General features: G+C 45.5%; 2 protein-coding genes, 1 long non-coding RNA gene and 2 pseudogenes across 11 annotated transcripts; 1 reads left to right on the forward strand and 4 right to left on the reverse strand.

Annotated features, from left to right (window-relative positions):
• Positions 1 to 28,875: 28,875 nt before the first annotated feature.
• Positions 28,876 to 78,121, reverse strand: LOC113199347 (guanine nucleotide-binding protein G(s) subunit alpha). Of its 9 annotated transcripts, none has more exons than XM_077800207.1 (14): positions 76,619 to 78,121; positions 75,736 to 76,471; positions 41,614 to 41,686; positions 38,494 to 38,538; positions 34,040 to 34,094; positions 33,815 to 33,934; positions 33,000 to 33,097; positions 30,685 to 30,739; positions 30,484 to 30,557; positions 30,309 to 30,367; positions 30,084 to 30,204; positions 29,849 to 29,979; positions 29,612 to 29,679; positions 28,876 to 29,348 (listed from the first exon to the last, which is right to left on the reverse strand). In XM_077800207.1, the coding sequence occupies exons 1-14, from the start codon at positions 78,119 to 78,121 to the stop codon at positions 29,202 to 29,204; spliced, it is 3,285 nt and encodes a 1,094-aa protein (XP_077656333.1). In that variant the 3' UTR covers positions 28,876 to 29,201. The 9 variants fall into 9 exon arrangements, with proteins under 9 accessions (XP_077656333.1, XP_077656334.1, XP_026268049.1 ...); XM_077800208.1 differs by lacking the exon at positions 38,494 to 38,538 and adding an exon at positions 40,615 to 40,617; XM_026412264.2 differs by lacking the exons at positions 75,736 to 76,471; positions 76,619 to 78,121 and adding an exon at positions 47,979 to 48,146 and having other exon boundaries at positions 34,040 to 34,097.
• LOC144255471 (uncharacterized) lies at positions 48,586 to 56,148 on the forward strand. Its single transcript, XR_013343764.1, has 4 exons — positions 48,586 to 48,752; positions 52,920 to 53,032; positions 53,854 to 53,980; positions 55,866 to 56,148. It is a non-coding gene; the product is annotated as an uncharacterized LOC144255471 (long non-coding RNA).
• A 12,126-nt stretch (positions 78,122 to 90,247) lies between the features above and the next one.
• Positions 90,248 to 91,385, reverse strand: LOC113199350 (neuroendocrine secretory protein 55). Its single transcript, XM_026412269.2, has one exon. It carries the CDS (start codon positions 91,017 to 91,019, stop codon positions 90,285 to 90,287), a length of 735 nt encoding a protein of 244 aa, XP_026268054.1. The 5' UTR covers positions 91,020 to 91,385; the 3' UTR covers positions 90,248 to 90,284.
• A 10,730-nt stretch (positions 91,386 to 102,115) lies between these two features.
• Positions 102,116 to 118,110, reverse strand: LOC113199335 (large ribosomal subunit protein mL42 pseudogene; annotated as a pseudogene).
• An 898-nt stretch (positions 118,111 to 119,008) lies between these two features.
• On the reverse strand, positions 119,009 to 119,361 carry LOC113199351 (large ribosomal subunit protein eL34 pseudogene; annotated as a pseudogene).
• Positions 119,362 to 143,550: the final 24,189 nt, after the last annotated feature.

Below are 143,550 nucleotides of genomic sequence, written 5' to 3' on the forward strand. Positions count from 1 at the left end.
TGGAAAAAAAACATTGTGTTTATTGTGCAATGACATAATAGCTCTATTAAGATGTGTCCGACATGTCAACATTACAGATTATATGTGGCAGAATTTTCTTCACAAAAATTAAAAATTAGAATCTGCTCCAAAGTAAATCATCATGTGTTTCACTTGCTACCTAAGAAAGCCTTATGAATGGTGAGTTAATGAAATGATATTTTGATTATAGTAGCTAAATAAAATCTATCCAGAAGAATTTATTTATGAATATTAGTCATGCATTGAGAATGTGGCCTGAAGAGTTTAGGATATTAGGACCATATCAACAGTCCATGTAGGCTTGGTGCACACCCATCATCCAAGCAACTCCAGAAGCAGAGGCAGGAGGGTCGTAAGCTTCAGGTCAGCCTCAGCAACTTATTGCTACTTTCAATGGCATAGTGAGAACCTGTCTCAAAGTGAAAATAAAGGACTGGGGTGTAGCACACTAGTAGAGTGCCCCAGAGTCCAATCCCCAGTAACACACACACAACTATTTAAAACAAGGCATGTATTAATACTCGGTTGTTCATTTGAGAAATCTATGCTAAATTTGAAGTCTAGGCTAAAGAATTGGCTTCTATGAATAGTCTACATGGAAAAACAATAGGAGGAAATATTTTTAAAGATGTTGAAGAGTCAAGCACTGTGGTGAATGCAGATTGTCCCAGCATTTGTGAGGCTGAGGCAGGAGAATGACTTGAGTCCAGAAGGAGTTCAAGACTGGTGTGAGCAACACAGTGAGGTCCTGTCTCCAAACTCTAGCCAGATCAATTAGACAGAAGAAAGAAATTAAAAGGATACAAATATGAAGAGAAGAACTCAAACCGTCCCTATTTGCTGATGATGTGATTCCATATTTAGAAAACCCAAAAAACTCTACCAGAAAACTTCTAGAACTCATAAGTGAATTCAGCAAAGTAGCAGGATATAAAATTAACACCCATAAATGAATTGCATTCCTATACATCAGTGATGAATCTACAGAAAGAGAAATTAGGAAAACTACCCAATTCACATTAGCCTCAAAAAAAGTATATGGCAATCAATCTAACAAAAGAGGTGAGACTTTTACAATGAAAACTATAGAACAGTAAAGAAAAAAACTGAAGAAGACCTTAAAAAATGGAAAGACCTCCCATGCTCCTGGATAGCCAGAATTAATATTGTCAAAATGGCCATGCTAACACAAGCACTCTACAGATTTAATGCAATTCCTATCAAAATTCCAATGACATTCTTCTTAGAAGTAGAAAAAGCAGTCATGAAATTCTTTTGGAAAAATAAGAGACCCAGAAAAGTCAAAGCAATCCTTAGGAAGAAAAGTGAAGCAGGAGGCATCACAATACCAGACCTTAAATTATACTACAGAGGTATAGTAACAAAAACAGACACAAAGACCAATAGTACAGAATAGAGTACACAGAGACAAACCCACATAATTACAGTTATCTCATACTAGATAATGGTGCCATAAACATACATTGGAGAAAAGACAGCCCCTTCAACAAATGGTGCTGGGAAAATTGGAAATCCATATGTAGCAAAATGAAATTAAACCCCTATTTCTCACCCTGCACAAAATTGCATTCAAAGTGGACCCAGGCATTATACAGAGACATTGTGCCTACTAGAAGAAATGTAGGCCCAAATCTACATCATATTGGCTTAGGAAGTGACTTCCTTAACAAAACTCCTAAAATGCAAGAAGTAAAATCAAGAATCAACAAATGGGGTGGTATCAAACTAAAAAGTTTTTCAAGCAAAGGAAACAAGAACATGAAGAGAGAGCCTACAGAATGGGAGAAAATCTTTGCCACCTACATCTCAGATAGAGCATGAATCTCCAGGATATATAAAGAACTCAAAAACTTAACACGAAAAATCAAATAACCCAACCAATAAATCGGTAAAGGAATTGAACAGACACTTCACAGAGAAAAATAAATCAGTCAACAAACACATGAAAAAATCTTCAACATCTCTAGCAATTAGAGAAATTCAAATTAAAACGACACTGAGATTTCATCTGACTCCAGTCAAAATGGCAATTATCAAGAATACAAGTAAAAATAAATTCTGGCAAGGATGTGGGGTAAAAAGTACACTTACACCTTCATTGCTGGTGGGACTGCAAATTGATACAGCCACTCTAGAAAACAGAATGGAGATCCCTTAGAAAACTTGGAATGGAACTTCCATTTGACCCAGTTATCCCACTCCTTAGTATAAACCCAGAGGACTTAAAATCATCACACTACAGTGACACAGTCACATCAATGTTTATAGCAGCTCAATTCACAATAGCTAAACTATGGAACCAACCTAGGTGCTATTCAAGAGATGAATGGATAAAGAAAACATTGTATATATACACAATGGAATGTTACTCAGCCATAAAGAAGATTGAAATGATGGAATTTGCTGGCAAATGGATGGCACTGGATACTATCATGCTAAGTGATGTAATCCAATTCCAAAAAAACAAAGGCAGAATGTTTTTTCTGATATGCAGATACTAACTCACAATGGTGGGGTGGGTATGGAATAATATAAGTAATTTGGATTAGACAAAGGAGAATGAAGGGAAGGGAAGGGAAATGGGAATAGGAATCAGACATTACTATCCTACGTGCATATATGATTACATGACCAATGTAATTCTACATCATGCACAACCAGAAGAATGAGAAGTTTTACTCTATGTATGTATAAAATGTCAAAGTACAATTTACTATCATGTATATCTAATCAGAACAAATAAAAAATTTAAAGGAAGAAAGAAAAAAATCTTAAATTTCTCTAATTGCTAGAGATGTTGAACATTTTTTCATTAAAAAACTGCTAATTCAGTACAATTGGAAGTGGAATCCGCTAAGATGTGTTACAACTGTTGGCAGAAATATATGTGAAAGTGAAATAGCATTAGCTTGACAAACACATAAGGCTTGAATAAAATAACTGTATTGTTTTTCAATAGGTACTTTGAGGAAAATATTTGAATCTGTCAAATATATCTTGAACCAGGACAGTTAGCAATGTACTTTTCTCTTGTGGACTTAATTATTGGTCCCATGAATTTTTGTCAGAAATAGACAAAATATCCTAATTTTTCCTATCACACAGAGAGATTACTGAAGTTTTGAGGTTTCATCAAGATATTTTGAGCTCATGGCCAAGATTTAAGTTCTGTTTTTATGGTTTTGTTTGTCTGTGTAAGAACAACATCTCTCAACCATTAATGTAAAATAATGAATGACTTTAGAGAATAGATTTTACTGTGGACTTGAATTTCATCACACTAATATTAAAAGGCAAGATAGTGCTTACATGCAAAACATATACTGTGGTAAAGGCTTTGTAACACGACTGATGTTGTTTGAGTCACAAATTCTATTAAGCTGCTTTAGAGTCCCTGAATTGTCAAAGTTTAAACAAAAGAAGATCTTTCTTATACAGATGTCCAGTGAACTCATATTAGGAGCCCAAACTACAGTTCACGCAGTGGTTTTTAGAACTTGATGTATATGGAAAGGAAATTTACATACTTCAAAAATGAGCTTCCATGTGATTATCAGCTCAAAGTGATTAACATGTAATGCAACAACATGCTCAAAGGCAAATGTCAAGAGAATAATCTTATAGAATTTTTAAAATGCTTGCATTTGATAAATATGCTCAATTGAAATCACAGTTTTTTCCCAAGGAACAGAAACAATGTCTTTCCACCCTTTTTTCTAAGTGTTCATCTTCAGTTTTAATTCTGGCGAAATGTGAAGCATTTATTTTGAGCTAAAAATAAAAACTAATTTCATACTATTTAGATGTTTTTATCTTGTACTTATTATTCTCATTTTAAGTCTTTGGGTTATTTGAATTCTTGTTGATGGATGTGAGGAGACCCAAAGGAAGAACTTTAGTTTCTGTTAGAAACAAAGAGAAATTTTCTAGAAATAGTTGAATGTGGAAGATCTCAGAATACATAGTATAGGAAATTAAAAGTTGCATTTGGAATTCTTGACTTCCCTATCAGCAATTTTATCTTCCAAATTAAAAGCATCTATAATCACCAATATAGCTACCAAGGGCTAATACTAATTTTTTTTTAAAATGCAAATGGCTTCTGTTAAAAAGAAATCATGGGTGATAGCAGTTTTGGCACTATCTTTGTGTAAAGATATTTTCAAAGATAAAATACATAAAATCTCATTAGAGATCAGCATTAATAGATAAAAACATTTCAATTGATTATGATGATAATAACTACCTTTGATCCCTGATTAAACAAAATGTTCTCTCACACAAAAGAATTCCCTTCTTTTCATAAGTAGAATTATAACCAAAAAAAATCACACTTATTACTTACTTATTTGCAGTCCTGGAGATGAATCCAAGGGTACTCTACCACTGAATTATACCCCCAGTCCTTTTTGTTTCTTTTGACACAAGGTCTCAATAAGTTGCCCAGGTTGGCCCCCAACCTGAGATCCTCCTTCCTCAACCTCCTGAATTGCTGGGACAATAGTTGTGCACCAGTGCTCCGTTTATTTATTTTTTTATTTCAACAATTAAATTTTTTTTGCATTTTATTTTCTTTTTCTCTTGTTATGTAAATACCTATATAACATCCTTGAGTTTGCCCAAAAAGTCTAAAATACGGGCCGTAATTGTAGCTCAGTGGTAGAGCACTTGCTTAGCATGTGTGAGGCACTGGGTTTGATCTTTAGCACCACATTAAAATAAATAAATAAAAATAAAGATATTGTATGCATTTGTAACTAAAAAAAAAATTTTAAAAACCTAAAATATTTACTAACAGGCACATTCTTACAAGGTTTACTACAGTGAAATTATTGAAAATGGCATAGGAAGGACCTTTAAAACTTCTCTAGCTGAGTGTGGTGGTACACACCTGCAATGCCAATGACTCAAGAGGCTGAAGCAGGAGGTCTGAAAATTCAAGGCCAGCCTTGGCAACTTAGCAAGGCCACATCTCAGAATGTAGAAAGGGGTGAGGAGGTATCTCCGTGGTAAAGTTCCCCTAGGTTTGATCCCCAGTATTGAAAGATAAAAACTCTCTCCCCTAAAATTGTCAGAATCAACATTTTTAGAACTCTAGAAATTAATCAAAGGCTTGTAGCAATCAGGAGAACACTTATTTATGAAGTAGCTAAATATTGGTAAGAACAGTGGTCTTTGTGGCTTTTGTGTATGTGGTGCTGGGGACTGAACCCAGGGCCTTGTGCATGAGAGGCAAGTACCCTACAAACTGAGCTATATCCTCAGCCCTTTTGTGGCGTTGTTTACTTGTCCTGTTTTCATGTCCCCCTCCCCAATGCTGTGATAGCTTTCAAAACCAATGGCCTGAAGAGAAAGGGGCTGGAACACTGTCAAAGCCTCATTCTGGTGGTTCCCTGGAAAAAACCACTTGCAAGACTGTCTTTGCTGGTCATAGCTAGGAATTTGCCTGGTGTAAAAAGTCTTTTCCTTGGTGGTATTTATTAGAACAATTAAAGGCAATTGTTACAGTTCATGCCTGTGGAGGCCATGGATAATAGTTGGTGCAAACAACAGGCTAACCAAAAAGCTCAAAAGGAAAAACTGGAGAATCAAATATTAAGAAAACCACAAGGGCTTTGAGAAGCATATGCCCAGGGCTATTCACAGAGCTCAGGAATGAACTAAGAAGGCTCTCACTGTCATTTCTGACTCACCTTGAGGCTCTGCTCAGGAAGTGAAGGCTGAGGCAGAGTTACCATTTGTTAGCTTAATTGTTTAAGCCATGCCCAACATGTACACAAAGCCCCTTAGCAAAGGGGCTTCATATTGCTTATGAAAATTTAAGGAAATCTCTTTTTAATAATTAGCTGACCACTAAACTCAGCAGAGACTTCAGTAGCCATCTACATGATAAGATTTTCACTCAGAAAAATAACTAATTAACAGCAACATCAACAAACCCTGGAGGAAGGGAGAGAATCTGATTTCCAGAATTGCCACATTATATTATTTTAAATGATTAGTTTTCATTTTGAAAAGTCATGGAACATTCAAGAAAAGAAGAAACTATCGCCCTACACACACACACACACACACACACACACACACACACACCAATCACTAGGCTTTCTATTTATGTTCTTAATTGTTTCCTTTGTTGTGAAAAACATTTTTAGTTTGATGCCATCCCATTTATTGATTCTTGATTTTTACTTCTTGTGCTTTAGGAGTCTTACTGAGGAAGCCTTTTCCTGAGTCAATATGATGGCATATTGGACTTACTTTTTCTTCTAGTGTACACAGACAGGGTCTTTGGTCTAATACCTAGGTACTTGAGCCACTTTGAGTTTTGTGCATGGCGAGACATAGGGGTTTAATTTCATTTTGTTGCATATGGATTTCCAGTTTTCCCAGCACCATTTGTTGAAGAGGCTGTCTTTTCTCCAATGTATGTTAATGGCACCTTGTCTAGTATGAGATAACTATTTATGTGGGTTTGTCTCTGCGTCTTCTATTCTGTTCCATTGGTCTTCAGTTCTATTTTGCCAATACCATGCTGGTTTTTTTGTTACCATAGCTCTGTATAATTAGAGGTCTGGTGTTGTGATGCACCTTGCATTACTTTTCTCACTCGGATTGCTTTGGCTATTCTGGGCCTCTTATTTTTTTCAAATGAATTTCATGACTGCTTTTTCTATATCTATGAAGAATATCATTGAAATTTTGATGGAAATTACATTAAATCTGCATAGCACTTTTGGTAGTATGGCCATTTTGACAATGTTTATTCTACCTATCCAAGAACGTGGGAGGTCTTCCATTTTCTAAGGTCTTCATCAATTACAGCATTAATCTCCAGGACACACAAAGAACTCAAAAAATTAATACCAAAAAAAAAAAAAAACCAAATAACCCTGGCTGAGGTTGTAGCTCAGTGGTTGAGTGCTTGCCTCACACTGGGTTTGATCCTCAGCACCACATTAAAAAAACAAACAAACAAACAAACAAATAAATAAATAAAGCAAGCAAGCAAGCAAGCAAAGATATTGTGTGCCCATCTATATTTTTTTTAAAGTTTCAATAAAAGCCAAATAACCCAGTCAATAAATGGGCAAAGGAATAGAACAGGCACTTCAGAGGAGAAGAAATACAAATGGCCAACAAATACATGAAAAATGTTCAACATCTCTAGCAATTAGAGAAATGCAAATTAAAACTATACTGAGATTCCATCTCACTCTAGTTAGAATGGCAATTATCAATAATGCAAGTAACAATAAATGTTGGCAAGGATATGGGAGAAAAGATTCATTCATACATTGCTGGTGGGACTACAAATTGGTGCAACCACTATGAAAAGCAGTATGGAGATTCCTTAGAAAACTTGGAATGAAACCATCAATTGATCCAGTTATCTTACTCCTCAGCTTATACCCAAAGGACTTAAAATCAGCATAACTATAGTGATACAGCCACATCAATGTTTATAGAAGCTCAATTCAAAATAGCCAAGCTATGGAACCAACCTAGGTACCCATTCAAGAGATGAATGGATAAAGAAAATGTGGTATATATACACAGTGGAATATTACTCAGCTATAAAGAAGAATGAAATTATGGCATTTGCTAGTAAAGGGATAAAACTAGAGAGTATCATGCTAAGTGAAATAAGCCAGTCCCAAAGAACCAAAGGTTGAATGTTCTCTCTGATATGTGGATGCTAACCCATAACAAAGGAAGGTGGAGAGGTGAAATATAGAAGTTCATTGAATTAGACAAAGGGGAATGAAGGGAAGGGAGAGAGATAGTAATAGAAAAGACAGTGGAATGAATCAGGCATAACTTTCCTATGCTCATATATGAGTACATGATCAGTGTAACTCCACATCATGTTCAACCATAAGAATGAGATCAAAATTGTCATGGGTTGCACCCCATTATATGTATAATATGTTAAAATACAACCTGCTGTCATGTATATCTAAAAGCAAAACAAAACAAAAGCAATCACTAGAAATGTTCCTGAAGTTGCCCATATAAATCCCTATCAATATCTAGCAGGCTTTTTTGAAGAAATTGAAAAGCTGATAGTAAAATCCTTATGGAAATTCAAGGAGCCCCAAATAGTGAAAATAATCTTGAAAAAGAACAAAGACTTTTTAATTTAAAATTTACTATGAAGTTACACTAATGAAGACTGTGTATCACTTGCATGTGTGTACATCAGTGGAATAGAACCTAGAGGTCAAAGTAAACCCACACATTTATGGTTAATTGCTCATTGACAAGGGTGCTAAGACAATTATCTTTTCAAAAAGTGGTGGTAATGATGATATCCATCTCTAAAATAATAAAGTTGGCTCTTTACCTTACACCATATATAAGAATTAACTTGTTGTGCATGGTCATGCACACCTGTAATCCCAGCAGGTCAGGAGGCTGAGATAGGAGGATGGTGAGTTCAAAGGCAGCCTCAGCAATTTAGGCAGATCTTAAGCAACTCAGTGAGACTCTGTCTTTAAATAAAAAATACAAAAAACAAAAAACGGTGGGAGGAGGGGCATGGAATATGGCTCAATTGTTAAGTGCCCCTGGGTTCAATACCCAGTACCAGAAGAAGGAGGAGGAGGAGGAGGAGGAGAAAGTTAAGAATTAACTTAAAATTGTTCAAAGACCTTAAAGAAAAAGCCAAGTCTGAGAAGAAAATACAGATGTAGATGTATGCTGTTGTAATCTTAGATTAGGCAGTAGTTTCTAAAATATGACATAAGGTGTAAGCGACTAAAGAAAAGTAGTAGAATAGCACTTCCTAACAGTTAAAAACTTGAATGCTTCAAAAAGCAGTATCAATAAAGTGAACACACAATCCATAAAAAGGGACAAAATACATGCAAATCATATATCTGATAAGGTTCTATTATACAGAGTATATGAAGAACTTTCACAGCTCAACAATGAGAAGACAAATGAGCGGCCAGGAGCATGGCACTCAGGAGGCCACGCTCATGTGAGATCAAGCAGAACTTGTCTCTCTGGGCTTATTTCATTTAGCATAATGTCCCCCAGTTTCATCCATGTTGCTGTGTCAGGATTTTGTCCTTTCTGTGACTGAATAGTTCCCTTGTGCATATGTGCCACATTTTCTTCATCCATTCACCAGCTGGTGGACGCTTGGGTTGGTCCATTTCTTGACTGTGGGGAAGAGAACCGCAACACACACAGGAGTGCAGACAGCTCTTCAGTAAATGCTTTTCATTTCCTTTGTTTCTACACCCAGTCGTGGGATTGCTGGTCACACAGTAGGTCTGTTTTTAATGTTCTGAGAGAGCTCTGCACGACTTCCCATAACGGTGGTACTAACATTCCCAGCTCTGTGTAGGGTCCCTTTCTCCAGGTCCTCGGCAGCACTTGCTGTCTTTTGCCTTTTAGATAATACACTTTTTAACTAGAGTCAGGTGGGACCTTATTGTGGCTTTGGTTTCATGACTCGGATGATCAGTGACGCTGAGTATATTTTCGTGTACCTGTTGACCATCTGTATGTCTTCTTTTGAGAAATGTCCAAGATCTATTGCCCATTTTTAATAGGTTGATTTGTTTGCTATGGAGTTGAGTTCCTTATATACTCTGGGTATCCACGCCTTGCAGGATGTGTAGATCCTAGAGACTTTCTTCCATTGAGAGCTTCTCCTCACTCAATTGTTTCCTTTGCTGTGCAGAAGCATTTTAGTTTGGTGCCATCTTGTTTGTCTGTGTTTGCTTTCATGGCTTATGTCTTGGAGTCATATCTGAAAAATCATTGCCTGGACCCATGTCATGGAGCTTAGTTCTACATGTCAGTTCTTTTTATCAATTTTGAGTTGATTTTTATATCTGCTGTGAACTAAGGCTCTCATTTCATTCTTCATGTGTATATCTACTTTTCCAAACACTGTTTATTTAAGAGGGTGTCCTTTCCCCATTGTGGGTTTTTTTTGTTGTTGTTTGTTTTTTGTTTCAGAGTGTGTATGTGGGTGTCATCCTTGCCAAAAATCAATTAGTCATAATGTGTGGGTTTATTTCTGGCTCTCTATCTTGTTCCATTGGTCTGTGCATCTGTTTTTATGTCAGTACACTGCTATACCTTTGTAGCTCATTTTGAAGTCAGATAATGGGATGCTTCTGGCTTTGTTCTTTCTGTTCAAGATTGCTTTGGCTATTTGGGATCTTTTATAGTTCCATGTATATTTTAGGATTCTTTTGTCTATTTCTATGAAAATTCCACTGGACTTTTGAGAGAGATTAGACTGAATCCGTATACCACTTTAGGTAGCAAGGACATTTTTAACAACATTAAGTCTTCTAAACCATGAACATAGAATAGTCTTCTTTAATTTGTGTTCTTCAATTTCTTTCACTAAGTTTTTAGAGTTTTCAGGGTACATAACTTTTATCTCTTTGATGACTGTTATGGCTTGAATAGGAGGTTCCCTGTGATAATGCAGGAATGTTCAGAGGTGAAGTTATTAGATTATGAGAGCTGTAACTTCATTAGTGGATTAATCCATTTGATAATTATTAATCTGAACAGACTACTAGGTAGTAACTGTAGGTACATGGGGTGTAGCTGGAGGAAATAGGTCACTAGGGGTGTGCCCTTGAGAACTGTATTTTGTCCCTGGGTCCCTGTTCTCTCTGCTTCCAGGCTGTCATGAGCTGAGCAGCTTTTCTCCTCCAAGCCCTTCCACCATCATGTTCTGCCTCATCTTGGACCAAGAACAATGGAACCGGGTGACAATGCACAGAAGATCTGAAACCCTGAGCCCGAAGTAAACTCATCCTCCTCTAAGTTGTTCTTCTCAGGTATCTCAGTCACATCCAGAAAAAGTTGACTAACACAATTAGATCTATTCCTAAGTATTTCTTTTCGTAGCTGTTGTAAATGGGGTTGTCTTCTTGATTTCTTTTTATGGCAGTTCATTGTTAGTATACAGAAGAAACACTGCAGATTTTTGTATGTTGATTTTGTAGCCTGCGACTTCTTTTCCAGTTTGAAACCTGTCATTCTCTCCTCAAACCTCTGACTTCACTTCCCACCCACCCATCTTCATCTGCAGAGGAAAAACAGAGGCCCGGGCACAAGTGGTGTCCCTTTCCTGCCCCTGCGGGTGCACCCTGGTCAGCATCCCACTAGCTCTTGACTGGCTCAACAGTTTGGAGATGGAGCCTTTAGGATTTTCCGCATATTAACTTACGTTGTGTGCAAACAGAGACCATCCAACTTCTTCCTTTCCATCTGGTTGCCTTGGATCTCCTTCCCTTGCCTCCTTGTTCTGGCTGGGACTTGCAGTTCTCTGTTGAGTGGAGTGATGACAGTGGACATCCTCATGTTCTTAGAGGAAAAGCTTTCAGCACTAAACATGATATTAGCTGTGGGCTCCTGAAAAATGACCTTGTGTTCAGGTATATTGTTTTTTCTCTACCTAATTTGTTGAGTTTATATCCTGAAAGGATGTTGAATTTTGTCAAGCTTTTTCTGTACCTATTCAGATGTTTATATGGTTTTTGTCTTTTATTCTGTTAATGTGTTGTATCACTTTTTTTTATTATTTGTACGTTAAATCATTCTTGCATCCCAAGAATAAGTACAACTTAATCATGCCAGTTGGTCTTTGTAATATGGTTTCATTGATGATTTTTGCATCTAGGGTCATCAGAGATATTGGCCTATAATTTTCTTTTCTTGTAGTGTCCTTGCCTGACTTTGGTATTGCAGTGATGCTGGTCCTTGTAAAATGATTTAGAAGTTATTGCCCCTTCTTCAAAGCTTGGTGTTAGTTTTTCTTCACGTTTTCTAAAATTCAGCGGGGATACCATCAGATTCTAGGCCAGGGGGTACTTAACCACTGAACCGCATCTCCAGTCCTTTTTATGTTTTATTTTGAGACAGGATCTTGCCAAGTTGCTTAGGGCCTCTCTAAGTTGCTGAGACTGGCTTTGAACTCATGATCCTCCTAACTCAGTCTCCCGAGTCACTGGGATTACAGGCATGCACCACTGTGCCCAGCATGGATTTTTCTTTGATGGAAGACTTTTCATTACAAATTCAATCTCTTTACTCAGTTTTAGTCTTTTCAAACTTAGTTTCTTCATGATCCCATCTCAGTAGCTTTTAGAAATTTTCCATTTCTTACTGGTTATCCAGCTTGTTGGCCAGAAGTGTTTAGAGTGGGCTTTTTGAGCCTTTGTATGTCTGGTATCTGTTGGAATGTCTTCTTTGATTTCTGATTTGCTCGAGTCTTCTCTCCGTTTTTCCTTGCTTTGCTAAAGGTTTGTCATTTTTATCCATCTTTACCAAAATTCAACTCTTAGTATCACGTTTTCTTAAAATTGTTTTTATATTCTCTAGCTTATTTACCTCTGCTCTGGTTGTATTCCCTTCTTCCTACTAACTAACTTTGGGATTAGTTTGTTCTCCTTTCTCTAGTTCCTTAAGGTGTGATACTAGGTTGCTTGTGTGAGGTTTTGTTTTTTTTGTTTTTGTTTTTTTGGTACCAGGGATTGAACTCAAGGGCACTCGACCACTGAGCCATATGCCCAGCTCTTTTTTTGTATTTTATTTAGAGACAGAGTCTCACTGAGTTGCTTTAGGGCCTTGCTAAATTACTGAAGCTGGCTTTGAACTCGTGATCCTCCTACCTCAGCCTCCCAAGCTGCTGGGATTACAGGCGTGTGCCACTGCGCCCCAGTAGATCTTTCTTCTTTTTTAATGCAGGCACTTGTCACCATACTCTTTGTTCTTAGAATGGCTTTTGCTTAAGCCCATAAGGACTCACTTTCTCATAGACAGCTTCTTTCCACTGTAAGCTCACAGGATGAAGGGGGCAGGCAGCTCTCTGAGGTCACTTTCAGAAGGATACTAATCCCATTCAGGGGGACTCCACCCTCATGACCCAGTCACATCCTAAAAGCCCCTCCTCCTATCACTAATTTCTACATATGAATTTCCATATATGAATTTGTGGGTGGGGTAGGGACACCAACACTCAATCCACAACAAGGGCGCTTTGAATTGAAAATTTCGGAAACCTTATTCAAAGTACGGTAGCCAAAAGAGGAGATTACCTGTCTCATATAACTAGGGAACCAAGAGCTCACATTACATGACTGACACAAGCCATGAGAATCATGGGGATTCTCCATGTATCTCCTCTCTCCTTCTCCTGCTCTCTGGCACATGTGGGTGCACACACACATATGTGTGTGTGTGTGTGTGTGTGTGTGTGTGTGTGTGTTGCCTCCTTCCTTCCCGTTGCCAATAAGTTTTCCCCTTGTGCCAAAGAAGATGGCTGCCAGTGCCCTGCATTTTCCATTCTGCTATGCCTATGTCCCCCAAAGCACTCTGGTGGCTGTGTACTATTCTGTTCTATGGAATTAGCATACTTTATTTAACCCATCTCTATTAATGGATATCTGCCTAGTTTCAAATATATCAATATTCTACATGATTCTGTGATGAAAATCTTTGTAGCAGTAGGCAGGCGCAGTGGTACATGCCTGTAATCCCAGCAGCTCTGGAGGCTGAGGCAGGAGGTAGAGCTGGGGGTGTGGCTCAGTGGTGAGGTGCCCATGAGTCCAATCCCCAGTACAAAAAAAAAGAAAAGAAAAAATCCTTCTGATTTTGGCCAGTAGAACAAAGCTGTTTTTCAGATAACTTCCTAGCAGTTGAAATACTGAGTCAAAGTTTATACATTATATTCCCTATCCCATGTTGATTTTTCTTCTTCTCCATGATCTCCATCCTGTCTCCAATGCCCCCATTACCCATTGGTCACAGGTTAGCAGAACCCTGGGCCTGGAATGACCCTAACTGCATACCACACCTACCCCTGACTTGCTAGGTTTTGGGGGGAAAAGCCTCAGCAGATTAACCTGATTTCCTAGCAATTCCTGGTCAACATCAACCAAACGATCGATGCTCACCCTTCCCTCTTTCCTCCGATTGACACATCATTCTCGCTCTGCAGAGATGTTTGGAATCTTTCTTTCTTTGCTTGAAGGGTGGACTCCACAGCCCTCCCTCCGGGTCCTGCTTGGCATTTCTCTCTGAATATCCAGAAAGCAGTGAACTCATCATGCCCACAGTCTCGAGCCACCAACCATCCAGTGAAGCTGGTCTTTTGCCTACTTTCCTGCCCAGGAGACTGAGAACCTCACTGTCTTTCCCATACACTGCTACAAGCCCACAGTATGACCCTCGAGATGGCCCCCTCTAACTCCTATCCCATCCATCATGATGTGAATTTTTTCTCCTTTTTCCATTTTTATTTGCCTCATACAATTCTCCATTATCTTTTTTTAAATGACTGCAGCCCCTCCCAGGTGACTCTCTTTTCTAGACTCTGCCCTGATCCAGTTACCACACCAGCGTCAGAGGCATGGTCTAAAGTCCCTCTCTACCCACACCATGCCCTTACCAAAAGCCTTTCAGCCGCCTCCCGTTGCTCTCGGAAGATGCCCTCGATCCTGAACTGCCATTTCCAAAGCCATTCTAACACGTGCAGGCCCAAAGGTAGGGCACAAAGTGGGGCTCCCTGCCTTTCTTCTCCTCCCTGGCAGGGTCTCAACCTTCAAGGGACTTTGCATACAAGTGGACAGACACTCCAGTGCCCCCACCAGGTTCTGTCATACCTCACCCACGAGCAGCTGCCCCCTGGTCACCTCTGGAACATGCCAGGGCCAGCTGCTCTTGGAAGAGAGGTCTTCGGGGAAAAGCCTGGAACAGGCAGGGACTGTTTGGACAGAAATTCCAGGGTCTGGGGTCTCTGCTCTGTGGCCCTTGGAAGTACACAAGGCCTAGAGGGCACATTTGAGGATTCCGCGTCCCCAGGAGAGCATCTCGGGCCTCTGTAGAGCGATGGCCACTTCTGCTCTCAGGGAGGGGTGGACAGAGCGGGCAGCACTTCCCAGGCAGACAGCGGGAAGAGAGGGCATGGTTAAGGGGTGGGGTCCCAGAACCTAGGGGGCTGCTTGCCCCTCGGCCACCTCGCAGGTGATGCTGCTCAGCAACCAACCCTCGTCCTTCATAGAAGGTGAGATTTGAAAACGAAATGAAGCATAGCATAGCGTGAGTTGTGTATAATTGAATTCGAGATGGCCTTAGGTCAGCTCTTCCATGTGTCATCATAATGATATGGAGTACACTGGACATATTGAATATGTAGTAATAGAAAATATGACATGATATGTAACACGTAGCAAAATGTTTCATATTCAAATGTATAAGCTAATATTAAAATATTAGTATAAAATATATTTAAATTTAAATTATATTGACATAAAAGAAAAATTATGTTTATTTCAAATGTATAAATGTGAAATATTTTAAATGAAAATATATTCTAAAATAATATAAAAATTTTAGCATATTAAATATATTAAAATTTAAAAAATTTTTAAGCTGAAAGCTTTTCCTCTAAAGTCTGGACTAAGACAAGAATGCCCACTTTCACTGATCCTTTCAAGACAGAGCCCGTAGGCAAGAGAAAGATGTGGAAGGTATGCAGATTGGAGAGAAGGAAATAAATCTATCACTGTTTGCAGCCACTATCCTCTAAAGAGGAAACCCCAAAGATTCAAAAAGTATTATAACCAACAAGAAATTCATCGAATTTACAGGATACCAAATCAGTATACAAAAATATGCCATATTTTATATGTTAACAGTGAACCATCTGAAACAGAAATCAAGAAAATAATTCCATTAACAATGGCTACAAAAAATACCTAGAATTACATTTAACTAAGGAGGTGAAGTCTCTCTTCATGTTGTGAAAGATTGATGGAAGAAATTAAAGAGGACACAATAAATGAAAATATATCTTATATTCATAGATTGGGAAAATTAATGTTATTAAAATGTCCATACCACCCAAAGCGATCTACAGATTCAGTGCAATCCCAATCAAAATACCAATGACATTCTTCACAGAACTAGAAAAAAGCAGTCCTAAAATTCCCAGGAACCAGAGAAGACCCCAGATAACTAAAGGAATCTTGAGCAAAAAGAACAAAGCTGGAGGTAGACTTTTTTAGTATATATATTTTTTATATACTAAAAAAGCTATCTAACATAGATAGCATTGTATAGGCATAAAAATAAACACATAGATCAGCAGAACAAAATAGAGAGCCCAGAAACAAATGCACATATCTGCAGTAAACTGATTTTCAATAAAAATGCTAAGAACACACAATGAGGAAAAGAGGGTCTGTGTAGTAAACGAGGTTTCGAAAATTGGATATCCACGGTCTGGGATTGTAGCTCAGTGATAGAGCACTTGCCTAGCTCATGTGAGGCCCTGGGTTTGATCCTCAGCACCACAAAACCATAAATAAATAAAATAAAGATATTATGTCCATCTATAACTAAAAAATTTTTAAAAAGAAAATTGGAGGGCTGTGGTTGTGGTTCAGCGGTAGAGTACTCACCTAGCACATGGAAGGAGCTGGGTTCAATCCTCAGCACCACATAAAAATAAACAAATAAAGATATTGTGTCCAACTATGACTAAAAAAAAAATTAAAAAGAAAGAAAACTGGATATTCAATGCAGAATGGGACTAGCCCCTTACCTCTCAATAAAATCATCTTAAAATGAAATAAAGACTTATTCCAGGAACCAAAACTATGAAACTACTAGAAGAAAACATGGGGGTCAATGCTGGGCAACGGACTGGGCAACAATTTTTAGGGAGGAACTCAAGCACAGGTAACAGAAGAAAAATAGACAAATGGGATTATGTTTAACTAAAATACTTGCACAGCAAATAGTCAGCAGAGTGAAGTGACAGCCTGCAGAATGGGAGAAAATACTCACAAATACTCATACATCTGGCAAGAGGTTAGTATCCAGTATTCATAAGGAACTCCAACAAGTCAATCGCAAAAGCAAACAAACAACCCTCCCCCAAAACAAAAACCAAATAATCTGACTTAAAAATAGGCAAAAACTAATAGTCATTTCTCAAAAAAAAAGACATAATTATTGCCATCACTTATTATCAGAGAAATGCAAAACCACAGTGAGGTATCACCTCATCCAGTTAGAAAGGTATCATCAAAAAGACAAAAAAAGTGTTGGCAAGGATATGGAGAAAAGGGAACCCTTACACAGTGTTGGTGAGAATATAAACTATTATAGCTATTATGGAAAACAGTATGGAGGGTCCTTGAAAAATTAAAAACACACCTGCTCTGTGATCCAGCAATCCCACTACTGGTTATATATCCAAAGGAAATGAGATCAGTATACTGAAGACACCTCTACACACCCATGTTTAGTGCAGCACACCAGTATTTGAAATCAACCTAAACATCTACCAACAGATGAATGAATAGAGAAAACATGTGTATGTGAAACAGGGCACTCTTCAGCCATAAAAGAAGGAAGTCCTGCCATTTGCAACAACATGTGCTGTACTGGAGGCCATCATGCTAGTGAAATGATCCAGGCACAGAGAGACAGGTTCTGTACTATCTCACCCTTGTGCTGAATCCTAAAATGCGGATCTCACAAAAGCAGAGCAGAAGAGCAAAGAATGGAAGACTGGAAAAGGCAGGGGAGGGCAGGGGAGGTGGTCAGTGGTACACAACTGGAGTTAGAAGAAATAAGCTCTGGTGTTAGCAGTCCTGTGTATTTCTGAGTAGCCAGAGAGAGAGGGTTTTTTTTTTAATGCTCTTGCTACAAGGAAATGATAATGTGTAGGGTGATAGAGATGCTGGTTGCCCTGATTTGGTCATTACCCAATCCATGCATGTATTGAAACATTATATTATGTCTCAAAAAAAAATAAGTATAATGTAATGTAGTATAACAGCATAAATCCTACATAATTCAATATTTAATGTTGTATCTCCTTATACATAGGTAACTATAATACATAAATATATGTGGTGCTAGGAAAATATAATAGTGATAATCCATAATAAAATAGTGTAATATAGTATAACATAAACTATATATAATATAATATGTAATGTCACTTATGTCTAAGTAAGTACAATGTAAACTATTTTATAGAACATATATGCAGTTAAATGTTGGTGATCTGTAGGATTGTAGAGCATAAATAGGATTAAAGCCTCATGGTCATAGTGAGCACTCAAGCATTTTGATGGAGGTGGGCACATCAACACTCAGTAGGTATAACCTCTCACTGTTATAGTTGTATACAGTCTGAGTACCAAAGTACCTGAACAGAACCTGGCACATGGTAGGCTTTCCACCAGCATCAGCTCTTATAATTATGGTCATGCAGTTTATGAGTATTAAAATACTTATCACCATGCTCAGTATGAATATTAAGTTTCTATTATAATACAGAGTAAATGGGGGGATTTCCTAAGGTATGCAATCATGTTATCTGCCCATATGACATGATTTCTATTTTCTCATATTTTTAATTCCATTTTTTTGTCTAATTGTTCTAACCAGCACTTTCAGAACAAAATTAATATTGGTGAAAATAATCGCTGTTTTTTTTTTGTCCCTGACTTCAAGAATATTAAGAACATTGCTGAATGTTGGATCCACAGAATACAGACTCACACACACAAAGTGATGTTAAGAAAACACCCTTTGATTATGATTTTGCCAAGGACTTTAAACAGGGGGACCCAATGCTTTTAAAGGCCAGGTCAACCTTCCTCAAGCTGACAAACATCTCTTCTCTTTTGTCATTAACGTGGACAGTCATGTTGGCACATTCCGTGACACTCACACTCATCCTTTGCATTCTGTGGTAAGCCCTGCCACTGTGGTCGGGACCCTGTTGCTATTATTTAATTCATCTCCATAAAGAAATGTGTCAGCATGAAGGGAAGGAGACCCAAAGTGCCAATACTATTTTCAGAAAAACCAAACCAACACTCCAGCATCCTTGGCACGTGGCAAGGATCCCATGCCACTGAGTTCCTGAACCAGCTTTCCCAGAGGCAATGCTGCGGTGGGTGCCAAAGCAACTTCCCTGGATTTGCTTATTTTGAGGGCATTGACCCAAACTGACTCTCAAAACACTAATGGATTTAAATGCTTACAATGGAGATTTGGACTTCAAACAAATGCATTTGAATTTTCTCTGGGAAGCCTTGATCAGATGTGTGGATTAGTGAATTCTATGACCAATTGTCAAATTCCTCATTGAAAAAAAGGTGACGAAATACATTTGTACTTGAGGAATGCAGGTGTAAAACAAAACTGTTTTTATACAAGACTCTGAGCTTTGCTTTTCAATACACGCTATCTTGGAAGAAACCTGTTTCACTGAGACTTGAGCGTTAGTCGAGTGGTCTCACCTCATCCCGGGCGCACCCCAGGAACTCAAAAGGCTTCACTATTACTGTAACTATTTAATCAAATAAAAGCCTTAAGGCAAATGATAAGCTACTATTACAATTTCAGTTTATTGCTGAAACTATTATAAGAATATTTGAGCCTCTATAGGAAGATAATGGAAGTGTTTATAGTGGTAGATGGAAGCAATTATAGAATTCCATATGGGGTGATTTCTCAATTGGTTGTACAATGAACTATAATTTTATGGTAAAGGTTTAATGCTTTGTTATCATGTACTGTCGCTTTGAATTTAACTTGTATTACCTGCTGGTTTTTAGATTTCCAGTTACTAATTAAGTAAAGGACTCTTTTGTGTAATTCAGTCATTTCTGCATTCAATTCTTATTCTTAGAGACAAATAAGTGTTTTCCTAGCTAGTCCAGTGACAGTGATTCTCAGAGAAGGTGAGAAAGCATTAGTATCTCTCTAAAACTTTGCAAACTAGCAGTCTGGTCTCTCTCTCTCTCTCTCTCTCTCTCTCTCTCTCTCTCTCTCTCTCTCTCTCTCTCTCTCCTTTAAACAATTTTTCTTTGGGAACCCCTATTTCTTTGATGGGTAGGTTTTAAAGTTAATCTCTTAGAGATTTGGTACTAAAAGCGTTTTCAGTTTGGAATTAAGGCGATTTTAGTGCAAAATGATCTAGATGCAACTAGATGGAAGTTTCCCCAAAGGGGAAAGGTCATTTCAATCTCAAGAGGCCAGGTCATTTCAATCTCAAGAGCCATCAAAGAAATGTCAGTGGACCCTGTCACCAAAAGTGACTTGATAATTGGAAACAAAAGACAAAACCAAGGGCAAAATATTTACAAATGCAATCAATGTGTTTTTAAATGGCCCTTCAATTGTTTGCTGAACATTACAAAACCTGAAGAATGTAGTTTAGAATGCCCTCACCAGTCAGGTACTACAATATCGAAGGATCCTGTTTGCTAGTGATCTATTAAACTCTAAAGCAAGCCCTGTAGAAAATCAGGGACTAAATGATGAACAAACACAAACACATTCTTAACCTGGGTTCTGGGGCTGTGAGCAGATCCGAGCCCTGAGTGTAATTTTCCATTTCTCAAAGTCATTCTTCCCTGAAACTCAATTTAATGAAGATTTTCTATTTCCTTCAAGGCATCCTGGTCTTGGGGAATAGGCTCAAGACACACACACACACACACACACACACACACACACACACACACACACATATGGCTTTATTTTTTTTTTCTTTATTTATCTCCTCTTGGAAAAAAGAGAAGAACTAACTCTCATCTTTGGTTTATGGATCCTTATTTCTGGCCGCTGATCTTAGTTATCCTTAAACTCTGAAGCAGAAGGGGTATGGAGGACTTTGTAGAGAGAGGGGAGTCAGCAGGATCCAGGCCACTTACAAGAACCACACAGAAAGTTCATCAGTATCAAGAGAAAAGTGATGTCAACTCCCTCCTATGTAAGAGCCACCCACCCATGAACTGAGCATCCTGTCTCAGGGTTGAGTAAGGGGTGCTGATCTGTCATCACACTCCACGCTCCGTGCAAGTGGCCTCCCCCTGTGCTCAGCAAAGAAGTTTGCTCTGGCCCTGGACTTGGGCATTACCCAATGGGATTAGATAACCCCCCTTTGAAACCTTATCCCCTGCCTTATTTTGTAAAGAACATTCCATCAAAACTCCTTTGTGGGGGGGCCACTGGGGTTGTGGCTCAGCGGTAGAGTTCTTGCCTCACACGTGCAAGACTCTGGGTTCGATCCTCAGCACCACATAAAAATAAATAAATGAAATAAAGGTACTGTGTCCTACTACAATTAAAAAATGAATATTAAAAAAAAAAAAAAAAAAACTCCTTTGTGTGTCCCTCCGCCTCATAAAAATGCCGGGTGCATGTTCTCTTTTCCAGCGCTTTCCACTGACCCTTAAGGTCGCAAAGTCATCCCACCCTCAATATGAAAATTACTTCTGTGTCCTGTGCTTTTCCCCTGTTTTCTTAGCTTACTGTTGCGGCCAGTTCTTTTGAACCCGGCTCATCTCATCAGCGCAGATCTCTGGCGAGACTCCTATTGCTTCAGGGAGCTGGTTCCATGGTTCTTCACACAGGGCTGACTGTGCCCCTCACCACGCCGGGCTCTGTGGATACAGTACATCCCGTATTTCAAATTCTGATGTCTGGGTTTTATCCTCATTCACCCACTCCCCACCTCGAACCCTAAGTCCCACCCCTTCCAGGAAAATGTATAACATAGCTTTAGAAAGGGAGGAATCTGATACAAGAGGCCAGATACCTCTAAGTGCAAAGATATCAAAATCCTTAATGACAAAGCACATGGTGCCTCAGGCTGTGCTGAGATGCACCAGGGCCTCCTCGCGGTGGGGCCTGGGACCCTGAGCCCACCTTCCCATCTCCACCCACTTCGCACCCTCCGACTTGTCCACCCATGTCACTCCTCATGGATGTCATCTCTACCACATCTTCCAAAGTGAGGCCTTCATTGCCTCCATATGGGTTTGCTTTAGGTAGGCCTTCCTTGGGACCCTGGGGACCCTCTCGACCATTTGTGGGGTCACCATTTACCTGTCACAAGTCACCCCTGGAGCCAGTGTCATCTGCCCCGTTTCTGTTGGTGCCTCAACATCTAGCTGGGTACCCTCCCTTCAAAATAAATAAGGGCTGGGATGGTACTCAGTGTTACTAGAGCATTTGCCTAGCATGTGCAAGGCCCTGGGTTCCATTCCAGTACCAAATAAAAACAAAGTAAAATGTAAATGTATAAAAAATTAGAATAGTAAAATGTATGCACTTTTCGGTTTCACTAAGTCTTAACTCACAGTTGCTGGACCTTCCCTTCCCAAGTCCAGTGACATTCTGCTGGGAATTTGAAATCCACCATGATGGGAGGATGGACTCAGTGGCTCTTCCATCCTCACCTCCAAGAGCCCGGTGTTAAACGCTTGCCAGCATACCATTGCTCAACTCCCATACCTGCAGCATTGAATTATTTTAGAACATTATATTATTTTGATTCAGTGGGTACATCTAAAAATAAGGACTCAAAAAATACCATGAAACCTGTGTCACATAGTAAAAAGTTGACATTATTTTATCATGGTTAAATGTCATTGTTCAAATTTTCCTGACAACTTTATATTAATTACTTTACCCGTGATTTATTCAAATCAGCTTTTCAAATATGTCTATACTTGCAATTAGTAAAATCAAGTTTGTGGAAAATGCTAGAAGACACATCCTAATTTCTTTAACAACTAAATTGAAGGGGAAAGAAAGAGGGGGGTAGGAACCCATGCATTTAAACAAGATTGGAGCAAGTCAAGCAAATGCAGCCAAAGACCCATCTGAGGAACAGATCTGATTTCTCTCAGTTTACCTCACATGCTATTGCATATTGATCTTATAAACCTGTTATTTGCTAGACCTTCTCCTTTTTTAGTAATTATTTGTCTTTGGAATTTTTTGGAGGAGGAACTTATTATATTTAGTTAAATCAACTGCAAAAATGATAGTTTCTCCTCTTCCTTTTGAATTCTCAGGCCTCTAATTGCTTTCTTTTATTTATTGAATTGGCCTATAAGTCCTTAACACATAATATGTATAATAGGGTATAGTAATAGCATGATGATATGAGGTATTCTTGTCTTTCTTACTTCCTGATCATAATAGTATTGGAAAAACTTAATGAGGTTCCTCATTAATTAAAATGTTAACTTTTGGAGATTTCACATATTTATAATATATATTGCACTATGTATATTACATATAGTTTTATGGCACATATATAGAAAATATATATATATATATATATATATATATATATATATATAGTCATACTGGAAAATATCCAGTAATTAATATTTTTATTGAAGCTCTAAAATATAAATGAACATCTAATTTTGGCGAATATCATTATATTTGTTATTACTGAATCAACCTTGAATTCCTAGAACAAGTCTTATTTCGGTAAGATGTTTTATTTCTAAAAATTGAAACATTGGATTTTTGTATTTCCATATAAGAGTGTATTAAATGTATAAATGTAATATTGTATCCTTGTATTTTAAGATATTTACATTGATTCATAAGTGAGGTTAATCTGTAATTTTATTCTTGATGTGTTTTGGAATCAGTGTCATACTTCATAAAATAGTTTTGAAGTTTTCCTTTTACTATGCTCTGAAGTAATTTAAGTAGCATTGAAATTATTTGACCTTTCATGGCTTTGTAGACTTCCCTTGTAGGGGCTGGGGATGTAGCTCAGTGGTAAAAGTGGTGAAGCCCTTGCCTAACATGTGTGAGGCGTGGGGTTTGCTCCTCAGAACTACATAAAAAATAAATAAATAAATAAATAAATAAATAAATAAATAAATAATGACGGTATTGTGTCCATCTGCAACTGGAAAAAAAATTCCCCTGTAAAACTATCTGGTCTGGTACCTTTTTACTTTTTCAAATTTAAAAAGAATTTTAAAATGCATCTTACAAACTGAAAAGTGTACAGTGATAACTATACAGATCAATACATTTTCTGAAATGAAGGTGTATACACACACATACACATGCGCGCGCTTGCGTGTGTGTGTGTGTGTGTGTGTGTGTGTGTATGTGTGTGTAATCAATCAACATTTAGAGAGAAAAGAAAAAAAAAAAACCCACAATCCATTAGTACCTCAGGAGTCTCCCTCACATTCCTTTGGTCAGTGACTAACATGTGTTAGCCTGGAGCTATTTGCACAGAGCTCTCTAGGCTCTCTTTTTCCCCCTGTGGCAACTGATCTACTTAGATTTTTTTTTTTTTCCTCTGTTGGGATCCCTTTTAGTAAACAGTATTTTTCTGGGCATTTTTCTATTTCTTTTTGGTTTTTAAATTATTGATATAGAATTGTGCAAATTAGTCTCTTATGATTTAAATTTTGTTTTACTTGTTATCTTCTCTAATCCCTAACCCATAGGTATTAGATATGGTTTCCAGATGTTCTGTCAAGGTGTGGGCAAATGGATACTTAAATCTAAATGCCTCCATATGTGGTGTGTGTGTGTGTGTGTGTGTGTGTGTGTGTGTGTGTGTGTGTGTGATGATGTTATTGCAAAGGCAGTTTCTCTTGTATCTGTCTGTCTGGCTAGCTGTCTGGCTATTCATCTAGCTCTCTAAGTGTCTATGGAAGGGTATCTTTGAAAGGCTGACAAAAGGGAGATTTGGCCATGTTGTCTGTTTCCTCCTTCTTCAGCCCTTGGCTATGATGTGATACCATCTTGCAATCACAACAGTGAAGCCAAGAGGATTGTGGAGGCTTCAGCTCTGTTTTGGAAAAGCTGCTGAAATAATACCAGGAGCCACCTGCCTCCAGAATTCTTGGTCAGTGAGATACAAACTTGTGTTAGTTTGTGCCACTGTAAGCCAGTACTCTTATTTGCAGCCGAACACATTCCTAAATAGTACAGTAATAAAATAGGCAAATCTAGAAAACTCTAGCTGTATAGCATATGAATGTTAAAATCCTAGATAATTACTTTAGACAAATAAAATTCTATTCTAAAATAAAACCTGGTTTGCACTCAAATTAAGTAAGTGCTTATTGCAGTATCTTTTTAATGTGGCCCTCATTGAAAGTATAACTTCCTAGGATGACAGCAATGTGTCATCAGGCCTGACTACTACCTGAATTCTTCTGGTTATTTGTTTGCTAAATGGGTGTGTCCTTATGAAAGCGGAACTCTGGTGGGCTTGATAGATTTCATATTCTCCATGCATTTGTTGAAGGAAAAGATAAACAAAACCATCAAAAAAAAAAAAAAAAAAACCCTATATAATAGGAGAAAGTCGTTGACATAGAATGGCTATAAGGCCATTTAATTTAATATAATTTGCCCAAATTTAAGTAAATATGGAGGCAGAAAAAAAATTCTAGACCCTCCTCATACTATGAAGGGACCTAATGGTTTATTATCATGTTTTGATTTCCACAAGGTCAATAATGAATAGTCATTTATAATATTTGGCTTACACACCTTAAGGAAGTGTGACACAAATTGTTACCTTTAGAACAACATGTTGCTTTGCATTTAAATAGAGATTTAAAATTCAGCTTAATTTAAAAAAAATGGCTTCATGCAATCAGAGATTTAGACAAAACTCTGTATTTTTCTTTGTGAAGATTCTAGAATTTAGAGTTTTAAATGGCCCTATAAAAGTTGTTTAATACTGAGTCAAAGAGTAGAGGTAAACAAAACAATATTAAATAGATGGGATAAATCATAAAGCAGGGAGGCAAGTCTCAGAAACAACTGAGGGCCTAGAGGGTACCCAGTGACAAAGGCCAGAGCTGTGAGGAGGGGAGCCAGGCGCATGCTTAACTCCAAGCTCTGAGGGAAGAAGACTCCACCCTACCACCTGGGTTTGGAATCCCGTGATACCCTGCAGGATTTCCCCTTGGGTCACAGGCCCTGGAGTCCTGACAACACATGTCATGGTGGAACATCAGGAGATTTTTCCTCTGTCTTCCCACATCATCCAGGACAACAGCATGGTATCATAATCAAAAGCATCTTCCTGCTTGCTGCCCTTGTCTCTTGGGCCTCTCTAGGCCTCTGTTTTTCATTGGCAAAGTTGCAGCAACAGCTGAACCTACCTCACTGAGCAGTAACTGGCACATAGTAGGCGTCTGATGGCTGTGATTTTATTGTCCTCTTTCTAGAAGAGGACAGCAAGTTTTGACCAGCAAGATGGAGTTCTGGGATCTCATTTTCCTTGGGAATTGTGTTTCTCACTTTGATGCTGTGACATGCTTGTGTGGCTTACAAAAGTTTCCAGAATTTCTATGGACAGGGTGTGTGGGTGGCCATCTTGGAAGGGTGCCTGGGGCCAGGGGATTGAGCCTTGATTTTCCAGTCAGCATGGTCCTTATTTAAGTGTTTGTGTAGCACACTGGTCCTGTAGTTGCCTGTGATTGTTGTAGCTGGGTGTTAGTTCTGTTTATTTGGGAGCTTATAATGGATTATGGGATTTGGTCTGGTCTTCTGAATATATTTTCATAGCTATCCCCAGTTTTACCTGGATTGTATATTTACTGGGGTAGAGAGGGGGAACTTTGCAGAATTATGGGAATTGGTGGGTTTGTCAATATATTTGCATAGAAAGTCCTGATTTTCACTTGGATTGTATGTTTAATGGCGGAGGGGGGGACTTTGGGGAATTATGGGAATTTGTGGCCTTGTTAATATATGTGCAAAGCAAGCCCTGATTTTTTTTTTTTACCTGGATTGTGTTTACTGGAGTGGTGGGGGGACTTGGGGAATTATGGGAATTGGTGGGTTTGTCAATATATGTGCATAGCAAGCCCTGATTTTTACCTGGATTGTATGTTTAGGGAGGGACTTGGGGAATGATGAGAATTTGTGAGCTTGTCAATATATGTTCACAGTAAGCCCTGGTTTTTTACCTGAATTGTGTGTTTACTGGGGGTGGGGGAGAATTGGGGGAATTATGGGAATTTGTGGGTTTGTCAATATATATGCATAGCAAGCACTGATTTTTACCTGGATTGTGTTTACTGGAGTGGTGGGGGGACTTGGGGAATTATGGGAATTGGTGGGTTTGCCAATATACGTGCATAGCAAGCCCTGATTTTTACCTGGATTGTGTTTACTGGGGTGGGGGGGGGACTTGGGGAATTATGGGAATTGGTGAGTTTGTCAATATATGTGCATAGCAAGCCCTGATTTTTACCTGGATTGTGTGTTTACTGGGGGGTGGTGGGCTTGGGGAATTATGGGAATTGGTGGGTTTGTCAATATATGTGCATAGCAAGCCCTGATTTTTACCTGGATTGTATGTTTAGGGAGGGACTTGGGGAATTATGGGAATTTGTGAGCTTATCAATATATATGCACAGTAAGCCCTGGTTTTTACCTGAATTGTGTGTTTACTGGGTGGGGGGGAATTGGGGGAATTATAGGAATTTGTGGGCTTGTCAATATATTTGCATAGAAAGCCCCGATTTTCACTTGAATTGTATGTTTGGGGGTGGGGCTTGGGAGAATTACGGGAATTTGAGGGCTTTCCAATATATGTGCATAGTGAACCCTGACTTTTACCTGGATTGTGTGTTTGGGGTGGGGGATTTGCGGAATTATGGGAATTTGTGGGCTTGTCAATATATGTGCATATTAAGCCTCGATTTTTGCTGTTTCTTTGGGAGGCTCTTGAGACTTATTTTCTACCAACATCTACATGGTAAGTACAATTATCATGTGGGATGAATGTTACATAGGCTTTGGAAAGGTTTATGGAGATGGAAGTGGGGGTACTTGCTATTTCTTCGGCCCTCCTTGGGGCTCATAATCAAGGTGAACTACAGTGGATGATGATCATGGCTGGAACTCTTTTGATCTGGAGAATAGAACACAAAGTGGATTTGGGGCTTGGGTTACAGAATGTATTTGACTCATGTCCCATTTGACCACATCAGAGGACACAGTGGGGGATACTAGGGTCTTCTTCCCAACATTCCAGGGCACCACACCAGGTCACCATGGGTGACCACAACCTTGAAGGACAAGTCTGGGGTATAATGGACTTCAGGTTCAAGCCACATTCCAATTGGGCTTCATTGTGTTTAACATGGGGACCATGAGTGCTGATAACCACCCACCCCCTTGTAATAAGTGTGCTTTATTTGTATTTTCACTGAGTGATATTCCACATATTGAGATGTTTATCTCGTTTTAAGTAATTTACATGTTGATGGACTGTTCCCATTTTTTTGATGCTTTTGCTTATTTTTAAGAATTTTTTATGTATTAATCACCCCTTTTACAGTCTTTTACCAAACTCCTTCCCCCATATTTATTATGTGATTTTCATTTTTATATAACCACCTCCCCTGACCCCTTCTGGCTTTTAGGTCTTTGCCATGCTTAGAGAGTCCTTCTATAGACCAAGATCTTAATTGGAAAACTAGCTATTTTTAAAAAGTAACTTTTAAATTTAGATGTCGATAACAGATCCACATCTAATTCATTCTGGTGTGTGGAGTGAGGTAGGGATCGTTTTCCCCCAGTAGCTAGCCCACTGTATCAAAACCATTTCTTGAATAACTTCACTTCCCCCAACTGACTGGAGCACTGTGTTTGCACATTTCACCACATAATTTAGTCCATAACTGATTTAAAAAACCTAACAGTTTTTCGAGGGCGATCAGGTAAACAGGCACACCATGTGAGGACGATCAGAGTGTGAGTTGGCAGCAATGATCAAAATGTGGTATTCCTTGACATACAGTGTCCCAAAGATGAAGTCATTACTCCCATTTTAGTAACTTGGGGCCTGTACCTCAACATGGGCTTCCAAACTCCCAATGAAAAGGCCAAGTTTAACCCTCAAACTATGGGAACTGCTTCAGATCGCAAATAACTCACAGGAGTCAGTTCTTTCTTTGCTCACATTTAATTTTTATTTTGATTTTTTTAATGCTGCACAACACAATATTTATTTCATTTATTTCATTTTTTATTTCATTTGTTTCATTTATTTCTTTATTTCTGTTTGCTGCTTTTATTTTAGTTACTGAAAGAGAGAGGGAACTTTTGTGGCCTTTTTTTCTTTTTCTTTTTCTGTAGGCCGCCTTAAGCTTTCTAAATTTGGAACATCTAAGCAAGCTGAAGGGAAAAGGGGGTTTCGCAAAATCACTCGGGGAAAGGAAAGGTTGCTTTGTTAATCATGCCCTATGGTGGGTGATTAACTGCTTGTACAATTACGTTTCACTTTTAATTAATTGTGCTTAAGGCTTTAATTAAATTTGGGGGTTCCCTCTTTAGAGCAGCTCGTACTGACGAAGATGCATGCGCTGGATGATGTCGCGGCAGTCGTTGAACACACGGCGGATGTTCTCAGTGTCCACAGCGCAGGTGAAGTGAGGATAGCAGTAGTGGCGCCCATCTCCACTAGCAGTGCTGATTCTCTGTGGGCACAAGTGCAAGGTCCAGTCAGTAACCCTCTCCAGGAAACTACACTGCCAACCCAAGGACAAGTATGACAAGTATGGACCAGCTGCCCGTGTTACAAGAAACCAAAATGAGATGAAGGGGTTTGAACACCCAGAATGGATGCTGGTTGGGAATTATTGAAAAGAAGCGGAAGAACTGGATGGTTTAATCCCTACGTTTGGAATTAAAAAGTTTATATCTGTAGAAAAGAGTGAAGACTATAGAAAGTTCCACTCACCAGAAACTCATCTCGAATGAAGTACTTGGCCCGGGTCACGCGTGGGTCCTCTCCGGGCTCGGGAGTAGCTATAAAGAATGGAGATATTTTATTAACTAAAGTAATAAAAAGATAAGAGCACAATTAGGGTATTAACACCACTCTAGCCCCTTAACTTCTCAGCACTCTTGATTTCTCCACCCAGATAGGCTTTTATGCCTTGAGTGTGCCCACATCAAACACAGAAGACACACGTACCATCCTCAGGAGTAGTGTATCGAGCAAATTCTGGAAAGTAGTCCTCAATCTTCGATTTTCCAGCAAGGACTTTCTCAGCGAGCAGATCTTGCTTGTTGAGGAACAGAATCACAGAGATGGTGCGCAGCCATCTAACAGAGAGAGGGGCAGGTTTAAATGCCGGGACAGTGCAAATCGGGGTTTGAGAGCAGCCCTGGAGCTCCAGGGCAAGCAGGGTGCTTGTCCTAGCACATACCTGTTGTTCCAGATGCTCTTGAAGAGGTTCAGAGCCTCCTGCAGGCGGTTGGTCTGGTTGTCCTCCCGAATGACCATGTTGTAGCTGCTGCTGGCCACCACGAAGATAATGGCAGTCACATCTTCAAAGAGAGAAAGAGCAGTGAGAGTTAGAAGCAGAAATAACCCCTGATAATTACAAAAGCACGTGCTCTTGGAGTGCAGTGCCCACCACGGCCATCCATACCATTGAAGCACTGGATCCACTTGCGGCGTTCATCCCGCTGGCCGCCCACATCGAACATGCTGGTGGAGATAAAGGACATCTGGTTATTTCTTCCCAAAGAGACACCACTCAACTGCCAGAGGGCATGTCAAGAAACCACTATCTCCATTTGGTATAAAGAGGAAAATCCACTCACTGGAAGTTGACTTTGTCCACCTGGAACTTGGTCTCAAAGATTCCAGAGGTCAGGACGCGGCAGCGAAGCAGGTCCTAAAACAAAGCATGGGTCAATGGATCTCACCAACTTAAAAGAAATAATGATTATCAATCTGGAGTAAAAATCTTGAGTAGCCTGGAATGTGGGCTCCAAATCTTCTGACTGAAAAAGCTTACATACCTGGTCACTCGGCACATAGTCGGCCTGCTTGATGACATCAATCTTGTCCAGAAAGCTTAGAAGAAAAGAGAAGATACATGGTGATGTTAAGGGAGCTCACACCAACTGGCCCACTGTCTGTGTCCTCCACAAACCCTGGCTAAATGAAACAAATTGTCCCTAAGAGATGATAGGCAGCCCAGGACAGTAGTGGGGGCTTTGTTCTTGCTTCTAATTTTAAAAGCCTAGCTTTTGTCAACCAGCAGGGCAAGGACCCCAAAAGAGGCCTATAAGATCCTATAACTTTTCATAAGACTAGCCAAAACATTTTGTCATTTTCAAATTGTTTGGCACTGGCTAAAATGGCAAATTGTCTGAAAATTGTATACTTCCATATGCCATTCAGCTTTTTAAAAAGTGTAATATATGTGAAGTGGCATACTTAAAGCAGCAAGGACCTTCCCCTCAAGGGCAAAGGAGATTGTTACTCAGAATCTGTCCTTCCTTTTTACTTTTAAGAATCTCATTGATTAACGAGAACAAAAGCCACTGGCACAAAGGGGCCCTTCTTGCCCTCGCTGTGCTGAACAGGAAGCAAACACAAAGTTCCCTTCCGATCTGTGATGTCCATGATATGCAACACTCCAGATACCGAACTTTTAGTTTAAAAAGGTATCTTGCCTGTGTTGCTTTACTGGACACATGTTTAGGGAAGGTAAATTTTCCAAAATTGGGGTAATTTAATTAATAGGGAAAATTGATGTTGGAACCAGTTTGGGTTTTCTTTTTGGGGGGAGTGGAGGTGGGAATTGTTTTAAAGTGGGCTAATCAGAAAAGAATCAGGAAGGGAAAAAAAACTATTTAAAGAAAACCCCTAAGTTTTTCCCCTCCTCTTTCCCCTTCCTTTTTACCAGTTTGGAGTTAGTCTGGCTGGGAGGATATACTAACTTGCCCAATCAATCTTATATTACAGCAGGGTCCAGAAATAGCTCCCCAGCCACCCTGGCCTCCAGCATATTGCCATGGCAACAGAACCACAGTTCTAAAAATAGATCCTCAGCACCAAATCTTGTGAGAAGACATCTGGAGTGTGGCCAGCCAAACTCCAGCTCAACAAACAAAAATAGGCAGCTTAAGAAATGGGCACCGCACCAGGGCCTCCGCTCCAACATGCAGGCGGTTAAACCAGAAGTACACTGGTCACTACTCTTCAAATCATCCCCTTAAGGGAGGATGTTTAAAAAGTTGAGTGATGTTGTTCTCTTTTTCTTTAAAAAAAAAAAAAAAAAAAAAAATTCCCATAATCTGAGCAAATGGTGCCATTTTCAGATAAAGTTTCAGGAGTAATGTTGCATTGTTTAAAAAAAAAAAAAAAAAAAAAAACAGAAGCCGAAAACTTTTTTAAGTGATGTGACCCAAAACAAACAACCTGACTAAACTGCTGTTAATTAATGAAATTGTTACATGGCCCCTGCCCCCAGTATTCACAACTGGGATGCCTAAATCCTCCTAATCTGGTACCTGTACTTAACTCCTGACTTGGATCCAAAATACAAATCACAAACAATTCCAGGATTTCCATTTGTTTTGTGTTACTATAATTAGTGCTTCCAGCTTTTAGTTCAAACTTTTGAGAAAATCAGGCACTTTTTTAAAGGAGGAGTGGGGGCTGGGGGCTGTGAGGACTGGCCATGATGGACTATTTTTTTGTTCCTTGAAAGAATATATCTCTCTAAAAAAAAAAATAATTAAAAAAAAAGATTTTTTTTTTTTTTTTAAATGACCTGGACCACCATATGCTTCCTATGCATGCACAGGATGAAGAAGGTCGTAAAGCATTTAAAAGGCAGCTTTCCAGAGGTACGACATTATAGGTGCTGGGAACAGCAGGAACAGCCAGGCAGTTGGCCACTGTCAAGAAGCAGAGGCCTGTTTTTGTCTCTTCTGTTCTTTCTTATGTCTTTAAATTGTAGTAATAAAAGATAACATTTTTACATTATCCAACACATGATAGCTGCCCTATTTCCCTAAATGCTTAGAGGTCATTTCAATTAATTACTTCAAGCTAATTAATTATGAGCACCATTTTATGTAAGTAATTATCATTTTGCTCTAACAGGTATTAATTGTTGATATGAAATAGTGCCACCACTGCACTAAAAATTGCAATTAAGTGCTTTGTGAAACAAATGATTCAGACTAGAACTTTCTAACTGCTAGTGAAAATTTGGTTGGCTTCTATGGAAAGAATCATGGGAGTTTCAGGTTTTTACAGTTTTTTTCATTGTTTCCCATTTTATGTGTGGATCCCAGAAACTAAGAAAGGGGCTCCTTACTACTGGGCGCAGTCAATCAGCTGGTACTCGTTGGAGCGCTCATAGCAGGCACGCACTCCCTCATCCTCCCACAGAGCCTTGGCATGCTCGTAGAATTCCTGAAAGTGAACCCAAGAAAGCATGTTTAGAGGAAGCTGTGAGTGTGCACCAAGAACACTGTTATTCAAACTCTTGAGGCCATAGTTCACTGTGACCCACGCTTGCCCATATGTGGGCAAGCCCATATAATGACTTAATACTCATCAAGAACCTTAATTTAGCATGTTTAACATATTTAGAAGTCCACATAGTTAATTCCTCTTCTCCTCTGGTGGTGAATTACTGATCTTAATAAATGTGAAAGGTAACACGGTTCAAAATGAGACTGTCTCCCTGGGCACTTTACCTATGCATCCCACAGTATCTAAGGACATGTCTAGATTAACTTGACAATTAATATTTGTCATCTTCAGCACAGTTTTGTTGGTCCTAATATGTAGACAAGGGAATAATTAAGCCTGTCATAGCTCAGGACTATTTCCCTCATAAAAATTCACAATCTAATAAAGTAAGAATTGAGGCGTCAAAGGTGGCGTTCATTTGTGGGGTGGACAAGCCAGGATTGACAAGGGGCGATAAAATTGTGCTCATCCACCTTGAACAAAAGTCTAATGTTTTTTTCTTTTTCCAGCATTAAGGATATGTGTGTGATTAACTTCCTATGTGTGTGGCCATCCTCCAGGCTGGGTATGGGGCCTGTCCCTGATGTTCTTATAGGATCAAGTTACTGCACAGGTGAGTGGAGGCAAGGGCTACCAGGCAGGGGTGTGGCTTACAGGTGGGAAGTCAAAGTCAGGCACGTTCATCACGCTCAGAATGTAGTCCACTCTGAACTGGTTCTCGGGGTTGGCCAGCTCCACAGGGGGCACCAGGTTGCTCATGGCAGCCACGATGGTCTGAAAATGATTGAGTAAAGCAGTCAGGGGCACAGAACTGCATGTGTGGGAGGGGGTACTAAAGAGAGCAGGGGAGTACTAAAGAGAGAAGGGAGCTACACGTACTTCAATGGCCTCCTTCAGGTTGTTTTTGATGTCCTGCACCTTGGTGGCCTTCTCACTACAGTGGGATTAAAAAGAAAAGAAAATCATATTGCATCCCGCTGACCAGGGGTCACCTTAATCAAGATACTCCAACTAAAAAGCATAGTATTCTGTTCTTCAAGGAGTTGTGGGTTCAGATCTGTGCAGATTGGAGGCGCCCAAGTAAATCATAGCATCCCAAACGTGCCCCAAGGACACATTGGATGGGAATGATTGGCAAGTCAGCACCTATAGAGATCACCATCAGCTGTACCAGAGGTTGCAGGGGTTATCTGCTATTCCAGATTTAGCTTCGTGGGTTTGCAGCCCCCACACCACACACCACCACTTCCTAAAAGGCTCCTCCTACTTGGCCCTTATCAGCATTCCTCGTGGGGGTTGTAGGGTGTACAGGTCATCATGGGGTTTGACTTGGTATTCTCTGGGTTGCTACTGACAACCAGCAAATGCTAGGGGTGGTGTTAATAATCATTAATTACAGATTCCAGGGCTCTGCAGTCCTACTTATTTATTTGCAGCCCTGTTATTTATTTAAACAGTTACTTGTCTGTCATAGGGAGATGTTATTTTGGGTACTGCAGCTAACAATACTTCTAAGTTTATAAGGTTGTGCACACTGGTCCGCCAAGGTTATTAGGAACGGAAGACCCCCCCCCGCCCCAAGTCCTAATAATGGTGGTAGGGGGTCTATGCCAGTTCCTGACATGCAGCCCATTGTGGTCTTTGTGGAACTGTCTGTATTCAGAGCCACTGGTAAAGGCCATAGGGTAAAGGCCATAACCTTTGGCTGTTGTGGTTTCCTGACAGAATGTTATTTTTTGTACCAGATTACAATGGCCCACGTATTATATATCTTTTAGAAACTGGCCTTCTGGATAGAAGGCACAGTCAGGGGAGATGCCCAAGCGTTTGTTTTTAATTGTATTGGGGAATGAACGCAGGGGCATTGAACGACCAAGCTACGGCCCCAGCCCCTTTTATTGAGACAAGTCCTTGCTAAGTTGATGAGGCAGGCCTGGAGCTTGTGGTGCTCCTGCCTCAGGTTTCCATGTCCCAACTTTCTTTTTAAGGGTTAACAAAGCACCTTCTGCTAGGGGTATGACATCTAGCCCTGCCTTGAGTGGGGGGAAGGAATCCCAATGTGTGCAGTATCCACTGGGCATGTGGCCCTGGGACGTGACACAGCGCCACACGCAGGAAGGTGCTGCAGCCTCACCCTCTAATGGGGGAAACTGACGCTGAGAGGAATCCTAGTCAGAGGCAGCAACTGGGGATAAAGCTACTTTTTCTTGCAGCTTGTAATCAAAACAACGAGATTCCCACTTTTTGAAATATTCACTGGATTGGTTCAACAGAAGTCACAGAATGGAGACAGAAGTGAAACAAATGACTCCTCCAGAGTGGGACAGAAAATTAAGGCACAGGAAATACAAAGGGGGATTGATAGCAACTGCAGCCAGGACAGGGTCAGTGGTGCTGCAGGTGGGAGGGGGCACTCGTGGGCCTTGTGGGGGAGGGGCTGGGTGGGGTCAGAGTCACGTGCATTTTAACAGGCCCTCCCCCCAGAGAAGCTGTTCTTTCCTTTTTCAATGAGATTCATTTTACTTTTTGAACAAGCATTTATATATTTGGGGGAGTGGGCCTTGTGGGGGAGGGGCTGGGTGGGGTCAGAGTCACGTGCATTTTAACAGGCCCTCCCCCGCCCCCCAGAAGCTGTTCTTTCCTTTTTCAATGAGATTCACTTTACTTTTTGAACAAGTATTTATATATTTGGGGGAGTGGGCCTCCATTTTGTGAATGATCTCAAAATTCACCCTTAGACTTGAGCCTCTCAGATGGGCCCTTACACACCCTTAGACCTTGCTAGCAAGGTCTGGGGTGCTGCTCTCATCAGCAGAGGGGAGCATCTTGTGGGAGGGGAGGTTGGCACCAGGAATTCGACAGGATCCACTTCGGTATGGAGAGAATCAGACCCCAGGGGTGAAAATGGTAGCAAGGTGTGTGTTTAAGGGAGTCTTGCATAAACCTGGAAGTTGCCCCAGGCCCCTGGACTCTTAAAGCACCCCCCCCACCCCACCCTCCATATTTGAAGGGAGAATCCTGACCATTCAGTGGGGGCTGTTCTGCTTCAGATGTATGGAATTAACGATCATTTCTGAAATTATGAATTTTCAGCCTTGGTGTTAGTCTAAAATCAGTTATTCAGACGTTAGACAGTGAAAGGACATGTGTTTGACATCCCTGATGTTCATTCTTGAATTCAGAATTTACTTAAAACTGCCGAGGACAAACCCACCCCCACTTATTAAAAACGGGCTCCCCGTCATTAGTACTAAATGCCCTAAATCTCTGGGTTGAAGTTCTCCCAACAGTAAGATGAAGTGTGTTTGGATTAAATTTCTAAATCCATAGACAGCAAGAGAAAAATACTTCCAGAAATGAGATTCTTTCATTCAGTTTGATATTTTGGTCTAAGTAGTAGTATGATAATTGGAAAACTTCCAGTCTTAAAATACGGATATTTTGAGAACGTGTTCAGTATTCATCTACGTATGTGAATAGGTGTGGGAGTATATCAAGTATAAAACAGCTAAAATAGAAATCTAAAATCTAATTCGGGTGTGTGATACTAAAACATAAAATTCTTCCATTGAAGCAATTACTATGTAGATGGAGATGTTACACTGGGGGCTGGCAGGTTTATCATCATTTGTACTATCGCTTAATGAATTTAACATCGATTGTGAGATTTGGAGAAAACTTCTTAGATGTCTCTAAACTACTTAATGGCAAAATATATGCCAATTGCTAGAATTCTAAGTGACTCAACAGTTGGGACTAGGGCTAGAAATGCTTTCAGTGATGCCCTCTCCACCCCCAATGTACAGAGATTAGTGGGGTTAATGTTATTTAACAGGTCCTGCCTACCTCCAACTAAGTGGCAGGGGAGGGGTACGCTGTACTAGGTTTCATTCAGTTCTATGCCTATCTTTGTGCTTTTGTGGGGAAAGACAGACAAAAGAAGAAAGACAGAAGACAGACGCAGGATACAGGGATTGCTGAAACATGCAGAGAACTTTTATTTGACACGAATGTTAATACTTATATTTACTTGTAGATCAGTCAGAGAGACGTGCAGGCAAGGTATTAGTAGGGTTCAAGGATTTAACACAAAATCTAGTACACAGTAGATTGTTCAATAATGACTTGTCATATTTCAGATGCCAACTTTTGGTACAGCAGATTATCAGTTTCTATATAGGTGCCTTTCAATAGTCATTCTATTACATTTTTGCCAATTAAAGTTTTTTTTGTTTGTTTTTTGATTTTTTGTGTTTTTTTTTGTTGTTTTTTTGTTTTTTTTTTTTTCAGTTATCTTTAAAGGTCAGGTAGTAGGTGGGCCCCCCCCTCCCCCCAGACAACAGAATAGTATTCTTATTAGAGGTTCATAAGACAGAGCAATTCCAGCATGCAAATTGTGATAGGAAAGGCCGGGAAGAGGAGAGACTGTAGCCATCATCTAGGGATAATATATTCTAAAAGAAACAGATGAACAAACATGTGTCAGTTACTTTGTCCCCAACCCGTGTCCTTTGCCCCTCCCCACCCTGGCCACAGAAGCTATTTCTTTGAGATGCCCTAGGCTAAGTCAATTGGACCTATATGTTCTCATGAGAAATAGCTGCTCCATCCCTGCATGCTGAGTATGCAAGCAGAGTTCGTGTGGTTCACCTAGCATGCGGAGGCTTGTGTGTGTGCATGCGCGTTGAGATGGTATGGGATGCAGAAAGCAAAATGGAAGAGATGATGGTAATGGAAAAATGGATGCCATCATGAATATCCTTATCTACCAGCTAATGTGAAGTGCCTTGAATTAAATTTGATTGTTTTATAAAGGCCAGTGGCTTCAAGATGATTCCTAACAATGAATTGCTGCTAAGTGCCAAGGCATTTTTCAAAATTAAGAATTGTATGGCACAGCATATTTTAATAGAGGAAAAAAAATTTTTTTTTCTTCCAGAGATCTGAAATTTTAAAATCAGACCAACCACTGGACAGACAGAATTTAATAGATGCATTTTAAAAACAAGTAGTTGATTCAAACAGAGAACTGGGGGGAAATAAAAACCATATGGAAAAACATCAGTTCTCAAATTCTAAACTATTGTCTAAAGCTAAAATCTATAACTTTCCCCCAGCTGGATCTAATTATACTTTAGAAATGCTGAAAAAATTATGTTTTGCACTTCACTTGTTAAGAAGTTGTCTACACGTTATTTGCACATGTATACCAAGATGGCTGATGGCCCTTAAATGATTATTTTCTTCCCAGGTCTGTGCCCTCAGTTTCCCAGTATGATCTTCATGTTTGTTTTGTTTGTTAAAAATTTTTTTCTGTTTTTGAATGTGCCTACCCATCGCTGTTGCTCCTTGCAGCCTGCGGGTCCTCTTCGCCGCCCCTTTTAAAGAGAGATTGAAAGCTCACCTAGTCTGCAAGGCACCGCAATTTCATACAACCCACACAGCCTCTCCACATTCTTAAACAATCAGCCAAGAGCAAATGCAACAATTCGCGCGCCATCCTCCCGTTAATTCTTAGGTCGCCTTTCTGGCTAAATCAGAATGTCTACTGAGACTAAAGGCCGTAGGGGGAAGAATTCCACACCTTCGCTGCAGTATTAACAGAGCCCTCTGGAGACTCTGGTCGGATACAGGAGGGACAGATAATTATTTTCTTGTGCTTTCACTAAATGTACATGCATTAGGGAACTAAAGCAGTGATTTATCTCAGTATTCTTCTGAGAATATGGCAGCTCAGAAGGCTCTTAATTCTCCCAGGTCAGAATCTTCAGTGTTGTATCCAAACATGCAAAGGCATAGACAGTGGAGATTTTTGCCCATTATTTCCTGGTGCAAAATTAATAATCTTCCTTCATGCAGTGGGAGAAACTAGCAACTACCTATACAATGTTTATATTTATAAATAACTGTTTCTTGTAAATTGTCACCAACTTCAATTGCCTGGTTGAAAAAAGGAAAACCCACCCCACTCCCATCAAAAACAAAAACTCAAAATTTAAGAAAAAATAAAAAACCCAATCTTCATCTCTTCATCAACAGTAGGAATTGCTCCCTGAAGGCAAAGGCGGAAGGGCAGGATAGCTGAGCCTTCGATGACATGTTTTATAATTGATTAGCTTAGTTCAACCAACACTAATGATTTTTTTTTTAATACTAAACAGTTAGCTTTGAGTTAAGATATCTATATTTGATCTCTGTATTTCTGAAGGTCAAATTAATATTGTTACTCTCAAAAACATAATTGGCACAGCAGCTTGTGGACAGTTAAGGCAAATTTAATACCGCAGACTACAGCTAACAAAGTACAGGATTGGCAGGAGGGGGTGAGAACGGAAAAAAAAAAACCCACACCAGGCAGACCACCATTTAGGGACAGAGGTCACCATTTCCTAAGGAATTCCTAGTTTAGAAAGAGCTGCGTTTGTTGCAGTACCACAGTGAGGAAAAAGCAAGAGAGGAAGCTTTAGCTGCACTAGGTAAAAATGAGGTACTTAGACCCCCATGAAGAACACCCCGGCATGTCACTTTCGCATGCTAAATTTAACATTATCGGGGATCCACTAAGGAGGCAAACTGGGAATGTCTCTTCCTCTTTTCGAAAAGAAAATAGAAAAGAGAAGTTCTTGTTTAGAAGCCTCGTGTGTGCTAAACTGGTTCACTTGGGGGTGTGTGTGGGGGGGCGCCTTTCTGTAAAAAATTAAAAAATATTAGGGAAATCTGTACAGTAATAAAACCTCAAGTGAATTATTTCAAGGAGACTTCTCTTCCATCCAACTCAAGCTAAGGTAAACAGTGGCTGCTGCATCTTTTAAAATGCTAGCCATGTCCAGCTTTAATCAAAATATTTATCCAGAGGGCGCATGGTGAAATTATTTTTGCTTAACTAGTCTCATGAAGAAGCACCCCCCACCACCGCAAGTTGCAGGAGGGGGAAATTTAGGATAGATTTTTCTTTAAATTACAAATATAAGGCTTAAAGTTGGTTTTAGTGGGTTTTGTTTGTTTTTTGTTTATTGACAGGATGGCAGTCTCCGCTGGCAGGGTTTTACTCAAGGGTGTGTCAGGAATTAATTTCAGAATTATGTGAAAGTGACTGACTTAATAGCAATAGAGATACATATTCATAATTCATGACTATTCTAAAATTTAGGTAAACTTGTCCGTCCTTCCTTTCTGCATGCTACTCTTCTGAATTCAGGGTTAAAGTATAAAAAGCATCTTAAACTAAAATGACCATTTCTATGGGTGATGTCATCTTTTCCTAAGCTCCGATTATTTGATCTCACAAATTCTAGAATTTTCCATAAAGAACTGCCTTTGGCACTCTGAAAGGTTACAAAGTTCACCTCCATTTCCCAGTGCTTAATGCGTAGCAAGGTTTTGTTTTTTAGGGGGTGCGTAAACTAACCTAAACTGCCCCCTCACTCAATCAGAAGTGAACGAAACTGAAGGACGAACTTTCAATTGAAAGCATGTTGAGGAGAGGGAACGGGGCTGCTAACCAGCTAGTAATTGCAAACTAGTGCCTTCAGGTGCTTGTGATCTGGTGATTAACTGGCTTCATGGGAGTGAAAATGGACCCCATCTGGGGGACTGGCAAGAAAAAAACCCAAACTCCTGATTTATTGAGTATTCCTCAGTTTGCGTTCTTCATGGAAGCAGGACCCCACACTCATGGAGTCTCTTATAAATACTGTTTTTCTTTTTAAAAAAAGTCTATTCTCACTGAAGTATTGCTCATTGTTGTATATACCATAAGACCTGGAAGGACATTTCAAAGGCAAAAATGCCCCTTGAACCAGGCGGAAGATATAGCTCCCAGCCTTTCCATCATTTGAAAACTCCCTTTCATTTCTTTAGGTGGGAATATTGATATTTATTAAAGGAAACAATTATTTGCCCATAATGTCAATTCAAAAGGGAACAATTAAAAAAGAAATTATCAACAAGGGCGATCACTTGTTTTACATGAAGATATTATTAAAACAATGTTTTGCTAATAGTTAAAAACATCCTGGGTGGATGATGAAGCTGAAATCGGCTGGGTAGGAGGGGATCTCTGCAGTGGTCAGCACTAGCTTGACAAGGGGGCCGCCGAGGACCCATCAGCCATGTTGGGGTCACTGCAGCAGAAACTGCGGCAGACAACCTGGCCTCAGGAATGCCATCAAGGGCCAAGTGCCATGAACTGTCCTCTGCAACCAGGCATACTTTCCCGGGACAGAGAGGTGTCTTATATGAACACTGGTGCTTTATTTTTATTACGATTACTATTATTGCACCAAAGATTAAGGGGGAGGGGAGTCCTCAAGAGCTCTTAGGATTTTCTAATATGTAAATTAGAAATAAGTGCAAATTAGGTGTCCAGCTCCAAACCTACCTATACTGCAGCCTAAAGTTAGTATAAAATGTGTCACTTGTTCTTAGTGCCCTTACACATATTTGACACTTACTCTCCATTAAACCCATTAACATGCAGGATCCTCATTTGCTTCACAATGGTGCTTTTACCAGATTCTCCAGCGCCTAGAAAACGAAAGTAAGTCTCAGGTTAAGAAGGAGGCATCTCATACTTTGGGCAGGGAAAGGACTGCAGTCCGTTTTGTTTTTCCATAGAAGCAACACAACAACAAACACAAAATAACAGACTTGCAATTTTCCTTGACATTTCGACGCAGAGAAAATGAAATAAACATCCAACTCAGTGTCTACCTGCAGTATTTCACCATCAGAACAACAAACAAGAATTAAAGGTGGTGCTGTTTTAGGTTTTTGTTTTGTTTTTTGTTTTTGTTTGTTTCCCTCCTTTTTGGTTGTTTAAAAAATTGTGGGGTGTTGAAGGCACAGGCCAAGGAGAATGACGCAATTTTGTCATTTGAGGAGGAAAAAGAAAATTGAAGTTAAAACTGTGAAACTAAATTCTTGAACTGTGAGCACTGACTGGCAAAATGGCTCACATAAATGTATGTAAGCCACATAATTCATTGTTTGTCAGATGTTTCATGGTTAAAATACTCAGGATTTGCAAACAATGCCCAGACACTGCAGTCTCCCACATCACGTACAGATGCAGCACTGCCAGCCCGAACATGGCACGATGCAGCTGCCTTCCATGCAGGGTCCCCACCCTTGGGCTACTTAAAATCCAAACTTAAAACCACAATATTACATTTTATCCACTTATTCACCCTCCTTTCCCCCAAAAATGTTATCTTTCCAAATATAAATTCTCTTTGGATATAACCACCCTGTTGCAGAGGAAAATGGAAGACCATCAATTATCTGTCATCTTCTCCAAAAACACATTTTAATATCAAATATAGCACTTGAGACCATATTAGCATTAGGTCACCTGCAACAACAATAAAGAGTAATAAAAGGACAAGACTTTGATCATAAGGAAAAATAATGCCTAGAAACCACTGAATTTCAAAGACTCTAAGCCCTTCCCAACTAAGCAGGAAGGGACATATGCCTCCATTTTAAATCACCTTTCATTTGTTGAAAAATAGCATTTTATAGGAAAAAATGCACATTTCTATCAAGCTAGAGGAGGAATGCTACTGCCATTATTATTATTATTATTATTATTATTATTATTATTTGGCAAATGCACACTCTCCACCAAATCCCAGGTGATAATTCTTTGCCCTCCTCCCACAGAAATCTGTGTGGTTTTTAACCCTTTTTCTTTTTAATTAATTGTTTTGCTTTAATACCCAAATAGCAAAGCATTCCTCCTTTGCTTGCCTTTCCACAATGCTGTAATCAATTATCTGTAAAAGTTAAAATTCAAACATTGATTTCAAAGTAAACACTATCTTAATGAACATAACTCTCATAAATTAAAATATAAAAAGCACTATTAGGAGATTTAATGAAGAGAATACATAATATTAATCAGGATCTCCAATGTTCTGATTTCAGAACTGCTAAAAAGTGTCAACACTTATCTTACAGGGATGAATAGATTTGTGCCTCAGTTTCCACATTTATGAAATTAGAGAATTGGGCTAAAAATTACTGTACTTTTTTGTGGTTCTGTTAATTCACCAATTTCCATATCATTAAATTAAGTTATAAAACCAGGATTTGGAGCATTATGTTGTTTCCTGTGGGGGGGGCATTATTTAGTGAAACCCACCATTTTAAAATACAAAATGCTGTCACTTGCCTGGGCTACAGATTTCTGTGCCAGAGGCTATTACTGAATTGTGACAAATTATAGCCATGTAGACTAGGATACCTTAGAAAGATGAGCCCACAGCAAGGTAAGGTATGCTCAGAGTTAACAGTCTCAAATTAAGTTGGAGACTTTGTGGCACTGCACCAAAGGTGTTAGAAATTTAAGGTACCATTAGCATCACACTTGACTTAAATTAGTATTCAGATAGCAAGATCCTATTCATGGGAAAGATTCTAGACTTTTCCAGTTTTATACTTTGAAATCAAATCATATGCATATTAACATTCACATAGCATAAGTCTACCTTTAGAAGTTTGAGAAGACACCTTCACAAATGCACCATTTAATTACTGAAATTGCAAATGCATTAACACCAAAGAGACTTATTTTCACTTAATTAATAATTTACTGCTTTTATAAATCTGGACCCAGGAGAACAAAGGCGTGACCCATCCAAAGAGAGCAAACCAAACACCACCAGGAAAAAAAAAAAAGAAAGAAAGAAAGAAAGAAAAAGAAAAAAAACAACAGGGCTTTTTTACATTGTGTTTTTGATAATCAAGCTGTTTGTTGAAATGTGACCATGAACTAGGTCTTAACCTAGCCAATCCACAAATTTATTCAGATAACTAAATAACCAAGGAAGTGGAAAACTTCCATTCTAATTAATGCTTGTGTAATTCTTCTGGTCATTTCAACAATTTTTAAAATTCCCCCCCCCCCAAAGCAGCACCTTAAAGAAAAAAGGAGGAAAGGCCATCTCCTCACAGTGAAGGATCCCCCCCACCCTGCTTTTTTTTCCCCCATAGGAAAAACCGCAATCAAAAAAGAGAAGAAAAACCAAACAACCAAATGTCACTTGACAAACAACTAATTAATGTCTTTTCATCTCTCCCACCTGGGAAAAGTCTTTCCCTTAGAGCGCTCTCAATCCCCTCCCCCTTGTAAAGGACAAATTTTTTAAAACGCCATTTCCAGACCAAGAAGCCATTTACAGACAAATGTCATTTTCCAGTTTTATCTGATTTGTGAATGTCTTTTTTCCTTTATTTTTTTGACAAAGCACTCTCAATGTGGTCAACTAACAGGAAAATGTGTGTGAGTGTTTTTTAATGGTTTATTGCGCGGGTGGGGGGCGCTGCTGGGGGGCAGCTGCTACAATTAATTCTCTTCTTTGCTTTTCAAAAAGCCTGCAAGTCTGGAAGGGAAAAAAGGTCATACTGTAAAATGACGTGTCATTTGGCTTCATTGGGCACTTTGCGTACTATCTTTTTTTTTTTTTTCTTTTTTGTCTTATTTTATTTGATTCTCCTTCTCTTCCTTCCACGGCCAGGCCTGGCCCAGGACACGTCTGCTCCGCACACAGTCGGTCCTGCCCGAAACGCACCAAGTCGCGCCCAGCGGCCAACGCGCTCCCTCCTCCCCCCGCCCCCCCCACTCCGGCGCCACGACTCGCCCGCGCCCCCTCCCCCCCCCACTGCACCACCTTTACCGCTCTGGTCCTTTCCGAGGGGCTGATGTCACTCGCCCCCCCACTCTCCTCGGCCACTTCCCCCGCCAAAGCCTCTCTTTGGCGAGGCCCCCTCCGCCACCACGGCGCCCCCCAGCGTCACCCCCTCCTCTTCTCGCCCCTCTTTCTCCCCCTTGCCTTCTCCCAACAAATCACACACCCTACGGAGGCGGGTCCCCCTCCCTCTGCCCGCCACCCCATTTCCTGTCCCCGAAACCCTCTTTTTGTCGCAGTCTCAGGAGCCCCGTGGGCCTCCCCCTCCCCCTCACGCACCCAAGCCCCTGGCGTCGTGTAGGCCTCGCGGAAAGAGAGAGAAAGAGAAAGAGCAAAAGAAAGAAGGGGGGGGGGGCGAAAGAAAGAGAGTGGACGGGCCGAGGGAGGGGGACCCGCGCCGCCACGTCCCCCAGTCCCATTTTGGGCCCCCTCCCGACCAAATCCGCGCCCGGGGGTCCCCCTTCCGGCCTCGCCCCCCACAAACAGAGCCCAAGAGTGGGCGGCGGGCCCGGGAGCGCGCGCCCGGGGCGGGGGGCGGGCTCGGCGCTCGCGGCCTGCGGGGCGCCCCTCGGGGCCCCCGGGCCGGGCCGTAGCCGGCGCCCCCCGCCCCGCCCTTACCCAGCAGCAGCAGGCGGTGCGTGGCCCGGTAGACCTGCTTGTCCTTCTGCAGCTGCTTCTCGATCTTTTTGTTGGCCTCGCGCTGCGCCTTCTCCTCGTTGCGCTGGTCCTCGGTCTTACTGTTTCCGAGGCAGCCCATGGCGGCGGCGGTGGGGCGCGGCCGGGCTGCGGCGGCGGCGGGGCCGGGCGCGGGCGGCCTCACGCGGGCCGAGAGGGCCGGGGCAGCGCCGGGCGGGCGGGCCGGGCGCGGGCTCGGCTCCTCGGAGAGGAGCGCGCGGGGCGGACTGCGGGGCGCGGGCCGCGCGGACGGGCGCAAAGGGGAGGGTGGTGTCGGTCGGACCGAGGGGCGCGCGCAGCTCCCCGCCCCTCGAGCCGAAGCCGAGGGGACTGATGGCCGCCGCCGGGCCGAGGCGGACCAGAGCAGGAGCTGCGGGAGCTGCTGCCGCCGCTGCCGCCGCCGCCGCTCTTATTGCCTCGGCCCGGGCCCGCAACCGCCCCGACCCAAATGCGGCGGGCGGGGGGAGGCGGGGGGAGGAGGAGGCGACGGCGAGGGGGGTGGAAGGAGGAGGAGGAGGAGGAGGGCTGAGGAGCAGCCGCTGCAGCGGCGGCGGCAGCGGGGAGGGCGGGAGCCGGCGGAGGGAGGCGTCCCCCCCGGGTGCCCGGGAAGGGGGGTCCCTCCGCCCGCGCCCAGCCCGGGACGGGACGGGCCAAGGAGCCGCCCCCCCACCCCCCTGGCGCGGGCCCAAGTTGGGCCCGGCAGAGGGGAGAGAGGGGGCGTCTCCGAGCCAGTGACGACCCCTCGCACGACGCCAACGCTCCACCCCCCGGGCAGTGTCGCCCAGAGGCCCCCGAGGCCGCTGCTCCCCCTCCTCCCGCGGGCGCCGCCGAGGGGCCGGGGTGGGCGGAAGGGGAGGGAGCGCGAGCCCGGACTTAGGAAAATTTCGAAAAGAGAGAGACACTGAGAGAGCCAGAGAGCAGGGAGTGTGGAAAAAAGCGAGGCGAGCACGAACCAAAGAACGGAGCAACCAAAAAGGAAAATGTGTTCACACACACACACACAAATACTAATAAAAATCCACACTACACAGCGATGGTGGTGTCTGGTGGCGGTGGCGGGGGGTATGGGGGTCTGACTAGATGAGCCGCTCCTCGCGCCCCCGGCGCCGGGCGCCATTGCCCGAGCCGAAGGCTCCACTAGCCCCAGAGCGCCCGCGGCCTCTGCGCTTGGTGCGGCCGCCCAAGTAGGAGAAGAAGGCACAGCCCAGGAACACTCTGAAGCAGCAGGTCGCCCCAAACACGAAGCCGCAGCCACGGCCCTGCTCTGTGCGCTTCTGCAGCAGGAAGTTGAGCACCCACGAGGGGCTTCGCACCGAGAAGACCAGGAAGACCACGAGGGGCAGGTGGGCGCTAAGTGCACCAGACTTGAGGGGCCCGGGCCGCCACACGACGCCCCCAACACGCGGTGCTGCGTAGTAGGCGTCGTCCTCGTCTCCGGAGTCAGTGTCCCACTCGGCCCAAGCCCTACTCGTGCCCCCGGCGGCGGCGCCCTCGCCGCCCCCGGCGGCGCCCTCCGCGGCGCCCTCGTCTTCGTCTGCGGCGGCGGCGCCCTCGGGGCCTCGGGCCGCCTCCTGGGCTTCTGGCACCTTCTTCTTCTTCAACATCTTCTCCAACTTCTTCCTCTCCTTCTCCTTCTTCTTCTCCTCCTTTCTCTTCTGCTCCAGCAACTTCTTCTCGATCTTCTTTCGCTCCTTGTCGGTCAGAAACTTCTCGGGGGGCGCCTCCCGCGCCTGGTTCTTCGGGGTCTTCGCGTTCTTCGGGGTCTTCTCGGTGTTCCCGCTCTTCCGCGGTGCGAGTGGCTCTGCTAGTGCCGCAGCCGCCGCCGCAGCTTCGGCAGCCACCTCGGCAGCTGCTGCGGCTGTCTTCTTCTCGCTCTCCGCCGCTCGGGCTTTGAGCTTCATGGCCATCTTCAGCATGGTGGCCGGGCCACCTCGGGGAGCCCGGCTCGCGTCTGGCCCGGGTGCCTTGCTTGCCCCCGGCCTCGGGCTGTCCGGCCCCTGTGCGCCCCGTGTCGGGGGGCTCAGCTGCGGTCTCCGCTGCGCTGTCCTGGGCCGCGGAGTGCGGCTGCACAGGCTTGGGGCTGCTAAGCTACCTACCTAAGAGTTAGCGCCAAAAAGGATGAGCAAACGAAAAAGGGGCGAGAACAAACCAAAAAGCACCCAACAACAGCGAGAAACCAAAAAGCACCAAGAAATGTCAAACAACTCAAAAAAGAAGAGTGCAAAGGCGCGATGGCACGAGTTTGCAGTTACCCTCAGGCGCTCCTGGGTTTGGCTCTTGGGCACGCCAATGGAGAAGAGAAAAAGAGAAAAAGAGAGAATTGGGGGATGCCGGGGAGGCGCGGGGCAGGGCAGCAGCGCCCGGGCGCCCCTGCCCTGTCCCAGTCCCGGTGGCTCTTGCCCGCGCCGGGCGACTCGCACTTCCTCGGGTGGCCCCAGCGCTCCCCGACTTACATGTGAGTGAGGTGCACTCACACGCAAGGCAGTGCCTGCCTGCCTGCCGGCCGCCCGCCGCCGCCCCGCGCCGGGACAGGGGTTCGCTCCAGCCGCGGTGCCGCAGCCCCGAGCCAGAGAGCTAGCGAGCGCCGCGCCGGGCCAGCCACCTGACACAGCCCGCTCCGCGGTGCCGACGCGACTGAGTGTCCCCGCCGGGGAACGGCGCTTTCTAGCCGGCCTGATGACGCCCCAGCCTCTTCAGAGGACCGACCCAAAGCAGCGGCCCCTATAAACCGAAGGGGAAGCGCGAAAAATCGGCCCACTGAGGACGCGACCAAATGTGCCGCGGGGCGGCCCAGGGGTGCAGGCCGGTGTGGGGGCGGCGCTGGTGTGCATGGGGGGCGTGCTGGGTGTGGGGTCGGGGGGCACGAGCGCCCACAAGGTGGTGGGCACCCGACCCCGCCTCCCAAACCTGCCTCCCAATTTTCGGTGAGTGGTGTAGCCCTGGGCGGCGTGCAAAGTGTGCGACGCGGCGTCGCCTGCCGCGCCTCCTTACCTCCAGCCTCTGCCAGCGCGGGTTGCCCCCCACCCTCCCGCGCTTGGCTAGGGGCCGCAGCCCCCCTGGGCTCCTAGTGCCCAGGGGGGCTCCGATCCTCGCACGATAGGTGCCACGATAGGTGCCACGTGCGCGCAAAGCTATCCTTCTGGAGCAGCAGGCGACGACCGACACGGAGGCCAGGAGCAGGCGGTGGTGGCGAGAATCAGGCGCATGGCGTCCTCCAGGTCCTCCAGGTGTGAGGGGCGGTGGCCCAGCTAGGGCGCCACGGGGGTCTCTGGAACAGAGGGAAAAGTCGTTTATTGAACACAAAACTTATTGAAGATTGTTTCAAAACTCGAAAATGTCCTGTCCGCTCTCTGGTCTGCATTCTAGAATGTAGTAGAGAGAGCACTGGGTTAGGGTTAGGAGCACTTAGTTTGTATCCACTGGACCTGGGCCCGTTCTTTCCAGAGCCTTGCTGCCCCTTGGGCGTCTACTTGGGTACCATTCATTCATTCATTCATTCATTTAATAACTTTGCCCTATGCCCACCTTATGCCCGGATGAGTTGGTGAAGCAAGTTGGTCAGGTCAACCCTGCCCGGGTCGTGAATGGGACACAGCCCTACACGCCACTAAAGCCAGATCTGCAGAGTAACCACAACCTCTCTTCCAACTGTAACTTTTCTTTGACTTCTGAAAAGAGTTCACAAAACTTGTTTGGGGTGGGGGCAAAATTTTAAAAGAAAGTCTATCTACAAGTGCAAACACAGCAAATAGTCCCCAGGTATACAGGGGGTTTGCTGGATGCTTCCAGAGGCCTTGGGCAAACTGTTGGGTAGAGTTTTAAATTAGCTTTTAATATAGAAAGAAACTGCTAACCAAGCCACATGACAACTGAGGTCCTCCTTTCCCCTAGTTTGTCCAATTCAAAATAAGAAAAGGTGTGACAGATAAAGATGTTGCATATTAATCAGAATTTTTACGGATCTTAAAGGACAACAAGCAATTCAAAGTCACCAAAGAATTCTTGGAATTAAGAACAGGAAGACAAACTTAGCCCTCAGACCCTCTCACTTGCAGGCTGGCCCTCCCTCATGGGTTCTGCCGGTCACTGACTTTGTCTCAAACTGCTGAAAAGTTGCTGGCCCCACTGCCAGACATATACCAGGTCTTTGTCACGCTCTGATTATCACTCTCTCCATGCAAAAATATATCCCTTTTGAGAAAAGCTCAAAGGAACTACTGTTCTAGGTTAATGCTTTTTCACCTAAACAGAAACAGATTAAAATATTTAACCAATACCCTGGATGTACTCATACAAAAATGTGACAGGAACCTTCCTATCAATGATTTCAAGGCTATTTGGAAAGATCATGACCGGCTCACATTCATCAACTCCATTAGCACCTACTTAAAGACAAGGCCTAAGTTTTACATCTTTGTATATTAAATAAAAACTTCTTGGTTGACTTTGATTCATTGACTGTCATTTTTTTAAATTGATTAAGACTTGAGAGAGGAACTGGCCAGAAATTTTTGTTATGCTCCATTTGCTCAAAAGCATCTTCCTTCCTGCTTCTAATGTGGCAAAAAACAAATACATTATATTTAAAAGGCACAAGGTAAATAGTAACCAATACAACCTTGATACTTAATGCCAGTAAGCTACACAGTTATACAATGAATATAATGAAGAGTCTCCTTATGTGGAAGTCCCTGAGTTGGGCTACTGCCTTCCCTTTTTAGATAAATATCACATCTGAACTTTAAAAAGAGTGAAACTATCCCATGGCATACAGCAACACATGTTCTAGGCAAGGCACAATTGGGACTATTGTCCTAGAAATGTGTAACCCAAGGTCAGGTGTTATTTCTTCTAACTCCTAACCTAGCAAGCTATCCTTGAAAATAAAAAAAATTAAAAAAATTAAGTGTAGGTTTCACTTATATATTATTATAACTAACTATGGATCGACAAATAAAGCATTTACTTTGTAAATAAATGGCAGCAGGTGGAATCGTGGGTTTACAGGTAAGCAAATGACACCAAGAGTTCTGAAACACAAGCTGGTCTGTGGTCTGTTGGGTTTTCTGTTTTCACTTGACACAAAGCAAAAGAGGAGATTTTACTTAACTGTTGTGGTCAGCTGGCACTTTCTATAGTTTTTGGTCTAGTATTTGACCTAGCCAAACTCTAAAAGTTTTATTTATTTATTTTTTTTTTAAGTTTTTCCTTGGAGGTTAGTATGTGTGACTATGTCTTAAGAATTAGTAACTTATTTGGGGTCATTGCCATTTTAAGTGCCTAGTTTATGTGGTGAGAGTAGAGAGATCCATTAACATAATTCTTGTGCTGTCTAGTCTAGAGAGTTTTCCAGTGAAAGGGCCCCTCATTTGGCTCAGGGTGAGAATGGAATGTATGGAAACTTGAGGCTCCAGAGAAGGCTAGAAGGCCAGAATGTCCTTTGTATAAAATGTTCAGGGAGGACACAGGTCCCTCCCTGGCTCAGGTGACTTGTTTCATACCAAAACCACCAAGTTGAGATAATAACACATCCCTAACCTAAAACACTAGATCACTTAAAGATGCAACTTAAACAGATGGTGTCATTCCTAACAGAAAGATGGCCCAGCAACATTTCTTTCCAACATTCTGTATTTTACAGTAATGGAGTTTGAATTCTATAATCCTATGAGCTTCATGTTTATTTACTGTGTTCCTTGGCTCCTTTGCATCCTCCTAAGTAAGAATGCCTAGTCTGCTTTTAGAAGCAACAGAATTGCTACAGCATAGAATCTTGAAAATATTATGCTTAATAATGTAATTCAGTTTTGAGACAAGAGAGTTCTCCTTGGTCTTTCCTTTGTTGGGGTCATTGTAAACTATTTTCCACACACACAAATACCTAGGAAACAATAAATAGGTTTCCACTGAAATAAAAACTTTAGCTATAAGCTTTTAATAATAGTATTTAGTGCTTCCACGGTGCTTTCTGTCTTCAAAGTACATTCTGCACTTTAATTAACTAGAATGACTGAAACTGCTACTGCAAATAAATGTTACTTGAAACCCATGCCATATAGGAGATGAAAGCAGTTATTGTAAGAAGCAGTTTTCTAGTCTCAGTTAATCCCTGCAAGAAGCTTCTATTACCTATGACCATAAGAGTTCCTTAAAAAATCAATATAGTGATCATCTACTGTATTATTTTTTTCTTGTCATAGTCACTAGTTCATAAATTCAACCACAAAGTAAACTTAAACTTGCATTCAAAACTAAACATGATGTTAAACTTCATTTCAGAAGTCTTGAAATCAACTACATGGTCATATGAAATTTTTCTTAATATCCAACAATTAAAACTAATGTAGGGGTGCAGTGGTCAATGTGCTTAAAACCATAGCACACAATATGAGGGTAATTGGGTCTTTCTGAAGCCTTCATTGATTGCTCTGTTGATCCAACAATACCTTACTAAATAAATAACAACAGGAAAATCACCTGGTTCAACCAGACAGGTGAAGCTGAGGTTCCAATAAAATTTCCTTGGATAAGAGAAACTTTAAATTGCACTTAATGGAAAAACGTGTAATTTATAGTTTAGCTCCAGCTATTTCCCTGACTTTTTATATTGTGGGGGACAGCTTCCCTAAAAGAAAGGCTGGGTCCTCCCTACCAGGTGGCTATCCACAAGCAGCAGCCTGCCATTGCACTGTTTCCACTAAATTTCTATTTGGCCAAACTTCAGTGTTTGCTGGGGAGCCCAGAAGCTATGCCCTCACTCCCTTGCTTGAGAGAGTTGGCAGCATGAATTGCACTCTGCCTGACTTGTGAGGAGTCCGCTCAACAACAGCAGAGCCCACATGGCACTGTGGCTTTCTGAGGTCTCTGAGAAAGTTACGGGGAAGAGAGAATCGTGCAGCCAAAGCAACAAGCATTTGCAACCAGGCTGCGGATCAGATGAAAAGGGGATGTTTTTTGCACTGCAGACTTCAGTTCTATCCATAGTCATGTCTGGGGTCTCTGTACACTGCCCAGTACTGGGAAAACTGCCTCAGCCCACTTTCTTGAACATTCTTCTCAGTTGCTTTAGTCCCTACTACCTTCTCAGGTTACAACTTCTTTTGTGCTAATTACACCAAAAAAACTGAAAGAATGTCGTTGACTTTACAAAGAACACAAAGCAGACTTGCTTTATAAACTAAATATAGCCAATTTCTTTCAGAAGGCAGAGGACTCGGCCTTCAAACACTTTGTACAGTGTGGACTAATTGCAGATGGCCAATTCATTTATTAAGATCCAGGCAACAGAAAGGCCAGTTACTGGGAGGACATGTTTAAAATGTGTGCTGCTCTGGAGGGATATTTACATGAAAAGAGAAGGTCTGAATGATGATGAACTTTTTTTTTTTTCCCAGCACTTAATCTTAAATTAAGACGTATCTAGGATGACAAGTTAATTTAAACTACCACAGAAAGAGAAAAGAAATGGGCGCCACTGACCATGGAAAGCAGTACCTATACTACTCAGGTGAAAATATAAATGAAATGAAAAGAAGATATGACTTCTCATTCTGGAGGCCTACAGCTACAGAAGATGTTTTTCTAGCCTGTTCTCCTTATATGAGAAATTGCCTTTTAAGAGAATTGACCAAGAACCGCAAAAAGTAATTAATAGCAATAACAATAATAAAAGGCAGAATCGGGAAAGGCACATTATCCCTATTAGCCAATCGAATTATGGATCCCCTCCCCAACTCCCCAGAAATCCCCTAAGGGCTAATAGGTGAACAGTAGCAGCTTGGAATGATTTATTTTTTCTAAGGAACATTAAATACTGAATTGCTCATGCTGAAAAAATGCTACAGCTGTCATCCATGGGGCCGAATTTTGGACACTGGCTAGCGTGACAGGTGTACTCACTGTATGCCCAGCTTGGCTGAAATTGTGATGCCTAACTCAAATTTTTTCCCAATTAACTGGTGGTGACTCTAGAGCCAACCAGGAAAGAGCCTTTGCCATAGGCACAGATGAACATGTGTGCTGAGGCTTCACCAAAATGTCAGTGTTGGGGGAAAATGGAGCTGAGGCTGCCTGATCAAAGAACAAGAAAATGGAGGTGGACCTGCAAGGAAAAGCGGGAAAAGAAATCTAATGTGACCAAATCCTCCGAGGTTCTAGGGTAAACAGGTCTTTCCTACAGTTGGACTCTTGGAGGATTTTGGTGATAGAAGCAAGCCCAGAATTCTAGGAAATGTGTCACCCAAATTGGTATTATTAGAAGAAGGGACACAAAGCCAGAAATGCAGAGTCTAATCTGTAACATACTAATTATACCTATTTTTATCTCAGGGTTGTAATGACATAATACCAAGAAATAAAGACTCTGGAAAACTGACCTTTCACCTATGGAAGATATGAACACCTTGAGGGTAGGGGTACAAGGCGAAGCTTTCACCAGCTCCCTATGGGACCTGAGGTGAGGAATCAGCAGTCACACACAAAGGTGGCTGATCTTCCTGAGAATGTGGCAATGGGAGGAGGGAGGGTGGGGCCGAACACCACACCTTGGGGTAGTGGATCGATGTCTGCATACTGGCACCAAGTGACTCTGAAATGTCAAAGATGAGCCAGAGCACAGGGCCCTGGTCAGGAAAAGGAAGCAAGAAGATGCATCTGGGTTGTGTCAAGTCAGGAGAGACCCTAGAGGGAGCTCTTTGTGTTCACTGCATGGGCAACAAAGGCCCTAGACCCCTATCTTGAGTCAAGATGGTGCCAGATGGCTGAACCATACTAACGAACTTGATATGCAACTTTGGGACCAAGAGACATCTGCTCTTTAAGTTAAATGGATATTCCATTTACTTATACCTGTTAAGGGCAGCCCGAAGTCTAAAAGCCCCCAAATCAGTGTTACTTAACCCAGGCCACTGAGAAGCACCTCAGAAGAGGATGACCTAAAGTTGTTTCACCCTGAAAAGTGAATTTCTTAAAGTCTTCTATTAATTTTAACCAGTGATTATTTTAAATATATCATTGCCATAATGCCATGAGTTAGTTGAAAGACTATTAAAATTGTTGACTGGTGTGATCCTCGAGTAGACTCAACTATTTTAATTAGAGTGGAAAATACTTTTATATTTCATTAACTTTGCATATTCTTAAATGTGTTCAATAAATGTGTATTTCTTAACTTGGCAAAATTACGCATCTACTAGATTTATTGGGTGGAGAGTAAAGAACGCATAGAGAGGGGAACTCTGTCTAAAAAACAAAGGAAGAAAGAGAACTAAGATAATGGTTAAAGAATAGAAGCCTACCACAAAATATTTAGTTTCTTTAAAATGGATGCCAAAGAAAGAAGAGATTTTGAGAGGAAAAAATATAGATGCATAATTTCTAAAAACTGGAAAGCAAAACAACAAATTTCCAAATGAAAAAAAAAAAAAAAAGAAGCCTGAAAACCACAGAGAAACAAATATACACACACACCCCTGTGGTTCACAGTAATTGAACCCTTGCTAACCTTCCTCCCAATACCTGATGATTCTGTAAAATCAGCCAGCTGTCACTCTTTTCCTTTCAGAAACGTGTCATTGACTTGTCTAGCAAAGATCCATTATTAGAATTCTAAGTTCTGCTTAATGGGACTAGTATTAAATCTAAGTCATCAATTCTTGACCCTTTTTTCCCCTGGAATTCTCAGTGCATGCTAAACTGCTAAAAACATGTTTTCAGGGTATTGTGATTGCTAACATAAAAATAAAGGATCAAGACTGGCTTTGGAGGTCTGTACCCCAGAGGGAAGTGAAGTGAAATCGATCAGGAACAGTGTGCGGGGAACTATGAATGCTCTCCTTTGGACTGAGCTGTCTGCAAACAGAAACGACCTGCAGGAGTGCCATAAAGCCCTTACCCCTCTTTTACCTCCCTTCTTCCTACCTGCCTGGCTTTTTACTGTATTGAGTGATCTCAGGCGGGGGCGGGGGGGGGCGCAATTTTAAGAGTCCAAATTGTCTATGAAGATGAGGAAAAAGAGAAAAAATTAATTATCTAGTCTCAACATTGGTGACTTTGAGATAAGGATGGGGAGGGGTGATTAGCTTTCTCAAGGAAAGAAATCATGGACATTTTCCTTTTTCTATAAAAGAAGACTTCTCATCTTTATTTTTCACTAGCTAGATTGAGCTGGTTGTAACCTAAGACAAAATGAAGGTGGGTGGCTTCAGCCTCCTTTAAATTCTAAGATGGCTGCAGGCACTACACAAATCTTGATTCGGATAATGATGTTGCTAAGGGTCTAGACATAAAGATTCTTCTCCCCATTGTTTTTTTTTTTTTTTTCTCTATGCCTGTGGCTGCAGCTGCGGTAGAGACCTGCCTGCTCCTTCGTCCCCACCATCCCCATAGCCCCTCTGCAGCGAGTTCGGATGGCTACTGCAGAGGAGGCACCTTGTCTCGGCATCTGCTCCGTTCCTCGGCATCAGCTCCCTTCCTCGCACTCACTGGCTTGGAGATCTGGTTCTGTGATTCCCTCAAAGAAGTTTACCTCAGCATTTGGGCTATGCTAGGGTGGCTTGGGGGCAGCGGACTGAGCGAGCTGGTGGACTCAAACATTCAGGCAAACTGGTTGATTTGTAGACAAAACATCCAGATGCTTTTTCATAATTGAACTTTCAACCAAACTGACTAAATGCTTTGGTGTCAAGACGACAAAAGCTCAAGTCAGAAAAGGGCACCAGAATAGGAAATGTGTAGCCGAAGAGCCCTAAGAAGAGCACAACATGCTACAGATTTCTAGCAATGAAAATATGAGTTTTTAGGTTGTGCTTAAATGACTCAAAATTTACAAGAGTGAAGCGACAAATGAAAGAGTGGGTCTTTGGGGTTATATTATCCTTATTTATTCGGCTTTGCTGCTGCCAGGAAGCAGCTGAGAGCCCTTCTTTTCTGTGCACTATAGAATGTAAATCGTTTAAATTAAGAAGCCATCTAATCTCAACCAATATTAATTCTGACATGAAAAATGAGACCAGTTCTTCACACATGATTACAGTCCCTACTACCTCACATTAGCAGGTCACCTTACTGTTTCTCAAAAAACAAAATGCCTACTTATTTTTAACATGGCACACATCCTAAATACTTTTCTTATTCGGATACTGCAAATACAAAATCAGTTAACATGGACTTCCTCTGACCCCCAGGCTGAATACACCTCTATAACTGATTTTGTGTGGATTTCCCCCTCTTTCTCTAAACTACAATCCTTCTACAATGAAGCATCCAAGCAGCCCGAAGGCCATAACCAGGATGCCGCCTTGCAGCCTTCTCTCTCTGGACTGAAAAGCCAGCCTCAATATTGTTTTCCATGTAGAGAAAGGAAAAAAGATGGGTTCTAACATGTTTTAAAAGTGTTTTCCCCCTAAACTGGTCCATTAAAATCAGCGAGATCACTGTTTCTCCACCTCTGTGACAGGCAGAATCTCTGTGCACGGGGACAGGGACACATGTGTGATGGGACTTGGCTTGGGCAGAGAGGCTGCAGTTGTTCTGGGGAGAGAGCTGTTTGCCTGCAGTGCTGCTTCACCGGCTCCAGGACCACTCCTCCCCGTAAGACTCTGCAGATGTTGTATTCTGCTTGTTAATCCTCTGATTAAGTGTAGAAATAAAGTGGCTTTACTTGTAAATGTCCATAATTCACCTACCACAAAGCCCTAAGTCCCCGCTGTTTCATTATCAGCTGCCTGTTAATAATAATCAAAATTACAAGTGTCTTAGCAGCCTGGCAATTGAGTGAGGGGGAAAAAGGAACCCCAGAAAAATCACAAAATCACAACTGTTTGGGGAGGTTGCTGCACAGTGTGCCTCTAGGGGTGGGGGGTGGCAAATCCCGACAGTTAGGGTTGAATTCAGGGCTGGGGCTATCCGCAGCCGACAGCGCTTCTAACATAGACACTGCGTGTACCTCGCCACCACACAAAGGCAGCCGAGCCGAGCGGTCTCCAGCCGCCTCTCCTGCTCTATGCAGTCCTCGGCAGAGGCTCTCAGCACAGCCTGCAGTCTCTGCTGCATGCAGGAAGGAGCCCTAAAACCGGGAAAGGAGGCAACAGAAAGCCCCAAATGATGCACCTTCTATGTCTATTTCTTCCTTTCTGTTCTCTTCCTCCCTAGGATCCCACAGCTGCCTGATACTCTTTCCTTACTTTCTCATTCCAGAAGCCAAGCCTCCTTCCAGCTCTGAGAGAGTCTAGGATTCACTTTTATTTCTCAGACATACAAAAAGACCCACTGGAGCAAGCAAGCCACTGGTGCCTATGCCTGAGACTAGAATAAGATTACAGATCAGAGATGGAAGGGGATGGGGGCCTTCCCTCATTCTTGCCTGGTTTGAGTGTGACCTCTTCACATCTTCTCCAGCTCTTTCCTCAGCACTAAAACACTGCCTCTGTATGTCCCAATGTCAGTCCCCAGGCCTGCTGGCTTAACTCTACCTCTAGCTCCAAGGCCCTTGAATGTCTACAAGAACCATGCATCTAACTTAGCATCTGACATTAAAGAACATGATTTCAACAATGGGGTGTGTGAAAGCCCTCTAGCCGTGGTTGCTGAGGTCTGGCCTGTGGGTGGGAAGCACATCTTCCTGCCTCCTGAGGGGAAAGGGAGTAACCAGCACCAGCAAGTTGCTCCTCTTTGCCCTTCAGGCCCTTTCTGTCACAGCAAGGTGGCCCGAAGACCTGGCTGGTGCTGTTTGGAGGATAGGGAAGGTTTGGATTCCCTCCAAGCACACCCATCACTCCTCAGTGACAGGCACTTTGTACTCTGCACCCCACATCCCCTTCAGAGGCCCCCTCCTCTCCCCTACCACAAGCCTCTCTGTAAAAACCAAACCATCTTGTTCTTTCATCATAATTAAAAAGCTGTCAGGGAAATGGCACAGCTGCTTTGGCTGCTGTTGAAATGACCCTCTCTCCATCCCTCTTCCCATCACTCACTGGCTAAAGTGGTCCTTTTTTCTGCTTGAAATCAGGCCCTTTGGTGATGGGAATTGCAGCTGGAAGCAGAGCATTCTAAACAGAATCCTAAGCTTGGGAGGATAGGGAGAAATCCGTGTTTTGCGCCAGCCTCTGTTGGCAGCAAGGTGCTGCCGAGGCCATTTTCACCGGGGAACCGGGAACCGGAACCGTGGTGGTGCTGTTGCCGCAGGGCTTCAGCTCCACGCAGAGTCTCCTAATTACAAGTCACTGTCAGGCCACACGATTTAGCAAAACTTAGAGGCTGACTCTCCCTGCTGACTTAGCTAAGGGATAGGAAGAAGGTATTTTGAAGGAAGTGGAGAGGTCTGATCTGGAAGATAAAATCCAAGTGCCTCTCATGCTCCGAGAGAGCTGTGACTGCTTGTCTAGTGTCGTGGGCAGCCTGCCTGCTTGTGTGTGAAATAAAGCCATAACTTATATGCATAGCTGATCACCCTGCTCCTAGATGAGTGTCACCAAGCTGTACAAGGGGCATGTTTGCTGTGCACAGTGGACGCTGCAGTATTTAGGGGTCTGTCTGGAGTTTCATCTTATTTCATGACGCTGTTATTCTAATCCCGTTAGCCAACACCGAGCATCCTGAAAGGCCTGTTTCAGGTGGGTAACATTAAAAAAGGCAAAACAAAAGAATCTACCTCCCCAAGCAATATTGAACTCTGCTAGAACTCATGGGACATATGCAAATACATATTACTAGAGGGATTCATAATATTCATCCTAGCCTTCAACTGCTTTTATTTTAAGGAAACCTATGTCTGGAGCTTTCAATATTAGTTTAATTTCCTTTTCCTAAAGACCATGCATCTTGGAAAGGCCCCTTTTAAGCTACACTGGGGAGCTGGATTGGTAGGCTGCTGGGTTCCTAAAAGGGCATGCCAACATCTGGAAAGGTAACGGCAAACCAGGCCTCCCTCCACTGGCTCACTGGCTGTTCAGACAGCTCCCAGCAACTCAGGACTGAGGTGTGAAGTCAACCCCAAGGCTGCTGGGCACCAGTGTCTCCAAGGTGACAACCACAGGACAGTAGGGGGCTGATCGGTCAGCAGCTGTGTGCTGGTCTGATCCCCTGTTCCCTTCTCCCTACATCCCCGGATCTTTCTTTTCATTTATTTACTTTTTTTAAAGAAAGCAGAGCAACCATACAGTACTCATGCTTCTTTTATTTCCTGACTGTTCTGTGTGTCACAGCCCTGGATGTTGAGAAGCCTGGGGCCTGTTACCGGCCTGAGCAGAATGAGAAGGGCCGCGCTGAAGGGCAGCAACTGGGACCCAACTGCCATTCTTGTGGGGGTATTCACTTGCAGAAGCAACACCAAGGGACTGCTGCTTTGGGCGGATGCAGGGGTCCCTTTGTCCTGGGTCACAAGGAGGAAAGCCCACTTACTGAATTGGGTGTGCTGGGCAGACATAGCCCTGGGCAGAGGAAAGGGGAGTGTGGAGGGCAGGTGACTGCCCCCAAAGCACTCTCCCCATTCCACCCAATGTTCTCTTTTTGAATTCTCCTCCTAAAGACCCTGTTATTAAAAATGTGACTTGCTCAGCTTTTTACCTCACAGAGTTCTTTATTAAAATGCAAATGTCCCTTAAGAGTAACCCTCTAAGCCTTTGCCAGCTAATGGGATTAACTGAACAGAACACAGCCCCTGCCGGGAGGTAAGGAGGAGGCCTGGGGCCAAACCTCCCCTTCTCAAATTGGCCAAGGACTCATCCCTAAGCACCCAGAACACAAGATTCAGGCATTTCTCTTTCAGTTCCCTTTGGGGGTGGTGCTTTTCAAGGAGAAGCCAAATTTTAATAATGTTACCAATCTGAATTTCACTCCTTGTTGAACAAAACTCATCTAGAGTACCTTCAGTTCAGCCATTCACACAAAACAACTTTCCCTGATTTGTTTATAATATTAAAAAACCTATCTGTATATGCGCATGCATATTTTAAAAATATATAAAACTCATATATCATGTGCTGAACAATGCAGAGGTGTATAGATAAGATGTCACTCCAAGGATAACAGATGAGTATCTGTGGATGGGAAACTGGAAATAAAATTCTGGAGACTAAAATTATGCTGTTCTTTCCACAGACTAGGAATTAATGAGTATCTGAATACAGAATATGTCTGTTTCAGAGAACAGGAAGAGAGGCCCAGAGCTCAGAATCTAAGAGGGACTGTGGGAGCTAACATAGAGGAGTGAGGCTAAGCTGGAGGGCTGGAGCTAAGATGAGAACATTGTGGTACTCCAGGACCTCTGACTGCAAACCTTAGACATTCCCCATTCCACCAGCAGAGCCCTAATCCTTGACATAGACAAAAGATCCTATGGTTAAGTGGAAGAATTTGGACCCACCTGCTAAGGGAATTTCAGTTTAGACCTGGAAGATTCTAGAAGACATAGTTTGGCTCCAGATAGAGAAGAAATAAAAGAGGGAAGTTGAAAGCAGCTCTCATTACCATCCCTAAGCTAGGCTCTGGAACCCCTTCTGGAAGCAAGACCAGCACCAGAACCTCTCTGACAAGGTACCAACAAAGGCCAAGGCCTACCCTGTAGCTAGATCGCATTTGTTACTGCTGTTCACTGCTGTTCCTGTACAGACTTTCAGCCTCAGACTGGCATGGAAATCTGAATGGCTGTGCCTGTCAAATGTCTAGACAAGGTTATTTGTTTTGACCCAAGTAGATCCTTCTGGGTTTTGTACATTTTAATTTTCAGTACTCACAATAATTTTATGTAAGCTCTGATTTGGTTTGCTCAACTAGGTTGGAGATCTCTTGAAAGGCTGATGAAACATGTCTTTTGACCATCATTCCATCCTCTTAATTGTTGCTATCTACTCTCAGTATGATCCCTTTGTAGAAATTGACCACCCTCCTTAACTTCCTAGCTTTGTTTTTGACTGTGGGTGGGGGGGCAGCAATGTCTTACACTTTTGTCTTCCCCATTGGGAGGGGCACATGTTGTGAACTCAACTTGTGTATATTGAATGAATGAATGAATGAATGAATGAATAAAAATGCCCAAATTAAGGCAAACTCACCGGACCGGCAAGGACTCATCCTCCTGAGAGGCGTAGCATATTCTTGAGCAGCTACTGCGTGCTGAGAGGTGCTACTAGAGAGGCAAAGAGGAAACAAGGCTATTTTGACTTATAAGTTAACCAAAAATTAGGAATAACTTATCAGTGAGGGAAAATGGGTGCATGTGTGCCACAGACTAGCCAGTATTCCATGCTCTTTGCCAAGTTGGACCTTACCCTCGCGTGCGAGAAACCTCAGACCTGCCAATGGTCAAAAACTTGAAATTTCAAGTAACTGTGACAACTGTTTTCATTTTGGAACTATGATGGATGTACTCTTTTCCTAAATCAGGCATGTCATTTTATTCTAAATTTCTATTAAACACTTCCCAACACTCTTTCTTTCCTCCTTCCTAAAGAACCACCATGACCCCCAACTCCCCAGTAATTCCAGATGTCACATAAGGCCCATTGTGTGACCATATTTGTGGTGAGGTCTCTTTCTTGGCTATTAGAACAGCAATTGTTTCTTTCTCCCTTCATTGGCCCCTAATCGGCTATTCTACTAAGTCTCAAAGCAATACAAATTCTGCTCAAATCAATTATCAACACATTTCTAACTCCTGACACTGGGAAAGAGAGGGAGCTTTTCCTGGTCTGGGAGGCTCACCCAAGAGAAGGAGCTGAGTGGGTCAGCCTGGGAAACCCTTTTGGCCTCTGTGGCTGTGCTTCAAACAAAAGCCCCCAACTTCAGAGAATGGGATCCTACTGCAACCACTCAGGACAGGATTTTTATTGTTTGTTTGCTTGTTTGTTTGTTTCATTTGAGCTTATGAATAAAGCACAGGACACAAAGAAGCAGCTGAGGCAATATCCTCCTCACCCATGCTGCTCCAGATTTGCATCTGGCTGAGCTGCCTCTTCTGCCTCATCTGCCTCTTCCCTTCACCCTTCCTCATTATCTACCCTCTCTAATGAACATACTTGTTTTTCAAGGTGAAAGAGAAGAAAAGAAAGAAAAACAAGAAGAACGAGAAAACAACAAGAATTTAACGTAAAATTCAAAGGATGTCCTGTACTTCAGAGATGTCCACTTAGTATACAGTTTGCCGTTAACCTAAGGCTTTGGCTTTGTTTTGTTCTGAGTGATTATTTAATAAAAAGATTCATGAAGATTAGATTCATTTTTTAAAGAACAAAAAGGTCCATTGTGTTTCAGATTTCTTAAAACAAAACAAAACCACTAAGTGGGATAAGGATGGAAAATACTTGGAAAAATCAGATTGTGGGACAAGGGAAGGGTATTCCTGATTTCAAAATAAGACAAAAATGGAACAATCACTTTATGATCAGGAGAGAGGGCAATGGCTAGAGCTGAGAGGACTCAGGTGGCCCCATCCTGTTCTCCTCCTTGGCTCCTAGAACCCACAGGGCCGTGTGGGGTAGTGGGACAGGAAGGGCTGATGCCCCACCACCTGTTGAGCTCGCCTCGCCTTCCCTCCTCCCCCTCCTCCTCCTCCTCCTTTTCCCCAGAGCCCCTGGGCTGCTCCCATTTGGCAATTCTCCAGCTTTGCCTGGAGCAGCTTTAGTTATTTGCAATCTGATCCTCTCTAGCAGACTGTAAGTTTCTAGAGGGCAGGAAACCCATCTGGTACTTAAAGCTGAACTTGGCAAAGGTGACTTTTCACATCTTTCTTTCTCTTTCTTCCTTCTTTCCCACTCCTTCAAAACTTTCTTTTTTCACCTCTGGGCTTATTTATCTTTTTCCTTCCTTTTGTACCTTCTCTTCTCTTTCTTTCCTTCTACAATTAAGAACAAATGGAGTTGGTTTTAACTTTTCCCACCTCCGTAAAAGGACTGAACCAGTCAAAGACTTTAAGCAACAAGGGCGGACCTGGGTGACTCCTCAGGAAACTGGCCTATAATGTGTGTCTGGGGCAGGCAATGGGGTGGGGGTGCTAAATACAAAATTTTTTATATACCATAGTTAATAAATACCCTTCTTAAAAACATCCTTACGTGTGGGTAAAGAACATGAGATAAGGAGAAACAGTCATAGCAGGATAAGGGCAGGGTAGGGGGATTTCCTGTAATATTTATAATGTCATTTTAACAATAAATACAATTTCTAGAAGAAAAAGGGCCAGGCCCAAGTGTGGGTTCCAAGATATAAAGGAAGCGAAAAGTGGGCAGGCTGGCCCCATGAGGGAGAGTTGTAGGTGGGTGTGGTCCCCTACAAGAGAAAATTTGGGCATTTGGAGGAGGAACTGGCAAAGAAACCCATCAAATAACAGAGCAAAGTTCCCTGCCTCCCAAAAGTCCAGGATAGCAGGAATGGTGTTAAAACCAAGACCCCAGGGACCCCAAATGGAGCTAACTCCAACCCCAGACACCCCAAAAATGTGGGTCTCTTTTTCTGCCAAGGTTTTTCCCTACATTTGGTCTAGAGAATTCTAAGTGGTCCCCACTTCCTGTGAACACAACCAGCTATTCTAGCTCTCTGCTGACCTCTGGTGGGGAGCAGCTCCATTGGGCCAGGGAAGGTGCTAGAAAGAACTGCCTACCTGTGTCCCATCATCTACCATGGCACCTACAGGGGGGTGGCTAACCTGCCTGAATCAGTATTCAGGGCCAAAAAGCAGGAGCCCCCCCCAGGAAGGGTGGGAAAGAGGGGAAAGGGGAAAGGTAATAATACCTGTTCTTGGAACCAAGGGATTTAGGTCCAGACCCATCAGCTCCAGTTTCCCTTTCGCTGGAAACAAGAAGCCAAAGGGGCCTGCCCCAAGTTCAGTGAGGGACCTGAGATGGAGAGGGGATCTCATTCTTGGACAGGGAAAATTAAATATCACGAGAATATCCTGGCATGGTGGAGGCAGGGGGCTGAAGTACTAAGGAATAGGAGGTATTGAGGAAAGGACAGAAATTCAAATTTAGCCTTGAAATCTCAGAGGCCCTGAAAAAAATTTCTGTAAACAGGCATTTCATATGCACCCAAATTCTACTCCCTCCTCTGCCTCCTCTTCCCACAGGGTCTCAAATGCTCCCTCCCTAGGGAGGCTCTTTGGGTTCCCCTGATGGAAGCAGGACCTCTTCTCCTTTGTCTTTTTTAGCCCTGGATTGTGGTGGGAAAGAAAGTTCCTTGCACCTCTGCTCCCAGTGAAAGGGACCAGGAATTGTTAATTATTTACCAAAGGACAAAAGATGGTCCCACTTTGATTCTTATACAAATCTGCCACTTTGGAACAGATACTCAAAGGTGTGTGGGGGTGGTGTGGTGTGTGGGGGTGGGGTGGTGTGTGTGTGTGTGTATGTGTGTGTGTACTGACAAAACTCTTCTACTTAAACTTTTCACACACACACACACAAAGAAAAGTTCTAAGAAAGATACCCCCCTCTTCTTTTCCAATAGAGGAAAACTGGGAGGGACCCAGGAGACCAAGAAATTTGCCCAAGGTCTCAAAGTGGTTCCCAGCAGAATCAGGGCAAGGAACTGTGAATTTGGAGGTCACCCCCTACTGTGTTTTCCTGCAGCTAACTAAGGTCTACAAAGCCACTAATTAAAATACCAGGATCTGTCCTCAGATAAATTGCTCCATTGAAACCTTTAAAGAATACCCCAGGCCAGAGGATCAGGGGCTACCTGCGTCCTGGGAAGGAGGATCAGGGAGGGGGATGTGCAGCTGAGCTTTGGGCGCTGGCGCAGGGCAAGAAGAGTTTTTGAAGAGCTAGGCTCTCAACAGTGAAAGCCGAGCGCCATCTGCCAGCCATTTCTGAGAGTCTGGCTTTATTTTATTGTTTCTAGTTCCCATCCCTGAATAGTTGGTTTTCTCATTTCTTTCCATTAAAAAAGAAAGAAAGAAAAGAAAAGAAAATGTATTTCTTACCAGAAAGACCCTTCCCTAATAAGAATCCTATTAATAAAAAAATTTTCAGGAAAGGGGAGGTGGAGGGAGAGAAAGAGAGAAGAGATATGAATGATCACAAACCAAGAAAGAAAAAGTAGGGCATGCCTCAGGAGGCTGATTTCTGTCTCCCCATTTCTGAACTTTGCAAACTCCTGAGGAAGATGAGGAAAACCCCTTTTACACACAAGGGAGCCTGCAGGTCTTCCTCCTCCTCCTCCCAGCAGATTTGACTTCCTGTTGGAGCTGCCTTAAAATCTCAAGTCAGATCTTGACATTGGGGGATCAAAGTTGTGGGTGCCACCTGTCTGTCTGAGTCTTGGACCAAGATGGATGCAAGAGTTTAAGATCTACTCTCCACCTGAGAAAGAGCTTCTATCCTGAGTCCCCTTCCGTAGCTCTACCTCAACACCACAGAACTTTATGTACACTTGTGTATTTAAAAAGTTGAAAAAAAAAAAAAAGTTGAATGCAGAAGCACATGTTGGCTTCCCCTTGGACCATCAAATGAAGGCCCCTTCTCTGACCATGGCAGAACCCCAGGAATACTCAGCAGAATCATCATAAATACTGTCAATACTTTTAAGAATCAAAATTTTGCCTTCTCTAGATGTCACTTGGCAAATGCATGGAATCATAGAACTAAGTGCTAGAATCACCAAGGTCATAGGGATGTGACTCTCACACCCAGTTTCTAAGCCAGTGCTCTCTTTCCACTATCCTAGAGCCCCCAAAAGTTGGGCAGCCTCTGTTCACCTCTTTCCTCATTGATTTGACTCTTCCCCACTGGGAAAACATGGTGTAATCACAGTAAGCTCAAAACCCAAACTACCCTAGGACAATTTCCTAAGCACTACACAGGTACTAGACCCCATGAGGGACTTTGCCAGAGCCTCCCCCTTGGAAAGGGGAGCCCTCCAAAAGTGTCCATCTGAAATCCTGCCTGCCTGGCCATTTGTTTTGCAAAACAAAATTAGTTACTATACTTTCCTTTTTAACAACAACAACAACAAAAAAAAAATCATATCAATTCTTAATTAGAAATAGCTACAAGTTTTCTGGCAATCCACTTCAAAAAAATTTTCCCCTAACGTCTGGGGCATTTGTTTTTGGGTTCTGCCTGGAGTCTTCTAAGCATTTCCTTGGAAAGAGATTGTACTTGGTCCCAGGCAAAATGTCAAAATCAACAATCTGAAAGCTTGCCTTGAATAACTTCTAGTACTCTGTAATAAGGAGGTATCATAGTTAAGGGGCTCTTTGCTCAGCTGAACCTAGGGCATAGCAAGCTAGTCTGAAGACAAGATTTTATTTCAAATAATCCTTTTAATTTCACAAGTCCAATATGTAATTTGCCAAACTAACAATCATTTCTGCCCCTAATCCTAATCCTAAGAGGTAGGGCTAGGTTTGTGGCTCAGTGGTAGAGTGCCTGGAGCCTGGGTTCAATCCCCAGCACCACAAAACAAACAAACAAACATTAACAACAACCCCCTACCCCCAAACAAAGTGTTTAAATCCATGTGCCTCTGTGGAGTGGAGAGTGGTTACTATCTTTTATTTTTACTTTTCTGGCCTTTGCAATGAAGTTAGAGGTACAAATTCCAAATTTTCTAATGGAAAAAACAAACAAAAAACAAAAATTAAAAAACCTGTTTTAAAAAGATTAGGGCTGGAGGTATAGCTCGGAAACAGGGTGCAGGTTTAGCATTTGTTAAGCCCTGGGTTCCATTCCCAATACCATATAAAATAAAATAAAATCCTGATGCATGTGTAATAGCTGAATACTCTGTTGAATAAAGACCATATGGGAGCAAAAATAAAATATTTTGGACTTCAAATAGAATAAATAAGTAATAAGTTTCCTTCCATAATGGTTATTTGGGAGAGTCAGATTAGTTATAAGTGGGTGGAGGTGTGGGGAGAACACTGTTTAAAATCACCGTTTAGTCCTATTCTCTGATTATGCTAAGAGATATTGGGCATAGAACCTTAGGATGGGAGAAATGGGCACTACGTTTTCTTTCTGAAAAATTTTATTTTAACTTTTTCAGTATAGTCATTCAGAGGCATCCTTCCACTGTCCCAACTACCAGTTAAAGGTGACAAGTCACCTTCATATGGTAGGCTGGCTCCCTGTGGCCTAGGAATAAGAAGATCCAGCAAATAGACATCACAGCCTGACTCCACTCACCCACTGATTAGCTGAGGGGCTGACTTGGCTGACCAGAGTCTTAGACCAATTCATAGCTTACTTCTTTGAAGTAATTCCCTGGATAACCTTCTCTAAGATTTCTGGAATTTGCTTCTACCCAAGAATGTAGTCGCCAAAGTTAAGTGTGAACATTGTCAACTGGTTAGAACTAACTGGAGGGACAACCTTCCCTCTGAAGAGTTTTGTAAGATGTGGAACTTATGACACCCATGACCTCTAACTTCCCCTGAACTGGGTGTGGATAATGTTGGTGCAGTGCTTCTCAACTAGGGGTGCTATTTGGCTATGAATGAAAACAGTTTGTGTTGTTTCATGTGTGGTGGTTGTGGGCAGTAGGGTGGGGTGTGTCTGTGATTGATGTCTAGAGGGCAGAGATGCTGCTAAATGTCCTACAGTGCTTTGGACAACCCTACCTCCATGATAAAATGTTAATGGAGCTGCTTGGAGGACCTCTCTATTGAGAAGAATCCCCCAAAGTGCTCCTAAAATCCCAGCATATGGCTAACAGAGAAAAGTCACAGCTTAAAAGCTAAAACCTGAGTCTGATTAAAGATATGCAGCCTATTTAATTTGGGGTTCCATCCTGGGGTGGGAGGAGGTAGTGAATGTGAATTTGGACCCTTCCCCATCTTTGCTGATTCCTCTTGTCCCCTCTCCTTTGTAATATAGCCGTGTCACCTTTCCTTTGTCTTATACTGTCTCACCATCTAGTGGCCACCTGAAATACCAACTAACCTTCTCTATCTCTAGGCCCTTCTAAAGCCAGTCATTAAAGCATTCATATTTTGGGGGCAGAAGAACCTTTGAATGACGTATATAATAAGTTATAATAAGTTAATTAAATGTCCTACAAGCCTAGTAATGCTCTTCAGCAAATATACAGGAATTAGATGGACACTTCCTAAGATATCAAAAGCCCACTGTGGGGCGAGAAATCAAGGGGCCAGTTATAAATAAAGTATGCCTTTTTTAGGTGGAGCCCATAGGGCTTCTGTTTAAATTCTCTGGACACTTGTGGATTGCAATAGATAGCTGCAGATTACAAACAGTATATTTTTGAAAGGATGTGTTCAAGTCCCAGCAACTTGAGTAGGTACTTATACACTTCTCAAGTAAGACCTTCTATCCTTGATAGATTTTTGTTGTTGTTGTTGTTTGTTTTATTTTGCATCAACTAAATCAACCAGTTACTTTTACAGCTCTAGAAACTGAGGCTCGGATATGGGGGTCCCAGAAGTCCAGGGACTTTGGATGGATACTAGCTAGGATGCAGGACACTTGTGCCTATTTCCTTTGACAAAGGTGTATCAAGCTGCCCTTCTTGGTTCCCAGACTGAATCTCAATGCCTGGCCTTAATGTCTGTGTATCATCATAAGCATTATCGTTTTCTGTTTGCTTTTTCAAAAATCCCTCAGCTTCAAACTTACCTGGATACAGGTTCCCTGTAAAAAAAACCCTTCATAGTAATTTACATATTAGCAATCAGTTTGATACAAGACAAATTACTCCTATAGGAAAGAGGAGAGAGGTGTTGTGATCTTTTGATTGAGTGGAGAGGCAAGAACCAGAGTGAATCTCTTGCTGGCTACATTCTGATTTCTTTGTAAGAAGTGGCACTCCCTTGGCAGTGACACTGAGCTTGTGAAAGCTTCATAGTGACACTTCTGAGAAAGTAGGTACATGAGGTTTTTCTTCCCCATTATCAACTCATTAGAGGAAATTTAAAGTACTTACTCTGTCCCACACACATAATGTGTGACAGTGTCGGAAACATTGACTGACTCATCATAAATTTGAAATCGAATAGCAATTTATAGTACCTTTATACCTCTCTCCTCACCCCAAATTGAATCATTAAAACACACTTAGTAAGATCCGATGTTCAAGGTCTGTGGGCAGAACTCCACAAATCGGAATACTTGTGAATTCTCTTGAGGTTTAACAATTACTCTGCAAGGCATCTGGGGTTTTTACCTCTCAGTAAGTACAGCAGAGGCACCCTCCCCTGTCACAGGCTGCTTGCCTAACAATCTTCCCTTGTTACAACTCCCAGTTGTCACATGTGTAAGACTGCTTAAGTCATTCTAACTGAAAGGTGTGTGTCTTCTACTTGTTAGGGACCAAAGCACCCCATGCCTCAACAGTGTGTGTGTGTGATGATTGACAATATAAAAAAAATGCATTTTCTGTGTGGTTCCCTACCTCTTTCTTGGAGGTCTTGTCCTCTTCAATTCCCACCGTCTGGCCTTCGTCACCATCTAACTGCTGGGAAGGAAACTAAAGACACTTCTTTTTTTTTTTTTTTTAAACATGTGTAAAAATCATAGAACAATTCAAGCTCAAGTCCTTGGGATAAGTCACAGTATTGAATTGATTTACAGACAGAAGCTAATAATGAGCAAGAGAAAGGGGAAGGGGTAAGCAGGGTAATGGGTGAGACCTTCTCAGGACTAGTAAAATAGCTATCCCTTGGTCTCTATGCCACGTCGCCCACCTGAAAGTGACTTCACTTTCAATCATAAATTTGATAAGGTGCCATTTGTCCACTGCTTGAGTTGAGCTTCATTTACAAAATGTTACAAAGAGTGTACTCTGAAATGTAGAGACAGAAAGGGAGACAGAGGTTCCTGCTACTTCTAGATCTTGGAAGTGAACAGTCTCCTGTGAGATACAGAGTAAAGCTGAACCACACCCTCACCTGTGCTGGGAGAAAAAAAAAAAAAAAAAACAAGGAAGAAAAGAAATTTTCTAAAAATAACACTTAATATTTGGGGGCCAGTTACTGAGCTGAATATCCTTCAAAAGCCTTCTAGAGATTTCTCCAAAGTCATTTCATGTCTGGTATCTTGCTTTCTTTTTAGAGTAATTAAAAAAAAAAACAAAAAAACTCCTCCCCATAGCCAGTTGGAGTTGGCATCTGAGATTCCCACTGGTCTAAGTTGTGAAGAGGTTCCTTTGGACTTGAAGATTCCTCAGTAGCACTCCAAAAAGGGAGCCATTTTTCTCTCACTCCCTAAAGAGAGCTTGATCTTATCAAAGATTCATCCAGTCCAATTCAATGAAATCTGTTATGGTGGGTGTGAGGACTCATGTTCCTATTGTGGGGGGCCACCAGGGGTAGAGAAGGTTAATTAAATTCACCACTGCTTTTAGTTCCCTTTGGTTGCTTTAATTAATGGTGAGACCCTGCTGCATCAATTGGCTCTGTCCTTTCTATTTCGAAAACTCCTCCTCCTGAGAAAGTTAATATTAAAATGGGCAAATAACAGGTCAATTTTGCAATTCATTAAAGCCTTAGAAGGGGCAGGGTAGGTTTGGGAAGAACCCCATCTTTGCTTTAGACAAACAAACAAAAACCAAAACCCGAAGAAATTCAGAAATCAATTTTCATTTGCTTTTTATGCGTCTCCTAAAAGGTATTTTGTGCAGAGGCATTGGAAAAGCTGCCATTTTACTGGGGGTGGGGTGGGGTGTGTGTGTGTGTGTGTGTGTGTGTGTGTGTGTGTGTGTGTGTGTGTGTTTGTGAATTTCAGAGTGGAAATTGACTCTGAAAAATGGGGCATGCCTAGTACTGGGAACTTAAAATCTGGTACATTAGGTTATTTTCTCTAAAAAGAAATTTATTTTTGTTTAATATCAACCTTTCTGCATAAACAAAGGTAATTTCTTTCTAAATGGGAATTATCCTTGAATTAAGAGCAAGGACTACTTTTAAAACAGAAAAAACTAAGAAAAATATTATGCCATTATTTTAATAGTCTCATTAGGTCCAGAGAGTTCTAAACACCCTAATACTGCACAGGTAGGTATGTAGAGGAGCTATGTGTGAAAGCAACTGCATTTTATTTTAAAATAATAATTATTACTATTATTGGAAATAATATTTATTTTTATTATTACTATTATTATTATAATTGGAAACCTGAGTAAAAAGAAAAGTTTTAGACTCTGCTAAAGAAAACTACTGATGAATTAAAAAAAAAAAAAAAGACATTAAAGAAAATCTGCAAAGATTTTCTAAGACTGCAGTGCTGCCATGCTGGCAGATGAGTTCAAGCAAATGTGGAAATTAAATATCACCATAGCAATGACAGGTATCTCAGAAATGGGTAGCTCACATTTCATGTACACTCAATGGACATTTATAACCAGGGATCTGGCAGGGCCTGGCTGTAATTCAGAAAGCAACAGACTACTAGACACCTGTCACTGACAAGGGATTTTAGGAGCACAGAACACATTTACAGCAATCATGCTTTACACTTAAATAATGCCATACAGCTTATTACCATGTTTTTGGTAAGCATTATGGTATCTGAAATAGAAACCTCAGGTCCTTTACTTACCTTTGAAGTCTCTGAGAAAAAGTCCCTGATATTTTTTCTTTTTTTTATTTGACCATGAAATGGGGTCCTATTATGTTTTTATTGCCCAGAACTGTTTCAAAGGACTAATGTGCCTAGATAGAAGACTTTTAAAAATGTAAAATGCAATCTGAAAGTGTTGTTATTATCATTACTAGTCACTAACAATATTGAGAACAGTGAGATTTTCACTTTCAAGTCAGGAGGGGATGTACAGAAAGAAGATAGCACTAATTCTCTTTGCTTAAAACCAGTTTTTCATGGTGGAAAATGTGGGAAAATTTTAAAAATTAAGCTATCCATATGAAAAAAAATATATTTATTATTATTTATTTTTATTTTTATTATTTATTTAGTATTTTTATTTATGGGGATTTAGATTTTAAAAAGCAGGACAGAATTTCAGCCTCTGAGAAGCATGGATACTATTGGGGGCGAGAGAGAAGGGAAAATAATAAAGATCTCTTTAACTCTAAAATTTTGTAACCTGATAAGCCATGCCTTTCCCACTGCACCAAACAGCTCAGTGGAGGCATTCTAAATATGGGAAATAGCTGTATTAAAAAAAAAAAAAGAAAGAAAGAAAAAAAGAAAAAGTAAGAATGCTTCTACAAGGTGGGCCGCACATCACTGTTGCACCTGGCAACATAAATAAATTATCATACAATTAATTGTGATTCACTGCATAAAGTGTCCTAGCAGAATGGCCATTATTATATATAGCATTTGCCTGTACAATTTTAATAAATGCAGCAGAACTGAAGAAACTGATCTAGTAGCCCCCTTCAATTCTTAAAACAAGGAGTCACTTCTGAATGAGGTTAAACAAGAAAAAAAATGTAGCCCACCAAAATTATTTAAAAAGTCAACAAAACATGGAAATAATCTATTATCAGATAGAAACCAAAAAAAATGTTATTGGTTTCTCTCTTTTTAAGATTCTTTGTAATGTGGGTAAGGTATTTGGGCAATAAAAATAGGAAGCATATGCACGTAAACAACACATTTTTAAAGCAATGGATGAATATGAATGGCACAATCTAGAAACCATGTCAAAAGATGACACCTGACCTATATTTTCAGTGGTAGGAATGTGTGGATGTCTTGTTTCACGTGTTGGGACTAGAAATTTAGCAAAAAGTTCTTATCCTAAGTGTAACTAAGTCTTTATTCTTCCTCTTTGCTCTCTCCTCTGTCAATAGCTCAGGCCCAGATGTCACTTCAGCAAGATGAAGCCAGCCTGCTGGGAAAGTAGCCTGGTTTGAAAAGCTACACTGCTATGGTTTCAGGAAGCAGGTAACATAGGCCAGCTTTGGCCCAACGTGTATCAGCTTGTTTTCTGTACAATGCTATATCCCAACTTGCTTGACTACCAAGACCTAAGGAGCAAAAGTATCCTAACATTTTTCCTTCTTATGTTTAATTTTTTCCCCTGAAGACAAATTAAAGAGGGGTAAAGGGAAACTTCTAAAATTTTTAATTCCTGACCCCAGATATGAACAGTTTGCTGCAGGATTGATGGTTGCATAATGGTATGAGCCCCCATTCTTGAGAGGACAGCTTAGTGAAGATTTGCTAGGAAGAAGCTTAATTTCTCAAATATGGCAACTGAGGCTCCAACATGTAAGGGACGTTGTCAATTTGCCAAGTAGGGGTCAGGTGGGCACCATCACTTGGATCTCCTATCTGTAACCAGTTGTGTCCCTCCCTCCTCCCAGTTCACAAGTTTGCTTCCCAGAACTAAGCTTGAAATATTGAAGTGGGTCTGTAATGGCAAAATCAGTACACTGTCATTGAAGGTTCTGTGGCTTTGGGATATCTGAAATTTCAAACTACTTCCTTTTTATATGTTTTTGGGTGAATGATAATGTCATTATTTCCCCAGGAAGGCATAAATAAGATGATAACATGGAAAACTGTGATTTGCAGGAGACACATAACAACAGCACAGTTATGTCAATACTGTCATTAATAAAAACCATCACATATTTTAAAATATTTAACAAACAAATGTAGCACAGCATGAGAAATTGTGATCTTGAAATCCCTTGAAAGGTCTTAGAAAACACAAAAGTTGATTATGGAGCTTTACTTTTCAAATTTCATTTAAGTCACAGATTCAGACCAGTGTTAACTGATGCTTTACTTAACTGTGGCAAAAAGAGTTAATATCCCAGATTTGACATAAGCTGTCTGCAGTGGAGGGAAGGGCCTGTAGAGGGATGGGGGCACTGAGAGCTGGGGAAAGGTGGAGGGGGGGGGGGAGGTGAGGGCCTCCAGAAGCATTCTTTTAGATGATAGTATTTTAAGTTTAATCAACAAGACCCTTTTAATTAATTATTTATTTATTTATTCAAAGCCTATTGGCAGAAGACCTTACCTGTAAGCCTTTTGCCCCCAGCTAAAGCTGCTTGAAAAAATTCACATGCAAACACATATCATAAGTCATAGTCACAGTTTTCCATACTTTGTCCACATACTTAAAATGCATTTGGAACATTTAATTTTTTTTTAAATTTTAATTGTATTTCAACACAAGACATTCCACTCCCAACACCAACTCCCATTTTTTTAAACCAAGCCCCTCCTACTGAATTCCTTGTATAAGTGTAAATGATTGGCTTACCTCGGGCTCTTCGCTAGTAAAAATAATTATATCATATTTTAAAAACATAGCCACGCCCACCCCCTCAGAACCAGTCCCTTGTGGTTTTGGATCTGGACTTGCCAACAGTGGGTTGTGTTCCCCCCGCCCCCTCCAGCCTCCCACCAGGTAAGGAGAGTGTGTGGAGAATACAGAAATTATGTTTGCAGCCCCAGAGCCCCAGATACCTGTGTGTCTGGTTTTTCAACCGTAAAGGCGGGAGGGTTTGGCGAACGAATGAGAAGTGAGGAAACGCTTAGCGCAAAGGGAAAAAGAGAGAAAGACATACAGGAAAAAGGTTATGGAGGCCCTCGAGAAGCGACCCCTCTTCCCCCGGCCAGCGGCCCAGCGCATTACCCAGGATGCCCCGCCACCTCTCCCTGCATTTTCGCGCCGCTCGCTGCAGAGCGACCGCGCACAGGTACCACTGGAGTGCGTGAACACGGAAAGTTTTTGCCCGCGCCATGGCGCAAATCACAAGACAGCCTGTTCTCAGGTACAAGTACACAGTCGGCGGGTAATTTGGGGGTGCTGGGGATGGGAATTGGGGAACACTTGAGCGTAACATGCACAGGCGACACAAAATATGGACACCAACACACACCAACAACAAGCTGACTGAGTCAAAGCAGCCGTGCCAGGCGAGGCGGGGACGCGCCTTCCCCAATGACCCCAGCCCACCATGACCCCAACCAACAAAGCCAGGGGAGACCAGAGGCCCCTCCCCGGCAGTTCCTGGCTCACCTGAAGCCCCCGCCTGTCCAGCTTACGGTCGCTGGCGCTGGCGCTGGCCTCTCCAGCCGGAAACGACCCCCAGTGTCGCTCGGCTTCACTTTTCTCCCTGGAGGGCATATACTTCGCCACCCGAACCCATCCAAATCCCTCCCGCTCCCAGGGCAAAGTTAGGGTCCCTCCCTTGAACTTCTAGCAGGATCTTCCCGCCTTTGTCAGGACCCCTCCTCCCACTGTTGAGCCCCCAAACCCACCGGGCAACCCTGCCACCCCCTCCCCGGGTACCCTGGCGGCCCTGCTGCCCACAGGCAGAGTCCGCCGCATTACCTAGAAGCAGCAGGCGGTGTGTACACATGTAACCCATCTTCTCGCCCTGAAGTTGCTTGTCGATGAGCTTGCTGCGTTTCTTCGCTGCGCGCTTCTGGGCGCGCATCTCAATGGCTTCTTTGCGTGTCTGTCTGCGCTTCTCCGCCAGAGATACCTTCTTGGCCTTGGTGGGGCTCGCAGGGGCTTTGGGCTGGGGACTCTCAGAAAGACCGAAGCAGCCTCCGAAGGCTTGCACGAGGAAGTTGCGGAGTAAGTTGCGCCGGGGCTTTCGGCGACGGCGATTTCGGCGCTGCAACCACTGGAAGCAGCCGGAGGTCCCATCTTCGGACTCATCGCTGGAGGAATCGTCGTCTCCGATTGCCTCCTCCTCATACCTGCTGCAGCCTCGGCCACGCTCAGCCCTAACCTGCCAGGCAGACGCCCGAATAGGCCGCGGAGTAGGCGGGTCAGCAGCCTGGATCTCGGGGCTGGGGGGTCTAAGGTGATGGAGATTGCGTCTGGCCCCTGAGACATAGCCGGCAGCAGCTGCCCGGGCGGCAGCGGCTGCCCGGGCGGCAGCGGCTGCTCGGGCGGCAGGAGGGATACGGGCTGCAGTGACTGCCCTGGGGATTGGTTTTGCTGTGGCAGCAGGGACTCTTCTGGCACCAGGATCTTTTGGGGCGACAGAAGCTGCCCCGGTGCCGGGATCTGCTGGGGTGACAGGGGCTCCCTGGACATCTGGATCAGCTGGGGCTCCCTGGGCTGCATCTTTTTCATCTGGGGCTCCCTGGGCAGCTTCTTTTTCATCTGGGGCTCCCTGGGCAGCTTCTTTTTCATCTGGGGCTCCCTGGGCAGCTTCTTTTTCATCTGGGGCTCCCTGGGCAGCTTCTTTTTCATCTGGGGCTCCCTCGGCAGCATCTTTTTCAGCTGGGATGGCGGGAGCTGTCCCGGCGTCTTGATCGGCTGGAGCGACCGGGTCTCCTCCGGCATCTGGGTCTCCTCCGGCATCTGGATCAACTGGGGCTCCCTGGGCGGTGTCGGAAGCTGCTGGAACGGCAGGGTCTGCCCCGGCATCAGGATCTGCTGGCGTGGCAGGGTCTGCCCCAGCGTCCGGATCGACTGGGGCGTCAGGGTCTGCCCCGGCGTCTGCATCTGCTGAGGCTGCTGGGGCTGCTCCGGTGTCAGGATCCGCTGAGTCGGTGTCAGGATCCGCTGGGTCGGCAGGGTCTGCCCGGATGTCGGGATCGGGATCGGCTGAGGCGGTAGGGGATCCGTCCCCTGGAGAGGGGACTTTTCCTTCCTCCGCAGCAGCGGTAGCCGAGCCTCCTTCCATCTCGGCTGCTTCTCCCTCAACTGGGGGTCTCTCTGCTCGCTCTCTCTTATCTGGGGCTCCGGAGACCTCGATGGGCGGGCCGTCATTCGCGATTGGGGGGCTGTCCATGTTGACGGGAGCGTCGTCGACCCCATTGGGGGCGCTGCCAATCTCGAGCGGGGGTCCGGAGATCTCCATCGGGGGGCTATCGACCGCGAAGTTAGAAGCAGGTCTGATAGCTTCTCCGGCTGGGCTGCCGATGGCGCCTGGGACCCAGAGGGGTGGCGCGTTTGCGGAGGGAGCGAGGCTGACCGCACTCGGGACCGCGATTGCCGTGAACTGGCTGCCACCGACGACTTGTGGGATAACTCGGGGGAGCCCGGGAGGTGGGCTGTCATCCCCAAATGCTTCTCTATCAAGCTCAAATGGCATAGTCTCCTCAGGGGGAGGGCTACATCCTCCTCTGAAGCCAGCATTTGCAGGCTGGAGGACTCTGGGCTCCTCTGGAGGAGCTCCAGGGACCCTTGCACCTGGGCCTCCCGGAGCAAGGTCTGGGACCTGTAAGAGAGGTTGGCTGCAGACTCCCTGGGTAGGCTGGTCAAACTCAAAGGGCATAGCTTCTTCTGGTGGAGGACTGTATCCTCCCAGGCCTGGTCTTTCACCCCTGAAGGTTCCGGGCTCCATGAGTGCTGGGCTGAAGGCCTCGAGGCCTGCAGGGGGCCCAATGGGGAACCCAGGCTGCTCCTGGGTAGGCCAGAAACCTCCCAAGCTGGGCTGCTCGACCTCGAAGGGCATGGCTTCCTCAGGAGGTGGGCTGTAGCCTCCGCTTGCTCTGGCTTCCTCGAAGGTCTGGTTGAAGCCCTGGAAGTTAGGTCTGGAGACTTCTGGGGGTCCACAGGCCTCGTCACTCTCGGTGGGGATGGGCTCATTGTGAGGCGATTGGGTCTCCATCTCTTCGGCTGGGCTAGGCCCAGCACTGGGGGCAGCTGCCCCTGGGGCCTCCAAGGGTGGTTGCTCGGGCTGTTCCCCGATTTCAGGGGGGATATTGCGTTGTCCTGACATATTATTGCCGTCGAGGCGGTTGCGCATGCCCATAACAGGGTGGCGGTCTCTTAAAATATACTGGGGCTCCGTAAGACGGAGCACCCAACCAAACTAGGGTCAAAAATTATTTTCAAAAAATATCAAAGTACTAGTTGGAAAGTTCTCCAACCTTATTTTCCAACCCTTATGAGGTTGGGGACTCAGAACCTGGAATCCCTGACCATGGCAGAAGCAACTCGGTTCTTGCTGGTGGAGTCTTGACTCCTTCCTGGTCACTTTTATCCCCTCAGGCTGTCCCCTGGCCAGCCACCCCTTGGCCTACCCTTGTTGCCCTCTTCTCTTTCAATGCTCCAGGCCAGCTCCGCCTGCTTGGATATGAGGAGCGTGCCGATTCGGTCCGAAAATCGCCAGTTGCGCGCTCTCTCTGCCACCAGAGGACGCCGGTCCCGGTGAAGAGCTGGATCCGGCTCCAGGAGACCGCTTCAGGCTCCAGCAGCCCCGGACTTTGGGTAAGGGGGCTGATGAGCGCAGGCCTCGCAGGGATGTTTTGGCTCCTTCCTCTCCTCTCCCTGACTGATTTGGAGTCTTTCTCCTCGCTTCTCCCTTGGCCAAAGAGAAAGCGCTCCTGCGTTGCAGGACACGTGACGCAAGACGTGGGCCTCAGGATGCTGGAGTACAGGAGCTGAAACCCTCCCTCCCCAACTGATTCTCGGGGGGGGGGGGGAGGGACTGCAGGAGGGTTTGAATCACCCCAGAATACCTTTGAACCCCTTAGCTGAACCCCCAGTCCCAGGCAGCCACAGATCTTGAGCTCCAAGTACGGAGAATGAGGCTGCAGATGTCTGGGAAGGGGGTATTAATGCGCGCACCGGAATGCGACAGGTGGTCGTGAGCCCACCAGAGGGGTGGAGAGGAGATGTGGATGAGGGGCTGCAAAGTGCGAACACATCATTTGTTTTGAAGACGTTCTAGGTTACTTTCTGCTGCTTTTGCAGCTTTTGTTTGTCGTTTGCCGAGACTGGCTCCGGTAAAGCATTTAAATATCCCCCAACCCCTTCACGCTTTCGGGGTCTCGGCAGTGGCCTCGGGTGGCGCAGGCAGGATTCTCCAGTTTATGTGGATGGTGACGCAGGGGAATAAAAGAGGGTCTTAAGCGTGCATGACAGAGAATCTAGCAAAGCCCCCTAGGTGGAAGCTGCAGCCGCAATGATGGGGGAGACGGTGCGGGACGCACAGTGAGACCCTACCCAGCTCAGGCCTTAGACTTCCGCATCCTGGGAAAGGGTTAAAGAGGGTTTTTGTAGAGGTTTATGGCCAATTTAGGGTGGTCGCAAAGACTAGAAAACGCTACGCGCCTAATCCACGGTTTCTCGACCGTGCCGCGCCGGCAACGGCGGCAACGGCGGCAGCGATGCGCTGATTCCGGCTTCGGGCGCCAGCTACAGCTGGCTGCAGGGTCGGTCCGCCAGTACCTCTAATCAATCTCTAGCCCCCTGCCTGTCCCTCTCCTTCCGGGTATGATCCTAGAACACCCGCTTTACTTTTCTACTGTTGTAGTTTGCCGAGGTGGCACTAAGCGCGGCCACAAACCCAGCGCTCGCCCGCAGAGCTGCGCGCCCCTTCCGGAACCATGGTGGACTCCAAACCCACAGAGGGTAAATAACCACATCACCTGGTGGGCTCGATGCATGAACACACACTGCTTTGGGTCTGGCGTCTGCAGAGGGATTTGAGTCTGGGGGAAAATTGCCGCTCCTAGATCACGTAAAACCCGGCACGCACGCATCGTGGTCAGTCTCACTAGCAGGTGACAGGGATTTTCAAACCTCCTTCAGTTGCAAGAGTAGGTGGGCAGCGGGCAGGTGATCACCTTGCCTGCAGAATTTGTGGCGGAGGGACGCCAGATGAGTGTTACGCGAGGTGGGCTGCGGCAAGAAAGGCGCGCCGCACAGATCGCGGTACACGCGCCTCAGGCAGAGGAGCTACTGCACGGTCTGGTTCCGCTAAGTTTAATGTATCCTTCTTTGAACCAGGGTACCACCGCCACGGCACACTATTGTCCCTCTGTACCATCATCCACGTGGCCGCGCTGAGCGGAGGAAAGCTGACAAAGTCGGCCTATAGGTAACGTTTGGGGTTTCCCAAGGGCATAATGCCTCAGCTCGGTGGGTCTACACACTTCCTGATGGCAAGACTGAACTTTGGTTCAAAGTTTGGCCAACTACCCTCATGGTCGATGGATTAAGCATTTAAGAATCCACTGAATGGGCCCACTGGGTACCAATAAGCAACTCACTCCCCTACGACCCCAACACCGGGTCAGCTATTGGGCTGGGGTCACGCCAATCAAGGCTGCCTGGCGAATGAGCAGGGGGCGTCGGACCGGAAACCGGATATGGGTGGGAGGTCCAATAGGGGGCGCCGCGTTGGAACGCCCAAAGAGGTTGTGCTGTTGGGGTGGTTGGAAGCGGTTGGTGGGCGGGCGTACAGCGGCCAGGCCTGGAAGGCCACGAGGATAGCTAGCGCCGTGGGGTCAGTCTTTCTGATGCCACAAGTCGCAAAGGCCAAGTGAGGAGGTCGGGGGCTCCCAGGGGCCAACCCTTGGGTTCGCTGATGGCGATAGTCTAGCCTACCCAACAGAGAGACCGCTGCCGTGGCGAGGCGAACACACTGAAGATTTCCAGGGCCTGGAAGTGGTGGGCCGGGACCCCGGGGAGAGAGCTTACTGCCCCGATGCAGAGGAGCAGTCCAGGATGAATAAGGAGTTGAGGCCCCAGGGATGCTGAGCCCTGCACAAGTGGAAGGTCAGTAGACGTTGGGGTTGGAGCCCCAGCGAAACTGAGATGGGGACTTCAAAGGGATGGTTTGGTCTCGCCACACCTTGCTCCCACTTCCAGAGCACCATTCATGGAAAAACGGATTCAAGGTCTCATTGGCCTGTGGGGCCCCTTTGTTCCACATTCTTTCTTGTATCATGGTTCTTTGCTAGGGGAGTACCTTGAGAGGATAAAGATTGGGCAGATACCAGTCCCTCCTCCTAAGATACAGAGGAACATAAAAATGAAAGGAAAGATCTTTAATTAAAGGAATCTTGAAAGTCGTGATGGCAAAAATGGCGTTTCAAATGGGTTCTGTGGAAGGACAAACACCTTAGCTATGAATAGAAGGGGGCGGGGTTACGTTTGCCTATTAGGAACAAAGGACCCAATGGTAGGAAACTTGGAGCATGGCTGGGTAAACAGAACAGGCCACTTTTGATTGCTAATCTGAGTTTATGCTGTCTACCTTTCTTCTAAATTTCAGACCTTTCCTCCCAAATAATGGGCTGTTAAAAATCTTCACCAGGCTGCCCATATTGGAGGAGCAGTGAGAGAGAAGGCAGGGCAAACTGGATTGGATCTCTCTCAGGATGCCATGGAGCACCCAAGCAAACACCTTTGAGGATGTTTTATTAGAAGATGAAAAGGCATTGAAAGTTTTTTGTCCTACAAGTGAGGAATTAAGCCAAGTTTTAGTAAAGGTAGAAGCAATGTGGAAACTGGGCCTGATGAAGAGAACAAAGGAAAGGGGTCATGCACCCAGGAGGCTGAGGGTGCCCCTGACTGTTAAAAAGAGACCCAGACACAATGAAAGAATTAGGAAGGCACTTAAGAGGAACATAAAAGGTGAAGAAGTCAAAGATGGGCATTGGGATGATGGGATATTGGGAGTAGGACAAGAAAGTGAGGGGAGGACCTGGAGAGGAGTTGGTAAAGATGGTGGGTTGGTAAAGATGGTGGAACCAATTCGATTTCAGACATGGCAGAGATGAAGAAGGATGGGCAGTCTGGTGGAGATTTTTAACAACCCATTATTTGGAAGAAAGGATCTGAAGTTTAGAAGAAAGGTGGAAAACCATAAACTCAGATTGGCAATCAATCTTCCTAGAATTTGAGATCACTGGATCAGAGAAAACTCTCCAGGGAAGAAATATATTTAGTGATAGAACAGTTGGAGAATTGGACAGGAAAAAGGGAGGTAGTCCAGGAAAAAGCAGGGAGGGTTCAGATGGAGATGTGGGACCACACCAAGGGAAGGGGTTTTAGAACCAGTGAGCAAACCCTAGTTTGTGATTCCTCAGCCTCTGCACTGGTGACAGATATTTGGATGTGGGTAACTGCTGTGGTGACTGTCCTGTGTGTTGCAATTTGCTGAGCAGCATCCCCAGCCTCTACCCACTAGATGCCAGTAGCATCCCCTTAGTTGTAGCAACCAAAAATGTCTCCAGACTTTGCCAAATATCCTCTGGGGTGCAAAATCACCCCTGGTTGAAAATACTGTTATAAGCTGAGAAAGAACCCATAGACTTGAAATAACCTTAATTTTAAGATAGATTAGTATCAAGAAGAAAAAAAATCTCAATATTTAAACCTGAAAGTTTCCCTTTTTGTTTTTTACTCTTGTTTATTTTTCTATAGAGACTCTCAGAATTTCAAAACCCCAAATTACCTGGATAAGTGGGGACTGAGAGCTGAAAAACTTAATGCATCTTAATGCATATCAATAGTAGGGCTTGAGAGACCCCAGAAGTGTGGGCAGATGTTTGAGGACCTGTCAAGACAGCTGGGTGACCTGGCTAAAGAGACCTGAGGAAACTGGTATGGTAAGAACTGGCTGATCTGCAAGTGGATTGACTAGGGGTCCCCTTGATCAGTTGTCTGTCTGATGATTCTTCTTAGGATTGGTGATCTTGCTGGCAACCCTACTGGGGTCATTGTTTTTAGAGCCAAAGGAACTTAAATGTATATTTCCAATTCCAAATGGATTTGCATCAGGTAAAGATAAATTTTTTGAGATATATTAATAGGAATAAGGAAGTAAAGGCTGCTAATGGGTTCATGCAGCTAAGGAAGAGTAAGTCAAGAAGACTAGTGCCCAAAAAAGGCTGAGGAGGGATGAAGGACAAGAGCTGTGGCCTGGTCCAAATGGGGAACTCGCTAGATTGAAGGACTGCATGAGATGGTGTGTGGATTAGAGGAGGAACTGGTTTGTTATCAAAGTCCAGGTGACAGTCTCTGGAAACTGCAGATTGTCTATATTTGATGAATTATAAAGAAATGGAAAATGGTACTCATGTTCTCATTAAACTGCATTTCTGAAGACAGTTAAATCTTCAGTCCAGGAGGCTTGGGTGGCAAATCAGTGGCTTTTTGTAATAAGTAACCCTAAATGGAAAAAGGTGTTTCCTCACTGCCTGGCTTCCTAGGTGTGTCCTGGCATCATTACCACCTTGTTAGCCCTCTATAATACCCTGGGCTTCCCAAACTTAATCTTTGTTCATGCCTGTGTGATGATATACATTATAATTAACAATTAATTGTGTTCATACTTATATTTTGGGCTTCCTATTCATTGCCAAAAGTACAAGGCACATCTAAGTTTTAAGTAGCTCTCAGCTTTCTTGGTTCATTCCTATAGTCAAGAAAGAGAATGCCAAGTAGAAAAGGATCCCTTGAGAGGAACAGGGCAGGAAGGGGAGAGAGCCTTCTCTGAAGCCCACTCATATTAGTTGTCATTGGGCTTCTTTAAAATGAGAAAAAGGAGGCAGAAAGATAATTTAGGCAGCTACTAAGTTCCTCAGTCTTCCAGTGACAAAGGTTTTCTGTGTGCTAACTGAGTAGCAATAAGACTTTGAAGCTGTTCAATTAATTACTGTTCAATTAAGCTGCTGCTGCTATCCCTTGCCTTCCCAGCATCTCTGCCAGCCTTGGCCGGCGGAGGCAGCAGCAGCAGCATACTGCTTGCTGTCTGCAGAAGGGGCTGCGTGACCAGGCTGTTTGAGGCAAATGCCAAATAAAGGAAAGATGCCTCCAATGGATGAGGCCAGATACTGGGTTGGGGCAGATGCACAGCTGATGATAAAGGTAGTGAAAACAGTATTTATGCAAACACTTCATCTGCTTGGATGAAAAACCCCCACCATAAATTCAGACCCCCTCACTTAGCGGCCCTCTTCACAGAAGGGCCATCAAATTCTGCCTCAGTTGGGCATGCTACTGTCACCTGACCACCTGTGCCTGTGCAGTAGGTCCACACATATTCTTTTGTCACCTGAACTGTGCTGTGGATTGCTTCTCCAGACCAGATGATGATGCAGCAGAGTTTTGAGGGGAGACATAGACATTCCAGAAAAGATGACTGGCACCATAGGAAGGCAACCAAAAGGAGGAAGGGCAGAGGTAGGGGGTGGGCATGGGGGGTGGGAGGAATCCTGGAAGATAAATTTGGCTTTAGTGGAAGCTCTATTTAAAGTTTCTGTAATCTGTGGTGGAAATTCCAGGCACCCTGGGGGCTTCTGGGCACCAAATGCTATTTGGATTTAAGGGGAATGGTATATTTCACCTTCTCATACAACCTCAATTACCCAGAGCAGATTTTTCTAATGAATCTAATTGGGACAGCAACATAAGCCAGGACACTCGGAAACCAGCACTCTCCTAGGGTAGGGAGGTGGGGGGAGTGTGCTTGTCACTGTTGGTTGTCAGCCTTGTGGGCATGTGCCCCTTACACCCTTCAAGTTTGAGAGTAGGGGCCTCAAAACCAGCCCTTCCTGACCCAAAAGCCAAGGTTTAGGGTTTGAATTATAAAACAGGGTTCCTAGATTTTAAGTCTGTGTTTGGTCACATTTAAAATACTTTTATGAAAACTTCCCTGCATCTATGCAATCTTCAGAGACTGAACCCAGGGGTGCTCACCACTGATGCACATCCCAGCTCTTTTTTATTTTTCAGGCAGGGTCTCCCTAAGTTGTTTAGGGCCTTGCTAAGTTGCTGAGGCCTGCCTTGACTTTGTGATCCTCCTGCCTCAGCCTCCCTAGCAGCATGCACAACTGTGCCCGATCCAGGTGAGATCTTACGACATTGAAAGGAGACAGAACTTAAGGATGGCTAATCTGAAATCCTCATTAATGGCTTTCTAATGTCTTTGGCTATTAAAAATGTTCTTCCTAATGTTGAACCCATCTATGCCTGGCTGCACCTTGTCTGATCCCCTTGCCACCAGGTATTTGAAGCCTGCCATATTTGAGAGTGCCCAAATCTTTATCTCCCCAAGTCTCTCTTTATTCTTTCATATAACTTTTTATAGCCTTAAAATGTACTGGCTTTGCCCCCTACCCAATTTCTAAATATTCTGCTCCTTCCTGTGTACTCATTCTGCCCACATCCTTCCCCCTTTTTCTCTCTGTGATCCCCCAAACCTTTCCCTGTCTTTTTCAAATGTGTCCCCACATTACTGCCACTACCTACCCTCTGTCCACAGCCTGGGTTTACCCTGGCCTCTCTGATAGCTGTGTCCCTGGCTAATTTGTAACACACTCACCCTAAAATAGGCCCATAGAATAAACACCCAGACCTTGCCCACACTTGAAGCTGGAAGGCAGCCTCCTCAGTTCACCCAGAATAGTCTGCAGACGGAGGGTGCCATGGCGCCAGCTCCTCTTGGGTGTCCTGCCTCTGCTGGCTGAGCAGTGTCAACAGGTGACAGTGGCTCTGCAGTGCAGACTCTTGGCCTTGAAGGAACTAAGTCACTAGACTTTTACTCTGGCCTTCCTGCCATGTGAACTAACGGGCACTACCCTTGGCCCAGCACAGTGCATCAGGGGGCTTCTGAAAACAAAACTTTGATTTTTTTTTTTTTTAAAGAAAACAAATACTGGGGAAAATTCATCAAATTTTGTAAGTGGGGGAGATGTTTGCTTTGTTTATCCCATGCACTTGCAGTAGAGCCAGATTTGGCTTGTGTGTGTGTGTGTGTGTGTAATGTGCACGCAAAAAAAAAAAAAAAAAAGAAAAAGAAAAAAAGGCTTAGCTATTGCCAGATCCCACGGTACATAAACAGGAACATAGTGTATCTGTGATACTAAAATTTTATGGTAAGGGGATAACTTGGAAAAAAAGTGGTTGAGAAAACACCTGGGAGGGAAAAGGTTGTGTTTACGCCGTTTTCCATGTCAAGCCTAATCAGGACACTTAAAACTATTACCAAATAATATCTTCAAGGCTGTAGACACTTGTGTTCCCGCAGCATGCCACCTTTCCAGGTGTCCCTGTCCTGCTACGGCACCTACGCAGTGCTTGCATTCTTCTGCCTGCATTGCAAAGCCTGTTTCCAGACTAAGATCTAGGAGAGAAGGGGCATGTGCACGTGTATACATGCGCGCACGCGCACACACACACACACACACACACACACACACAAAGGCTGCTCAGTAGGATGGCCAGTTTTTTCTCAGTTTAGGTATTGTACACAGTAGAATTTTGCATTCTTTTCCCTGCTCCTTTAAAATATTTTTGCCACTAGTTGAAAAGCAGATTTGACAAAACTGATTAGATCAGGCAATACTCCCCCCCACCCCCCACCCCCCAAAAAGATTTCTTTACAGCTGGTGCTTTCTGTTTGATCAACTTTTGAAATTCTGGGCTCCATTAGTGCCAAAATCACTGACAGAATCAAATTGAACAATCTAGGCTTCTATCAACCTGTACACATTTGGATCTGAAAGGGATAAAGGAACATTTCATTCAAGTAGTTCATTTTAGAAGAAACTGAGGCAGAGGGGTGCTGGGTATGACCTAAGCCACTGGACAGGCCGAGGACTAAAGCAACCTGGGCTAGCCCAGCACTTTTTGCTTTTTGTTTAGATCCCACTGCCTAGGTTTGGGGATTCAAGATTTAGGAAATAGAGTCATTAGTGTCAAAACCCCACAGCAGGACAAGAAATTCCATCTCTCATTCTGGAACATGGGGATTAAAGATGTAATTTGAGCATCTCCTCCCCGTTGCTGGGCAGTATTTTAGAGGAGGGCAGTACTTGAGCTGGCATATGACATCATTGGCCTCTGGAAGCTAATTTGATTTTAGTGATTTGTTTTTTGTGATAGGTCACCTTCCTGTTAAGATGCTTTCCCCGCACCGTGATTTCTGCTCAGTTTCCTCTTAATAGCTTCCCTCTTATTGAAGAGCAGCAGTAATACAGATAAATTAAGAAAAACTCATGCAGTTGTTTTTTTTTTTAATTCATTCTTACCAAGTTTCAGCTTTCTTCCTTGTTAACCCTTCTCTCACAGCTGCTAACAATGAAGGCTGACAGCTGAAGAGCTGTGAGCAGTTCCAGGGGAAAAAAGCTCCAGTGCATTAAAAAAAACATCATCTTAGAACTTAATGCCAAACTTTAAAATTATCAATTCTGATAAACATAGATTAATAGTTTTGTTTACAAACTTTTAGATGTAAACTTACATTATCAGGTTTTGACACAACACATTTGAACATTGCTACATAAATTTCCATCACAAACGGATTCAATTACGAGAGCACCTTCCCCCCTCAAGCAGAATTTCATTAAGCAAATGATTAATGTAATAAAGGAAAAAAATCCTGAATGTTGGGATGTACCATCATATTTAACTAGCTTTATTCTGTCCGTGTTCCCCTTCCCTCTCTCTCCATTAGAAATATTAGGGGCGGCACTTGGCATCTGGTCAACTAGAAGTTCTCTTTTGAGAGCCTGTCCTCACCCAGCAGACCCTACCTGTGTGGAAGGGTCCATTCAAATGCTAACCTGCCCTTACCAGGGTGAGACAAAGGGCCAGCTGGGAGACTAGTGAGTTGGGAATGTTTGGAGAACTTGCTAGAAATGTCTCTGGAAAAGGAATCCTAATGCCAAAAGTGGGCTTCGAGTGTGTGTTTAGCAAAAGCCTCTTCCTATAGTGGGTTGTGTGGGCTTCCACACCCCAGGTTGGTATACTTCTTGGTTGCTTTGTTTGGTCCAAAATGGATTTTTTACCCTGAAAAGGCAGTGGAAGAGAGGAAGGGTGGGGGAGGGGACTGAGGGGGGGGATGTTTGCGGTGGTTAACAGATTTTCACAATTGGGTAGTAATTCATGGATCTTCTACTTTGACTTGGATAGCTTATGAAAAATATTGTCTGAAAGATGCAATCCTAAATTGGGGACCGGCCACCCATGTATGAACCTGGTGCATTGCTTAGAGTTAAGGAAGCCAGCATCCCTGCCCACCCTCCCCCCTTTCTTTTTAAATCAGAACAAGACTTATGTAAAGCATGAGCTAGGCACCAAAGACCTTTTGAAAACTAATTCATTCCACAAATAGGCAACATGCTAATTTAGCGAATGAAAAAACTACCTCTGCAGAGAAAGATGTCACCCTAGACTACCCAAACTGTGAAAATAGCTCCCACCTTAGAAAGGAGGCAAAGCCGAACAGAACTCCTGGCTTCTCTTGCCTGTTAACTAGAGCCCTTTGTTTGGCGAACTCAGGCTACTAAGTCATTATCAGATGAAAAGCACAGAAATATCACCATCATTGTTTACATTAAATAAAAAATTTCAACTTAGGGAGAGTTCCATTTATCCTAGGCAATTTCATATTTTCAAGACAAAAGCAGGGCACCGTGGCCCTTCTGTGGCTACTCAGAATCCCTCAGACTTCTGATATCAACATTACTGCCAAAGTAAATCCTTGCAAACAAACTGCCTTCCCGATCTGGCGTCATTAGTCAGCCCTGCATAACCAAATTCTGGGGCTGCGATGCCTTCCCAGGGCAGAGGTTCTGGAAGGAAGACCACTTAAAAAGAGTTTTCCTTCTAGCAATATCCTTTTTCTTACATTTCACAAGCCATCAAAACGCTTCATTTTCCCCGCAAATGATTCCTATTAGAATCACTCAAACCCGTGCAAGAGCAGACGCACGCGCGCACGCCAAAAAAAAAAAAAAAATCAGTTTCCAAATCAGGTGAAATTTTATAAATACGTGTCACTTATTAATCCCCCCACCCACAAACGCACCCCAACAGGAGAGAAAGGCATACCAAGGTGTGTTGCCAGATTGCCGCGGCGATCACCGGGGTAATTTCCCCCAGGTTACAAATTCCAAACTTAGCTCTACCCGACCAAAAATGGCCGGAGCATGGCCGGAGCGCGCCGCCTCTCCTCCCCAAAGGCTGCCGAAGCCGCCAGCCCCTGCCCCTCTCAACGCCCAAGGACTGGCGTGCCGATCCAATACCTTTCCCCAACTTGGCTAGAGCCACGCTCTTTGGGGACGCATTGTACGATGTCCTGAAGATAGACGCGACCCCCCACTCCAGCCTGTTTCTTATTTCGCTTTACCTTCCCGCTCGCGACCACCTCGCGGATCTCAGCCCTTCTCTCCCGCTTCTAGGGCCATGCGCAAAGAGCCTAGGACCTCTCCAGCCAAGCTGCGCCCAGCACCGCCGTCTTCCAGCTGAGCCAAAAGATTGGAGATACCCCGACGTGACAAAGCCGGCGCTACCTACCCTGGGAGCCCACAGGAACACCCCAAAGACCCCTGCATCTCCACTGCCTGCCCTCCAAGTACCAGTACTCGCCGGAAGGTGCGGTCAGCTGAGAAATTGACTCTGGGGCGCACAGACAGGTGCGCACGCTCTTTTCCAAGACCTCCGGTCCCGCTAGCGCTTGAAGGCAGGCGGTGGTGTCCAAGACTGGTGCACCGCAGAAGGGGGGACACAGGCGCCGAGGTCCCAGGGCTCCAAATTGGCAGCCCTGGGACCTGGGTTCCAGGCTCCGAGCCTGTTAGGCGCGGTGAGCGCTTGCGACTTCCCTCCGGAGCCGGCAGTCTCCGGAGTTTTCGCCCAATCCCATTCTGGTTACTTTTCTCACATTGCAACAGTGTCGCTACTGCGCGGCAGCTCCTGAATCCGGAAAGTTGGCGCGCGCACCTCCGAACCACATTTCGGGCGCCCGCCAAAGCCAACTTGTTTGACACTAATTTTTCTAGAAGGGAAAAAAAACGCTTAAAACAAGTTACTTACCACTGTCCTTTCGGTGCGCAGCTTGAAACCTGGGGTGCGCTCAGTATTCAGTCACCCGCTCGGCACCCTCGGAGACCTCAGGTTGTCTCCAGCGAGGCGCAAGGAGCTCCCCGCCGTCAAACAAGCCTTAGACCACCCGGGCGGCCCCAGCACATTGCGAAGATCTGGGAGCACTTGTCTCCTCACCCTGGCCCTCCGTTCTGGTACAATCCTGCTCTCTTCCCACCTTGCCCCTAACCTGGCTTTTCCTTCTCTCTCCCTTCCTCCCCGCGGCGCCCACACTGCCCTCAGGCTCCCCAGTTTAGCCTTGTGCAACTAACCTGAATCCATGAAAACAAGGAGAATCTGGACGACGTCCTCCATTAGTGACGCCGGATGGGGATGGGTCCCCTTCTGGAAGGGGACTCCGGGGACCTGTCGCGGCGGGTGGGCTTTCTTGGCTTGCAGCGGCGCTGCTGCTTCTTCTCCTTGGGTTCTTCAGACTCTTCGGGGTCCCTCGTATCCTTGTCCTCAGGCTCGGGCTCCTCCCCCTCGCTGGGGCTCTCCGACTCCTCAGTGGTGGGCTGCGCGAGACTTGGGGAGGCGTCGGAGCTTTGCAACTTCAGAGCCTGCAGACGCTGGGTGAGAGATTGGTTGAAGGTGGAGCCCTTGGGCACTGCGGGGCCGCGCTCGTCTTCCGGCTCGGTCTCGGGCTCAGAGGCGGGGGCGGTCTCAGGCTCGGTCTCGAAGTCGGTCTCAGACTCGATTTCGGACTCGGTCTCGGTCTCGGTTTCGTAGAACTCTTCCTCGTACTCTAGGCACTCGGGGAGAGACAGCTCAAGCTCTGCCTCCTCGTGCTCGTGGTCAGATTCCGATTCGGGGGAATCAGGGTATACCTGGGCGCTGGAGCGATGGTGGGCGTTAAGGAAGCTCCGGCGCTGCTGGGCGGCCGCGCGCTGCTGGGCGCGGGCGTTGGAGGTGGCAAGGGCGCGGAGGAGCGCGATGGAGCAGGAGAGCCAGAGGAGAGCGGTGGCTGCCCGGCGGCCTATGGGCGGGCACAGGTCGTTGTAATTATGGCGAGCTCGGCGCCACTGCTGAGCCCGGGACCTCCGATCCATCCTCTTAGGCGCACACCGAGAAACCAACGCGCCCTCTGGCTCTGCAGAGAGCGGCTCCGATGCGCATTGGCTGCTGCAGCCGAAAAAAGTGCACCTTCCGAGGTGAGAAGCTGGGTCCGGAGGTCCCACTTCTACCTCGGTTGTGAGGCGAAAAACCGAAGCACCTACCTTCCTGACCACTTAAGAACTTTCTAAAGCTCCGCGCCTCTGCTTGCCTCTCCAAGCCAAAAGAAAGAATGGGAAAGGGGAAGAAAAGGTCCGTCTCCTCCCAGGCTCCTCTCGCTAAGTCTAAGACCGCAGTCTAAGACCCGAGAGAGGTGCCTCCGCTGGTCCTCTCGCCTAGGAGAGGAAAGAGGAGACTGAGGCGAGGAGAGATGGGGCGGTGAGGATCTGCGAAGTTGCGCGCCCGGAGTTCTGCCGGGCATGTGCAGTAGAGAGGTGGGGGCCGCCTCCCCGCGAGCTGCTCTGTGGCGCGGAGCTGGTGGCGCAGACCCTGGTGGGCCGGCAGGTGGCAGGAGGGAACCTTGTTTGAAAGGATTTGGGCAAAGCAATGGGCGGGGGGCCTGATGAGTACCAATCCTTGAACCACCGAGAGGCGAGCTAGCCACAGGTTGGAGTACTTGGGTAGCTGGGTCTGGATTCTTCTTGAGGTCAGTCCCTCTCCCCACCTTCTCAATGAAGTGAGCATAACCTTTGAGCAGCTAAAAACCAGACCGCAAAAGTGCAAATTTCGGGGCGGTTGGGGGGGCAGGAATGAGGGGCCATACGTGAGTATTAATGATCCAGCCCCAGGCATTTTCCAAGGGCTTAATAGTTTGAGGATGGTAACCTCAGGCAGTCATTAATCATGAAACCACCTTTGGCAGATCTGTTATAGTGACTATAATTAGAGAAGCTTCCAGAAAATGTACACTCTGTGCAGTCTGAAATGGCTAGTTACTTCATGGACAAATGAATATCTTCCTTAAGAAAGCTTCCCCCCCTCCACCCACCCACTGCTGCAGTCTGTAAACCCATGGTTGGCCCCTGGTGAGCTGTCCAGGGAAGGTGTTCTGGATCACTGAATGAGGGAAGGCTTTCCTGCACTCTTGGTCAGTCTATACAACCAGTTCTTTGTCCCTAAGGTCCTCTTCAGGGAGCTATCAGATATCAGAATCCTCACTGGATACCCCTTAGAATTCATTCAACAAATACTCATTGAGTGCTCAGAACATGTCAAGCTCTTGTAGGTGCCAAAGGCAGAGTAGCAAATAACAAAAGTCTTGTATTAAGGAGAGGATATTGAGGGTTGATATGCTATTAATCAGAATATTAATAAATCACCAGGGTTGGGGTTGTGGCTCAGTGGTAGAGCGCCTGCCTAGCATGTGTGAGGCACTGGGTTCGATCCTCAGCACCACCACATAAAAACAAAATAATGTGTCCACTTAAAAACTAAAAAAATATTTTTTTTTAAAGAATATCTTCTTATCACCTCCCTCCATCATTGTTTAATTCAGCTTGAATTCTACATGAAAGGGGGGAAAAACAGATCAATCAGAGCATTAGGGCAAGGGGGCAGCCAGGCCCACCAATCATGGTGTTGAACTCTGAAGGCTGAAGAGTTGGAGTAAGCTAGTCCCACTTTCCCAGCCCTGGAAAATCAAATGAGCTCCACAGGGACAGGAGGACATTCCTGTGGTGGGGAATTCTTTGAGTTCCATCTATAATGTCACTGCTTCTTTTGGAGTATGTGTGTCTTCAGCCTTGTCCTTCCTGTTAAATACAGAGTGCTCCTTTGCCATGATGACAAGACCAAAGGAGATAAATCTCAGAGCAAGACCATCTTCCTGGAATCTATGATATGTCAACAAGGGTGCTTCACTTGAAACATGTGTCACGGGCTAGGCTTTTTTCTCCTTGAGTCAATGTGGACAACTGGAGGAGGAAGCTCTGCCTCTTAGCATCTTCTGCTTCCCTTTTGAGCTGGTCCACCAGGCATTCCCTCCTGGTGCTCCTTTACAGGACTGAATACTCACCTGTACCATGGGATGTGAGGGGTTGCCCTCACACCCTCCACGCCAGGCTTGTATTAAAGCAGCCAGAGGCAGAGCTAAGACTTTAGTGAGATTCTAGCCACTGCTTTTGATGGTTGTTTTTCATTTCTGGATCGTGGCTGCATCTATATTGCACCTCTTGTTCTAGATGTCAATTTGTAGCATTAAAATGCTGATTGGTCTAATAAAGTGGCATTGATTTGGCAAACGCCATAAAAGGACAGTCATCCAGATTCCAGTTGTGCCCCACTCAAACACTCTGCAGAGAAACTCTGGAGGGTTTTATTATCACTCATGCCAGCATGGTTCTAATCATGTGGGTATTATTATGTGACACTAGACCAGGGGCATTTGGAGCTGTATATTTCAAATCCTGATACCCCACCTTGCAGCCCCGACTAATGGGGGATGTTTCTAAAGGGTCTGTTCATGTTGACCTACCACTTTCTTTCAGTTAGCATAGCTTCACTGACAGAGTACAAAATATAAAGACATTGGTCAAGCTGATTTCAGGGCATGTTGAGGGAAAAAAATCAGAAACATTTGGGTGCAATAAAAGCCCTTTCAATGGCAGCTAATGCCAGCTGTCAGCAGTGAGGCAGGTTAGGATGTGTTCATGTGCATGGGTAGTCCTTCATTCTTTAGATGCAGTGCTTTATGCCTATTAGGAGATGACAGACCAGAGCCGACTCACTAATATAGATACACAGAGATCGCCTGCATTATTAAAAAAAATATGAATTATATAATACATATTTTTGGACAAGTTTCTGCATTAGCAATGCACTTTCTTTGCAAGATGCATTTTAATCAGCAAAGGAACATTTAACAAAACACTGCATTTTCCATCCCCACTCATGTATAGCTACAAATATGTTTTGGTGTGCATTCAACACAGACTCCAGGAAGAACAGGGAACTGCGCTAAAATACTGTTCCATCTTGCACTTAGTGCCGAGGTCGAGCAAATGGATCTGTGCAGAAAATGCTCTTTAAAATGCATTACGTGCATGACTTTAAAAAGTGCTTGCTGCAGAGTGAATTTCAAAAAGGACCAAGTGGGTGATGAACGACTTTGGCTGTTACCAGGCTAAGGAACAAGGGGCGCTCTCTGTCTTTCGTTAAATAAAGTGTGGTTGTGTATTACCTTCGGGGCTCTGCCGGGGGGGAGTCTCCTAAACCAGTTGGACAGGAAAACGCAATTTCCAGTTCATTACAGAATCATACAATAAGGTTTTTATTTGGATGAATTGTGAAGAATATTGTCTTCAGCCCATTAAAGATTGTTGTGTGGAAGAGGCTTTAAGAGTTACTTTATGTGGCTCCAGAGGGCAAAATTAGAACCGATGGGTGGCATTTACAAATAGTTTTTAGTTTAGCTTAGCCCAAGGAAGAATATTCTAACAGGCAGGACACTGAAGTGGAATGGGCTGTCAGGGGTTGCTGGCTCCTTGTCAGAAGCAGTGTTGAGTCAAAAGGACAAATGACCACATGTTGGAGATGCTTTCCACAGGGCTCCTGAGCCGGTTGTCTGAAGCTTGTCATTGTCTTATTCATCTCAGATCTGATTCCATGCAAGCATTTGGGGCTATGGAGTGCGGCAGGGCTCTACCAAAGGATAGTCTTTAACTCTTGTTTGTTTTAGAAGCATTTGAAAGTGCTGGTAGCTCAGTGACAGAAAGGAATGTTTGGGGGCAGTTCAAGATACCTGCACACAGGTGGATGTGAATGTACCCACAGCCTGTGGTGGGGTTCTGCAGGGCACTGAGACTTTCTGCTCCATACTTAATTGTTGGAACAAAAACGTTGGTCGAGTCCATCTATTAATTACATGGGTCTTCTTTGCCTCCCCTCCTGGAGCTGTCTCGGAAATTACAAATGAAATTGGCTATTTAGCAATCACGATTGAGTCACTTCCATGACCAAGACACTATTCCTGGCATTGTGGGGAGATGGAAGTAATTGAGGATGAGCAATTCCTGCCATCCAGCAACACGCATATCACTGTGAAATGCCCCTGAATATTAAGAACAGACTGCCAACAGGTGCAGAATAATAAATTTCACACCAGAGAGATACATGGGGGAGGGAAGCTGAGTAGCAGTGATTGGGATCAGAGGTACAGTTCATCTGGTGGTTTTCTGAAAGAGGTGGTTTTTTGTATTGTTTTGTTTTAAAATCAGGTTGGAGACTTTGAGATTTTCTTTTTGTTTTATTTTAGTTTTTTAAAAGCCCATGAGAAGACTGCTTTCAGTCCACCTGTTCGCATGTATCTACCATGTGCAAAGCCACGTGTTGGTCGCTCTGAGAGACAGAGATGAATTGCATAAGATTTTAGAAGGCTTGCAGGCTATTGTCATAGGTCCCGTGGACACCAAAACATTTTCCAAGACAAGACTCAAGATAAAGAATTGCTCTGCCTGGCGAGTGGGTATAATCGCTCTTGAACATGTTTTTTTGGACAATCATTGGAAAAGACTATTTTTGGAGATGGAGAGCTTTTCAAACTTTCCTTTGGATAGAAATGAATTCAGGGACTTTGAAGTACTCCCCACCCCTCGCTGTGGCAATCAGCCAGAAAGGCTCAACCCACTGAGGCTTTGGCATGGGCCGCCCCTGCTTGTTCCCTAGGAGGACTGGGTACAATACAGCACATTTGGCTCTTCTCTCCAGGGTGCTGTTTTGCGTTATTTGGACTGTACTGATCTCAGTTGACTTTCACCAGTAGAAATGGTGAAAACCTCTAGTTTGAGTTCATGATTTGGGGGGGATGCTGCCTAGAGCTAAAAGCAAACAATAGGGGGAAATAATCATCTTTCTGCTATGGCTAGGCTCTGTCCAGGCCATTGTTGGGATTACAATGCTGTGTTTGTACTGTCCTTTAGAAAGGAAGACAGGATCAGCAGAGCCCCAGTCCTGCATGCAGATCATTAGGGGTATCTTCTCAGGAGTGCCCTTTCCTGTCCTATCACTTTATGCTCTATCAGGTTATCCCACTGATGTTACACCTGTCTCCTTCCCTCTCTGTGTTAGGGGAGGGGCAGTTTCTAGAAGTGTCTAGAAGCTCCTCACTTTTGACCCTAGAGCTCAGCTTTTGTGTGGCAGCTGGTTCAGCCTCTAGACTGACCACTTGCTTTGTTCTATAGGAATTGGGACTAGATTCTGCCTCCTGAGACTGGACTTAGACTTAGCTTGTCTGGTTCTTTCCTATGGTTGGCTGAGACAACCCTGTCCAAAGATGAGTCCAGCTTTGGTGATTTGGGCCTCAGATGTCTACCTTTACCACCCTGTATAGTATCTTCTGCTTGGAGCTCTTGGGCCAGTGATTGCAAAGGGCCACCCAACAATTAGGAATGTCCTTGATGTGTGTTTTATCATCTGTCCCACCCTCCTGGACATTTCACTACCTCCACCCCCACCAGGATGAACAGAGAGCCTCCAAGTTGTTTTCATCTCATCTGCTGAGGATCTGACTCACTCTTCAGCCCTGGGGGGAGGGAGCTAGGGAGCTCGAGCCCAGAGAGAAGAAATCCTCAGTGGTGTCATGGTTCAGGCGCACGCTCAGAGAATCCTTTCAGCTTGAGCTCTTCAGACTGTGATTAGGCCAATTTTACATGTCTAGTCGCTGAGGCTCTGCTAGATTGGGAGTGTTTCTGTATGTGCAGAGTGGAGTGGAGAATTGAGGCAATTATCTTCAGGCAGATGAATTCGGGCCCTGTAATCAGTCCATCCCCATAACCAGGGAAGCGGCCTCTTTCACTGTAGCTTTACTTTGAGTTAAAGAGGATTCTAAGGTATTTGTTTATTATTTTCACTTGGCTTTGTTTTTCCAAAGGCAGTGTGCTGAACATCCGGTCCTGCTCCAAACAGGTGTTAGGGTGTATGGCTCCCTTAAGTCTTAGAATACTGCCAATATGTGGGGCATTGTTTGGGATGTGTTTATTATAATCAGATCGGGTCCACAGCAGGGTACATTCCAGCTGGCCTGCCCTCTGCATTCTTGAGGTGGACACTTGGTCCCACTCCATTGTTTTTCTTTATCTTTTCTTGCTGTGTGCCTAAGAATCTTGAGGTGTAGGGCCAGATGATAGACAAGATAATCTCCATTGCTAAGATGATGTGATACCCAACAGGGCCCATGACTGGCATCGTTGCACATGATGAAACCTGGAGAATTGAAGCACAGGTCTTCCAGAAGTAGAAATGACAATGCATTGTAGGTTGGCAATGTCTTCTGGGCTCTCCCACCCCTAGCCTAAAAATCATAAATTGCAAGCCTTTTGTTGGTCTAGAAGTTTGCTCATAAAACTACCCTCAATTCCCTCTTGATCCTTGAGGGGAGGGATGGACGGAGGAAGAGCAAGAGAAGACTGTTCATTTCTGAACTGTAGAGGTCCAGTTGGGTTTGAGCCACATGAGCAGTCATCTTTATTTAGGAGACCACTAGCCTTGTGTGAAGTCCAGGTGGTGCTTCTGGATGCCGGGCAGAGGTGATGCAGGGCCTTGGTGAAGGAGCTGGGCAGAAGATGCGTCTGCCACAGCCTCCCTCCCACATCCTCTCACACTCATAGACAGCAATATGAATTTATCTAACTACCAAGGTATGCTTTAGATTTTAACTACCCTAGGAATGAAGGGCTTGGGATGGATTCAAAAAGTTTTTTTTTTCTTTTTTTTCGTTTCAACACTGTTTATCTTGTCCCTTTGAAAATTTCTGATGTTTCTAAATTATTTTTAAAAATAATTTTAAAAATAAAACATAGCTCTTTTGGTCTACAATGGAGATGAAAGGGTTTTAAAAGATATCTCTCTGTCCTTGGCATCTTGTAGGTTTGTATTTTTTTTTTTTTTATTGTGACAGCTCACAATAAAAAAAAAGTAAGTTTTTCCCTACTCTGTTTGAAGTTGTATGTCTTTCCCAGTGTTTTACTGCAGTTGGTTTACAGGCTTACTGATCACCTGTGTGTGTGTGTGTGTGTGTATGTGTGTGTGTGTGTGTGTGTGTGTATTTGTGTGTGTGTTGGGGGATGGTACTGGGGGTTGAGCATAGGGGTGCTTTACCACTGAGCACACCACAGCCCTTATAATTTTTTTTTTTTTATTTTGAGTTGCTGAGGCTGATCTGTAACTTGCTATCCTCCTGCCTCAGCCACCCGAGTTGCTGCAATGACAGGTGTGGCCACCGCACCCAGTATGTACTGTATTTTAAACTCTGCAGGGACCCTCTTATTGCATGTTATCACTATCTCAGAGTGTGGCCCATTTGATTTTTCTATATGAATGTAAGAACCATTTTTATCCAGTTCTATAATGGTGTTGGTGATTATTATTATTATTTTTTGGTCTTGAATTGCATTCAATCAGTAAATTAAATTGGGAGATATTTTTGTCTTTTCTGCAGTTAGTGTTAAGCCAGAAATATGGTCTCTTCATTTATTCATGTCTCTATTTCTTCCATTAAGGATTTGTTTTTTCTTTATGTAATTTTAATGTATCAGGTATAACTTGGTAGGTGACTATATCTCAGATATATTTCCTGAGTGTGTGATACTTTTGTTGCATTGTGAATGAACTCTCTTTGTTTCATTAGATTTTCAGAATGTTTATTATGTATTTGTAGGAACGATATTGATTTTTGTATATTTTTCTCATCTTCTGCTACTTTTAGAATAGGTTGTTGGTGAGGTATCATGGCACTCTGTGCAGGGTCCAGAGGGTATCATGGAGGGATTATTTCATGGGGAAAGACCCAAATGCTGGTCCATGATGAAATGAGGGAAAGAAAGATGATACAAGCCAGATTTATTCAGGGAAGGAACTAATCTTGATTTTGAGGCTACATAAGCTTCTTACCTTTTAGGATTTTGGCATTTTGTTGTTGTTAGATGGGTTGTAGATGATAATTATGGTTTCGTTTTTAAGATTTTACAGGTTTTTAAAATAAGAAATGCTTACATAGATGGATAGATAATACACACACACACACACACACACAAATAAAACTGAATTCTACCCTCCTCCCTAAAAGAATTCAGAGTTTTTAAAATTTTAGTTTAATTTTTCAGTGTCTTTACTAAGCAGAAAGAAGGTGGTTGGCAATCCTGTGAGTCCCACACATTTCTTTTGTCTGAAAGTCTCAGAATATAGGAGCTTCCATTTCAATGCCTTCTTGGGTTTTATAGTTTTGATATTCAGTAAATCTGGGCTTCTTTTTTTATTTTAAAATAATTTTTGGTTTATTCTTTTGGCTTTTTTCTAGTCATGTTGTTTAGTTAGATTGATGTTTTTTATTACTTCTTTCATTTTTCTCTAATTTCTTCATCCCTCATTTGCGCCTCACTGTGTTCTCTGAAAATACATGAAAGAGAAGAATCTTTAATACTTTTTTTAATAAATGAGAGGGATGGAATGGGGCCACCCTTGTTTTGCTTCTGTTTTTAAAGGGATTTTCTCTAAGAGTATGTAGGTGGGGCTTAAAATGGAATAAGTGGATATCCCTGTGAGAGGGATTCAGCAGCAAGGCTGGAAGTAAAAGGCCAAATGCCAGACATGGGACCCATTGGGCCTGTATATAAATCTCTCCATTCTCAACCAATAACTTTTTCTCTTGGCAGTGAAGGTGATGGTAGAGATGGTGGTGGTGATAAAGGCCAAAAGCCAAGAAAACCAGGGAAGAATTTCAAGAAACCCAGTCAGGCAGAAGGAGACTTAAAAATGAGATTGGAATTTTGTCTATATGAATTTTCAGTTTTCTTTAATGGTTCTTTTTTTTTTTCCAGTACTAGAGGTTGAACCCAGGGCACTTAACCACTGAGCAACATCTCCAGCCCTTTTTATATTTTATTTTAGACATAGGATCTCAGAGTTGCTTAGGGCCTTGCTAAGTTACTGAGGCTGGCTTTGAACTCTTGATTTTCCTGCCTTAACCTCCTGAGCCACTGGGATTACAGGTGTGTGCCACTGTGCCCAGCACTTTAGTGGGTTCTCAGTGGAAAGTTTTAGAAGTTATAGGAGTTTTATCTAAAAAGATGCCCTAATAACCACTATGGGTCAAATATTCAGATAGGCACCAGGAATATGGTTGAAAGCCAAATCAGACTCTCTTGTCTTCACTCAGTGTATGCAGTGGGGATTTGGAAATGATGAATCACCACACTAAGGAGGGTCTTATTACAATCTGAGCTAAGGGCACTAAAAAAGAATTTTTTTTTTTTTCCAAAGTGAGGAAGCCGCCCTACATTCAGACACGTCAGGAAATACTTTCCTGAGAAAGTGATATGTGCACCCTTAAGCTGAGAACTGAAGGGTGAGCATGTGGTGGCAGGGGCTGGTGCCATTCCAAACAGAGCAATAGCCCGGGCTGGTGCCATTCCAAATAGAGGAACAGAATATTCGTGGGCCCTCTGGTGGAAAGGAGCTAAGTCTGTTAGGGAACCCAGGTCATTGGAGCTGGAGGACAGAGGAGATGTGTGTGGAGGTGGGCAGGGGTTACCACTCAGGGTCTTATCAGCCCAATAGGACAAAATGAAGTCTTTATGTTTTCTTGCCTAGCCTTGGAAGAGTGGGAACCATTGTGATGGGCAGAAAGTATTGAAATCAGGTCATTTGTTTCAAAGACCTCTCTGACCCCAGCAAGAAAAGATGGAATTAGGAAGGAAGTCAGAGTTGGTGGTAGCTGGGATCTAGAAAGGGGTTGATTCTAGAGATATGTAACACTGATGGTGCTGAGAGTAGCTTCAAGAGCTGCTTAGGGAGTGGGTGCAGCGGCGCACATATGTAATCCAGCTGCCCTGGAGGCTGAGGTAGGAGGATCACAAGTTGAAGGCCAGCCTCAGCAACTTAGCAAGACCCTATCTTAAAATACAACAAAAAGAACTTTGCGTGAGACACCATGGTCTAGCGCCCCTGAGTTCAATCCCCAGTGTGTGTGTGTGTGTGTGTGTGTGTGTGTGTGTGTAACTAGATAGAAGCCTGCCTTCCACTGAGCTAATGAAGGGGGAAAGAGACTCTAAGTTGTAGCATGTTCTGCCCGAGTTCTACCTTTGGCTTATGGAATTGAAAGTGGCTTTGTGTCACGCATGAGGAGGCAACAGGTAGGTCAGGTGCTCATGGAGAAGCTGTTGTAGAAGCAGGATAAATCCAGAGATAAGGAGGGTACTGAGAGGAATGCCCCAAATTGAGTTTCCAGCTAAAGTCTACGTGAACAGAAGTCTTTTTTTCCCAGAAATCAAGCATCAGCCCTCGTTTTACAAGTGAGGAAACAGACTCAGAGCAGGGGGACCTGCAAGTTTGTGGCAAAACCAGATTGTAGGCTGCATTTCCCTAGTCTTAGTTCTGTCCGGTTTGTTCATTAGGAGTGTAGAGTCTTCATGTGGAGTGGAAGATGAGCCATCAGCTCAGATGGCAGCCCTCTTGATATCAGATCTATTTTTTGTCTGCAACAGTTCACAGCTTCACATTCTTTTCTTGATCACTTTAGAACTGACATTCCACCGGCTCCTTATTAAAGAAAGAACTGGCTAGAAGTGGTTTGGAAGCTAGAAATAGAACTATACCATGCTCTTACTAATCAAGCCTGGCAAAGTCCACATGGCAGCTGGAAGGACTGGACAAGGTTAAAGCTAATATGGTTTGATGACACTCTCTTTTTCTGCTGGTTATTCAGAAATCCAGCCAGCTTCAAAAGTACCAGTTATTACTTAAAACTGCCCCCCAAAACTTGAGAATTGCGGTACAAGAAAGGCAAATCCATTTTTTTCAAGACCTGTTTTCAAGATGTCTGCTTGTGGAAACTGTGACATCTACAGCTTCCTTTAGCTTGACTTCTTAATTTTTTTTTTAAATAAGTGGTAGCCTTTAATATCTCAAAAGGAATAAGATGAAATAGTTTTTCTAAATAAAAATGTCAAGTCCAGGATTAATAAATACATATTCTAACATGAAAAGATTTTTTTAATTATTATTTTACTATGTAACAGTAAATACACCAGATTGCATTTTCTCAAATGGCGAATGAGAGACTGGATGACATTTTTCTTTGATTTTTCCAAGAGTCTCAATATCATCTGTCTTTTGGAGAATTCAGATTTTTATAATATCTGTGAAACTGTCCCTGAGGATACCAACGATGCTTAGTAGTAAAGAACATTTTGCTAAGTTTTTCTATCATGAATCCTTGCTCAAGGTGTTCAGCTTTTTCTTCTAATCTTGATCATGTGTTTCTCCATCATTGTGCACAGGATCTAGTAGAGGGATAGGCTGTGTGTGTTCATATGGGATATCCACAGAAGGGTGGTAGCATACTATTGTTCTGCCATCAGATGTCAAAGCGAGCTCCATTTTGCAATTAGAGTTGTCTGGAAGAGAAGAAAATGTAGATTTATGACACATACCAGATAAAGCTCCATTTTGACCTGGAAATAAATATTTCAATAAAGTTCTCTTTGATATCACCCATTTTAAAGCTATTAGTGTTATGATTAGACGGTGATGAAGGATGTTCTGAAGAGCAACCACCTTTATAATCTGCTTCTAGGCACTCCAGTTTTTATTCCAGGAGACCACCATGTTGCCTCCTTGACTACTCAATCAATCAATCAATCTATTTATTTATTTATTTATTTATCGGTACTGAGGATTGAACTCAGGGGCACTCGACCACTGAACCACATCCCCAGCACTATTTTGTATTTTCTTTAGAGACAGGGTCTCACTGAGTTATTTAGCGCCTCACTATTGCTGAGGCTGGCTTTGAACTTGTGATCCTTCTGTCTCAGCCTCCTGAGCTGCTGGGATGACAGGCATGCACCACTGCGCCTGGCTTGACTATTTAATTGTTTAAAAAAATGTTTTATAGTTGCAGATGAACAGAATGCCTTTATTTTATTTGTTTATTTTTATGTGGTGCTGAGGAACGAACCCAGTGCCTCTCGAATGCTAAGCAAGTGCTTTGCCACTGAGCTATAGCCCCAGCCCTTGACTACTGAATTTTGATGCAGATTTGCACATATGTCTGTGTGAATAGCTTGTGTTATCTAATAATTCTAAAATACCAAATAGAGCTCAGGCTGAAGTCTGCTTTGTACCACTGTTGTAATCAGAGGCTCCATAAGGAGGAGAGAGGCTGGGAGCCGTTCCTGCTGTGCTGGTGGGGTTGGAGGCTGCCATGTAGCCTCCTCCAGCAGAGCCACATAGGGCCTTGGACAGGGAAGGAGTCAGTCTAGACTGGGAGCTGCTGGTCTAGGGGTGTGCTATAGTCATTTGTAGGCACAGATTATAGTCAAAACTGAACTCAGAAGTACCTTAGAAATGCACAGTCCTTTAGAAATATCTTAGAAATATTGACTCTATTTTTGCTCAAACTTGTTCCTTTCACACCACTGTCATGATTTTTGCCATATTCCCATCATGTAAGTATACTTAATAGTTATCTTTAACTTGTTTTCTTTATGTGAGTGAATTTTTTTTTAAAAGGAAAATCAGGCCACTGAGATTTAAAAAAAAAAAAATCGCCAACATCACCTGGCTTCTGGTTGCACATGAAGATAAATGCTTAGTTCTAGAAATGGACAGTGTTTCCCCTCTCCCCTCAAGACCCATTCTGAGCACCACCCTGTTCTTGACCAGTCCTCCAGTCTGTTCATTGACATAGAAGAATGGTGCCTGGGGAAGATGTGAGGGGTGGTCTTCTTGTGTGATAAAGATATTTCCCACCGAAAGAGACAAATGAGGTTTGAATCTCACTATCCAACTATGCCCCTCAGCTGGGGAGTGGTGAGAGGCTTTGATCCCCACAAGCTGAAGCCTTCTGGGTTTTGGCAGGACCACGTTACTCGGAACACTGCTTCTTTCCATGACGTTTGCCTTCTAATAATAAGTTCCCAGGTGTAGTTGTCTGATCTGCCTTTACCATGACACTTTGCTGTCATGTCACATGTTCATGTTTGCAGATGTAGCTGGGTTGGCCTTAATGGTGGAGGGACTCTCTAGCCTTGGCCTCAGTGGACCTGTGTCCCAGCTCCCAGCCAGCAGAAGCTCAGGCTCTTGGCTTCCTGAGGCAGGTTCTGCAGCTGCTCTCCAGCTGACTTCTGGCCTTTCTGCCAAGCAGACCCCACTCTCTTGTCTTCACTCTCAGTTTCTCCCAGAATTTGGGTGGGGTTTGGGGTGGGTCTTTCCTCCCTTTGTTCTCTCTGTGCTTGATGTGGTGCCAGAAGAGCCTATGCCTAAAAGTACAGATTCATGCATATGGAAGATAATCCTTTCATAAAGTTCAAAAGCAATCGAAACCAAGCCACCATGCATGGTAGGACTAGAGCACTCTTGGCAAGCATCAGATGAACCCAAGACTTCAGGCTTGCCTCTAGTAGTGAAGGCCATTCCGAGGATGAGGTTCTTTCAGTGCTTTCTGGGTCACAGAAGTCACTCTTTGTTATTTTTAAATACAAATTTATTTTTTATTTTTCTGTAGGGCCTCACACATGTTAGTGTTCTACCACTGAGGTACAGTCCCCAGCACCCCGACACTAAGTTTTAAAAGCATGGCTTCAGATTGTCTATGTGGGTGCAGAGCATGGGATGGTTGCAACCAACCCAGGGCCTTTGGAAAATGGTCATTTCCAGGCCAAGCTGTCCCTGTTAGGTAGCAGACTTTACTTGCTTTTGTTCTTTTTCTATAAATTAAGAGGCTCCAGTAGAGTTCCTAGTACATAAGGGACCCTTGGAAAGTATTTAACATTGTTTGCACATGCATATTTTTAAACTTGCTATGGAAATTTTCAGGCACACCAAGTAGAGAGGAGGTCAGTGGGCTTAGAGCATGCTGAAGGACTGTCCACATCTGCTTCTCTGCTGTCCTCTGCCCCCTCTTCTCATCTTTTCTTCCAGAGTCTTCTCAAGTAAATCCCAGAAAGCACATGATTCACCTCTGGCATATTTGGACAATAGAGTGAGTGCTACCATTCTGGGTTGATGGCTTTGCCACACTTAGCCGTTCATTCTTTCTAGGTCCTTTTGGGAAAAGTTGAAGCCACCCTTTTTGCCTCCAAAGAAAGCATGTTTGGAAAACTAAAACAACTCTTGCCTTCTCTTCCCATGGCACACATCATTCTGCATTTGCCTGCACCTTTGTACCGGGTACTGCTCTGGGCCCTGAGAATGAAAGCCAAAAGAAGGAACAGGTAGCCTTGGGCCTCTGCACAAAGGCAGGCTGATGATGTGGTTAAGGAAGAGGACACTTGCTTCAGTGAGCCCCAGAAGTTTCCTAAACCTACCACCCATCTTTTGAGGCCCCTTTCAAGGCCTCCAGATTTATTGTTGGCAATTGCCCCCATTGCCAAAGCAATAGCAGGCACATTTTCAGTAGCTGGCGCCCAGACAGATTTCAGCTGTGCCCCTTCTGAAGGAATGCACAATGGGAACACATGGAGCCCAAACCAGTGTGATGGCAGTTGTCACCATCCGTGTGGAAAGTTTTTGTCCTGATCAGCTGCTGGGCCTCTTTGCACTATATTAATAGCAGAACTATGGGGCCTGCTGGGGTTGGAAGTCAGGGAGAGGACAGCTGTAGCAGACATCACACCATGCTCCAGGCATGTGCTCCTGTGTCACGGGCACACAGATGGCCGGCACCTTGCCCTGCCGCTCAAAAGCCCCCTGAGCCCCTGCCTGCCTTGCCCATGTAGGGGCAAGAAAGGACTCGCGCTGAGGATCCATGTGACGAAGGAGCCAAATTAAGACAGGATGATTGGAGTGGAGAGCTCAATGGCCTCGTCCTGGGTCAAGAGTGTGCGGGTGCTGGCAGCACAGGGGTGTGGGGCCTGACGAGGCAGCTGAGGTATTGGACTTTGTGTGCCAAGTCTGGACAGATATTTTTAAATGTCACAGGCCAAATGGAAGCTCAGTTGGCGGAGAGTCGAGGGGCAGGGGGATTTGGAGGACGCTACATGGCCATGCCTAGATATGGTCAGGAGAACTGGGTAGGATTAGGGCCTGGGAAGAAGCCCCGCCTGGGAAGAGGTAGCAAGAAGGAGCCTGTGAGTAAGCTGGCGCCAGGGGCAGCTGGCAGGCAAGAGGGCAGGTGAGGGACATGAGCAGGTGCTGGGCTGGGGGCATGGGGAGCTGTGTGGAAGGCCAAGGACAAAGCTAGAGAGGAGAGGTCAAAGCCAAGCCCCTCACTTGGGGAATGGTGGGGATTATCCAAAGCCTGGTGGCTGGGCCCCTTTCTGGCATCAGAGAAGTGAGCGCCAATCTAAATGTCCCACTTTCTATCCCAAAGCCTCAGGGTAATTTCCTTAGCTGCCCAGCAGTTTCTTGACTTAGGCAAAGGGTCTAGGCAAGAATTGAGTCAAGAAAACAAAGTCTCCAACATGTTCAGGAATCCCTATATGGTTGCTGCTATGATTAATAAATAGTCAAAGTGAACTTGTGAACAACTACCATTGTAGGAGGGGGTTTGAAACTGCCCCTCAAGCCGAGCCCACCCGGAGATTGGTGTGTTTAAACTGCATAGAATTTGTTTAAAGTCTGAAAGATGATAACCACCAGTGTTTAGCTGGAGGAGGTTTTACAAAACCTGTGTTTAGCTGGAGGAGGTTTTACAAAAGCATCTGGGGGCTTGACTTCTGAACTAGCAGACCCTCCAGACTATTAGGGTCTGCCATCTGCCTGTACTCAAGACAGCCATAAGCAAGGGGCGGCCGCCCCCTATCGGCAGCTGCTATCCCACCCCACCACTATGTCTGCCACCACCCGCCTGTCACTCATCTGATCAGGGCCTAACCTCTGTAGGCATTTGCACTTGTTCTCCCTGCAGTGAACTGGAGCTATTATTATCTTTGGAGGAACAAGGGCCATCAGAATTAGGCAGAGACCCAGCAACTGAGTCGTTGGCTGGGTCCTCCTTGGCTTTGCTGTGACATTGGTCTGGGAGACCTGGGCTCTTGGTGAGTACCAAGTGGCCAGGCCTGGAGAGGGGAAGGCCAAGAAAGGGAGCGTTGAACTGACACAGGGGCCTGGGCCAGGCCTGTGGAGCCAGCATGGTTGCCCAGTTTCCTCTTTGCACCCTTGGTAACCTGAACAGAAGCACAACAAGGTTAGGCAGTTACCATGGCAACGTAACATCTGTGCATCCCTGGGCCTCCCTCAGCCCCAGCTGGGTGGGGACTGACTTAGGAGGCTCTGAGGAGGGCAAGGCAGCTTTGGCTTCTGAGCCTTGTTTCTCAGGACAAGGGAAGAGGGAAAGAAAAGGGGAGTTTCTCTTGGGACTCTTGGTTGGGTGTCAGGCAACCCCCTGAGTTTATTCTGATTTTTTCTGTTCTGTTTCCTCCTTTTCTGTGGCAGTTCCGAGCCCCCTCTCACTAGCCCAGGTCTCTTGGAGGAAGCCAAGGCTGTTGCACTTCACAGACAGGCCTTAAACTGCTTCCTCTGCACAAAGGCTTAGGAGATCCCTAGGCTCCTGAAGCCAAGTCTCCTCCTGTGGGCTCTAGAGGACACTGCCAAGTGCTTGCTACCCGTGCTTGGTCGCCCTTGCTCTACAGTGCCTGCTGTGTTCTGGGCCTTAGGGAAGTGTGCTAATTCACTTCATTGTCATGAGTCTTCTAAGGAATGAGAGGCACAGGGAGGTCCAATAACTTGCCCAAAACCACACGTAGGTTCTGGATTTGAACTTGAAATCATTTGGACTTTGGATCCCACTTTCCAAAACAGTTCCCTCAGATGAAGTTTGGAAGCTGAGGGACCTTCAGGAAGAGTCCAAGGTGGTGTGGGCCTGCCCTGAAGCAGGGGCAGCTGCTGGAAAGGCCCTGGGTGGGGTAGGACAGTTGACTGGGAGCTGTAGAGAAGAAGGAGGCCAGGGCCATTGGCAGTTTGAGTTTGAGTCTGGATAGAATGAGAAACAGGAAGACCAGTTGGCCCAGGTGAGGTCTAGCTGGGCTGGGTGGTGACATCGTGACATGTGAAGCAAGCGAGCTCTTTTTTGTGGTATATGAGAGAAGGAGGAAGAGGAAGCTTAAGGGTGGCTTATATTTGCTGGGAAGTCTGAGCTGCCCCATACTGATAGTTGAGGGCCTGTTCACTGAAGCTGTTCAATTTGGAAAGGCTTGCTCTGATTCCTCTTTGAAAGTGTAGAAAAGAGACCCCCCCCCCTTTTAGGTACTGGGGATTGAACCCAGAGATGCTTTTTCACTGAGCCACATCTACAGCCTTGTTCATTCTTTCTTGAGACAAGGTTTTACTAAGTTGCCTAGGGCATCCCTTAGTTGCTGAGGCTGGCCTCAAACTTGAGATCCTTCTATCTCAGCCTCACAAGACACTGGGATTACAGTTGAGCACCACCTTACCTAGCTACCATCTTCACCTCTTTGAGGCTCAGCCTATAATCAGCTGGTTATTTGCAAACTGAAGGACACACACAGCCTCAGGGTTAGGCAGTCTTGGAGAGCTGCCCAGGGTGGTGGAAAGACCATGGAGCCACTGGGCACTGTGGAAAGTTCTAGAGAGGCAGCCTGGGGCATATACACAGACAGAAGGATGTGCTTCTAATAATTCCTTCCAGTCCTTCTGAAGCCATCATGCTACCATCCTCTTGGTCAGTGGTGAGTTGGCAGGGCCTCCTGTGTCCCCAATTTTTATTCTGGGGAGGAAATTGGGCCTTATAGATGGTTAATGCTTAAGGCTATACCTCTGATCCATGAGAAAAATGGCAGGCTACTGGACATTACCAGATCAGATGTAGTGGCAGCTGGTGCTCACAGTGGCGACACCATAGAGAAGTCTCCTTGGCTTTCCTGGGATCCCTGCTGAAGCCATGGTCTCAACTCTGGGTGATTGATATCATGGGGTCTCCAGTGGGGGCAAGGTCCCCGAGCCCCTTACCACTAGATGGCGCAGATGCAGTGATGATGCTGATGAGCTTTTCAAATACCCCTTCTCAGCAGAACCATTGGGATGGGTTTTCAAGGACCCCTTTGCCTGGACACCTCTTGGACCCAATACCCTGTCCCAACTGTGCCATCTTGCTTTGAACTCACAGGCGAGTCACGTCACCTATGTGGGCCATAGGTTTATTGTTGAGACAGAGATAGATGAGTCTCCATCAGCTCTGTCATTTTGTGATGAACTGGGTTGCGAATCAGTAGCCTCATTTCTTCTCTTGTTCCCCACGTCTTGTCCCTATCTCACAGGATCAACAGCAGTGCAATGGCTCTGTCCCCTTGCGCTGGCTAATCAAAGGATTTCAGAAAAGTCGGGTTCCCAAGCATGACTTCTACTCTGGGCTTGCCTGCCTGAGGGCCCTGAAGAAGTGGACTCTTCAGTGGGTAAACCATTTGACTACCATCATTCACAAAGGCCTTAGAGATGGGGTCCAAGCCCATCTCATTAGTAGCCAACTCTTCTGCACATTCAAGGCTATCCTGCACATCAATGGAGAACACCACAGAGATTGCCTGCAAATGTAAGTTACACTGATGGCTGTTTGGGCTACTGAAAGAAAGATAAGTGAAGAACATTCTGAGTGTGTCCTTGAGAAGGGTGTGTGTGTGTGTGTGTGTGTGTGTGGTTTCTTTTATCTTGTTAATCCTTTCCTATGTGCTTCTCTTCTTTCTCCCCCAGCCCTTCCTTTTTCAGTGTCTCTGAAGCCTTGGGCTGCAGTGCCTGCCACCTTACTGTCCTGGTCTTGCTGTATAGTGCAGAGCCTCATGAGAACTTCCTCCATGGTTTGAAATCAGTGCTGCTTCAGCTTCTTCTGAATGGGGCATCACCTTTGCCCTCTGAAGAGTTTGGGGACAAGATCCTTATGGAGGTAAGGACTGATCTCCATCCACCCTACAATAGAGCAATAGAGACAGCTGTCCTTGGGGCTTCTGAATTACATGGCTAGAGACATCGGACAGAGTCCATGTCATCGGACAGAGTCCATGTCCATCTCCCTGAATGGAATCCAGCAAGCTGGCTTCTTAGGAGCCCCTTGGCAAAGTTTGCTTTGGATTCATCACTGGGCTTCTTAGAGATGGCGTGATTAATTCATGGTGGGAACCCTACCACACAAAGCCAGCTAAAATAAGAGGATTTGCTGTACTAGGTTACTGTCATGTCACATCAGGCAGTAGGTGGGAACTGGAGACCAGCTACTGTGAGCAGTGAGCAGCAGCATCACCATGTACTATTGCATATTAAATGAGCCCATCAGAGGTAGGCAGCCACCAGCTCATCCACCCATTTTTTCTTTGGGCCATGAGACACTTGGATGTGTAGCCTTTCTCCCCAAGGAGTGCCCTCCCTGTCGCTCTTTTCCTAGCAATCCTGGGAAAGCTCTCTTCGAGGTGTCTTCTGCCAGCTCTCCCAGAGTTCATCTTCCCCAGCATTCTTCTGAGCGTCCAGCCAGTGTTCTGAGGTGGAAGGAAGGGCCAGACTGATGGCCCATCCTCATCAGGCAGTGCATCAGCTCTGTGGGCCTGTCATATCAGCTGCTCAGCAATAGGGCACATGGGGAAGACACTCAGGCCTTGGGCAAAGGCGAGACCATTTTCTCAGGAAGAACTGGCCTCTTGGTTTGCTTAGCAGTGAACTGACAGCTCCCTTGGTTCAGAGATAGGCAGGGGCTCTCTATCATTGTGACATTTGAGTTAGAAAATTGCTCCTAGGCTCTTCTCTTAGGGCCCCTGCAAAACATCATATAACACCCTCACCACCACCACCACCTCACATAAAGGTAACTGACAGAACCTTCAGAGAAACAAAAGATGTTGAGGATGGTTATCAGTGCCTGAGGACATGGCAGAGCTAAGAAGTTATTTTCATGGTGCCCTGAACCCGCTGCCAAGGCCCCCACAGCCTGTGTCCAGTGCACAGGAGTACCCTTCACCTGGGAGGGGGACAGGCTCATGGAAGGCAAGTGTGGACCTGTGCATTTAAGAAGAAGGGTTCAAGAGAAAGGTGCTGCCAGAGCCAGTGTCCCTGTTGGTGATCATATGAGACCTGTTGCGGACTGCTGTTGTGTGCCTGGGGCTCCTACAGGCTGCAAGATGGGGCAGGATGGAAGGCTGAGGACCCAAGGTGAAGTAGAAAGGTGGAATGTGACAAGCAAGGGCCCTTCCAGAGGGCCCCCCCTCAATCCTGTTGTGCTCAATTCAGAGGGTTGGGTGGAGGCTCTCCCGAAGGGCTTTGAGGAGCTGCGTACCCACAGGCCTCCAGTCAATCTGTGCAAGAGAAGGGCCATAGACTCCTGCCTCATCTCCTGTGGTGACCCCACTCTCACTCCAATCAGTCCCCATGCACTGGGAACCTGGCCACACCCTTTCTGTTCCAGGTCATTGATGGACCATTGCCCTGCACTCCCTCTATCTCCCTAAGGGTCTTCCCACTCTCCCTGTCACTTAGGGAAGCCCCTGACCAACATCTGCTCCCTACTCAGCTTCACAGCATCGGGCCTTTCTCACTCACTGGCTGCTTGGTTGTCCACCTCGGCTGCTGGGACACCAGGGGCAAGTAAGACCGTGGTTTGTGGATGGTTGTTGTCCAGCTTCTCTCCATGCATAGCACACAGTAGATGCCTAATAAATGTGTGTAAAAGGAATGGTGAATGTCTTTTTCTTTTTTTTTTTTTTTTTTCATTCTGCACAAAGCCCAGCTTAAGCTTGGTGGAGTCCCTAAAACAAGTCCATTCTTATCACTTGACTTCCTCACTTTACTTCTAACATGATTGCTGCTTGGGGTTCTGGACAGCACCCCCCTCTACCCAGATCAAGCCAGCCCTTGGCAGTTCTCATCACTGCCCGCTTTTTCCCTTTATAGCGCTGACAGCATTCATGGCATGGTATTGGTCTTATTTTCTTAGCACTTGTCTCCTCCTAGGTTAAACCCCAAAGGAGCAGAAGCATCTTAGAACAGAGTAGGCATTCAGGTAATTGGGTAGACTGATGGGTTGGTGAGTGAATGAAGCAAAAAAGTTCATAGACATGATTAAGGCAAGTGTGTTAGCATAGAAGCAAAATTGCTGATACACTTTGGCTGCAGAGGAAGTCCAGCAGGAGTCCCTGGGATGGCCAGGAGAAGTTAGGGTGAGGGGTATCCCCCAGCTGTCCTGAGAGCAGAAGTGCGGCAAGACTCCCAACTCTTAGAGAAAATTAATTATCTACAAGGAAGTCCTTCTACGTTGCCAAGAACCAGCAGAATTCCAGGGACTCAAGGACCCCTTAGTCCATTCTCAAGCCCCCCTGGTCAGTGAGCAGAGGGAGCAGTTGAGGCTGAGCTTATGAGCTGCCTGCCTTATAGGGTGGTGTGGTCATGTTCAGGGTCACAGATGGCAGCCCGGGAACTACCAGCTGCCCTGCCCCTCTGCTGGGACTCCTTGAGTTATACCAACAAGGCCTCAAGTCCTTCCCACCAGCCAAGGTGTTAGGTGGAAAGACCATGGGTGAGTGGCATGAGAGGCCAAGGGCATGGAAAGGCCAAGAAATGAGGATGGGGTGAAGCCTGTCCCTTCCCCATCTGTGCAATGAGCAGACACTGAGTGCAGCTGAGTGTCGCGCTATGTGTGGGGCTGGGAGACATTGGCCCACAGAGGCAACATTCCCTTCTCAGGGGAGTTTACTTCCAATAGAGGGGAAGTTTGGAATCAAGAAATTTGTAAATTATCTCAGGGATCAGAAGGAAATGCGTTCTGTGGGAAAGTGGAGGAGGGCAGGAGGGCGGGTTGCTGCTAAAGTGTCCTTCCCCCTGGCATTCATATGCACAAGGGCCTGTCCACCAAGACACTGAGCAGCCTCCCCGGCCTCTGTTGCCTCAATGCTGGAAGCTACCACCACCATCCAGCTGTGTCAACCAGAATGTCTCCAGCTATTGCCCCTTGTCCTCTGAGAAAAACCACTTTAGGGACGGGGTTGTGGCTCAGTAACAGAGTGCTTGCCTAGCATGCTTGAGGAACTGGGTTCGATCCCCTCCACCACATAGAAATAAGCAAATAAAATAAAGGTAGTGTGTCCATCTACAACTAAAAAAGAAAGAAAACCCATCTTAGGCTGCAAACTGTCAGGCTCCAGTTAGGTCACATCAATTTCACCTTGATTTCCTTAACCATAAAGAAAAGGAAAACAAATAAATATGTTCACCATGTGGCCTGTTGCCCTCTAAAACAACCTAAATTGTACTGCTCTGGGGTAGTTGAAATGTAAAGAAGTCTTGTGACCTTTCAAGGTTCCCAGTGGTATGGGGGAGTTTAGCTTAACACAGAGACTGCTAGGTGGACAAAGAAGTCATTCTCACTAGTTGTGCACAGAGGGTTGGTATCTGGTATGCCTGTGCACACACACACACACATAGATCTCCTGGCTCTGCCAGGGCTTCTGAGAGGCCTCGGAGTGATGATAGCACCCAGATTTTGGTTTCTAGCACCATTCTCTGATAAAAGGAACCCAGCTTTTAGTGGAGATAGTGATTCTAGCTGGGGCAGGACTATAAGATGAGCCTAGAAAATAAAAAAGCAGATGTGGCTGCACAACAAACAAGAATGAAGAGAACCTACAGAATGCGAGAAAAACCCATGGAATGAATCTGACACAACTTTGCTATGTGCAAATATGAATAAACCAGAGTGAATCTCACCATCATGTACATCCATAAGACTAGGGTTCTTACTTAGAATAAGATACATTCCACACTGTATAAATATATCAAAATGGGTTCCACTGTCATATAACTAAAAAGAACAAATTTTTAAAAATTAAGAATGGGCTGGGGATGTGGCTCGCTTGGCATGCACCGGGTGCTGGGTTCGATCTCAGCACCACATAAAAATAAAAGATATTGTGTCCACCGAAAACTAAAAAATAAATATTAGAACATTCTCTCTCTCTCTCTCTCTCTTAAAAAAGAAAAAGAATGGGAGAAAATACTGTTCTGACAGAGGATTAATATCTAGAATAAATAACTCAAGACACTTAACCAAGAAATAACCCAATCAATACATGTACAAATGAACTAAACAGACACTTCTCGAAAGAAATACAAATGACCAATAAGTATATGAAAAAATATTAACATCGTTAATGGTTAGGGAAATGCAAGTCAAAATTACATTGAGATTTCATCTTACACCAGCCAGAATGGCAATTATCAAGAATATAACTAAGGGTTGGGGTTGTGTCTCAGTGGTAGAGCACTTGCCTAGCATGTGCAAGGCCCTGGGTTCGATCCTCAGCACCACATAAAAATAAATAAAGGTATTGTGTCCAACTATAACCAAACTAACTAAATAAAAATATATTTTTTAAAAGAATATAATAAATGCTAGAGAGGATGTGGACAAAAGAACACTTTTGTTTACACTGTTGGTGTGATTGCAAATTAGTACAATCACTATAGAAATCAATATGGAGGTTACTTCCTCAAAAGACAAGGCATGGAACCACCATATAACCCCAATTAGACCATTTCTCAGTTAAGACACCACACTACATGACACATGCATATGCATGTTTATAGCAGTACAATTCACAATAGCCAAAATATGGAACCAGCCTAGATGTTCTACACTGGATGAATGGATAAATAAAACATGGTGTATATATACATACACAATGGAATTTTATTCAGCCACAAAAACCAAAATTATATAATTTGCAGTAAAATGGATGGAACTTGAGACATTATGTTAAGTGAAATAAGCCATACTCAGATTGTATGTTTTCTCATGGAAGCTGGAGAGGGAAAAGGAAAAGAAAGGTGTGGGGTGGGGATTTCCTGAAAATCAAAAAGAGATCAGTAGGATAGAGGAAAGGGACCCAGAGATGGGAGGAGGGAGTGGGGAAGTGCTGGGGAGGGATATTTGCCAAATTGTTATATTGTGTTCCTGTACAAATATGTACAAGCAGTCCCATCATTATGTGCAACTATAATGCACCAATTAAAAAAATGTGGGAAGAAAAAGACATGGGAGCATTCAAAAGGTAGGACCCAACTGACAGCTCCTGAGGGTCAAAGTGGAACAATTTGACCAACAAAGTAGTATTGGATTATAACCTAACATTATATAAAGTATCCATGAGTTTATAGAGATAGCAAATAATTAAATGAATATACAGGTAGAAGGGACAAATCTCTTGTACAGAATAACTCCAGATAATTCAGTCTTAACTAAAGGAGATGGAACAACTGATCTCTGAGATGCTCAGTGGACTTGCTTCCCAGGAGTAGAGGAGTACTAAAGAGGTGAGGTCTGCAGTGGAAAACAGGGAGCAGCAGCTCAGCCAGGGATGAAGGCCAGTAACATGACAGTGTGCATCCTGGGAACCATGCCATGAGAAGATGCTTCCCCTTGTTGTCTTCCTCCCTGAAGCCATCGCCCCTACTAATGGTGACCTGACCATCAGACAACCCAAATGGAAGGACATTATACAAAATACCTGAGTAGGACTCTTCAAAATGGTCATGGTCTTCAAGAACAAGGAAGCCCTCAGGGCAGCCTAAGGAGACTCAGTAAGCATATTCCTGTGGGATCTGGGACAGGAAAAGAGTGTTAGGTGAGAACCAGTGACCTCCGCCCGACGCGTGGAGCCCAGGCAGTCACTCACCCATATTGTTCCGTCAGTGGCAGCTGTGCATATGGCAAAGTATTGGGGAAGAAATAGAGTGGGGACAAAAGCTCCGGGTTGTCATTGAAATTTCTCTGTAAACATCAAAGTTTTAAAAGAAGTTTGATTTACATGTGTTATATATATGTCCACACATATAACAGTTACAGCCCAGCCCTCCTGAGCTAATGGGCAGGCCTCAAGTCTTCCAGGTAAGATGGGCACTACAGAGAACCGTAAACCTGGGCTGCACGTCACAACCTCCTCTGCTTGCCCATTGGCCCAATGCCCTTGACCCCCAAGAGCAGGCCAGGGGATAGGAGAGCAGGAGCCAGGGGAGGCTGGGGCACCCATGATCCATGGGAAGGACCAGATGAAGGCCCCTCTGAGCATACAGTGGGGACTCTGAGGGACAAAGAGGCGGGATAGCCATATGGGAGACAGCTATGCCACTGCCTCCATGTTTGGTGTTTGTACAAGGAGTGCACACAGGTAGTGTGAACACAAATGTGAAGAAGCAGCAGCAGTGGCTGCTTGGGTGAGAGGACTGTCCCTCCTTTGGGTAGGAATGTTGGATATGCTGCCCAGGGAAGTGTTGCTGTCTAGGAGGCACCTGGTGCATCAGCTGGAGCTGGGGTTGCATCAAGAAGTCAGAGGGGCTGGGCGCTGGGTCCTGGTTGGGGGCACGGGAAGTGGAAGTGGGGGTGGCCCAGAACCTGCGTGATGCTTGTGCGTGCACTACTGGACATTGTAGGGGAGCCTTGGCTGGCTCTAAAAGGAGGACTGCGGGGCAAAAAACATGCCTGGTCTGCTGCGGGCTGCCTGGAAGTGCCTACCCACCAGCTCCAGGTTCTCTCTGGGCCCAGCCCTCCTGGCTGTTGGCAGTGTTTTCTACAAGTTGAAGAAAACCCAGAGTGCGCTCTGGCAGAAGGAAATCAAAGGGGTCCCCATCTGCCCTCAAACACCTCCCCACCTCCTCTGAAACTTCACTTTCTCAAAAGGCAGGGTGTTCCTGTAATCCAAGGTGAACCTGGGCCAGCACCACCCTCTCAAAAAGAAAATGTGCCCGTGTGCCAGGCATTCACACACACCTGCTAGCGGGAGCCATCTGCGGCCTGTTCCTTCACACCTAGTGGGGACATCTGGGCCTGAGGTCAGCCAGGGATGCGGGGAGGTTCTTGGCTTGCTGCCAGGGTCAGAGGGTAAGTGGGGGGAGCTGGGCAGGGCCCATTGTGGGGGAGTGGGTGGGAGTGAGGACACCCCCTCCTCAGCTGTCCTGAGCTTCAGCCTTCCTCTAGGCAGAGTCCCAGCAAGGCCAGAGGAGGGGCCAGGACAAAGCCCCAGTGCCATTACATTGGCCCACCCCTTCCCACAGACCATCCCATTGGGCCCCTTATGACATAGGCAAGGGCAAGATGGACCTTCCTTTGTTCTTTTGTGTGTGTGTGTGTGTGTGTGTGTGTGTGTGTGTGAGAGAGAGAGAGAGAGAGAGAGACAGAGAGAGAGAGAGAGAGAGAGAGAGAGAGAGAAAGAGAGAGAGAGAGAGAGAGAGAGAGAGAGAGAGATACTGGGGTTGAACACAGGGCCTCATGAGTGCTAAGCAACACTCTACCACCGAGCTATGTCCCCAGCCCCTGGGCCTGTCTTTTGGAGTTTAGGGCTCAAGCCTGAGACTGGCCGCAGCTCAGTGCACAGCAGGGACAAGACAGGGAGTTGCAGGGGAGGGGTTCCTGGAAGATGGCATCCAGGAGGCCAGGCAGAAGGGAAGCAGGCCCCCTGAGGCCATGACCCTGCAGAGCTGCCTTCACCCCAGCTCAGGGTTTGCACAGGGGCCATAAGCCATTCAAGTTTTTCTCAGAGACAAGTGATGCAACTCAAGTTGCATTCTGGAAAATTCTAAAGGATTGTTTGAGGCCCCAAGTGGAAATCAAGAGATAAGCAGGGGTGGGGTTGTCCTGAAAGGTGACAGCACCAGGACCAGGGAGGAGGGGAGGGAGGGGAAGAAAGCCCAAGCTGCCAGCTGCCCTGACCCTGTTCGAGGAGCAGGGGAGAGCCAGGAGGCAGCACTGGGGGCAGCCTGTGACAGGAAGGCGTCTCCTCCCAGCGCTCTGCACCCCTTGTAAAGCCCTAAAGTGAGAGAGCTTGACCAGCCCCTGGCAGCATCTCCGCTCCCATCCAGCCCCATTCCTGCTACCCCACCTTGAGGCCCTGCGCCCCTGGCTTGCCCTGTCTCATTGGGTTAGACGTGTCACTGTCCTCAGCCGCAGCCTACATCCACGCTGCCGAGCGCCCTTTCTGCATGGGTGACTCACCAGAATTAATGCCCATTTGATTTTTACTATCAATTATGCTTCATATAGTTCCTGCACTGCGGGTGGAGGTTCTCCTCAGGAGAGGCTGGAGCCCGCTCCCAGGCCACTCAACCCGGGAAGCGCTGAGTCATGGCCTCTCCCACGCGCAGGCTGGCTGCATAGGCAGCTGCCTGGGCCATCGGGCAGGTGCTTAATGGATGCATCCCCCGAATCCACTAATGGGAGCTGCTCACCTCACTGGAGAGGAGGAGGGGAGGAAGCAGAGAGAGCATATGTTCATGTACCATTTCGCTATGGAAGACTATGTTGTGGAAGGTGAAAAACCATCACTCTAAAGATGGAAGCTTCCCCCCTTCCCTTCTTCCTTCAAATGTTTATTGACCGTGCAGGTGAGAAAGTGAGACAGTGTGGATACAACAGTGAGCCAAATGGGACAGGTCTCCACCCCATAGCCTAACCAGGAGACGGTTGGTCAGACAATCAGAAGACTCTACTCAAGGGAGCAGAGCTGAGAACGCCAGGGGCCCAAGGCATAGGGCAGTGTATGCAGTGTGTGCAGAGACCCTGAGGAGGATGCAGGGAGGAGGTGAGAGAGGAACAGCTGGCAGGAGCCAGGCTTGCGAGTGTCCCCTGGGGAGAAAGGCGTGGGGACTACTGTCTTCTCACCCGGCGGTAGGGGACAGCCCCATGTTATGGATGAAGAAATGGGCTGGAGAGAGCAAGAGCTCCTGAGGTCACCTCTGGTTTTGCCCTGAGGGACCAGTGAAGGGAGGGGTTCTCTGCCAGGAAGAGCTGGCACTGGACTGCAAGGTGGGAGGCTTGACATTACTGTTGTGTGAGGAGACAGGGCTGGGAGGGGGCAGCGAGAAGGGTTGCCATGTGTCCCTCTTTTTCTCCAACAGCAATGAAACCAGAGGCTGTTCTGTTACAATCCGACAAAACCAGGCTTGGGACCAGTCCCAGGCCCCAAGTGGATTCAACCTGCAACAGGTCTCAGTCATTTGCTTTTTTTGTTTTTTGTTGTTTTTTTAATAGAACAAGCCTTTGACTTTTTATTACTCAAAGAAGCTTCATTTTTTATTTAGCTTTCTGACTCTGTGCTTGTTCCTTCAAAACTTTCACAATGAATTTCTGTTCTTCAAAAAGGAGAGCACGCTTGATCCTGTCACAAACACACTCAGCACGCATGGAGCCACCACAGGCCCTGCTGATGGTTTTTTTTGTTGTTTTAGACAATCTCAGAAGGACTTAGGCCTCACAGCATGAACTCCGAAGTCTGCCGGGGCACACACCACATACAGAGTTTGGTACTTTCCCAAACTTCTTTGTATAAGGGTACACGAATCTATTACTGGGATTCGAGACAGCCAAGTTCTGCCAGAGGCTGTACTGTAGGAAAGCCCACGAAGGCATGGCAAACGCTGGGCCATCTGAGGGCCTCCAGACGCCATACCCTGAAGAGATGTTTTGCTTTGATTTTAACATCTAAAGCTGAAAAGAAATCAATGTTTACTTGGGGGGAAAAAGCCACCAAAAAACTTACTAGCATCTTAGATCAGGCAGACTCATGCTCATCTGTTTCCCAGAGGCTTGAATTAGAACCAAAGCCCACAAACAGAACCTCACGACTCTCTGGCAGACCTGCAGTGCTCTGTGCAGCCACCTGAATGCTTGGAGCGGACCATTCCGAGGTTCTCTCCTCAACTGGAGCCCTGCTCCTCCTGGAAGCATCATCTGAGGAAGCACCAAGCCAGGCACCTAGGGACCCACCAGGTAGATTGAGGAAACCCCCTCCTGGGGATACCAGATCATAAGCATTGTTCTGTCATAGTCCCAGTTTGCAGGCAGAGAAACTAAGGCTCAGGGCACCTAAAGCTAAATATCAGAGCAGAGTTTAAAAAACAAAATCAAAAAAAAAAAAAAACAAACTTTTTTCTTCTCCTTTTTTTTTTTTCCTGTTATTATTAGTTTTTTTCAATGCAGTGCTGGGATTGAACCCAGGCCAATGCTCCTCTGAGTCACATCCCCAACCCTCAGTGTAGACCTTGACCCCAAGTGCTGATGCTAAAAGCCAGAGGATACAAGGTACAACCTTTACACTTCTGTATCTCCAAGCAAAAGTTCATAGCACAGCAGGCCCCTGATTCCATTTACCTCAGTGGTTCTCAACAGGGCACTTTTACCCCCGAGGGTATTTGGCCATGTCTGGGGACATTTGTGGGCATCACCACCAGGAGTGGGAGGTACTCCTGCATCTTGTGGGTACCAGCCAGGGACCCTGTCCAGCATCCTATAGTGCATGAGATGTCACATCCAAGAGCTATCCAGCCCCAAATGTCAACAGTGCTGAGGCTGAGAAACTCTGACTTAAGTAAAATGGTGGGGGTAAAATATATATGTGCCCGTGCCAGAGAAAGAGCTAGAAAGATAAGCACTGACACGGCAACGTTTGTTTATCTCTTGGTGAAAGGATTTAGGTAATTTTGTATTTTTCTTTCTTATGTTTTTCTGTACTGTTTGAATTTTTTAAGAAACAATGTGCATGTATCATTTTTATAATCAGAAAAAAAGAGTTGTTTTCATTTTGTAAAAATAAAAAAGGGCTTCAGGACTTATTGATTCTGACCCAGCCCCCTCACTAACTAGCTGTCAGGAACAGCTCTCTGGAAAATATGTCTATGTGGAACGTGAGCAGAGCAATCCTTCTTGCATTATATTATAGGAATATAAAGTAACATTGTCCTGGAAAAGCTCTCTGAGCTCAGAGGAGAAAAATTGTTGAGAGTCCTGAGATATTGCTTATCTCATATATTTCCCCTCTGAGATGGTGTGTACATGTATGCTGCATAGAAATTGAGGAGACCTGGACTCAGCTGCTTGTGCCAGAGACAGCAACAGAGTGGACCCAGCGCACTGGCGCACAGGTGCATGGCATGGCTGTGCTGGCCTCACAAAGACACATTTAATCCTGGGGTGGTTTTGGTTTTGACCCAGCCAGGGCTGGGTTTCTCCAACAGCACTCCCTCCTTGACATTCTGGTTGGGAGGGTTCTTTGTTGAGGGGTATGTTCTGGGCCTTACAAGATGCTCGGCAGCATCTCTGGCCTCTTCCCACCAGATGCTAATAGCAGCCCTGACAGCGAGTCGTGACAACCGGAGCTGTCCCTAGGGGATGGGGAGGATGGGGGCGGAACACAGCCAGTGCCTGGGCTCCGTCCTGCTTGGTGTGTCTGAGAGGACTGGGTAGAGCTGACACGGGCTCCTGCGTCAGGATGTTGGTTTGCTGCATGTCTGAGTCACTGCCCATGTTTTCCATCTTCAGAAATCTTCCACTGTGTCTGCCCCTCCAAGACACCCCCCCTCCCAGACCTGATCCCTGGCTGCCTGGAGCCCCATAAGTCCCCCTGCCACATCCCACCATCCAAAGAGGTCTGGGCCTGGGGCTTCAGTTTTCCTTCAGAAAATGACAGGGCAGGCAGGAACCACAGAAATGAGCCTGCAAACACTGAAAAATAAATCCTTCATTTCCTGGGACTGCATAAACCCACTTACTAATTGCAAAAAGGCCCGGGGAGATGCTGCCGAGGCCACTTTTCACGCTAGCGCCTAAATCAGAACGAGAAGATGAACTTCAAATTGAGTAAGATAAAACCAGTTTGGAAAATCCAATATCTCACCTCCCTTCCTGTCTTTTTAAAAATCCATAATTCATAGAGAACCCAGTCGGCGGGTGTGCAGCTCAAACGGAATCATCCTTTTTCTCTGCAGACTGAGACCCGGAGAGCACTCAATTCTTGACATGAGAAAATGAGAACCAAGCTTCTGGGCTCACGTCCCTATCCCCACTTCCTTGCCACAGCCCTTCTAACCCATCGGGCTGGGAACATCATGAACACGTGCTGAACAACATTCTGGAACACAGGCTAATCACACTGCTAGGAACCTACCCCGTGCTGTCTGCACGGGCCCCAGAGATGAATATCCAGGTTAATCCATTGCAGAGCGGCTGGTAAGAGAAACAGCCTGGGAGCCACAAAGGTGCCCATCATCACAGCCTGGTGAAATAAGCCTGTTCCTCCCTTGCAGCAGGCTTACCATGGAGGCAAAAGCAGAGCCAGAGGCGCATTGTTTAGAGATCTGAGCCACTTTCACTGCATTGCTGAAGTAGGCTGTGCAGTGTTTCTAGTACATTGCCATCTCTGTTTATCACAAAAGAGAGAATGTATGTGCGCGCTCTGTCTTTGTGTACCCAGTGCTGATCCGCTCCCAGGAAGCCAGTGAGAGAGGCCTCAAGGACACTGCCCAGCACGCCCTTTGTTTGTTTGATTTAAAAAATAATAATAATGAAAAGTATCTCTCTCTCTCTCTCTCTCTCTCTCTCTCTCTCTCTTAATTTTGGAGGAAAGTTACTGGGAATTGAACCATGGGTGTTCTACCACTGAGTTATATCTCAGTCCTTTTTTTTTTTTTTTTTTTTTTGAGACAAGGCCTCACTAAGTTGCTGAGGCTGGCCCGAAAGTTATCATCCTCCTTCCTCAGCCTCCTGAGTGCCTGGGATTACAGGTGTGTGATACCACACCTGGCTTGTTTTGATTTTTGAACCAGAAATTAGTGTTCAGAAATCAAACTAAAAAAATTAATTTTAAAAAAATAACTGAAAACACTCTGCTAATTTATTAGGAGAAATTCATCTTTGGGGTGAGATGATGGATTCCTGTGAAACAAGCTCAAGTGTATCTCTTGCCCTGGGGAACCCAGCCCCTCTCTGGCTCTCAGAGTTCTTCATTTTGTGGTTCTTTTCTAAGGATGCTTTACTTTGCTAATATTCTACTATGTTCTGGTGTCTCCCAAACAACTCATCATCATCCTCCAGTCCTGGGCCAAAACTTGTTCCAAAGCTTTTGTCCCTTTGACCCATTTCCCAAATTGACATGAAGCTGGTTCCAATTGAGGTGCAGAGGATTGTTGTGCTAATGAGCACACCTGGGTTATTAGCGTGGATTTTTTCCTCTTCATAGCAAGTGGCACAGATTTTTCCATTCACTCTGGTAGTGTAAAATTTCCTTTTCAAATCATGTATTTAGATAATGAAAGGACAAAACAATATTAAGGAAATAGTAGCTGGACCTACAAATATGCAAAAACCATAGAGTGGAACCTTGGTGGCTGGAACTTGGGGTGCACAGCTCTGCACCCATCGCCCTATCTCCCCAGCATATCCACTTTACCTTCAATGACCAGGTCTCTTGGCCTCCTGGAATCAATATGATGGAGAGAAGGGAAAGGATACGCATTTGCTGTGAGCTTTCATTTACTCTGCTGAGAGCAAATCAGGTGGGCGGGGAAGCAGCCTCCCTGAGCACACCATGCTCCCTGCTTGTTCTGGCCACCTCTAAACAGCAGCGATGACCTTGGCTTTCTATTCCATTTGAAAGTGTATTTTCCATTCCGTTTTAGAATGTATTGTCCACTCTCTGATGTCATCTATGCTTTAAGTGCAGCAGATCCTGAGCTGGGAAGCAGGGTCTTAATGAGCGCCAGGGTTGGGCTGGATGGACACCTGCTTGCAGCCCTTTCTCGCAGCTATGACTGCTGAGTGTGGATTAGGGGACAAAGCCACCGTCAGAAGATCTGTGGCCTAACTGAGTATCAGATGGGAGGGTGATGTTGCTTTATGGGGTACTTGGATGCAAGTGATCTCCAAATTACACTGCAGACACCCACAGGAGGGTGCCGGTGGAGCAGGCATAATGGTTTCTCCTAATTGGGGCAAAGAGAACTCCAGCTGAGCGGGCTGAGGGTGATATTTGCAGAGTCACTGTCACAGAGAAGCACATCTCCCAGGCTCCCACCTCTCCCAGGCTCCCACCTCTCCCAGGCTCCCACCTCTCCCATTTGTCTCCAAATTACCCAGAATGCAATACCTTCTTTTTTGCTGGGGATGGGGCAGGGCGGGGGTGGGGTAAACTGGGGTTTGAGCCCAGGGGCACTTTACCACTGAGCTGCATCTCCAGTCCTTTAAAAAACTACATTTAATATTTTGAGACAGAATCTTACTAAGTTGCCCAGGCTGGTCTCAATCTTGTGATCCTTCCACCTCAGCCTTTGGAGTCCCTGGGACAGCAGCCATGCCCCACCATACCGAGCCCAAGTGCCTTTTTATGTGGTTATGGCAGCTAGCTACATCATGGTCTCCCTTGCAGGAGCCCTTTGGAAAACATCTAGCGTTCATTGATTTTCCTATGCTAGAGAGTCTAGCTAATCCTTCCTTCCAGCTTTTATTTAGGCTGTGGACCTGAAGTGAGAGAGCCAGAGTTTCTAGCTGGTCTTTGGAGGTGGTTCTGGAAAGTCAGGAACGGCTCAGCTTCTTGGGGTTTTAAGATAATCCTGAAAATGGTGCTGGAGGCCGAGAGGGTGGAGCAGACACAGGTAGACAGAGCTGTTCAAAGAGCTTAGCTACAACTAAGGAGCTGTGCCCAGCCAGTCTGACAGCTCAGGGCACCAAGCAGGAGAGCTGGTAGCCACCTAATTCACAGGGGCCAAAGGGGCTGCAAGAATCTAAGTGATGTGCCTAGGTCACATAGATGGCAGAACACCAGGGCAGCACTTCAGGGTAGGGCTTTCTCCACAGGTGGGCCCCACCCCCAAGAGTGGGAAGAGGGACCCAGCATCCCTGGATGCCTGAGGGTGGCAGACTGGGCCCCACGGGAGCTCCAAACATGGGGCACTACTGCTTGTTTAAATATTTATCCCTTGGAGAGGGGCCTGGGCATGTCCAAGCTGGGAGTCCTTCAGTATCATGTTGGCCATCCTACACCCAGAGGAGAGGCAGGGCCTGTGGGAGAAACTGGGGCAGAGGCTCAGGGTGGTCAAGCCCTGCCACCGCTGCTCAGTGGCCCAAGCTTGGATCTAGGGAGGGACCACGCCTCCACCTCCAGGAACTCTTGGAGCTTGCCTCCTCTATGCCCGTGGCCATCTCCTGGGAAGGGGTTGGAAAGTACCACCCTTGTCTCCGGGTGCTGTTGGTTCAGCTTCTCAGCAGGAACCCGCACAAGCCTGTTCCTGCAGATCATATGGGATGTGGCTGTGCCCTCCACCCCTGGAACCTGCTCAGTATCTCCACTACCAACTCTTGACCTCTCCCTGTCCTCTGCTTTTTTGCCCCAGTACTTATGTCTGAATATGTCTGTGGCCTCTGTTTACTGTCTCTTTGCCTGCCACATATCTGGTTGAAACAGACAAGACTGTGGCTGTTGGTTAAAGACAGCCACACATTGCCAGATTCCCGTGTTTTCACCTGCTCAGTCCTACCAGGATGGTCTGTCTTTCGTTCTCCACTGAAGCCCAGGGCTCACAGCCCGGCAGGCATTCAATACATGCTGTAGAATGAGTGGGCGGATGTGGACCCTGGTTGGGGGGGCTGCCAGTCCCAGAGGCAAGACATGCTCTGAGCGATTCTGGGAAGACAGGAGGCCTGCAGAGTCTCCAGCGGCCCTGCCGTTCCCCTGTGATCCTCCCACGCCTGTTCCCAGGCACAGGAAGACAGCAATTGTCAACTAAGATCACTGGTCTGCTAATGGCGGATGCTCAGGCAGCAGAGGGGAGGGTGCAGGCCATCACCCCAGGTCCCCCTCCCAGGCTGCCTCCTGCATTCACACAGGAAGGCAGGACCATCACTCGCCATCCCTGATGGAGTGAGCAAACGTGGGGAAGGGCTCAGCAGCAATGTGGCCCCCAGTTGGCCATGTGTACTGAAGATGACCATTTTATACACCGATGTCTAATGAAGGTTGCAGGTGAATGTGAATGGAACTAATGAGAAAATAATTATCTAAGTCAGGAAGCCGTCAAGGCTTTCTCTGCTAATGGAAATGAAAAGGGGGAGCGGGGGGCTATGAGGAACGCTGTCTTGTGTTTCCCAGAACTCAAAAGTTTTTGTCCCAGAAAGGTCTTAGGTGGGTAAGATCAGAGGGTCAGAGACCAGCTAGGGATCCATCTCAGACCATTGGGAACTCACCCCTCCCCTTCCTCTGGACTTAAGTGGGGCAAATGAAAAGAAGTGAACCTGAGGATGGAGGTTCATACCTCCTGACACAGAAGACTAGGAGGGACTGGATTAGAGGAAGATAGGCCGGGAATTGCTCTTTCCCCTGATCAAGCACTTTAGTGTCAGGTTGAATCCCAATGTTGCCCCACCCACCCCCTCCTTTGGCTTTAAAAAAGGACTTGGTGACCCAGGAGGGAGCAGGCAGAAGGTGGAGAAGGCCGTGACCACAGAGAAGCTTTGGATCCCTCTCCTGAGGCCCACCGCCCAGCTCCATGCTCCTGGGTGAGGTTGTTGGATTGGTTTTGGAGAGGAGGGACGTTCCACCAACTGGATGACGTCAGTGCCCAGAGCTTTCCAACAGTTCCAACTCTTTTGGCCATATGCACCTACCATTTCCAGCCATCTGGCTGTACATTTTGGTGAAGTTGCAGGGAGAGATAAGGCTGTAGACCCAGCATCTGGGAATTCTACCCGCTTAGTCCCCAGGACTCCTTTGCATTTCCTTGAAGCCAGGATGGTTACAGAGTAGGAAGGCTGTACTGGTGATGATGCTAGCATTTTTAGGGGCTGCTGGAGACAGGCAGATCCAAATCCAAGCCATTTTCACAGACCCCACGTGGATTTCTTGGGGACCTAAATTGCACTTGAGAGTGCTACAGGAGAGGAAGGTCCAACTTCTCATGATTCACCTGGCGACTTCAGGATCAGGTTTGGGCCTATAAATTACCCTCATAATGTGGCACACACTTGGATTTACCCAGTTTAGCATTTTGTTCTCACTGAGTGGGTGGAGCTTCGTGGACCATGAAAGAGCTGGGTTTCCAGGCTGCAGACTTGCTGGCTTGGCATCTCCAGGAAAGGGTCTGCCTCTGTGTTCTTGCTAAAGCGCTCTCTCTTCAAAACAGTCCTGGAGACCCTGGCCTAAGGGTATTTCCAAAGTGCATTCTTCACCGGGAAGGTTTCCTTGTGCCAGAGATTGAATGGAACCAGCGGCTGGATTGGCCCGGGGCTTGGGTACAGGAGGCTTGGGGCTGCTGGAGACTTGCTTTCCACACAACCCTGAGCTGCAATTATACATGCAAAGTGAGGCTAAAATTTCAGAGAAGTATCTGGAGAATTCCAGTCAGAAGAAGCACATTCCTCTGAAATACCTAGATAATGAAAGAAAAAAATATATTCATTGCATAAATTGCTCATTAATTCACTCCTCTGTGGGGGCACACTGCTTAAAAGCAGGCGCTTTGATTAATCCAAGCTATATTAATTTCTTACGATGCTTTTTTCCCCCTGTGCCTGAATCTCATATTTCTTTCCTTTAAAAAATCATAAATGAAGTTGTCCTCTGCAAAAGTGCATTTCAGATTTGGCTGGGCAGAATGAGCCCTATAGGTGGTGGAATCAATCTGGGTGTTCTTTTTCTTTTTTAAGTACACATTTTGAAATCAGATGCATTCTTTCCAGTTCACTGGAAATGCTAATTTTTTTTCCATCGCATTTCAAAGTTACATTATGTGGGGCTAAGTGAATAACACCCAGCACAATAGCACTTCAGAAAGAGTGAGGAGGGACGTGATCCCAATCAGAGGAAAGCCAGGGGATGGTTAATTTCAAAGACGGGCAACTGATTGGGGAAAAGAATCTATAGAATTATTTATTTCCTTAAAAAAAAAACCTGAAAATTCAAAAACCACTTGGAAAGAACAAGAGTCTAATCCTGACAGGCTGATTTTTCAAGACCCCCTTAATGAAATTCCAGCCCGTCTGCTCTGTGCCCTCTGTGGGGCCACGTGAGGTATCCTGAACCTGGCTCGCTTTCTTTTCCTCCCTTGGCTATTCTGTGTTGGTTCGATGGATTGCCCGTGTCTACCTGGTGCCTGAGAGTCCTCTCTTCCCCAACCCCTTGGCTAGCTGCCTGAGAGGCAGGCCCAGCCACGTGGAAGCCTCCAGCAGGTGGGTAGAATCCTGCACTAGACTTGCAAGTCCCCCCCACTCCGTCAAGCTCTCACCAGATGGTCTTTTTATGCCTGTTGGCTTAAACCAGAGAGCGTTTCCCTCGAACCTTCCAGGGGATCAATATTAAAAGCTTTGTAATGCCTCGTTTTACAAAGCTTGCGGAGGGCCTCAAGCTGCCTGGATAAAAACGCTTTACAGTAAACAGGGGCGATGGGTCAGTGTGATCTGTTCTCTGGAGCTTCAGGGATACTCCTTCCATTCAATTAACACAATGGTGTATTGTTCTGATTTATTCATTTAGGGAGCAGTTCCCTATATTTGGGATTTCATAGAGCAGTACAAAAATAAAAATAATTAGCAGGGAAAATACCACTTTTATTTCATCAAGAAATGGCATCAAATAGCAACCACTTTCTAAGGCCATCTTTCATAAAGAAGAGCATTTGCCCTCCCTAAGAACAACTTGAGGGAGAAGGACCACTTCTGAGAACCGCTGAAGGGCATACTGCTGAGTGCCCCCTGGGCTAGTGTCACTCCGCTCCCAACCAAGGCTCTACATGGAGTCCCTTCAGCCTCGCGGCAGCCTCCCTCTCTGACCCCTGAGTGGCCCCTCTCTTGGAGTGGATGGTCAGGCCAGTTCTCTCCGGGACCTCTGGGCACCCAGCCTGGGGCAGATCTTGCTGTGCTTCGTAGTGCTTTGCCAGCCCAGCATGCGCCCAGTCCCTTTCATGTGGGAAAGCCAGACACGCTTTAGGCCATGCCGGGACCATGCCACCCATCCAGTGTCGAGTCTGACAGCCCAGTGGCTGGCAAATGGGCCAGAGTCCTACCAGAGCAAACCAGTAGCAAATCAGCAAATGGCTCAAGCAGAGGAGAGTCAGAGGAGGCCAGAGAAGTGCCCCATTTCACATCTCCTCCTAAATACCTCAAAAAAGCCACCCTCTGGGACCCCCACCCTCAAAGACCCTGCCAATGTTGTGGCAAGGTTCATTTGGCTTCCTGGACACTGCTCCCTCCAGGGAATACCCAACACCTCCTGCAAGTGTATGGGGCACTGGTACCTACAGCTTCCCGCTGCAAGGGGACCTGAATGGCCCACCAGTGACATCTATTCTGTGCCCATCTCCAGCAGCTCTGGAGCACAGACAGTGCAGCTGAGGGCTTCTTTTTCGCATCTTCATTCCAGTAACTGGGGCTGTTTGTTCTCTTTCCCACTCCTACCAAGGAAAACAAGTTGGTAGGCAAGTTTTTACTAACATGTAAATGACTGATAGTAGCTTACTAGATTTCTCGTCCCATGATACTAGGACTGGTGGAATGGTCTAAAGTGGAATATAAAATTGAAGAGATGTGCTAGGCATAGGCACCTTAGAATGTTGGAAGGACTTCTGCGTGGAGGAGGTGGTCAGCTTGTTTTCCCTCAGCTCCAGGAAGGAAGAAGATGTAGGTTATAAAGAGGCCTGCCTCCACTTACTGTGTGAAAAAGAATTGCCAAAACATGATAGCTGCTCCCTGATGGAAGCATGAAGTTCCTGACCCTTCGCCCCATACAGGTCCTCGGGTAGGCGCTTTGGGTCATTGTCTCATGATGCATTCAGAAAACACTCGGGGTCTTGCTGCCCAGTGTTTGGTGGGCACAGGCAGATGGCTCGTGAGGGAGAAGGACCACTTCTGAGAACCGCTGAAGGGCATACTGGGCCAGCAAGCATGGGTGCCCATGCTCTTGGGAGCCCACACTAGGAGGCCCTACCCTGCTCTTGAGAGCTTCTCCAGGCTGAGTGTGGCCCTGTGGGAATGCAGACCCTCAGCTCGCCCTGACCTCCGTGGTTTGAGTCCCACCTCAGGCACCATCCAGTGTTCTAGAGAGCAGCACTCAGTAAGCAGAGCTTTTTGTGATGAAGGTGGACATGGTCTCCGTCAGCATGCCAGGAACTACAGCCCCCAGCCGCACGTGACCTCTCAGTGCCCAAACTGTGGCCTGACTGACTGGGGAGATGATGTTTTCTTTGACTTCGTTAACATGGTAACACTTGATTCAGTTATTGGAAAACTTGAAAGCCTGTTTGGAATAACTAGAGTGTGTGAATCTGTCTTCCACTTTAAATTTTATGAAATCTAAATATGGATCAAGTATTTTCAATCAAAATTTAGCATCCAAATTGAGTTATGTTATAAAAGGAAAACTCACTGTAGATTTTGAAAACATGGGGAGAAAAAGGCACCACAATACTTTCTACATTTTCACCGTGTTGAAGTTCGGATCTTTCAGATGTTTTCAACAGCCCCATGAGCCCGGTGGCCCTGCCCCTGCAGCCCTGAGCCACGAGGGCTGCAGGCCCAGAGGCAGGGCAAGTGGACTCACTGGGGAAATATCCCACCCTTCCATTTCTGCTTCCTGGGGAGGGCTTCTTTATACCAGTCGGTCTCGTCCAAGGGACTCTATGGAGGGCTGAGGGTCTGAAATTTTCCTCCAGATCCATCAGGAGACTGAGGTGCTATCCCAAACTTACAAAAACAAAACTGATAACATGGAGCTGTGTCCATCCTGCACTGTGAGCTTGGGCAGTGAGGAAGCCCACGGAGGGCGTTCTCTCATGGACATGACGGCTTCATGACCTCCACTCGCTTTCTTTTAAAAATAGCGTGGGGATAAGAGTAACAGCAAAGATCAGAGGTCAGCTTGCTGAGGGTTCCTGCCACGTGCATACTATTTCAGGTGCTTGACATTATCCTTCCGAATCACAGATGAGGGACCCAAGGGGGGAATGTCACCTTCTTAAATTGTGGCAACACTAAGTGGTAAGTACCGGAACTTGAACCCAGGCAGTGGGGTTCTGCCTTCACAGCATGCTCTGTTGCTTATTTAGGAGCTGTAACATATGTCCAGAGCTGAGTTCAAACAAACCACCATGGAAATTCCAAGCTTGGCGAGCCAACGTGGCCCCAGCAGGCAGCACACCTACAGATCTGCACTGCGGCCAGCACACTCCTGGCACCCAACAAGCACTCGGTAAGTGCTCGCTTAATGAATGAGCCTGGCCCTGGGGAGCAACAACGAGCCTGCTTCTCAGCGCACTGCGAAGCCTGTGCCCATGCATCATTCATTACTGTACTTCACCAGCGTGGGTTGAAATACTGAAGTGGTGGGGGTGGTGAGGGTCACAAAAGCACCCTGGGGACTGGCTGGCGGGCGCTGCGCCTCTGCAGATGGGGGGGGCAGGGTTCCCAGAAGCAAATAACTTGCCCAAGGTCACAAACCCTACTCCCCTGAGCACTGATGAGAAGCTGTCCATCTTGGGAAATACAGTCTGTATGAATAATTGCCCAAACCACTCACTCCAGGGTGATGATACACCTTCTCACCTTGACAGGATGGAGCCCATCCTTCATCCTGTGCCTGCTTCTGTGCATCACCCTGTGACAGCAGCAGTGCCAGAGCCTAAGCAGCCCTGGAACGATTTGTAATACATGAAAAGGAAGTCTCAGACAGCCATCTCCATTCCCCAGAGGACGGCAAGCTGCAGATGTGGCTCAGCTGGGAAACGGCTCCGCTTCATCCCCAAACTGCGTGATGCATCCACCTGCCTGAGTTCATCTGCTCAGCCATGTGTAGATTTGCAATAGCTTTGGAGCTGTCTGCATCTGTGTGCAGAGCCCAGGAGCACCAGGAGGGCTTCTGCACCCTGGGGTATCTCCCCACGGGGCGTAACACTGTGCATGGACATTGCACACTTAGTAATGGCTTACTAATAGCTGGTTCCATTTTTAATTTCACAGCTAGCTCTAGGAGGAGAGGAAACAGGGGAGGTAGTTAATATACCATCAATGAACTCAGCTAATTTCTTCCCTGCTATGCCAGGGTAGGATGAAAATCCCAAGGCCTGTCTCAGTTTTGCCCAGTACAGAAAGTCCAGAAACACAGACTCTTACTAGATTAGTCTAATAATAATAAAGATAATAAAAAACCAGAAAACCGACAACAGCCATACTGTCCATCTGTGCTTTAAGGCAGCCTCCCAGATATTTCCTCTCTGCATGGAAGCCTCTTCACATTCCAGTGTATCAAAGTAAGACCATGAACCGGAGACCCTACCCTCCACGTGGATGTGGGATTCCCTCCCCCAAGCTGGGATTCTTTTCATATTTCAACCAAATAAGAACCTTATTGTGTGATATTCTGATGAGCTGGGGACTGTGTATTCCTGTCCAACAGGTTTAAGAGCCTCCCTCAGGCAGAGCCCTGCAGGTGATATATGACCACACTTTATTTACCAGCAGACAGACAGAGCCCCTTGTTCCTCAGCCTGGTAACAACCTGAGGTCGTTCATCACCGGCTCGCTCACTCCTTTTTGAAATTCACTGAGCAGCAGGCATCTCTTTAAACTCATGCACGTAATGCATTTTAAAGAGCATTTTCTGCACAGATCCATTTGCTCCACCTTGGCTCTGAGCGCAAGATGGAATGGTGTTTTAGCAAGCACCTCCCGCAGCCTGTTTGGAATGCACATACTGAGATGTAAATGTGGCTGTGTACCACCAGGGATCCAAGGGAGGCTATGGTTCCACAGGGGCATGGGGTGACACCTCAGTGCAAGACTTGGGGCGTGGGGGCATGGAGACTACAAAGACTACAAACAGAGTTCCCCTCCTCCAGAGACAGGGCTCAGCTGCAAATGCACATCACTAGAAAACAGCCCGGCAGAGCCTCGTCCTGTGCTGAGGAGGTGTTTCCTGTGGATCTTGGTCTTAGAGAATGGTAGCTGGCATCTCTAGGTCTTGGGTCATGGCCCCAATTCAGGGTGCTCAACAACAGCTGGTTGATCCACCAGACTTCTTGGAGTTAGAGCTTGGCTGGAAGAATGAGTTGAGTCTCTGGAGGGAGTGGTGGTGGAAAGTAGATTCCTGTCCAGCGAAACAAATATGTGAAATCTGTGTCTTGGTGTGGAGGAAACAGCTGCTGGGTAGAAAAGAGCAAGGGCCACTAAGGGCCTCAGACCAAACCAGATTCAGGATTCCTCCCCAAACCTGGTTCCCTTGTGCACCTTCCACTCGCATCCAAAGCCTGGGAGGGCGCTTTCACATTGCCCACACTTCTCCAGAACCCCCTGTCCCACCGGCCATACCAGCGTGTGCTTCCCCAGCTCTCCTTGCATGTCTGTAATGACCCCTCCCTCTGGCCTGTCCCAATACTCTCATCCCCTCTCGTCTGATCTCTGCATAGCAGCCGGAGACGTACTTCCATGGAGCTAACCTTGTTCCTTCTCTGCCTAAACCTTTCCATGGCCTCCCATTGCTCTTGGAATAAGGACCACTGTGCTTCACATGGCCTTCATGCTTCGTGTGACCTCCCTCTCCTGTCCTAACTGCTAGCACACTCCTTGCTTTCGGGGCTCCAGTCCCCCGGCTGCTTTCTCCAGCCCACCACCTCCCCATCAGGGGTCAACCTCACAGCGGGCGCATTTTGTTCCCTGAGTACTCACCTCCCCGGCTCAGTCCTAGCTTCTCCAGAGGGCCTCCCTGCCCTTTCAGTTTCTGTACCTCTGTGTGCCTCTGGGCACAGCTGCCATTTGACACATGTGTGTGCGATTCTCTAATGTGTGCCTGATCCCAGCCTGTTTGCAGCAAGGCTGCACCAACAGGGGTTGTTCCGGTTCATGACTGTATGCGCAGCGCGTCATGGGTTCCTGAACAAACGCACGCGGGAGACCTTGAAAGGGCCAGGGAGCGAGACACTGCCGTCCAGACTCCAGGGACTTGGAGTGCTACTGACGTGCCAGAGGCTGCCGAGTGGGTGCTGGGAAGAGGAAGGGTGCCAACAGCCCCTAATGGCTCGTCAGGAAGCACAGTGAAGTGTAGATGAGACAAGAGACGGGTCAGAGGCAGCAAGAGCTGTGGAGAGGCCACTGTGGCTTGCCAAGAAGACCTAGCACAGGGTCCTGGCGGGAAGGAAGGGGAAGATGTGTAGGAAAGACTTTGGATCAGGATCAGGCAACGTGGAAACCACGTCACCAGTGTACATGTCGTCACCCGTTAACAAGATGGCCTCCCTACTAGCTTCTGCTTTGGCAGAGCAGGGTCCCCGTGTCCCATTTCTGGTGTCCTGATGCAGGGCAGCAGTTCCCATACCTCCCATCCAGCCCTCCCTGAAAATCCCTCCCTCCTGTGCCTGGCAACGAACGCCCTGCCCAAGGGAAATTGGTGACACCTGACCTTTGGTGCTACAGGAAGCACCCGGGGCCCAGTTCAGGCCAGAATTTGCCAACTCTCACACCTGAACAGAGAAGGGCCTTCTCAGGCAAGAACCCTGGAGCCTGACATGGCCCCAAGCTCCACCAACCCAACCCCCAGATGCACAGTGTGAAACCTCTGCAGAAGTGGGAGGGCGTAGCATGTGCCTTCCAGGGGACACAGGACAGCCTGGAGCCCTCTCAGAACATCCCACCCTGAGTGATGGGACAATTTGTCATTGTCACGTGTCCCTGGAGTTGGCTGGACACATTTGGGAACACAAAGGCGGATCCCAAACTAAGCCAAGTTGTGCTTCCCCTTCTCTTGAGGAAGTTTCCTTGGGTAAGAGAAATCCGAGTTGTGGGTGCTCACTGGGCAACTTTGAGGCTCATCAGAATGTCGAGAATGGAAGCACTCTGAGGGCAGGGCTGGCGCTGCCCTCCAGCCTTCGTCTGCACCCTTCTCCCGCATTGGCAAGAGGAAGTGAGACTCCTGAAGAGAGGCCGTCACTGCCTCACTGTGCTGACAGAGTGGAGACTTAGCGGGTGAGGGCCTGGTCTCGTGAAGTCATGTCTGGCCACCTGGAAACTGTGATCTTAACAGTCGAGTTTCCCCAACAGTCGAGGCTGGAGAAGTCTCTGTTCTAGGGACTCTACTCATGGGATAACAGCAGCACCCCTCACCCCTTGTGTTGTCAAATGTCCCCTGGAGGCGCCGCCTGTGGTTCGGAAGTCACTGTGGTACACTTTTCTTTATAAGAGGGACTACAATGTCCCAAAGAAGTGAGGAAGTCCAAGTCTCCCTCTCCTAGCCTCACCCTTTCTGGGAGTGACATAGATGATTCTGGATGGCAGATGCACCCAGTACCATGTGCTGTCTTGCCTCGTCAGCAATGTCTTTGGATCATCTCTGCCCAAATCCATTTTGGCTCCCTGGAGGGAAGAGCTGGTGCTTGCCCCTCTTAGGTGGTCTCTGCAATGCCTAGCACAGGTTGGGCATACAGAAGGCACCTAATAATGCCTTCTTGAATGACTGAGCTGTGGACGGCTTAGAGGGAATTTCCAGTGGCACTGGGCTCCTACAGTGGGGACCTCTGTATCATTCTTGTGGAAATATCTACCCAGAGTTTTATGGACAGGCCCTATATGAGACTCTATGCATGGCCCTGTGGTACACGTTTGCTCAAGAGTGTCGGCAAAGGCAGCTGGGTCCAAAGACTGTCTCAGCCAGACTCGAAGGGTAAAATTTTGTTCCAAGGGAGGTTGCAGGTGGGTGGCAAGGCCAAGTCCTGATCAGGATCCCTTGTCCAGCAATGTTGCTTGTGGGGCTTCCCCTTGTGCACTGAGGACAGAAGAGCCCTTGGGACTCTGAGCATTAGAGGCTCTGGGTTCCTCTGCCTCTCAGCTGCCATCTAGATGGATCTTCAGCAGTGTCATGTCCCCACAGTGTCAGATGTCATGGGCTTAGGGCCACGCAGCCCATGACTTGGTCCAACTTGCCGTGAAGCGCAGTGTCCCAGCATGGATCACCATGGTGGGCCTTAGGAGGAGCCTCAGGGGCTGGACCTAGAAACCCTTTCTTGGGGTCGTTAGAACAATAATGGGCACAGGGTGCATAAGAGGCTTTTGAGGGAGACCTGGAATGTTCAGAGTGACCTGGAGGAGGGTGGAGGCTCTTCCTTCTGAGTGCCGAACTCTGGGGCATGAGCTTAGGGTTCCTTTTTTAAGGGAGGAGAAAGAGATATAGGGTGAATCCTCTCCAGGCTTTGCTGCCCGAGGCTGAGAAAGAACAAGGTGGTCAGCCTGCACCATCCACCTCCTGACTCCTCATCCTCAAGATGGATGCTCAGTGACTTTAAAGGATAGGCTTGGGACAGAGGCCACCTGGACTTTCCCTAGTCGTGTGGGATGGTTAGAGAGTAGCTTTCACAGCTCAGAGGGGTGGAAGATCTCTGGCATACTGGATAAAAAACCTCCCATAGAATTTATCAGCTTTCTTACCCATGACCTGGGGGACTTGACAGGAGCCCAAGGAGAAGGGGACCATAGTAAACTGAGCCTTCTGGGTCCCATGGCTGGGGCTACCATTGCCATTAAAAAGGACCAAATTCTACTTGTGGGAAAATAGTCTTGTGGGTTGTGGTGAATCTTTGGGAAGGAGTGGGTCTCATGGCTGTGCCATGCGCTGGGTTGCGACTCCCCGTGGCACCTTGGGGAGTGGGGAGGGGGCTGTGTCTCCATGGTGCCCAGTAGGGCCTCTTCTCTTCCCAACCTGAGCTATGTGCCCAGGGCGAGGGGCTGGCTGGGAGGGAAGGCCTACCTGGGGCCAGGAACGTGGAACCATGGAGGAGAGTGGTTTTCCATTTCAGAAAGGCCACAACACTGGTCAAGGTCACAGGGAGATCTGAGGAGAGGCAGGGAGGCCTCTTCAGGGACTTAGGAGTCCTGAGGCTTGACCTCTGCTCTGGGCTTCAGATTCCTCCCCTGTGGGATGCGGGTGGGCAGGCGGCGTTCCTACCTTGGCACTCTGCACCCTGTGCCCTGGAGCATGGCCTGGGGATGTGGCCAGGCCTGGGTCAGTACAGGGACAGATGCATCCCTGGCAGTCCTCCCAACTGAGCCCCTTCCCACTGAGCCACGGTGGCTCATGCACACGAGATGATGGGGCCTCCAAAACGAAATAGAAACCTGAGCCTCACTCCAGCCCAGTGACAGGATGGAGGCTCGTGATTCATATCCCAGGGAGGCTGCGGAGAAGCAATCAAGTCATCGTTTGTTTCCACTGCAGTATCTGTGCATTTTGGCTACTATTGTGGCAGCAGGTCCTAGAGAGGCAGATGCTGGTGGAGGCAAAGGAAGAAGCTTGGGGGGAATCTGGGAACAGAGAGCAGTGGGGGTGCTGGACACTTAGGTGCAGGACACTTGAGCTTCCCTTGAGAGCCCCAGCATCCTAGGCCCAGGTGAAGGAGTTGTTCCCAGCCCATGCTCCTGGCCTCTCCTGGGCAGCCCTTTGGGTAGTTCTCAGAGGACACACAGGTGATGTCCCTTGGGAAGCCCAGGCAGGGCCCAACAGAAGCCCATTGTCCAGGGAGGTGCCTGGTGCTGGAACAAGGGCTCTGCCATGTTAGATATTGTTCTAACACCTGGTTCCTCCCCCATGTCCCAGGGAGCCGTGGGTCACAGAGCACTGATGTTCCAACAGCATCCCGAGCTGGCATTTCCATTGTTAGGAAGGCGATCTGGTCCCCAGCGTTGTCAACTCATGGCCACAGGCAGGCTTTGAGCCATAGCCCCTCTCCTAAAGAAAGCCTCTGAGATCCCTTGGCCTCAGCCTTCTAGTTCCTGCCCCTGCACAGGGTGAGTGGGTGGCAGCTCTGGACACAGCAGATAGATTTGATGGTAGAGGCCCAGAGAGGAAACAGAGAAGCCCATTTGCATTTATCAATAAGGTCACACAGCCTTATCCACAACCGCCCACATCAACACTTCCCTCCAGATAGCCCGGAAGTTCCTGCACACAGGTGGACAGGAAGAGATTGATTCCCAATACCACCCAAGTCACTCAATACACAGAAAATTCAGCCATGGGCTTCCGTGTCCCACGCTGTGCACTTGCCCGTGAGCAGACCTTGCCTTTTCTTCAGGCAACTTAGCTAAAGCCATGGCCTCTGACTTTGTTTGGGTGTCTCATAAAAACTGCTGTAGACCTTCCTATGAGAATGAGCTTGGGCTCCAAGGGAAGATTTCCAGCGGCAGATAGGATTTTGAACAGGGGCTCTTTTACCTCCAAACCCCTGTGTGGGCTGTCCGGGGGGGCCAGCTCCTGCCCTGGTTGGCTCAAGCCCTTGTCCATTTCTCCAGTAGCCCATAGTCCATTTAGCCAGGGGACCTGCCTGAACTATAGCTGTGCTACAAATTTATGGAGAAGAATCCTGAAGTGGCTTTGAATGGTCATGGTCTCCTAGTCAGTGTGGACTTACAGCTGTCCACACTGATCAGTTTCAAAGTGTCCATGAGTTTTTCAACCAAACCCTGGGGTGTCTGAAGAGGGGTGAGAATGTGGCTCCTGAAGCTCAGGAGAAACAGACCTGCAGTTTAATTTGCGAAAAAGACCCTCAGTTTTGCCAGAGTTTATGAGCTTCTGGGATCAAGACAGCTGTCCACAGAAACCAGGCCCATGGCTTCCTGGGTGGAAATTTGTAGGGGAAATTCATCAGTTACTCACCAGGACTTGTGTCTGCTGAGCTTATGATGGCCCTATGGAAAACCCAGCACTACATGTGGCCATCTCAGGTCCCCCATGGGCTCATCACAAACAGCAAACAAGCTGGGGGAATATGCTGGGGAGGGACCCCTCTGGTTGGTTCTGTCCTGCTTGGAGGCACCTATGGAGAGTGCTCTCCCTTCTCCAAAGCCCAAGGCAGGGAAATGCATCCTCCCAAACCATCAAGGCACTCCTGCTCTGTTGGGGGTCCCTGAGCCCCAGGGCTCAAGCCCCATAGAGCTCTCACACCCAGTAGGGCTTCACCAGACTGTCACCAAATCCAGCTTCAGGTTGCACCCTGAGCTCAGGCAATGAGTCACACCAAGAGCTCGTGCCACTGATGGTTCTCTGAGAATGCTGGACTCCCTCAGTCACCTGCCAAAGAGCCCTGGATGGACCTGAAGCAGCCCCACCTAAGCCAAGGTCATCCCTCCAAATCAATGCCATTTAACACTGGGGAACAATATTGACCTAATTATATGGGTACATCGTGTGCGTGTATGCCCATCCTGACTAGAGGTGGCCCTTTGCCTTTGACTGAGTCTCCCAGAGCCACTCAAGTACAGAGTGTCTCTTAGTAGATCTTCCATATGCCTGTCTGCCACTCCAAATCTTGGAGCCCAAGCTCATTCTCATAGGAGGGTCTCTGGCAGTTTTTATGAGACACCCAAACGAAGGAATCCCACTATTACGTATAATTATCATGTGCCAAAAAATATGGAAAAATAAACAAATTCTATTTGGTTATCAAGAGAAAGGGCTACAGGGCTTGCTGAAGCAAGTCTCTCCATCAGTAGGACCCAGGGAACTGTTTCCCTTGTCCCCATCCTGGTCCTGTGAGATGTGCCAGGATGCTGCAGCGCACTGCTTTTCTGGGAGCGTAATCCTTCAACTTAATTATTTTAATGAGCACTTTCCAAAGACCACCAGCCTGCGTAATATTCCCACTCAACAGAGAGGCACACCCAGCAGGTTCTGCTGGCTCTGCTCAGGAGAGAGCAGCAGGTCTACTCGCGTTGCGCAGAGATGGCTGGAGTTAGAAACCGCATGTCTTTGTGGCACTGGCAGACAGGACAGGATGGAGCCTTGTCCTTCCCACTAAGGTCACCCGTTCAGAATGATGCTCATGTTGACTAGAGGTGGCCCTTTGCCTTCGACTGAGTCTCCCAGAGCCAGTCAAGTACTAAGTGTCTCTTAGTAGATCTTCCATATGCCTAAGGATTTGCTTTTATTTTCATTTTTTACTGTTCTGTACTTTAACTAAATTAAGAAGCTGGCTATGAAACTTGGCTTTTAAAGGTTTCTTAATTTTTAGACTGAGTCACTAATATGGTACAGTATTTCGCAGAATTCTTATTTTAAAAGGTGGTACGTTGCCAAAGCAATTCATTTCTCACTATGAAAAATTAAGCCAGAGTCTGCCGTCTTCTTACTGCGCGAATCTGTTTCTCCAATCACAATGAGCGACAGCCCCACACCTTACGTGAAAAAGTACACAAAATACCGCAGCTCGATTGTCTTTTCCCCAGAGACTGTAAAATATTCTCTCTCGATTTCTGTCATCATTGTGAGTTTGTTTTTGTTTTTACCCTGATCTGCATCTCCAGGGTGGGAGCCCAGGGCTGGAGGAAAGAGGTGGTACTTGTGGATGGGGGTCCCCAGGGAGCCGGAAGCCACATCTGGGAGCTGGGTGTGCTTTTCCTACTAGCTGGTCCAGAAATGATGTGCCGGGAGGCATGTGGCATGAGTGAACTCCTGCCATGAAGAGAGGATGAACCAGGGGAGAAACCTCTCCTCGGAGGCCACCTGGGTCCCTGTGGGACACCTCACTGAACAGGGCGCTGGGTGGTATTTCAGAGTTGGACCAGTGGTTCTCCCGTACGGGCCAGGTTGCCTTCCTAACAATATAAACACCATCTCTGGCTGTTTTTCCAACATAAACACTTTGCGATCTATATCCCCTGGGACGGGAGGGGTCCCAGGGAGCATGGCTGTCAGATCAAGGCCCCTGCGAGGCCTGCTCCCTGCTGGGTCACCTCTTGGGGCCTTGCTTGCTCTGTCACTGTGTCCCCGGCTCAGAGAATGTTAATCTCATCCTCTAAAAACCTGATCAGGAAACAGTGTCCATCATTGGGGGGACTGGTCAAACAAATCATGGCGAGCCTCAGCACCATCACGCCGGGCAGCTGTTAAGAAGGCGCGGCTCTCTATACACTGATATGGAATAAGCTTCAAGATATATTGCTGAGTGAAGAAAGCAAAGTGCAGAACACTGCGTATGGAATGTTTGTTTAAGAAAAAGATATATATACACACATGCTTGTCCATACAAAGCGCCTCTTCAGAGGATGGCAGAGGGAGCCTGCGGCGCTCACCTCGAGGGAGGGGGACAGCAGATGGAAGGAGAGTGACCTGCCACTGTGTGTCCTGTCTCACCTTTTGAATTATGTTTTAACTAGGTCCAGGCACTGTCTACTTAATGTAACAAATGAACAAAATATTAAAAATCTATTAGGAAGTTTTCTGCTTAAATAAATCCAACGGAAAACTAATGCGTTTATAAACAGAAGAGTCTCTCTCTTTCTGGCTTAAGGTAAGAGCTAAATTGCAAAGGAAAATGCATTATTCTAGTTTGATTTCTGGTGTTAACTGTGCCTGGAGAATGTGAGGAAAGCACAAACATAATCCCTAACAGTGCAGAATGAACCAGGTCAAACTGATTTTTTCGAAAAGACCGAGTCAGTCACTATGTCCCCTGTCCTTATGTCCCAATGGTTGGGCCTGGTCACTTGCAGGCTTCAGTGGGGCAGGCAGGCACGTCGGTACTGGGGCCCTGATATTTCCATGCCTGGGAGCACTCTGACTTAGGACTGTAGCCCAGAACTGCACTGGGAAACGGAGGCGACTCAGAGGAAGGGTGGTAAAGAGCAAAGGACATAAAGCAGGGGTGGAAGGCCCCTGAGGTCTGAGACATTAATTAGAAATTTAATCCAATCTATAGACTTGATTCAATAATGCTCTCTTCACATTTTGTGTAGGGAGCAGGCCAAAACATAGTAGACAGCTGTCTCAGATGCAGGTGGACAGAATGCTCATTGCCCCGCAAGCTCCTTCCCACTCTTGCCCAAGAACCATCCCCAGCTTTTTTTTTTTTTTAAACAAGGTCTTGCTAAGTCACTGAGACTGGCCTCAAACTTGTGATCCTCCTGCCTCAGTCTCCCAAGTCACTGAGATTACAGGCATGTACCACCATGCCCAGCAAGAGCCATGTGTTCATTGCTGTGCCAGCTCATGTTAGTTGGACTTGCAGATTCAGTTCTGAAGCTGTCACTGCACTTTTAATGAAAACACAGATTTTAAATTAAGAATAGCACAGATTCCTGGTGTCTGTTTTGCTTACTTGGGGAACCAACTCCTTATAAGTGATTTGGAAACATGGATGTGTTAGATTCAACTTGTGGTTGGGGCTGAAATGAGAAAAGTAGGGTGCTCAGGATGGCACTTGTATTCTAAGTCAATGCCAGTTTCTTTCCTTTTACCACGTTCCAATCTTTCTCAACTGTGAAGAAGAGTAGCTGTAGAAAGCCTTCTCTTGGGCAGTGGGTTGGTTGTGCTTCTTTCCAGTGCCCACTGCTGAGTGTGTGGTGAATAACTTTGACATGCCAGGTGCTGGGCTCAGCATTGAGGAAACACAGCCATAGTGACTAGAGTCCTAGTGACTGGAGAGCCACAAGTTCAAGGTCAGCCTGAGCTACTTAGTGAGATCCTGCTGAAAAAAAAAAAAAAAAAGAAAGAAAAGAAAAGGACTGAGGATGAGGATGTTGCTTAGTGGTTCAATCTCCAGGACTCGGGGAAAAAAGGCAAGAGCGTCTTCCAGTTTTCAGGGATCAGCAAACCAGAGTCCCTGGGCCACATCCAAGCCTCCGGTTTTGTAGGTAAGGCCATCTATGTGCCGTCCCCATCTGCTTTCATGCTACCATGGGTGAAGGAGACAAGTGGTAGGGCCCACAATGTCTAAAACATACTGTGTGCCCCTTTGTGGAAACAGTTCTCCAATCCTTGGTCTGCAGAGGGCAACAGGAGTGTGCACAGGTGTTTGGGATATGGGAGATCTATGTATGACAGAGAGCCTGACGCAGACGCTGTGGGAACCAAGAGGAGGGAGCCCAGCCTGGAACCCACAACCTTGCAACTGGTCCTCAGAGGCATTGGAAAGCAGCATTAGTAAAAAGCCCCCACTTCTCAGCCTCCTCTGCTTTCTTCTAGTTTCCCCCTCACTGAGAGATCTTCCTGATGTTTCCAACAAGAAACTGACTCAAAGCCAGCTGAATGCTTTCTCTTGCCTCAGAGAAGGACTCGTGTGGCTGGAGCTTATTGATGGACAAGCCACCTGTAGGTTTCCTGGAGCTCTGGGAAGAACCCAGGATTTCCAAGTTGTGCTCCTGAAACAACTCGGTGAAGCTCACGACCTCAGTGGGTTTGGGGCTCATTCTGCAGGTAGTGGTTTTTGGAAGACATGTGCTATGGGGCTTTGAGTATACCCCCTCACCCCCACAGCTCACTTCTTACTGAAAATCCATGAGTATGTATTTTTTTTTTTTTTTTTTTAGTACCAGGCATTGAACCCAGGGGCACTTAACCACTGAACCACATCCCACCTTTTCTTTTTTTGACACAGGGTCTTGCTAAGTTGCATAGGGCCTCGTTAAGTTGCTGACACTGGCCTCACACTTACTGCCTCAGCCTCCCAAGCCGCTGGTGTCGCAGGTGTGGCCACTGTGTCCTGCCCACAACAGTATTCTTAACTCCCACTTTCATCCTAATTTGAAATGCTCTGATCAACCCTCAGGCTCTGAGCTTTCTCACCTGTGTCCTCGATGGCTTCTGCCTCCATGTTCTGGGTCTCCAGTATACCTGTGTGTACCACCAGCCCACTACTGGGCCATGTGCAAAAAAAAGGCATTCTGCCCAGGAAATGTGGTGTGTCCTCAGTCCATGCTGCACAGGTGAGCCCCACTGCACACCAGAGCTTCTCCCTGCCTGGCCAGGAGCTCCTGGGTGGGCAGCAGAGACTGAGTCAGGGGTGGAGAGCCTGTGGCAGGGCCCAGGAAAGCCCTGGTCCATGGCC

This window comes from Urocitellus parryii, chromosome 6 (assembly GCF_045843805.1).
Source record: "Urocitellus parryii isolate mUroPar1 chromosome 6, mUroPar1.hap1, whole genome shotgun sequence".
Taxonomy (NCBI): domain Eukaryota; kingdom Metazoa; phylum Chordata; class Mammalia; order Rodentia; family Sciuridae; genus Urocitellus; species Urocitellus parryii.

Coding starts and splice junctions, on each gene's coding strand:
- LOC113199347 (XM_077800207.1), bottom strand. CDS start 78,121: ATGGGCATGCGCAACCGCCTCGACGGCAATAATATGTCAGGACAACGC. Junction 76,472..76,618: donor AAAAAGATGCTGCCGAGGGA/GCCCCAGATGAA, acceptor GATGCAGCCCAG/GGAGCCCCAGCTGATCCAGA. Junction 30,558..30,684: donor ACTATGTGCCGAGTGACCAG/GTATGTAAGCTT, acceptor GCTTTGTTTTAG/GACCTGCTTCGCTGCCGCGT.
- LOC113199350 (XM_026412269.2), bottom strand. CDS start 91,019: ATGGATCGGAGGTCCCGGGCTCAGCAGTGGCGCCGAGCTCGCCATAAT.